The 124,126-nt window shown below is 39.7% G+C and overlaps 4 protein-coding genes across 4 annotated transcripts; 2 read left to right on the top strand and 2 right to left on the bottom strand.

The window, feature by feature from the left end:
- Positions 1-3,681: 3,681 nt before the first annotated feature.
- On the bottom strand, positions 3,682-14,424 carry LOC108901656 (PDZ and LIM domain protein 3). Its single transcript, XM_018703213.2, has 7 exons — positions 14,235-14,424; positions 9,122-9,273; positions 8,141-8,225; positions 7,845-8,032; positions 5,888-6,015; positions 5,108-5,219; positions 3,682-4,234 (listed from the first exon to the last, which is right to left on the bottom strand). The coding sequence occupies exons 1-7, from the start codon at positions 14,325-14,327 to the stop codon at positions 4,045-4,047; spliced, it is 948 nt and encodes a 315-aa protein (XP_018558729.1). The 5' UTR covers positions 14,328-14,424; the 3' UTR covers positions 3,682-4,044.
- A 3,162-nt stretch (positions 14,425-17,586) lies between these two features.
- On the bottom strand, positions 17,587-64,739 carry sorbs2a (sorbin and SH3 domain containing 2a). The gene is given in 30 exon segments (XM_051070550.1): positions 17,587-19,335; positions 20,164-20,270; positions 20,548-20,585; positions 20,870-20,953; positions 21,396-21,899; positions 22,466-22,636; positions 22,638-23,561; positions 23,943-24,137; positions 24,626-24,754; positions 24,892-25,006; positions 25,416-25,462; positions 25,893-25,972; positions 27,060-28,892; positions 29,262-29,437; positions 30,351-30,400; positions 31,193-31,249; positions 32,912-32,983; positions 35,407-35,521; positions 35,725-35,938; positions 36,074-36,124; positions 37,079-37,145; positions 38,977-39,152; positions 39,626-39,752; positions 41,902-42,327; positions 43,957-44,081; positions 44,218-44,244; positions 45,703-45,792; positions 47,109-47,164; positions 58,211-58,403; positions 64,123-64,739. Coding segments are annotated over 28 exon segments (6,072 nt in total). The 5' UTR covers positions 47,119-47,164; positions 58,211-58,403; positions 64,123-64,739; the 3' UTR covers positions 17,587-19,273.
- Positions 64,740-79,650: 14,911 nt separating this feature from the next.
- tlr3 (toll-like receptor 3) lies at positions 79,651-84,194 on the top strand. The gene is given in 6 exon segments (XM_018703216.2): positions 79,651-80,016; positions 80,788-81,246; positions 81,357-81,551; positions 81,700-83,561; positions 83,685-83,847; positions 83,849-84,194. Coding segments are annotated over 6 exon segments (2,736 nt in total). The 5' UTR covers positions 79,651-79,995; the 3' UTR covers positions 83,885-84,194.
- Positions 84,195-85,558: 1,364 nt separating this feature from the next.
- LOC108901662 (cytochrome P450 4V2) lies at positions 85,559-90,972 on the top strand. The gene is made up of 11 exons (XM_018703217.2): positions 85,559-85,815; positions 85,970-86,082; positions 86,572-86,657; positions 87,002-87,192; positions 87,344-87,413; positions 87,508-87,634; positions 87,764-87,937; positions 88,216-88,318; positions 88,997-89,131; positions 89,706-89,885; positions 90,018-90,972. The coding sequence occupies exons 1-11, from the start codon at positions 85,623-85,625 to the stop codon at positions 90,185-90,187; spliced, it is 1,542 nt and encodes a 513-aa protein (XP_018558733.2). The 5' UTR covers positions 85,559-85,622; the 3' UTR covers positions 90,188-90,972.
- The last annotated feature ends 33,154 nt before the right edge of the window (positions 90,973-124,126 follow it).

Below are 124,126 nucleotides of genomic sequence, written 5' to 3'. Positions count from 1 at the left end.
GAGCCGAGGGACTGGGATATTAGCTCTACATCTCCATTTTTAGTAAGCCATTCAAGGCGTATTCTCCACTAAATCAATAATTGTTTCTTTAACTGACGTTATTGAGCAGCCGCTGCTGTCACAAAGTGTACCCTCAGGAGGATACTTTGCTAATCAAGTAAAATGAACAATAGTTTTGAAACTAATCAAATTTATGCTTGTTTGCTGATGGTCTTGTCTTTTCCCTTTCATAAGAGAAAGCACTTAAGTCACTGCCCCTGAATGTCTCTTTGCCTTTCCATCCATACAGTATGCATTAATATTTGATTAATGACATTTTGTCTATGGAGTGAATATTGATTTTGTCAATTAATTGTTTTCCTATTGTGCAGTAGTTAAGTGCTGGTAGTGAAACACAGTGTGACAGCATATTCATCTGTGCTGGCTTATATACAGAACATAGAGTCTTTTCGGATTAATGGTGACTAATGGTGTTCGTTCTTGGTGCTCCACTAAGGTCCATTTAAATGAAATGTTATTATACTAATATTTTTAATGGTGAATGCTGAAAAGATTAGTTCTATCAGTCAGTAACTCAATTAGGCAGAAAAGCCACCCTACTCTCATGTAATTCTTCTACTTCTTTTTGTTTGTCTCTAATAGCAAACTCTTTAACTTGATTTTATGTTAATTTCTTTTGGTCTTTATGATAAATGTAGCTTTAAGACATGGCTTTGGTTTCTGGAATTTTGTTGTCTGTCATTTTTATTAGTCTTTTAATTTTTTGTTTTGTTTTGCTTGTTTTTTTTCCCATACATTTTAAAGACTTAACAATGAATCATTTACTGTTGAAAAGAGACTCACCAGTAATCACACTGATCTTTATATTCAGCAGTAGCGATGAACGGTTAAACTTAATATACAATGTATACCTGGTACAGGCTGTAGGCATTTCCTAACCTCAAAACATACAACTCAGTACCTCACTTTGACTACATTGTTTTCTGTTATCATGTGAGATGGTAAAAGAGCTAAACAATGATACTGTAGCTCCCTCCACTGTCTCAACAGGGCCTTACCACTCTTCTCAGTGTAATATGCAGAGTGGACTGAAGTAATTCTAGTACTGACTTAACATGGTTTGTAAATTTATATTTTCTTTATCCAACATTGGTGTATGGTCAGTGGAGACTTGAATGGTAACCAGCAGATATATGAGAATATCATTCATACCCCGTTTTCTGGCTATTTCAACACTTTTATGCAGATGCTTGTATTCTACCCTGATGCCATGTTTTTGAATGACTGCAGACTGGAGACTGGAGCTGGATCTTGACTGGAATTTAAAATAAAGCTGTGTAGTTTTGAAAAACATAAACATGTGTGAGTAATGACAGACCCATCAGCTTGTTGTGCCTTTTCCTCAGCCTCAGTAGACTCAGACGTGTAACTGTCTGTAGCAGAGACATTTTTATCCCCACTGTCCTTTCCGTACACATCTTTTTAATCAAAAGTTATCTAAGGATGAATGATTAAGCTGGCAATTAATTCAAAGAGGAGCTGTTTCAATTTAAATTCTAGCTTGAGTTATTTAATGGATGCTAATCAGTATCTTTTTAACAAGGAAAAAAAAAAATCACTCACAGACCCTGCTGTCTGTATGGGCTGTTGTAAAGAAGCTGCCTTTTGCTAATAGCTACAGGATCAATACTGGTGTTACATAGAGATGTATTACATCAACCAGTACTCCCTTACCTTGACATTACTGCACTTCATCAAGGCTCCAGTCTTCAGAAACTTGTGTTGTGGGACTCAAATGATGGTGAAATACATTGTTTTGTGTGGTGTCTCAGTGTGGCAGCTGACCAGTGCTGATGTTGTTGCCTTTAAAGAGAACAGATAATGAAAACCAGACCACATGCATGCACACACACACTGACATACACTAGTGGCTTTTTAGCTGCATTTACTCACTCAGTAAAGGTGACCTGTTAGAACATCTTTTGAGGTTGTGTAAGTGTAAGATGCAATAATTGATCAATAGTTGCTCCATGAAACACCGCCAAACATACCTGCATACGTCTTCTCACGTGTCTCAGAGGAGGCATGTGAAGTCTTGCACACCCACACAGGTGTTTTCAGTCATGGTCTTGATTAGACCTTGGCTGAGGCTGAAGGCTGGCAGAGTTATGGTGGGAAAGGCATCAGTTAGTCCTGTTGTATGAGGCACAACAAAGCCTAACAAAAGGAATAAGAGCCATTTCAATCAAAGAGTCCGTACACACCCACGTGGATCAGAAAGAAAGTCTAGTCAAACTGCAATAAGTGAAATTGCCTGTGTGGGTGCACTGTGGGTGTGCAAGCTCCTTATAGCCAGCACAAAGAAAATAATGTGACCAACCGAATGTTTTTTTGTTTGTTTGTTTTTGGTAGTTTGCTGTATTTTGGAAGTGTACATGCTGTAAAATAATTGTCCACCCCAAATCTGCTCTCTCAGTATGAAATACTCTCCCACTGAAGCCTTGAAAGACGGCTGTTAAAAGCTGCCTACAGCAGCTGTAGTCAACTTGACTTCAGGGTAATTACAGTTGAGTCCAATAAGCCTTTTTTCACAGTAGAGATTCTGAGCACAGGTGTTTCAGTAACATCAAGGATGAATCTGTCCAATTCAAGCTGTGGCAATGAGCCAGTATGCACAATACCAGGACCCTGAAACTGAAGCAGCTGAAACAAATTCAACAATTCTTAAATTTAGTATTTACACCTGTACTTTTGCTACTGTGACATATCAAAAATGGTGACAGGTTCTTGTGGAAGATCAAATATATCAGAACTACTACTCCTGCATATTATACACTCATCATTTCAGTATGTTTCAAACACACACTTCAGCCAAAATTAACCTAAACATGGATAAATAACTGCTTCTCTATGTAGCTTGCACGGTTAGCGGCTTACAGTAAAGCTATTATAAGAATAGTCATCTCCTCTGTGCTTCCCAACCAAGGTCTACAAGCTGAAGCAGGAATGGTAAACATAACCTCAGTCTTGGCTGTCAAATATAGGCACAGCCATGAAGCTAGTGAAACTGTCAACAGACAAATTCCAAGCCACCAGTAGCTGAATATCTCACTTGTGACAAGACTAAACAAAAGTCTACAGCCATGCTCTGAGAGGCTATAGTGGTGCTTTGAGCTAAGTGCTAATGTCTAACATGTCCACAGTGACGCTGCTAACGTGCTCATCTTAAGCAAGTATAATGTTTAGCATATTCACATCTTAGTTTATTGTGTTAGCATGCTAACATGTGCTTATCATCACTAAACAGAATGTACAGCTAGAGCTGATGGGAATGCCATTTGTTTTTCAAGAATTGGGTCATAAATCAAAGTATTGGACAAGAGAATTTATAACTTGATAATGGTGCTAGATAAGAGATTTAAGGATGCTTCAAGAATCTGATTGCAGTTCACCCTAAAGGGCATATGTCTGCCTGAGCCAAATATCAGGGTAATCCACCCAATAGTTGTTAAGAATTTTAACTAAAAAACAAAAATGTCTTTAAGGCAATGTCAGGATTGAAGGGATGGACCCATTAATTAATTATATATATTTTTATTATATAATTAATTAATAATAGTTTAAGGTGAAGAACAAAAGTGCCTGGAGGTGAATTTTTTATCTCAACACATACACGTCATCTTACAGTATGAACAGAGGATCTTTATTGGAAAGACATCAAATTGTGAGAAACTGGCAAGACGAAAGTGGCAAGTCTCATGTCTCAAACAAGTCTGTTTTGTTGTCCTCTCTCCTGGGCTCTACAACACTACAGTCATCACCTGCAAATGCTCCTGCACAGAAGTGATTCACAGGTCAACACAGCACAGCCTACAGTTATGTTCAGAAAAAGTGTTTTCTTGCAGACATGTTAGCGCACACAGACAGCATCAAAGTGCAGATGACCACTTAAACAGATGTAGGACATAGGAGAGTTTGCCGAAGTGTGTGTCTGTTTGTGTGCCTGTGTTAAATGTTTGTGTCATGTGTTTATAAGAGGGGAATCTATGCAGATGGATAAGTCGTGATGAGGTCGTGTCCCTCCGGTGGTCTCATTCTGGCACGAGCGTGAGTCTCACAGTACAGCTGCCCCTCCACGAAGAAATAGCCCTTCTGTTTGAGGTTGACGTCACAGTCAGAGCACACAAAGCAGCCAGGGTGACGATATTTGTCCCGTGCTTTCACCACTGTCCCGCTGTGCAATAAAACACAGAGAAGGAGATGTCAACAGCAAAGAACAGACGATGTATGGATTATAGCAAAGTATTTATTTACATTGGTGACAGGTTTACCACTTTGGTCTATATGCTCTAAAATACTGTAAATGTGCAAAGACATTAGGATGGACAAAAACGTCACAATAAAACTTACAAGTACACGAGTACAAGTCTTTATCACTGCAGCAAAATGAGAAGTTAAACCACTGAATGACAATAAAACAAAAATCTCAGTAAACTGCCTACAGTAGAATTCAAACAATTTTAGACAATGGCACCCCCTATTGGAAGTATGAAAAAAACAAAAAAACAAAAACAAAAAACAAAAAACAAAAAACAAAACAAGATAATAAGGTCAAAAATGAGGACATTGACATGAATGGACTGAAATCAATGCTAGACTATAGCAACTTTCAACATATAAAAATTGCTATAATCACATAAAAAGTCTGCACTTTTTAAACATCATGACCCACAAAGACTGCATTGACTAAGTATTTTTGCTTTTTTCTCTATTTTAGCTAAGTTTTGGTTGGTTTTTTTTTTGAGTTGTGAGAACACACTGCAGAATGATGAAAAATAACATATTAAAAAGTAAATTTTGACACGTTACAGTGCAATTTTGTGGAATAGCCTGGCAATAAATACTACGCTATGAGGCGAATAATGTATGGTTCAAATGATGTTCAAACAAAGTGGTGTTCATTCATCTCTGTACAAGCTACACATAGTTTGTGGTTTGACTGTAGTGGACTGTGTTGTTCCTGCAATTTTCTCTCACCCTTTGTTTGGATTGATTCATGGAGAGTCTGAATGTGAATCACAGATGATTTTGTTCTATTTTTACTCACACAATCCCATTCCCACACTTGTCGCAGACGGGCAGTTTCTGCAGGTTTCCTGTGGGTGGAGTTGGTTTGGTTGTAGGGGCTTTTACTGTCCTGGTCACAATGGGACGAGTGCCTGCCCACACGGGAGAGAAACCACTCAACATAACAACCCTGTAGTCATACATAATTAGAGCACAAAAAAACAAAAAAACAAAACACTTAAGAGACAGTGGGCAGGGACATTTATGACCACTGAAACTACTTGAGCCACTTAAACTCCAGCCCCAATTAACTGTATCTCAAGTTAAAATTAAAAAAGAGATTTCTGTATTATTTAGTCAAGAGTTTAACACACAGCTATTCCGCTTAATCCAGTCATCTGAGTGTGATTGATCAGATTTGATCAGTGGTGGAAGAAGTAATCAGATCTTTTACTATAAGAACATTACAGCGTAGAAATACTCTGTTATAAGTAAATGTCCTGCATTCTTAATTTTACATTAGCAAAGGTATGAAAATGTTTTCATCAAAATGTTCATATCCCTGTACCTAAAGAGTTCATTATGCAGAATAGCTCATATCTCATGGGATTTTGTATAAATAGCAGGCCTTAATCAAGGATGTTTCCCATGACATGTCTAGGCATTTTAAACTTTCCATTTAAGGCTGGTTTGGTTAAGGTTAGGGAGAGAGTTAGAGATCAGTCAGACTCTCTCTATTCTGGCTGGATGATTTCAACCTGTGAAATGTATTTATGTTGTTGAGGATTTATATTGTCTGGGAGGAGGAGGAAGAGCTCACCATCACTGTCAATAAACTCCTGCAGGGCTTTGAAGGAGCCAGACTGTCGAGGCTCCTGGGGTTCCTCCTGATCTTTCTGTAACATCCGGTACACGTCAGAATCCTCAATGCTGGTCAGAGTTCTGGGGCTGAGTGGTTCATGTACACACACACATATACAATACCCAATGAGGATACAAATGCAAACCCTTCTAACTGTGACACAGCACTGCTCTGGTCTGCAGGCAGCCATATGACTATGGCAAAGGAAACGTCTGCCCAGACCAGCTAAAGTCCATTTCATTATGAGGGAATTGCTTCATACTTGTGGCAGAAATGATGCATTGCAATGTTAACTGCAGTGCTCTGCTTTTTTTTTTTTTTTTTTTTTTTTTTTTTTTTTTGAGTGAAGCAGATCAGGTGAGAACCATTTGGCAGTGTTCATAGTGCTGCAGCATGGTGAGTCAACCATAAAAGGAGAAAAAACGGCATGAGTTAAAAAAATAAATAAATCACAGACTAGACCACATAGGGCAGGACAAGAAATGATGTTGATTAATGAACAGTTTTGGCTGTGATTTACAGCATGCTGAAACCACAATGTGCCCTTCTCATGCACATAATGTATGTAATAGTTTCTATTCTGTCTATTATGGTGGTTTACATTACTCTGTCCATGTAAATTGACCTAAATTAGCAGAGGGAATCTGTATCAGCTGGCATGGCCTTGACTTGATGTGATTTATGTATTATTCAGAGGTTGTGGTTTACCCATGGAAAGATTCATTCCCATATACTGTGGTAACATATTCTCAGTGTGACACACCATATATCAGGTAGCCTAATGAAATCCACATGACTGTACAGGAGGGCTGAAGGCTGACATACTGTACCACATCTGTGACCACATTAAGCTATTCAGCTGACACCTTCACATGAACTGGGAGACTGACTGGTCGGATGATTCAGGAGGTGAGTCATGCAGAGAGCAGGTGGATTAAAGTGAATGTAACAGGAGCATGTCCATGTTTCCAGGGTCCTATTTGACTCAACCCACATTTCAAGTTGGAAATTGGAAAATGGAACAAGGCTTCAAAACAGCTACATCAACACAACAACCCTAAAGCCTAAAGTTTCCTTCAGTGCAGGCCTATCATCTGTCAGCCATACGGCAGTGCTGGGGAATAGCAAATCCCTTTGATGAGTTCCCACAGTAACAGATGTCATATGAAGCAAATACAGATCTGGGCATCATCTTTTTCAGGTTCACATTATGTGCCATTTAAATATGGGGAACCTGCGACCCTGGGAACATAGGACTGGCTAAAATATGTAAAAACTTTAAAATTTGAATGTTTTTTTTTAGTTTAGTTTGAAAAAATAAAATAAAATCAATAATCAATAATGAAGATAATCATCAGTTGCAGCCCTAAGGCCAACTAGAAAGGTATACTACCATTTAACTTGTGAGCAATGCTAGTACTTAGCTTGGCTTGAGGTATGTTGTCATGATTAAAGTGCTGGGTGAGAAGGTGTTTTAATCTGTTGATGATGCTAGATAACAAGTAAAGGGAAAGAGGAGTCATTGTGGTGTACGCTATGCTCTGGTGACCAATCATTTACTAAAACAAGTTTAAATCAATTTGCAAGATGGCAAATGAAAATAATAATGATATGGCTGTTTGAGGATTTAGTTCTCAAACAAGTTCTATAGAAAAGATTCTTCATCATCTGCTTCTTTTGTAACGACTATGTGTGGAAAAAAAAATCTTTTAGGTCTCAGAGCATTGTATGAACTGCTGATTGTGATTGTGCACACTATGACAAAATCACTGCACAACCCAGTGCTATTCCCAGGCAACTGGGACCATAATGGACGAACTGATGGACAGGCTACACACCTCACATGCTGTTAGTTTCTGTGGTGCAGGGCTTTTAAAGAACCTGACTGCCATGATTAGCAGCAGTGATCAGTCACCTCTCGGGCTTCTGGTGGACGAGGCCTCGAATCTGGCCCTCCATGGCGTCCTGGATGTTGCCTGAGGAGTAAAGGCCTATAGGAGTGTTGTAGGATGTACTGACCACCTGACGCTTGTCGTCGATATTTGCTGCCGCAACGAATGGCTGAGCTCTCCGGTTGTGAGTGGTACCAATAGGCTTATACTCCTGAACAGAGAAGGAAGGAACAAGAACAGGACTGAGTCAATACAAGATGAAGATGTGAAACAGAATAGCTGCTGTAACCTGTAATAAATCTGAATCCATTTCTCAAACCTGTTGTTCTGCTTCTAGGTTCAATTTATAAGGGTGAGCTCTGCCTTCCTCCACAACACGAGGTGACCACAGTCTTGATTCATTCCTGGAAATTAAACACAGATTGTGGTCAACTCAACCTGATGGATGAACTGACTGTTGAATAACTCTTTTTGAACCTGTGTGTGTGAGAGCGCGAGTGTCCATTATCCCAACTCATAAAACATAAAAACTGAGCTTTAGACCTCTGCTTACATGTTTCAGTCACATCACTGATTACTATTTTATAACTTCATGAGCTTGTCCAAACTGAAAAAAGCCAAATTCATAAGTCATACCAAATTCACTCAATTGTTGAATGTTTTGTTGAATACTAATGTCCCATAACAAAGTACACAGGAGAAATGAAAGCACAACACCCACATCTGGAACAGGATAAAACTAAATGCAGATGGTTGCGCAGTTTGACATTTGCGGCACAAGTCTGGCATCATTTCTGGTTAGTACAAACAATAAAGTGCTCCAATTTCTTGTTTGAATATATAACAGAGGAAACTCTTTACTGTAAGATTATTATATGGTTCTGATCATAAAGGAATGGTTTACAACATAGGGGGACCCTTGCCAGGAGTCCCACGAAAAATCTGAGGTCACCACCTCTACACATACATCTGGTGACAAGATGTTGCGAGTAGACGTTCCTTGTGTAATAAATGTACAGTAAGTGTGACCTATTATAGTCCAGAGGATGGACACAGTAAAATGAACAACTGTCCAATGTGTAATCCAATACAACACCATAACATAACAGCAGCCTTCAAATGTAACCTGGAACTGAATAAACAGGTGCCAAACACAAAAACGGAGCAATAAAAGATTCACAAACACTGTAATTATTACACAGCTAATGTATTAAATTTCATTATACTGTGCAGGTGTTGCCTTGGCAGTGCATGCCAACTGTTTGTGTGCATGTGTCTGCTTCATGTCTCTGCATACAACCTTTCAACAGTGAGACAGAGCTGGCTGGTGGACTCTTTTATTTTGTTCTGGGCTTCACAGTGGAGCATGTCTGTGGCCGGGACTCCCTCGATGGCCAGGATGATGTCACCAGGGCACAAGTTGGCTATGGAGGCCTTGCTGCCAGGAGTGATCTGGAGGAAAGTAGAGCAAAGGAATGCAGTGCAGAGAGGTAAGGAGAGCAAACAGAGACTGGACTGAAATGGTATAAATGGGCGAGAAATTAACAGTCACCACACCTCAACCAAGTTAAAAACAGAGCTACATGTGAGACAGTGCTCTTCACCTCCATCATCAAAACACCAGATAATACATTTTGGAATAATTATGTTTATCTCTTCAGTAGTTCTAGTGACTAGACATAAATACAATATGTCCCAACATTTAGACTTTTACCTTTTACTAAGAGACTTTATGTTGTTTTTTTCCCCTTAATTTAATTTCCCCTCTTTATCATACCACCAAATATTATTATGGTTAATCCACAGAAAAATAAATCCATAAATAAATAATTTCTGTATGATTACACTTTGAGTTCCAGCCACAAACAAAAATAAGCCTTGTGCAAATTCATCTGACAGCTTTAATTGTCAGGGGTCATGAGAAGTTTAGGACTTAAACACAGAGTCCTGGGCCAGAGAAGGTTGAAAAACCCTGAATAAGAGCTTCAATAAAGGTGGTGGGAAATAAATATGTTGCCTACAGAGTTTTTCATAGTAAAGTTATTTTATACTTCAAACAATGCTGTAACTGCACGCCATTCTATCTATGAAACCCCTGTAAATTAAATATGTCCTTAAATGTGTCCTAAACAAACTTCCCATTGTTTGTTTGACTTTATGGATAGGTTCAGTACAATGTGAATGAAGTGGAAAATGTGCTTTTCTTCGTCAGTTATTTAATCTTTGAATGAATCCCAGAGAAACGTCTTCTAATCTGATCAGCCAGAAAACAGAAAACGCTATAAAACCCATTCAAACAGGCCACTGTGTACAGATGGTGCAGCCCTATGAAAAGTTTTGGTCTGTTCTCCATTACATCACACCATCTCTTAATACAGTACTCAATGGCTAGGCCCCTTGTTCACGTTCCCCTGCTGGGATCACAGCCTTATATTATCATTCTTTATTTCCCTGAGTCTCACCTGGCCTCAATACAAAACTCACAGACTCCACTGAGAGGTCAAACTATTCAGTCAAACAGAAAACAGTCAGGTCCTGAATGGCTTGAATCTACTTTTAAAAACACACACATAAACACTGGCTGCTCTCTGAGATGCAGCAGGAGTCGTTCCTGTTGCAGACAGAAAGGCACTGCCCTGGCTGGTATGCATGCGTGTAAACTGTCCGATCTCTTGTCATGGAGATAAAATAAACATGTGCTGCTTCCCACTAAGTGACAGCGTCCAGATGGAATATGTATGCTGCTGGCCAGGAAGTGATGAAGATGAATAAGATGAACTCCCAGAAAGCCATCAAGGTCACAGAGAATACCTCCGGAGGCAGCTTCAAACCGAACCCAACATTCCTACTTACACTACACAGGGCATGACCTATGCTTGGACCATATTGCATTACGGGACATAGGATACTTAGCTACACTGGGATGTTACATTGGAAACTTGAATTAGGTCATCTGCCTATAAATAACTGTAGATGAAAGTGCTGAGGGGATGTCTCATGCTGCCAAAGAGGGAGCAGTAATTTACAGTGGAGCATTTGCTGGACTGCTGCTGCAGTATGTTTTACTGCTCTGATGTCTGTTACCTGAATATGTGTACTATGCTTTTTATTAGATTCTTTTGCTTCACTGCAGCTCAGTCGTCTTGTCAAACATTTGTCTTTGTTTAAATTACAACCAATTTCCATCTTCTGTTTATTATTTCTGTCTCATTTTTTCTTGCCTGCTTCCATTTGTCCTTATAACTTTCCTTTTATCATTGCTGCCTCCTCTGGCCTTGTTGTTTTTAAATTGATCTATTTTCTTGCTTTTTGTCCCTGTCTTACATCCTTTTCCCCCCTCTTCACCTGTTCTGCAAACATGACAATCCATAAAAGTGACCAAGGAAAAGAGTTTTCAATTTTTACAATTTTCTAATATTCCTTCATGTGTTTTTAGTTAGAAAGTGAGGAGTTAAAAAGGGAAAGAGAGAATCCAGTTACAGTAAGAAATTATCAGAGTACTGGGGGCAGATCTGGGGAGTCCATACCCCATTCCCTTAAACTGTGTAGGAACATTTTAGCTTCTTTTAGCTCATTGTTTTGATTTTAGAAAAACACAGATAAACTAAAGTATGTGAAGTGCGCTAAGTACATTGATGTACATTTGGCCACAGAATCATGTCTCATGTCTCTTCTCCCTGCCCTGCACACCTCTGAAAGGTAAGTTAAGCATTATTTGGACACACAGATTTCATGTTTCAAGTTATCCTGGGCATGAGCAGAATGCACAGTCTGCTGCTTAACTACATCATTGTGTTGTGCCCTCTTCCTCTGCAACAGGAGGGCCATAAAAAACAGGTTAAAATTTGGACAGAAACCTAGCTTGTGTCTCTCATTGGATCCTCCTTGCCTGGTAATTGCCTACATCTATTGATGCCCCAGGTTTTTAATGCAGATTTAGTGTTATAAAGAAGAAGATATACAGCTGTTTTCACAGGCTTAAGAAGTTCTCTCATGATAGGAAGATCAAGTAAACTGATCTTGGTGTGTACATTTAGTGGAGTGCCCCTTTAAGGCTGCTGTCTGCTGAAGAAAAAGATGATAATCACTCGTGTTTACTTTCCTCAACCAGCTGGGATCACTGGCGGGTCATAAAGAGGAGGATGTTCCTGACCAAAAATGGCAGTGAAGGGAGACTGGATCACTTGTGCTTGAGCCCTGCAGGTTCACTGCAGCAACATTTCATTTAATTTGTCACACAGACAGTGAATGTAATATAAGGCGTTATTCAACTTTTTTCTATAATACATATCTCTCTTACAAGTCCAACACATTTACTCCTTGTATCACTGCTAGCTCACTCTCCCGGATTCCTCTCTTCCATTCCTCTCCTTCCTCGTCCATCCCAGTCTTCTCTCATCACTGTTCTCATATGGGCCACTGAGTGTCCACTAACACAACAGGTGTGAGGTTATTGGAAAGAGCTACTGGTCTGAGACCTAAGTATGCTTTTAGTCAGTAGTTCCTGAGGTCTTTCCCTAAATATAGACACACATCACCCCAACAGAGCGGGATTACTGGATCTCGTCACATCTGATCCTGTGTGACTCTGGGGACACAGCCCACAAATAAGCCTAAATGCTGCTGTTCATATTCAGAATGTTTACTGTTGTCTCCTGTTGTCTTATAACAAATAGGAACATTCACTATAAAAGGGAAAGTATTCAATATTTATCTCAAAATAACAAAAAAAAATGTATATCATGGATCATATCATATAAATGTATAAAAATAATATCTGACTGTTGATAGGTTGGTATTTAAGCATCTGCAGGCACATTTGTGTCTGTATATTATGCATTTTCTCAGATTACCCAAGTTTTCATGATTCTTCATTTATCACCCTCCAACCTTTCATATTTTGGAATTTTAGGTTTTATTTTTACTCCCACTATTAGGACTGACTTCCTGTGAATTGAATTAATCCTGATAAAGCCATACTTGTGCATACAAAGTGTGGCTAATACTATTAGTAATGCCACCACTAGAAGTAATAAAACATCATCTTGTCCTTACAAATGAACAAAACAAAACAAAAAATGAGCAAAAATTGGCCAGTTTGATGTGAAGTGTAAAGTGTATGAATCTTTTACAAAAATATTCCAGCCTGTTATCTTAGCATAGCATAAAACACCACTGTAGCTCACTAATTAGCAAGTTATTTCTTGTTTGTTTGTTCTGTGCAAAACCAAAGCGTAAAAATGACAGTTTACCATTTCAGGGTTGAACTACCTCTTTAAATTGTCTAAATTCGTATTTGTGACCTTCTGGTCATTTCAATTTACACACAATTCAGTTGTTTGGCTGTACTCGGTATCAACAGGAAATGCCATATTAGTTCCAGGAAATGATCAGTCATTCACTCAATCGGCAGCCATGACCTTCTCAAACAGTTTGCCCTTTTCTTTTTAAGCAAGTATCTGTTGAATAAATCATTTGTTCGTCCAAAGTATCTGTAATTTGGCCACTGTGAGTTTTCTGTAATGAACTCAAGTTAAATTTACATCTATTTATGTAATCTGTCATCTGTCAGCTCCACTTGTGCTGTCAGTTTATGAGGATGATAAACTGCATGATGCTGTGTGTGCTGACCTAAAGCTGAGGTTTACTGTCTTGTGAACAGCTGCGCTGTTATAATAGACACATCACAACAGAGCGTATTACACTGTGTTCATAATAACTAATCACTGACAAATCCATTCTTCTTTGTGTTGACTCAGCTGTCAGCATGAATGCCAAGTTTGTCCAAACATATAAAGTTGATTCTACATCTGGAAAATTCCACATTTATGTTTCTTTGGCCAGATTCCATGTTTTACATCAAGTCTGAATTGATTCACACACTGTGCAAGACTGGAGGACATTTTTAGGAATATTTTCCGTGCTCCTAAATTCTTCAGTCTGAAATCCACTCAGTGAAACAAGCGTATGTGTATGTGTGTGTGTGTGTGTGTGTGTGTGTGTGTGTGCACATGTCAGAGTACAATGTAAGCTGCTATTTGTATCTAAGCCTCTTGCATTTACTGTGGCACAGGTGCAGACCAGTCCAGACAGACTCTTTCTAGAATGAACCCTCCTGGAAACCCAATGTTGACTCTAAACCAAAGACTAACTCCTCAGAACTGTGCCACTTAAGTTTAAAATCACATTCTCATTTACATTTTTTGACATTTGGCTGAAGTTACAACAGTAGAAACAGTGCCAAAGTGAATGATTATCAAATTACAAACAACCGTTTTGTTGCAGACAGCCCTAAAATATGCCAAGAAAATGAAATTAATAAAAAAGAAAACAAGTCAAAAGGTTTTGTTTTGATCGACTTATTATGAATAAAACTGATTTTGCAAACTGAATTCTTTCTTTCACTCACTCACCCTGGAGATGGTCAGGGGCTGATTGAAGTCCTTTCCTCCCATCAGGCGAAATCCCCAGGGGGCCGGACCGTCCAACACGACATTGAGTGGCATGACCCTTTAATGTCTCTGCTGCTGTTAGATAACAACAGCACAGACAGTAAACTGCACACTGTGGGGAGCAGAGTTAAAGAGCCAAGGACTATGAAAGTGATGGAGATTTTGAACCACGCTGAGGGGGGAGGTGGGTGCAAGGGGAGGAGAGTGGACAGACCCCACCCCGGCAGTGAAGTAATCTGTCAGATTTTGGGAACTGACTCTTAGTCTGTATTCTACCAGCACTTGCTCACCAGTTTTCCAATATCTGTATGGCACTTTCTCTTATTTCTTTTTTTTAATCTCTTACTGAACTCCCTAAATCAGGTGCAACTAAAGCTCCATTTGTCTCACTCTCAGACAGTTTTTAGACCATGTGCTGCAACTGAGTACGTGCACACTTTGAGACAGAGTGAGGATGTAAACCAGCCTCTGTCAGAGACCAGCCCCCCCCCCCCCCCCACATTGCTTCTCATCCCCGGGCAGCTCGGAGTCTGGCTGGCCTCCTCTCGCTCTGGTTGACGGGTCCTGCTGCTCCTGTCCTTATTTGGTCTGGAGGCGCAGCTCCACTCTGAGGCCCTGGATGTCCTGCTTGCACATTCCAGCCACTATTGATCTGGATGGGACCCAGGTCTCTCAGTCCTGAGCTTGTTAACAATCCACTTTCATTTTGAGTTGGACTTTTTCACATCATACTACACGTCCCTTTCTTTGTTTATACCACAAACTAGATCTATCACATCTGTCATAAGTTATTTTCATCTCTCAAAGATTTCCTCTAGCCTACAAAAAACATATCTTTTTTTCTCTGCTCTTTGTTTATTATTGAGTGTTTTTTTATTCCAGCCAGCTCGGGATATTATTTCCCTGCTTGCTACATACCCTTCATGTCTGCATAATATCAGAAATTATAAACACCAAATGGGCTTTATGTGGCTACTCGATCACTGTCAACAAACTGTGAGTAAGGCATGTTAATCTATTTCAGCGCTGACAGGCTTCGGCTCTGACTAAGGCAAGTTTCCATCAACACAAATTGCCCCTTTAAACATTGGTGCAAATTAAAAAACTGCACCACAACATCCATCATCTGCATACAGCTGTGAAAATCTTATTCTCCTCAAGTATTATAAAGTGGACCAGTTTCATGGTTTGTTTCTGCTGTTACCATGGTGACCTAAAGCCTTGACAAATAAGGGAAGTTGATGATGAAACACTCACATCCCAAAATTTCTTTCTCTGAGCAGAGACATTCATCTGTACATCAACTGTACATTTGTTCTCCTTCTCTCTGTAAAATTCACTAACTCCAAAACAACAACATGTGAGCATATTTAGCATACATATACTTCACATAAGGAAGTAATGTGCTGTGTCCACTCGTGTATGTTTTAGTTGATAGCTCTGCAAAAGATATATTATCATGCAAGGTTCAGTATTTTCTACATGCAAGGCTATCATGATTACAAAAATTCAAATCTATTTTTTTCTTTCTTTCTTTCTAGTTTACAGTCTGTTAAGGTTAAGTCAGGTTTGATTAAGCAAACAATCTGTAAACTTACATAACATCAAATTCTGTGTACTGCTAAAACCTTCAAAGAATAACTTACACTAAGCCAAAAAGTAGTGTTTCACTAGTATAAAATTTCAAGTGCACACCCACTAGTGATGTCACAGTGCACTGACACACCATGGAGTACACTTCTATACCAGTGTTGCAGGCTAAGAAGTCAAAGGTCAAGTCTGGTGATATTTTAGATTTATGTTATTGTCAACAAAGTCAACAAAAAGACAAAAACTAAATTTGATTCTCCTAACAAGTATTATCTACATAAACAAAGCCTGATACTGCCGATTTCTCTGTGCCATGGGCATCCATCCAAAAACTATTAAAAACACTCAATGAACCACAGAACATGGTCATTGCACAGTTTGTTTTGAGTCGATCCCACATGCCACGTCATGTCACATGCTCATGCACACCATGTGTAGAAATCCATGGCTCATAATAGTATTGACCAAATATGCTATTTACCCCTGCTTTACAGTCCCCAAATGTTTTAGAAAACCACTTACCAATTAAAAAAAAAAAAAAAATCAGCTATATATTTGTGACATGCTTGTAAAGATATATGTCAACCTTCATCAGTAGGACGAGATGAACTTGGAGCTGAGTCTGACAGACAAGAAGTAAGGAAGTCTTAAAGTACTTAAGGATGGACTAATGAACTGGATTTGTTGACAGTATGACTAATCTTATTCTTGGGACCACTGGAGGTCAGCAAAAACAAGATTTTCAGCTGGTGTCAGGTTGCTCTTAAGTTGTACTGGTTGTCAAACTTCATAAATTAGACTGTTTATAAAGATAAGCTGCAGAGTTTTCTTTGTAATCAAACAACTTTCAACATTTCTCTCTAAAGCACTGCACATTTACAGTTTCATAAAACAAAGCCTAGTGTTTTTGTTAACATCAGCTTGCAGTCTTCTTCCCTTTAACTGGCACATTATCGCCACCATGTGTAGATTTGTGGAACTGTGTGAAACAGAGGCAGGTGAACGTGTAATACCAAACCCAGTGCTCAGAGTAGGATAATGGGACAGGGGTAAAAAGAAAAACACTGCAGGGTACCTTTAACCTGAATGAGATTTCCTTTTCAGTCATCAGCAAACAAAGTTGTCTTATCTGTTCTGCTGAAAAGACAAAAACAATTATTGGAAATATTTCATCTACCAGGTGGATTTTATTAGCAATACAGCCCCATAAAATCATCCAACAAATGCTAAGATATTGTAGAAATACTTAGGTCCAAGAGTGTGCATTGAATTTGATATTAACATGAATAACATATAAGATTTACATTTTCATTACAGGTATAAACATATCAGGAGTCAAATTGATGTCTTCGGTCCAAATCTGTTCCTACTGTTGTATCAAAGGCAGACTAGAGGCCGACTAAATGTTTATGTGCACACTGTCATACACCTTCCTGATGTTTTCTAGACTACATATGCATAAATGATTTTTTTTGCATCACAGAAGAGGTTTACATATACATGGCTATTAAATTAGTGAGTTGGATGTAAGGCAGCAATCACCAACTCTACTCAATCTACCTACAGTAACTTCAGTTTAAATACGTCACTGACTTTTAAAACAACAGATAACTGGAGGAAAAGAAAAGGCCTACATGCCTGGCTACAATAATAGCTGTCAAGAAAGTGGAAATTAGCACCACTGATGAGGAAAAACGTGAAGAAAGAAGAAGAGGAAACCAAATGTGATGGTGGGTGAGAAAAAGCTGACTTTATAAAGCAAGTGGATGTTGGCCATTTTACAGCTCTCATACAAAAGGCTTACAAAAACACCACAGACAAACACACACACACAAAGTGTTCTCACACCATCTGAAATAGTGGGTGACAGGGGGGTGACATGAAGGACAATGAATGATAAAACAAAATATATTTTAAGGTGCTTTAACATTTGTGTTGTTGTCAGTGTCCATTGTCTGTAAAACACAAAATGAGACGAAAAAAAAAAAAAAATCATATTCACTGAGCATGACAAGCCAAGATGGAAACTGCCAATAATTCCAAATAGAATATAAACACATGAACAGTGACACACTACCTATTCACTCTGACAACAGGGTTAAAAGAAGCCACCAAAGTCTAGTGGAAAAACTGCAGTTACATGACTGAAGTTTTGATAAAATGCAATCTCATCCTGTATCAGACTTAAATAAATTTAACATAAAACAACATGACACCTGGTAATTCATTATAGCCCATCAACTCTCGTGTTATTTCTCAGTCTCAGTACCAATGATACATGACAATAAAACAAGAATCCTTCACATGTGGGTTTGCTGCTGTTAGAATATGTTAAAAAAAAGCAACATGTTCCATCCTTTCTAAAATCATCTTATAACACAGTTTGACCAGCGTTCGTCCTCTAATAAATATAATACCTAAAAGGTCAGTGACCTTTTTGCATACACTTTCCACACATGACCAATATCCCCCAAAAGCCCCAGTCATAGTAAGTGAAATTTGAAACAAAACAAACACAAAGTTGTGTTAAAATTTCGTTAAAGTGCATCAATCCTAGCGTGAAGATGTTTCTAATCTTATACTTTAAATCTAATGTATTAGGTTTAGACAGCAAGTAGACCAGTGTCAATTGTGTTTGTCCAATTCCTCATTTGCAATATTTGAAATAATTGCTTGATTATGATGAATAATATCCCCAAACTACTATCAACCAATCAATACACTGTAACACATAACATTGATACATGCACTGTCTGTTCTACATGTAACTCCTTTAACTTGACATGATGATGCAACAAGTTGGCTGCAAACCCTACAACACACTCCATATGACAGACCTGCTGACAGAATACTGTTTGTGCAACACTCTCTGCACTGAATATCTTTGGGGATATTTGTAATTGAACACTGAAATGAAATGTAATAAGTGATTTTAAGGTAGAGATACTGTTGAAAAATAACAAAAGGTGATCGTGGTGATCATTACCGCCCTTAAACAGTTTGAAACAGAGAGAAAAGCATCACTGCCTTGCACTGTTCACTATCAGTGAGCGTTTTGCAAAGTTCCTCTAATATCATTCCATCACTGTCAAAAGTTAAAGGTCACTGACTGGAGCACAAAGTTTGGGTTCTCCATGATAGAAAAATAAGGATAAAAAGATAAGTTTTAAAAAAACAACATTATTTTATAGAAGTCTTCCATTAAAGATGGCTAGTTAGAGCTAAATGTTCTGTCTATGTGAAGCCAAGGAGCCACACATACACGCAAACACATAATGTGCGACAGGTCTCTTGTTGACCGCTGTTGGGGGTGGGTGGGGTTGGGGTGTCCTGCAGGTGCTGTGCTGAGGGCGATGAACGTGTCACAGAAAGGGGCGGGGCCAGGGGAGGAGGCGAGTCTGGAATCATCATTATAGCTGCTTCACATAGTTTCCTGGGAAGGTTCCGAACAGCTTGCTCCTTCGAGAAGTCCCTTCAGAAACAAAGAGCAATAAAATGAGATGTGCAGTGTTTGAAACACCGGCTGAGACTTGGCAGCAGCCATAGCTGTCACTAATGCTATTCCAGCTCACTGCAGTCTGGATATCACCCAACTCTGGAGATTACACTGAAGCTTGAAAACATTTTTAGAGGACAAAGTTTACAGTAGAAGAATGCAAGGTCTAAGATTTCCGAGACTCTCAGGGCCAGCAAACTTTAATTGTGCTCACCTATGAGATAATAAAGTTGACTTCTTCAATGACACACATGTTAAAAAAAATCTTTGTAGTGGGACCACACTGCCATCTAGTGGTCGAGTCACAATGAAGCATATTTTATGCAACAGTAAAAATACTCATTACAAAAAAGTATCAAAGTACTCACAAATAGCCCCTGTGATTGATAAATCATCTAATATTACACAATGTAATTGTTCATACTGATCCAACCATTTGAAAGTAGCATTTTACTGTTACAGCTGGTTGAGGTGGAGCTAGTTTTACAGTTTGGTGGTTCACAGCCAAAGGGCCCCTCTAACCTGTCACAAGACAAATCTGAGGGGCTGTGAGATAAAGGCATATTAGGTTTTCCTCCATTCTTTGGTTTTCTTTTGAAATAATTTTACTTCTTTGGGCCTTGAACAGTTTATCTATTTAAATAAAACCATCTATAAAATGAAGACGGGATGTTGCTCTTTGGTGGAACTATGCAGTACTTGAGTACTACACTTAATTACGTTCCACCACTGGCTCTACATTTATGTTTGCTTAGACAAAAACAGCCCCATTTTTTATTAACTGGATCTATTCCTTCCTCTTACCAACGAACCAGCCATCGTCACACTTCTCCATCACATCAACAATGTCTCCCTCTCTCAGCTCCAGCTCGTCCTCGTTGCGAGGCATGTAGTTGTACAGGGCCTGGTATCTGTTAGAAAAACTGATGGTGAATGTACATTCATGATATGTTGCACTATTACTTAACAACAATGCCCCTCTTGTGTATGCATATCACTCTTGCTTTTTCTTTGTCTAGTGTTTTCCTTCTCTGTATCCTTTGGCAACACAAACATGTCAACATGTCACGCAAATACAATTACTGCCTATCTACACTGTAGCACAAAGAGACACTTTTTTTATTGAATGAGAACAAAAAAAAAACTGTATGGATAAGCACGACTTTAATGATAACAAAAATAACTTACGGGTCTCCTCCACCGTGGAGCGCATCCTGTACTAATCGCTGAGTTGGAGAGAGAGAGAAAGACAGGCAGTAAATAAAAATGTGGTATCTGTGGGGCTTTAGTTTAGGGTGTTGCATGATGTTCTCACTCAGAGATACTACAATTTCTCCTTTTCAGTGAGGACAATTATACTGTATGTAGAAAAACAGCATACTTTAGCATGCATGTTACAGAATATGTGGTGATCAGTCATGAATGACATGGTTATTTCTTAATATTTCCTCCCTGCACAGAGACAAGAGTACAGTTAAGAGCATGGTTGAATGAAGACATGCCCCCCTACCCTTCGACCTCTAATGGGTGACAGATAGGACCTCCGGGACAAGATGGGGCTACGAGGAGGTTTACCACCAACAACTGGATCCTGCTTAACAGGCAGAAAGACCAGAAGCGACACACCTATGATCTCCAACAGTTACCAAGTCAGCCGTCTTTGCTGAACACATGTACTGTAGGCTAACGACATGCTGTAAAACGTCATCCATCAACATGCCAATGCTGATGAAAATTCTCCAAGAGACACCACAGTACAACCAACACTAATTGAAGAATGTTCTCTGCAGACCATAAGTCACTTGAGAACAGTCCATGTTAGTATACACTGACTGTTAGTGTAGAAAACACAGAGTAGTCTCAGTTAGGGTTGCAGCTGACAATAGATTATTTTATATATTAAATTATATGTTTTAGTTTATAGTTTAGTCTATAAAAAGTCCAGAAATAACAATAAATTCTCTTTACAAGGGTATTATCAGATCATCACAAACATGATCAAAGTCAATGCCATCATCGCCACATTCCAGCTTTACCTTCACCTTGGGAGACCTATGTCCTGGGTGGAGTACAGAAGGGGGAGTTGGGGGAGAGCGCGGAGTAGTGAGGGGAGGAGAGGCAGGTTTAGGGGAAGATGGGGTGGGAAGGGGAACAGGGGACTCTGAGTCACGGCAGGATGTAACCAGACGAGAGGGACAGGGAGAGCTTGAGGGTTGAGAGACTAAATGCTGTGATAGAACGTTTGGAGAGGGGTGAGCGGAGTGGAGGGTAGGTGGTGAGACACGTGGAGAGGGAGAGACTGGAGGTAGGGGCGATGTTGAGAGGCGAGGAAGGGTTGGAGGCCGAGGGGAACAAGGGGGGGGTGGAGGGATGGTGCTGTGATCGTGCTGTTGTGAGTGCGAGGAAGTATACGAAGGAGGAGTGAAAGAAGAGGTAGAAGAAGAAGAAGGAGGAGGTAAGGAGGTCAGAGGTGGTGTTTTGGAGGGTGAGGAGAGGCTGGGGTGAGAAAGCCGTGTCAGGATGGAAGGAGAGACATCAGCCTATGGAGACAATGACACACACATCAATACTGAAGCTAAAGCACATGATGCTGACTTCAGAAATCCTTAATTCTATTGTGGTTGTATTTTACCAAAGCCAAGAAGAGACGTGGAGGAAAAGATTTTAAATGGGATGTTAAAAAACACCTGCTTTTGACTTTTCTTTATCCCAGGAAAACTTTTGCATCAACCAAGAAATAAACCTCAGACTCACCATTACATTATACAGTATGACTTGTACAAAGATTTCTTGTGTCAGTCCATGTGCTTTTACAGTAATAAATTAAGCTAATTGAAGTAATTTAATCTTGTGGCCTAATTACAAATCCTTGCTTTATGTACTTTACTATTTAACTTAACTATATTAAAATACCTTTAACATCTGTTCACCCAATTTTATCTACAATGACTACTCACTAGCTGTTCTCTTAGAAATGAAGTCACACTCACTGCTGTTTTTTTGTCTAAGCATTTGTGAGAGAAGGCAAAAGCAGATTTATTTTTTCTACAATCAAAAATATTTTCCTCAATGTCTTTCAACAGAAGCAGCTCACACCATGCTCTACCTGAGGACTGAGTCTTTCACTTAAAACTCTAACATCCTTGTCTTTCTCGTCTAAAGCTTCATCCTCTTCCTCAATGAACAACTCAGTATATCCTTTCCCCTTGACTGACGGTGGTCTTTGAGACTCGACTGGTTCACTGGCATTCAGAGTTTTTGGCTGCCCTCCCCAAGTTAGAGGACAGCGGCTCCATCGTCACAGGCTTGTGAAACTGCACCTCTAACCGAACGCTGCCTGCTGGTTCACTGGCTGGAGTGACTGGTGATTTCCCTGCTGGCTGATGGGATTCTTCTGCTTTTAGCTTAAACCTGATCTGGTATTCGCTCGTTAACGTAGCCGGTGGGGAATCTACCGGAGACAATCTTGAAAAGTCAACATCATCTGTACTGGCAGAGCCACCCAGAATCATCGATAACAGCTCGTCATAAGGGTCTTTTACTTGCAGCTCCATGTCAGGGGACTTGCTGCTTTTGTGAGTTTCTGGTGAGATGGACTTGTGCCGCTGTGAAATTTGTGAGGGTGACCTTAATGGCTCTGGCACTGTGCAGAACAAAACCTCTGGTATAGCAATGTGAGATATTTGGGGAGTTTCAGTGAACACTCTGCTGCTGCTGTGTTGGAGAGAGGAGTCAGGCGGTGGAGAGGTCAGTGAGGAATGAGGGATAGGAGGAGGAGGAGGAGGAGGAGGGGGAGGGGGAGGAGGAAGAGGAAGAGGAAGAGGAAGAGGAGGAGGTTGGGAGAGAGGTGGAACAAATGGGGTGTGACCTAAACTGAGTCTCTCTTCTTTAAAAGGCGGAGTTCTGGAAAATATCTGGGGTGGAAGAGCAAAGCCTCTTTGTGCTGGTGCAGGTGAAGGTGTCTTAGGTTCCTGAGCCTTTCGAAAGGGTGCAAAGTCAGTTGGAAGAGGGGGAGGTGTGGGTGGTACAGGTGTGGGTGATAGAGGGGTGGGCGTGAAGGAGTGAGCTGGAGAGGAAACTGATGTGTCCATTGTGAGGGACAGCCACTCATTGGTGACAGCTTGCAGATCAAGCCTTCTCAACGAGGGGTGAGGGGAGGGGAGGTCACGGGTGGTGGAGGATGTAGGAAGATGGTAGAAAGGCTCCATGAAGATAAAGTGAAGAAGAAGGAACAGAGCATGACTTATAAAACTGTAAGAGAGATGTGTGTATGTTTTGCATGTGTGTTTGGCTATTCAAGATTGAACAGTGTTTAAAAGACTAAAGACTATAAAAACTGTATTTATTCTTTTATGCAGATGATGTGTTTACTTATTTATTTAATATATTGACACATAATCAGCAATTTTCCTCAACTAGAGACATTTTTTTTTTTTTTTTGTAAAATAAAACAGTTCTTTTATACAGTAACACTAAGTGTTTTATTGATTTAAATTCTGAACAAACTGCTAATTAGAAATTTGCAACTCTTGTTTCTTACTGTATTGTGTTGCGCTGTTACCATATTGTAGTGATTCCCCTACCTTGATGGGTGTACTGCTTGGTGTCCTGTTGCCAGGGTGTCCATGTGGATCTATGTGGTGGGCGGAGCTCTTGGACGGTGAACGCTTGACGATGTCAACGTAGGACACAGGGAAGATACCCTGTTTTGTTGTGTCTGGTATCTTCCCCTCATACCAGTTCTGATCCACCTGCCTTATCACAATTACTCTCTCACCCTACACACACACACACACACACACACACACACACACACACACACACACACACACACACACACACACACAAAATAATTTTCTCAATTGAGTAAAACATTCAACAAAGTTAATTGTGGAAAATGGTAATTTTTCCAGATCCCAAGATATCTTTAAATTGTTGTTCCATAGTCCAAAACCCAAAGAAATTCAATTAACTATTATAGAAAACTAAGAAAACCAACAAATATTCAAATTAACTGATACGTTTCTTATTAATTCTCTGCTAATTGATTGATTGATCATTTCAGCATGAAACACACCTCTGCTGTGATGAACAGAGGTCCACAATACTGCCTTTTTCCTAAATACTGCAAATATAAAACCAATGTATGGCAGGAACCTTATATTTCTCAAAACTAGATCTTCAGTCTGCATTTAGATGCTTACAGCATGTATAAAGTCCTTGCATGTCCGTGTTTACCCATATGCACAAACATTAAGTAGGCTACCTTTCTGAGAGACAGCTCCACGTTAGTATCAGCATTGAAGTTGTAGCGTGCCACTGCCTCTCCAATCTCTCTGACGTGTGCTGGAGGAGGAGGACGGACTGGCTGCTGCTTCTCAGTGGACGGCATCTTCTGTATGTGCATGAACATTGTGTCAACTGGTGAGTGTATTAAGGGTGAAGAGATATCTTTAGCTACGACTAGATAAAGGTGCACTCACACATACATTGGACCAACATACAGACTTCATCTATCAGTTAGACATTTACCTCTACATAGGATATTGGGAATATCCCCACCCGTCCACGGTGCTCTCCTTCATACCAGTTGTTGTCTATTTGCCTGATGATGTTCACTGCATCACCCTTTTTAAATGTCAGCTCCCTGTAACAGTCATATCATTAAAGTATCTTTGCATGCATCTTTCATTCACTGCATAGGCGTAAAGAAGACGTGAACACCAGCAGAGTTCATTCTATGTAAATACCTTCGGCTACAGAATGTCAACCACTTAAGCACAACAAAGAGAGATCCAGCACAGCCGAAATGAGCTTAACTCATGCAAACATTGAAAAAATAGCAAAAAACCAATCAGTTAAAGCCATCCAAGCTGTGGTTGTAAGATATGACAATGAAGCGGTCTTTAAAAAAGCAAAAGAAACGTTATGTAAGAAATGTGTATGAGTCTGAAATAATAACACTTAAAGCAGAGGGTTGTGTTGATCCGCTGTTAAACATTCATGCATCAAAGCTTTACTTCGGTGTTCGTGCGCTGTGGATTTACTGTACTTACTTAGCTGTTTGTGCCTTAAAATCATAAATGGCTCTTGCGGGCTGTTTCTGATGGAGGAGAGAGAACAGAATAAGTTGTGTCATCTGTTTATGGGACACCTAGGAGATGAGAGTGAGAGAAAGAAAGCCAGCAAGCATTACCAGGTATAACAAACAATATAGCTTTTGAATGTAAGCGAGAAGATTTGATTGTGCTGTGGTATTATGAAACTGAGAAAAACATTAGCCTGTCGAACTTTAATCTGAAATATTTTCCTAGTGCGATGCAATAATCTTATTCATGACACATTATTGAAGTGTATTCTAAGTGAAAGCTAATGTGTCAAAAACATATTATTATTTATACTTATTATTTCTTAAATATGTTTAACAAGAACGATTTGTGCCATACACACTCAATATTTGTCCAGCTTGTGCTAATGTTGTCAGAACTGCAGGCTGGTGCTGAGAATACTAGCAACCAGTTTCAATGTTGTACCTCTCTGTCAGGAGTAGGCCTTCTACTCTGGGGTGTGTGGCGTCCATCCATGGTGGCATAACTCCTGGATACATCCTGGTCTGCGATTGGTAGAGACACATGGCAAAGGTTACAAGAGTTACCATGGTAACTACAATTGTGCCACATGCATGCTCACAATACAAAAATGTCCTTTGGGAAAGTACTGAATGGTACAGTGGTGACACCATTCCAAGAGGTAAATGAGGGAATGAAAGCTTGGGTCAAAAAGGTGTGTTTTATTTCCATTTCATAGGAAAAACACAATGATTGGAACACAAAATGAAACAAGGGGAATACAGCCCAAAAAATGTATGATAAAACCATTTACACACATAAAAGGCAAATGGCTTGAGGGAAAGAAAATGACTGTGGGACAATAAGATGATTCCATAAATCAATTTGCAAAACAGACAAATAATATAACCAAAACAGTACTCAAATTAAAAACAAACAGAGGAATATTCACATTTACTCTACCCAGAGTAGTGTGCCGTAAATTCTCAAATATTTATTTTAATTGCACAGAAAACCAGGCTTTCATTTGAGACACTCTCCTGTTTTAATTAGATTTTATCACATTTAGTACCATAAGTAGTTTTAATTAGCTATGTCTTTCAGTACAAGTCAAGCCAAACGTATTGTTCTTACTATTTAATTACAATTGTTCGTACTTTGCCATTGTTTCATTCAGCATTGTGAAACTCAACATTTCCTGAACATGCTTCAAATTAAAAGCCTTCCAGAAAATCAAAGGGCATAATCCTCCCATTTTAACCTTTAATGTGAAACATCAGCAGGAAGTGTAAAGTTTCAAACTGACAAACTGACTGTTTTACATTGAAAGAAAGAATTGAGTTTTACTTGAGAATTTATGGTAAACAGGTCTTACTGAATAAATAAATAAAGATATAAATATATAGAAAAGCACAGTAATGGGTGTATTGGCTGAACAACAAGGGGAACTGGACAACAAGCACAGGCCATACTGAAGGAGAAATTAACATAGTATAAGTGTATAAGGATGCATATTTTGATTATGTATGATATGCATGTATGTTTGTATAAAAATCTATGTGTAGATATGACTGGCTACATGACAAAATGAACATGTACATACTTTAAGTGTGATATGTGTATCATCTCCACCTGAATAACAGAGACCATTTCCATTGCCCTGCTCCTCTCCATATTCATTATTGTTTGAGGTGTCCGCGTGTCGTCCGTAACAGGCACTGACTGGTGACTGTAGCTGTGGTGACTGTAGCTGAGGTGTGGAGGGATCCTCTCTGTATGAGGCATACCCAGTGGGGCTCCCATCTGGGAACAAAGATGCAGAGGAGTGACCCCCGTGCCAACACCCCCTCCTCCCCCGCAATGAGGAGCTTCGTTCAGGCACGTTTGGCAGCAATTCGGCCAGTATTCTCCTCAGGATGCTATCATCAGGTGCCCTTGTGCCTCTGTGGCCTCTCTCTGCTTGAATGTGCTCATATATATCTCTCAAGGCTGCATCTAGCGCTTCATAAATGGCCTGTTTGGACTTGGGTCTGCTACCTCGTCCTCCGCCACCACTGATTCTTCTAGAGGTAGGTGGTGAGCCCTTTTTCCTGCGGAAAGGCACTGGGCTGACCAGGAAGGCCAGCTTGGACATCGCTTGCTGGGACTGTGAGCTCTGGATTTGAGAATGGCTGCTGCGGCTCTGCTGTGAAGGTCTCTGGTGCTCTTGCCGCGCTCGTTCTCTCTCATGGCGAAGCATGGTTGTGAAACGGGTATAAGAGGCCGGGCAGCGGCCTTTGCAGGTGCTGATGAGGTGGCGGTGTTGGTAGCCCTGGCTCTGGCCTAGACTTTGGTGACCAGGGTGGTGGTGGTGATGGTGGTGGTGATGGCGGAGGTGGTGGTGGTGGAGGGTGGAAGAGCCATACAAGCTCTCAGAGGAGGTTAGTGAGCAATGGTCAAAGTCACTCTCACTGCAAAACGAGGAGCCCTCCACCTGGATGAAGTCACTGAGGTCTGACGCAACAGCGTCTTGTTCACTATCAGAGTAATCTGGATTGGCTTGAGGGCCTTGGGGGACAGGAGGAGCAGGAAATGACCGTCCACGGCCGGGCTCTGGTCCAACACGAGGCTGGCCCTCAGGTGGGCTACGAGGTCGATGCAAATGATCCATAGTGTGAGGTACTGTTCCACTGTTGCCATTGTTGTCTTCCTCTAGTAAAGATTCTATGGAAAAACGGCGTTTTGGAAAACTGGGTGTGCCACCACCACCACTGCTGGCTCGAGATGATGAGCCGCCTGGTGTGGTAGTGCCTGAAGGCACCTCACTATCACCCAAGTTGGGCATGGATTTGGACTTCTGAATAAGGCGTTCATATTCAGAAATGCGGTTTGGCACCATATCGCGTGGCACCTCCACACCCCATGAGGGGGTCCAAGGAGAGAGGCGATGCCGATGCAGGTGAGGTTGGCGCTCTAGTTCCAGGATGCGAGCACGGACTGAGCGAATGACTTCAGATGGGATGAGCTGGGCACGGTCAATCTGGTGCATTTTACGATAGAGCTGGAGAAAGCCTGGTGAATCATGCGCCCTTCGCCGGTGGAGTCGTGGCAATGAGCGACTGGAAGTGGATCCAGTCGAACCTGAGGGATTCCCATCACACACCAGTGACCCAGCACTTTCTGAGCGAGTGGCATTGCGCCCGCCCGAGCCAGAATGGCCATCACTGAGTAAATCATCACAGCTCCGTGACTTGAGCTTTCCAGGGGAGGGTGGCACCTCCTCCACACTGCTCCATGTCTCAGCATTCTGTCGTTTTGTCTGCCAACTGTTCTTACAACAGACAGATTGCTTGGAGGAGGAGCTGCCTTCCTGGCTGGCATCCTCATGGCAATGGACAGGGTCAGAGGGGACAGGGGGCAGATAGGGGTGTTGATAAGGACCTGGGGAGGTCATACTGTTTGAATACATGTTGCATGCGTCCCCACCTTTCAGACGTCCAATAGAGAGCAGCGTGGTGAGAGAGAAGAAGGAGGAAAGCAGGTTAAGCAATAATACCCAGTGAAAGTGGAAGAGCTGGGGAGAGGGAGAAGAGTTAGAAGAAAGAGTAGGGTTGAAAAAAAGATGATTTGATGTTTTTTCTTCAGACTTCCACGAACACCATTCAAAGAAACTTATGACAGACATTATAGTGAGAAAAACATAACCAGTGACAACAAATCCTTCAATCTTCTGCCATTGTGGTAAGCATAGTACATATATGTGACAGTCTGGGAAAAACAAGGGAAAAGAAAAAGACAAAGACAGAGAGAAAAAATATGAAGTGAAAAGAGGTGTTTGAGTGTATAGGTGTATACCTTTGGCTCTAGAGGGTGAGGATGGTGAGGAACGAATGGCAGGTTTCTTTAGGCTGCTGCTGGGTCTGTAGGCATCCACTGGTTTAGGGGAAACTGCAGCTCTGCTTTGAGACTGAGCATTCACTTGGGAACTTGACGGCTCTGACTTCCTTCTCTTCCTGTAGTCGCTGGCAGCACTGTGACACAGTCAGACATCAACACAACTGTTTTCAAAACACCACACACTGGTGAATGCAGTTTGAAATAGGCAAATTGAATTCATGCACCATAAATGTCATGTAGGTACATTGTATTTGCTATATTTCCTGAGTCATCATTACCCAGTAAAAACCAAAGGATAATAAATTATGAGCAAGTAAATAGTTTTTTCACATCTCTAATTAGGTTACACAGATTAGACAAATGATCTATGATAAGCTAGATAATGTATTGATACGGTCAGGTAAAAATCCTTTTTTCAGATGTTGGGGATTTTCAAGTTAACTTCAACAATCATTCCCATTACGAAAACCCTGAATGCATTTTAAATATATTCAAGTTAATCCTACCTAAAATTAAACTAGTATTCTTGTCCAGAAAGATGACAGTGTTTCCATAACTTTTTGCATTCAAAATGTCAAAAGAACCAGTGGGCTTTCTATTCAGAACAAACACACTGAATGTCACTACCATGAATTAGATGGCCTATTCATCACATCCCATTTCTGCCCTTTCTGTTCACCAAGGAAAATGCGACTGAATAAGCAGGCCACTGATGAAAGGGAGTAGGACGAGAGGAGGAGGGGGGGTGGGGTTGAGGCAAGGATAGGAGGTGAAGGGCAGAATCAATAGATTTCCTGGGTTAATTTATTCTGTTAGCGAGAGGGAGTTGCAAAGCACCCTGCCTTCAGTGACAAAAGCAAATAAAGACTAACACTAATCCTTGCAAATCATCACTAATAGCAGCCACAGAGGTTATTTGCACCAGAGACGGGGCAAGAAAGCGCAGTTTTGATTCCATGCTGAATCACAACAAGGGCCACTGCTGCTGAGAGGATGGGGGAGGGGGATGGGGGTGATGCAGAGGAAAATAAAAGAAACAGAGGTTACCTCGCAGGTCTCTCTGGAGCCTTGTCAGCAGGAGCGATGTGCAGGGATGTCTGAAATAGGGCAGACAACAAAAGAGAAAAGTGAGCTCTGCAAGAACAAAGACTCGAGGCAGAGCAGCTCACAATGCACAGCCTGCATGCGGTTGTTGCTGTGCGACACTCAAAACACTCCCCCAGCGTAAGGTGCGATGGATGCTGGTTCCACATGGCACACCTGACCGCAAAGACGCCTACCGGTGTAAACGGGGAAGATAAATTTCTGCTCTCTCTTGCGCTGCTCTGGAGGATGATGGTAAAGGTGATATGGCAAAGGATGTTATGAGTTGAGCTCAGGGGGCAAATGATACCCTGAAAAACCTGGCATGGATCAGCTGGAATGGGTCTTAGTGGTAAAGAATTTCTGACACATTTTAACATTCAAAGTCTGCGGGAAGAAATGCTAACCACTGAATGCAATCACACAAGCATGTTTAAAATGTAAAAAGATTTCCGGTAAATCATGTTTTAAGGTCAAAGAAAGACCTTCATAGTATCTTCCAAAGAAGAGAGATGACAGCAGACAGTGATGTATACACTACAACCAGCAGATTTTTTATACAATTCCAAGCAAAGAGATAAATGGCATTTCAAAGCTATATGTTCAACAATCTTCACAAAGCATCATCACACTCATCTTGCGGTGGATGGCTGACATTTTGATATGTTCTGATGCTACACACATTACACTCACTTTAAGCAATTGTATGTTACATTTTTCTGAATAATATACGTTTTAATTCCTATGATTGGTTAGAAATTGTGAGATTAAGAACACTACTGTAACACTCATGAATGTGAGATTACCTCAATGTGCTGGCGAGCGGAGATGTCTGGATTATAATCCAGCCGTTTTTTAGGAGGCTTGAGCCCCAAGCAGCAGCAGTGAGCAGGAAGAGGAGGAGGAGGAGGAGGAGAGGAGGAGGAGGAATAGGAGGAAGGTGAAGATGAGGTGAAGAGGAGGAGAAGCAGTGGTGACATCATGGGGAGAAACCATAAACACAAGAAACGTGGAGAGAGTGACACCCGTTAGCGAATCTGAGTAACGAGAGATGGACTAGTTCACAAAGGTTGCACATGTGATCTGCATATACAATGCCCACATGTGCACACACTCTATATGTGCTAACAGGCTTTCACTCCCTAACACAAGCACACACCTGCACATAATACACAATTGTTCATATGCACATTCTAATGCCTTCTATCGATGCTTTATTACTACTATAATCTCAAAATATCTCTGTTAAACTACAGTTTATTGGTGCCAAAATAAATTAGGCCTACTACATCAGCCTTTATACCACACACACACATACACACAGAAATGTGCCCATGTACCACACACACATGCAGTGACAGCAAGCTGTAAAGCAGAAAGCAGAGTGAAGCACAAGCTGAAGTGTTGTGTTTATTTGAGAGTGCAAATTCATTGCACTATCAAATGCTGTGATTTAGTGCTGGTTTACTAGTGCAGATAAACTACTGTTCACTCAGTCGGTCAAAACGTGTGACTTATCACCTCAATAAACATTCAAACACTGAACATACTGTGAGATTCTGACCCTGCTGGACCAGTCAGTGAATGGAGGGAAACCATCTACACTCTAAAGGCTTATTCAGTGATGTGAAACATTCGAAATATTGCAGGTAGAAATCTCAACACACAGACCAACACGACTCTGGAAGATACAAAGTCATGCCAGCTCCACACGTGACATTTTCACCTGAACATTTTGAATAAGCCCAGCAAGTCACGGCCTGATGTCATGCCCTGGCATGGACAGAGGCATGTCCTCATGACACTTTGTTAATCAGTCAGGTTGGGGTAATTTGATCCCAGATCTGTGGCTAGAGGCAATCCCTGCCCTGGGCCACTCGGGTGTTTATTACCACCTACATCCAGCAGAGGACACTAAAGCCATTTAGCTTGTAGATATACAGAGCAATCCTCCATACTATCAAAGGTGAAGATAAACCAAATACTTGCAGAAATTAATAAATGATCATATGGATAACAGGCTTAAGGCTGATTGATTGGCTCACATGTTAGCATGTTCAAGATGTGTTGAAAAAAACTGCACAGACTTAGATTGTTTTGCAGAACAAAAGGATGGTAGATATCAATAGGAAACTCATCTATTGCATGTTTATAATGTTCTGATTGACTCAAATCAGGTAATTTAAAGCACACAGTTTTAACCTATTTTTCTGATAATTTGGGGGTATAATCAATGCAATACTGAACCAACTGAAACAAAAATGTCCCGGTTTGTGTGTGAACTTTTCAGTGCCTGCTAGCCACCAGACCAAAAAACCCAGCAACGCAAAGACATAACACAGCCTGTCACAAGGGGAGGGGGAGGGGGAGAGTCACAGCACCCAACAAGTACCACATGCCCAAACAACTAGCCCCACCCAGTCTATTGGCGGAGACATAAAAAAAAATCATGGGTGGGGTGGACAAAGTGGGTGTATGCCTATGGCAGGATTGTGGTTGAGGGAGTAGCTATGGCCCTGACTTACCGGCCGCCCAAACTCCAGCTCGGAAAAGAACTTATACCAAGGCTCGTTCTCTAAATCTATGTCATCATAGGTCTGGGAAAGCATGACAGTGACAGAGAGAGGAGGTAGAAGAAAAGACAGAAGAAAGCAAGTGTGGAAAGAAGTCACACACAAAGAGAGACATGGACCTCATGGTTAGGAATGGGCAAAGGTGGCACAGGGGGATGGGCACAGGATGAACCAGGATGAAGATTTAGACTGGCTAATGGGGACAAAAGTGATGATGCAAAACCCACACCCAAAACACTTGCCACCATTAGGGACTGAAGAGACAGACAATTTAAACACCCTGGCCCCTTTGAATTGATATTCATTCATTTCGCATGCACAGAAAAATTTTAGAAGGCTGCAAATTTCAGGACAGAATCCCATCACTGCTGCCTTAATCTAAGACATAGGACAGGTGACAGCTAATGAAAATCTGCATGTTACTTTGAATATTACATATTTAACACCCAACCTCATTATTCACACATTCGTGCAGGCTCTGGATGGCATATTAAATACTGTCTGTCAGAGTGGCAGAGAAAGGAAAGAATTTTCACCGGGAGAACTCATTACATTTAAAAAGAAGAGGAAGGGGCACATATTACAGAGCTGTTTGGAAAAGACATAAGGGATTATTCACATGGGGTTAGGTTTCACTACACTGGCAGGAACAGCAAGCCAACTGATCCATGTGGTAAGGCCCCAAGGTTGCCCTGTTATTTATTAAAAGTTATTTGCTGAAAAAATACAGTATATCTTGCATTTCTTTACATGTATGGCATGTAAATTATAAACAAATTCCCTTAAGGAGGCAAAAGTTCATCACATGATAGATTAACACCCAGCTATTTCCTGGCATCATACAGAGAACAATTTTCATAGCAAATTAACCTGCAATAAATTTAGCGAGCTGGGATGTTAAGTATTAACATGCGGCAACATAGGCAGGTAAGTCAAAACACTGTCTACTGTTGTTCAGCAGGTTAAACATCTACTCTTTTCTGCTGTGTGTTTAAACTTCAACAAGCAAAGCTTTCTTCATTATGTTTCCATTTACAGACTTCAGTGTAGACTACAGACAAGAGGATTGGAAATTTTCAAAGAGTTTTGTAATTATTTTAACTGCAGAGATGATGCAGTGCTTTACTCCTCTGTCTGCTCTTTCTAACCCCATTCCCACAGGGAAATGGATTTTTCATGCCAAATGAAACACTGCCAGGAGATGTTTTGTAGGTGTTGTGGTGCTACATCTCTCTTGCTATAAAGAGAATTCGGCTTTGAGTCAAATGAGTCACTCTGTAAAAAAGTGAGGCCTGGAGCATAGACTGCCAATCTCAAGTACTGTAGACACCAACAGAACAAGAAGAAACTAAAGAAACCGAGTGTATTTTTGTTTCCTATGGCTCATAATTGCCCAAATGGACACCACTGAGAAGGATGTTTTAGGGTGCCATTTCTTACCTTGGAGAGTAGAGAAAACATGTTGTGAGCAGACAGCATATATAAGGAGTCACAGACAGCAGATTAGCCAGCGTGGGTTTACTTCTACTTTCTACAGCTTTCTCCTTTTATTGCCTCTGTCTATCAGGGGCTGACTCATGCATTATTGCCCTGGGAGCGTTCTCTGCAGTCATCACATTAAACATCTGTGAAACCTTCACAAAAAGCCTTTCTTTTTACCCACATAACAGACTCCTCATCTAGAACATATTCTCCATTATCCTGTCTTTATCTCTGATACCTCGAGTCTATTATTTTTTGCCCTCCCTCTACACAGTAATTATCTCTGCTGTCTACTTTGTCATTCACCCCACACAAAGTGAACAGCCATTACAGTACAGTCACTAGAGGATGCAGAACTGAAAACCTTTGCTTTTTAACGCCCACATTGTCTCTGATGGAATAAAATTCCATGCAAAAGCCCATTACATGAAAATATATTAGCAACACAGTGATGTCTACAAATACTACTGTAACATGCCAGGATGGCAAATGTGTTTGTGACGTCCCTCTCAGTTCTACCAGCCAACTGTTTTTTTGTAGCTACATCTCAGCAGTGTTGTTTCACTTCATGTTACTTAATGTTTTGTTTACCTCTTCAGAAATAGACCTTCTATTCACCTCCAAGTGGAGCAGAGGAGGAGAATTAATCTTTTGCAGTCCTTTAACACTTATAAGCATTATTACAAAAAACAGCTACACAATCACTACACTGTCACAGTAATTTGAATATTCTTCTAAAATTCCAGTATGAAGCAAGCTAAGGAAGCAAGCATCACATTCTCTGAATGTTGTATAGAATAAATTTTACAGTTTGAGCTGAAGCCAGATTAGTTCCTACAAGCCTCACAGGTTAGTCAAACGTGAAGAAAAACAGTATGGCTTGTAACCCTTCGGTGGATTGTGACAGGAGAATAACAGACTTTTTTTTATAATCAAGTGAAAGAACATTTTTTGAAAATACTAACTGGTCTTTCGTGCTCCAAAATAGAGGACTTCCCAGGCTCGTACTCAAAAATACTCTTAGGCTCTGCACGGTACTTTCGTGTGTCCACTTTCCTGTCGGGTGGACCCCATTCATTCCTGGTGCGAGGAAAACAAAACACAACCAGAAACATTTTTAGTAAATTATCTAATCCTAGTTGCTATATAATTATATATATAATATATATAATTATATATAATTAATTAACTAACATTTATAGTTCATGTACAAGAAAGAGCTGTTAAAATTTTATATATATTGATTAATAATGACACGTAATAAATGAAAGAGTTCCTCTTACGTGTCTAGGGAGTCTTTCTCGCGGTCGCTATCTCTGGCCCTTAGCTGCAAGAGGGATGGCATGGGTGGAGGTGGAGGGGGTACAGGGGAAGGAGAAGGCTCCCGAGGCCCCAGATGCCCTCCGTTGTCTGAGGGGCTCTTGGATAGTGGCCTGTAAGTATGTGTTCGGGGAGCCGGGTGGGCCATGGTGGCAGTGGATGACGGGCTGTAGTCATCTGTTAAGGACAGGACAGAGGAGACATCAGAGGGAGAAGTAATAAGGCAGAGCACGCCAGAGAAGAGGACACAAATGGGTTGGGAAGAAATGACTTATTGTATAAAACTTCTGTTACACACAAAGCAGGTCTCACCATTGTTTATGACAGCATATGTTGCATTGTATGTGTCAGAGTAGTCATCATCTGTAGGAGAAAGGAAAAAAAAATCCTGATTGGGAAACATGTACAAACACACTTTATGATACACAAGGTACAAGTTTGTAGTTTCCTCCTCAGGGTGAGCAGCACCTTAAGTCAGCTGAATACAGTCAGTTACAAAGTAAATACCAATAGTGACCACCTTCTTCACAGTGGAAACTATCAAAACCAGCCAAGCAGCATATGCCTTTTCTCCTCTGCCCATCCACAAGCTCAGTTTATTAGAGAAACAACAGCTTTTCTAATATGTCTTTTTTGGGCTTTAAGAAGGTAAATAGTGGACCACAGAAGCAGTGCAATGGACATAATTCTAACTGAAGTAAATTTAACCAAAGCTGCTGTTTTCTGAAAACTGAGAAGCTAGACATTTTTTAGAAAGACCTTTCAGTACTAGAGGAGAAGATATTCAAAAGACAGAATTAGTAGAGACTTTGTGGAGTCTGGGACTGGAGTATTACTTCATAAATCCAGTGGAAGACATGAATATTCATGGTGCTATGGGAATTCTGAGACGCATCAAAGAAACCATCACATGCCTGTAGATATTTTTTAGGCAAACGCCATAATAGTTTGTGTGTGCCCTGCAGTAGAAGAAAGCCTGAGTAGTTTAGAACAAACAAGCCTTGTACTGACTGTGTGATTCTGTCAAGCTTACAAAATTAGAGCAGATTTCCCAGGACAGCTCTGTGTCTATTAGAGTTTTCTCTCAATAACCTCCTCCTCCTCTCCAGACTCTCTTGCTCGCATCTAATGAGTTCTGGCTCTGAGGTTCTTTGGGTCTTTCAGTTTAGCGAGAACCGGCATGCTAAGATGCACACAGATACACACACACACATACAAGCAGCATGCATGCATGACCAATTCCCCTCATAATGTGACAATCAAATCACGTCAAATAATGGGCCGTTTCTGCCTTTCACTGATTCAGTACAGACTTACCTGCTTTGTGAACCTTGTGGATCTGTTTGAACATAGTCTTATACCAATCCTTAGGCCTATCCACCGTCTGTGGAAAGAGAAATAATCATGAAGATTAATGTGGCGTGAAATGCAACATAAACTAGAAAACGCAAGTTAGAAACTGGAGAGGGTTCCCACTGTTTTATAGGACATTACTAAGCATAGAAAAACACAATCTCAGCCTTTTTAAACATCCAGATTTCTTTCAAGGAGAATTTAACATGCTGAGACACAAATATCACAAATATCAACATTCAGAGAAAAAACTTCAGGATGACTTGAGAATCTTTTTTTTTTCTTATCAAAGATAAATAATCTTATCAAGAATTGTTTGAATCAAAGTAAACTAGTCTGAAAAGTGGACTACATGGTTCTCACTCTCACATAACCTAATAACATAAAGTTCAAAACTTCCCCATCCTCCTTATCCTGATCTAACAACGTGGGAGAAGTAGGTGTGGGTGGAGGCCAAGAGTCCTCTACAGGTCCATATCTTTTTACAGCTCCCTACTGCTCCATATCCTCTCATTCACACCCACTTTCAATCAAAAATGAAACCTAAATGATTTGATTTGACACCTCACCTACATATTTCATTTAAATAGGCAAATAGGTCACTCTGCAGAGGCTAAAGGTGCTCTAACTTTAGTTTTTCATTGACTTTAAGAGAAAAATAGATTTCATTTATAGATTCAATTAATGCATTCTTGTTTTTGTGTTTGTCATTTTATGACATTTTCACTGCTTCCTTACAAGAAAGAAGTGAAACAACACATGATGTTGCATCATCATTCTCAAAATCTCAATGTGGTAAGTGCATATTTAAGCTTTTAAACATACTGCCACAATATCCAAACATGCAGCCAAGATAGCTCAGAAAAAAAACTAAAAAATCAATGAGGCTATCAGTCACTTGATAAACTACTACAGAAGACTGTTTGCGTATGAATGTCTGTAATGTGATTGTACCTACTTTCAGAAATCAATGTCAGCGGATTTGGTTTCACAGCGTAGAGGAAGCCATGTTGCCACAACACCAAAGATTCTGAGCTTTGGTGTTGTGCCTGGAAAATCCAGGAGGAACCCTGGTATGTGTGTCTTTGTGTATACAGTACAGATTTAACAGCCACTTCAAAAAAGAGCTATCAAATGGCAGAGAGACTTAATCCCCTCTTTATTCAGTAGCACTAAACAGTGTCTGGACTCTGGTCAGAGAAGAGGCATTTTGCCTCCACAGAGAAGGAGTGTGTGTGATTGTGCATGTAGCCCTGGCACAGCCAAGAGACTGTCCAATTACCACTTCACTCTCCACGGTTACCAAATAGAGTGGCCACAAAAATGTTTGTCCGCTCACAATAAGTAGCATCTGTTTTTCACTTTTCTTCTTTCCTGCTTTTTTTTGTTCTTTTCACCTTTTTTCTTTGCTTTTATTGCCCATCTCTCATTCTTCCTATTTCTCTTTCTCTCATTCTGTAGTTTAGCATGTCTGCCTTTAAAAGCTGCTCTTCAATAAATGGATAACTAAGCGAAGTTTTAAGACATGAAAAGCCTTAACAGAGATAACACACACTTTGACAAGTAAGCAGCAAGGACCCTGCAGTGCTGAAGCAAAGACCTTGTCTGAGCTCATCTTTATAACTAGCACACAGAGGGAGAGTAAGAGAGATACTGAGATAGTGCAAGTGAGGGAGAGAAAGGGCTTTTAATATGGGCTCAAAAGCTGCTGACAGCTGAAAGTAATCCCCTCTCATGAGCCTGATCACATATCAAGACAACAGAAATGGGTCCAAAGACACCCCTGTGCTACACAGTACCTAAATGAGTCAAGTCTGCTGCTGCAAATCAATGTATAAAGTTCTGTGTATGTTTGACCTCACCGTGCGGATGGCAATAGGAATGCCAGACTCGTCCACAGGGCCGATGCCTTCATAATGAGGGGCTTTAATGATGGAAACCTTTTTTTCCTCTTCCGAGAAGCGGGCAATGGGCACGGTGCTGCTGACGCTGGTGTGGCCTGACACCACAGACTCTCTAGTGACAGACTCACTGCCCTCTAGATAGAGAATAGAAGAAGAGAAAGACATGTCAGTTGTACCTAGAAATAATCAGAAATATGCCCTCCACAATTACACAGTTCTGACTTCTGATAATAGATATACATATATTGTAAACCTTAGCATGTGACTGTAAATAAATCTAATGTCTAAGGACCAATTAACTCTTCAATTAATTATGAAACAATGATAAAGTGAGGTTTGACAAAATAATTTCACTGCCAACAAACTCACAAAGACCCCTTGAATCGTGCTTAAAAAATGTTTAAATTTTAAGCACTTTCAACTTCAGAGTAGGATATATTAAAATGATCTGCAAAATAAAAGTTAATCTCTAGTTATTTATTTATTTTGCTGTAGGTCATGGTCTACATCCAGCCTAAAAAGCAAAAACATCACTAAACAAACTGTCAGCAAAACAAAGTTGACGTATCCTCGGCTCAAATGAGGAGACAAAAGAACAGTGACTCACCCGAACTCCTGCTCTGTCTCTGGAGCCCAGTGTGGAGTGAGGCGGGGGGAGGAGGATAGGATGGGGGAGAGAGAGGTCTCTGTGGATGGCTAGTGCTTCCATTCATAGCGTGAGAGAGGACCTGGCCCTAAGAGTTACCCAGAAGCCAGAAACAGAGGCAGTAAGACTACCAATCACAACTGGCAGCAAAATGTACAATAGTGCACAATCTTATAGATCTATTATAAAGTCTTATTGCTATAAAACAGGGGTAGAAGAACCAGGTCTGATATAGGGATGGATGTACATATAGACAGATATTGGATCTGGCGTGACTCATAGAACGTGCTGAATCTGAAGTGACTGTACAATGTAAGAACAGTTAGTCAGGGAAAGGGGCAACTTATTGAATCACTTCACTCTAAAACAGAACAACAGAGGTTAAAACAGTGACAAACATGGACAACTCCTTCACATTCAGATACATTTCATTATAAATTAGTTGTGACATTAACAAGACAGCGGGCATGATTATAATGGGAGACTCCTCTGAAGAATCCTCTCCCATTCAACAGGACACAGAGACGTATGATTTCATCTGACAATGGATAAAAACAGAGTATTTTGATTTAAAGGCCTCCATGTTCAGATCAAAGATTCAAGGTGGCTGAAAAACACAATACAGCCAACTGTCTAAATGACAACAATCAACTACCAGTGTATCTAATTCCTACTTCTAATTTCTTCCTTGTTTAGTGCTTGACAAAGAGCAAAATGGCAATGACAGTGAGTAAATTGCAGCTGTTGTTAGTGTGATTACAATGCCACAGCTAACAAACTCAAGCCAGGGATTTAAACCTGGCAATTACAACATATCCTTGTTTCAGACGACTGCATCCCAAACTTTTCTGAATGTTGGTGGTTGCTGGTTGCTCCTGTGAAAGGATTTTACCTTTGTTAAAATATAAACCAGGCCAATCAACACATTTGTAGCTGGAACTAAAGCTGGGAGCAAGAACTAAGTATTAGCACCACGCATTGAAGATCTTTCTCACTTGCTGCATGGATGAAGACACCTACAGAGGAGAACTTTTGTCTCTCCCTTCTGGCAGTGAGAGTAATTACAACCCATGTTTTCCTTGTCATTGATCGCTTTGTTTTTAAGACTGTAATCCTGCCTCTGAACGCTGAGTTTCGTTTTTATTTGGAGCAACAGAAACTTTTCTTGGATGGTTCCTAGGTTTTGCCGCCATAGGTTTTGGCATAGTAGTTGCTGTAGCCAACTCTGTCTCCATTGCTACGGTTGCTCCCTTCTTCAGCTCTGGCAAACCAATCATTGCTGGCTGATGCTAAACGCATCACTGACAGTGCACCAGACACCAGATTTAAAACTGCTATATTTACCTGGTGCTGATAAGCTTAATCAGCACTGGGTGGAGTTAATTCAAGAGCTTGAATTAACTTCATTCATATGTAAAAGTCCCATACTCCAGCTTCAAAGAAAAGGTTTAGCTTGATGGCTATGAGGCTTGGAGTCAACAGTGACAATGCAATGCCACTTTGAATGACTTGATAGACACTGAGCTAATTACTTGGCTAAGAAGAAGCCAGTGTCAGACTAAATAGTGCAGTCCAAACAAAATGGGAATTCAGTTTCAACATCAGTCTTGTGTAACTTGGAAGACAAGGTACACATGCAAATTTAGGTCACAGTGTAATCTTATCATTGTCAGGGTCCCATACATCTACTGCCAAGGCAATATAAAATACAGTACAATATGACGGGAAACACAACTAATTCAGTCTCAAGCATATTACGCTACTAACTACTACTACTGCTACTACCACGACTCCCAGTGGACAAGTTCAGTCTTTCAAGATGCTAACAACCTGCAGCAAAAAGCTTCCAACAGGGTACTTCAACCTGCTGCAATATCTCTGAAAAATGGTTGTGTCTTGTCATGAATTTTTGATATGAACTGGCCTTAAGAGACAGTAAACTGTAAATGCACGGGATTGCAAAAGAGGCATAACAAAGAGAAACATAGACAAGCACACATAGACATGGAGTTCTAATGAGTACAGACTCATTAACATAATGAGGGAACATAGAGGGCTGAATTTAATTCTGGTATCTGACAGGTAGGTTGCAGTTGATGGTTAGTGGAAGGTAAAACTTGGTAGTAATCACACATTCTGTGGAGGTTTGGTTCAGCCATCCAAATGAGTTGAGGGAGGGAACCATTTGTTTTTTGGTAATAATGTGTGTTACAGCAGTGACTTGTTGGGATAATTACGTTAGTGACAGTGGCTGCTGCAGCAGTGGAGGTCACAGGGGTTGTTAGCACATCATCAGGGCCAGCAGTGGATGTGTAGGCAGAGACATGGCTGAGGGTGGGCGACGGCGTGGGTGATGCGCCAGGTGAGTCCAGACTACAGATCTGCAGCTCATCCAGCAGACCCGCCGTGGACGACGAGTAGTGGCTGAGAGCAGACACTGTCACGGGGGAGGCTGAGGGGGACACGCAGCCACCGATGCTCACGCTGCTGACTGTGGTAAAGCTCGGCCCGCTGACTGTGCCAGCTGTGCTGCCAGCTCCGCTAGCGACATATGGGGTGGGCGATAGGGTCTTGGGCATTAGGCCTGACAGGTAGTCAAGCGATTCTGAACTGTGGCAGCGGTAGGGGGAGTGCGGTGCTGAGGGGTCGGGGGATGGAGGCCCCTGGTGTTGGAGGAAGAGGGAGTTGATTGGAAAAGGAGGAAAGGAGGAGAGTGCTTAGTGATATCACTCATTAGCCGCATTGTCACAAAGGGTGTGTGGAAGCAACACGTGAGTTTAACAGAAGGTGAAATGCTGTTGGGAGACCACACTGAAGTGTCATAAGGCTGCAGCATCATCTTCTCACACATGATAATTGCTGTGAACTGAAGACGCTCTGTTAGTTCAAACTCTGTGGAAGGCAGCAAAGTAAATAGACAGTAACACTGGTATACAATAAATGAAACACTTGGTTATCACACATACGAGTTCACACACATATCTAGAGTCACAGTTAGTTTGTTTGGCTGGATGGCAGCACCAAGATTAACAAACTAAAGGGCAACACACACAAGCAGTACATGACGTGCATGACAACACCTGCGTCTGTTTTGACAGAAGGTCTGTATCAGACTTCTTAGTGTTCCATTCTCTGAATTTGGAGCATCCTGGCTACGTTGCACTGGCTACTTCTCCTGTTTGTGCGATGCATCCAGTGTGTGTTATGGGCGTCAAATAATGTGATGCAGCCGGTGTGTTACCCTTTAATCACTCTTGATGTCACCAAGAGAAAAACCCAGTGATGTTGTCCTATAGTGGCATTAAAAAATATACATTGATTGCTCTTTTGCTCTGTTGTCACAGTATATAGTCAGTTATGTACCAACAGTTCTGCAGGAGGAGGTCTTGGTGGAACTGCGGGAGGAGCCTTCATCATCTCCACTTGGGATGCAGCTGGACTTGGGGTTAGATTTGGGGCTCGATCTGGGACCTTGAGTTCCACTGTGGGATTTGGAAGTCGAGGCTCTGGAATTTTCTGATTCTCAGGGTCCAAGTGCACAGAGAGTGAGGCTGTCTGTGTTAGGGGCTGAGAGAGAGAAGGACCCCTTTGTGGAGGTGGGGAGGTGGGTGGAGGGGAACTTGTGGTCTTGTTCTTTGGTTGGGGATTAAGGTAAGAGTTGAGGTGAGCAGGAGGGTCAGGGATGGTGACCGGGGTTAGCTTGAGGGAAGACACTTTACGCTCCTGGGCCTGTGTATTAGTGGTGGCAGAGACACTACAGTTGCTAATATCATTTGGGACAGTGGGCTGGTGTGCCTGTTGGACTGAGTTTGCACTGGTCTCGGAGTAGGAGTACGAAGACGTGCTATTAATAGTATAGGACTCTTTCAAAACTGCTTTTTCATTCTGAGTGAATGTTAGCATTCCAGGGATAGAATCATTAGCCAGGGCAATGAGAGAGCTATAGTCTGGTGGATTAGTGCCAGTGGGTGAGAAGTGGAAACTCTCTCTCCTGGGGGGTGGCAATGGTACGTGATTGATATCCTTGTTTGCCAATTAGGAAGCAACAGCCAGAATAAGTTCAACAACAAAGAAATCACGAGTGAAAAACTTGATACAAATCATCTTCAAATTACATTCTTGAAATGCAGAATGGTTCTGTGTAAATTATTCATAATTATGGTGGTTTGTCGTGTTTTTTCCATGGAGAATATTACAAACCAATCAGCATTTCAACACAACTATTTTTGATCAAACTATAAATAGCAGAAAAAATGTCAACATGTGTCAGAGTAGTGTGTGAGACAATTTACCTGTGTTGGTGACTTTTTGTCTTGCAGGTTGGGTCTAACACTGCGGAAGCCTTTAGCAGCAAGAGATGAGCTGCTGGCGTCTCCATTCTTAAGGCCATCTGTTGCACTGCGTGACCGCCAAGAATCTGAGGATAATTTTAATAATATTAACATAGACCACCACAGTGTGTTGGATTAAGTTTTCTGGTCTCCTATCAGGTGTTTCATAGGCTCTTTGTTGAGATTGTCCACCAGAATTCATCAAAAGGAACAGAGACTTACCCAAGTCTGATGAGTGAGAGTCACTCCCTGGGGAACAGAGAAGACACAGCAAACATAAGTAACATGAGTGAATGTGTGGTCATATTTTTCCCTGCAAAGGTCAATACTAACAGATAGGATTACATCATAAGTAATTACATAAGATACTGAAATACTTCTGAGAAGTTTAAGTGTGACAAACAGAGACCTGATAATGGGGTTAAAGGAGAAGACATACATCTGAAAAGACACAGACTGAAGAGGAAAAAGCACGGAACAGACAAAAAGCAAAGGACTGCATGTCTTGTCTTGAAGTGATACACAACGTCACCTGCTGTCATAACATTTTAGCATCCACAAGTACTCTGAGTACTCCAGTTAGAAGTCCACAACTACTTGATTTTACTATCACCTGACACTGCTGATCTCTAAAGTCAAAATTCACTCACCTACCATGCTCCTAAACCTGCTACATCTGAGAGCAGCCTATCAGCTGTCAGACAGTGTCCTACTATTGTTAAAAGGAAGCTGACGGTGCCAGAATGCTTACATGGGTGCAGGTATTAACCTGGGTGCTGACAAAGTGCAGGCACAAACACTGCTTTTTCAGCAGAGGTAAGGAAAAAGCAGATGAGGGCAACTATAGCAACTGTAGCCTCTGGAAGCACACGAATAGCTGTGCTCAGTGCTATGTAACAGCTCCTTGGTTATTCATCTCGACTTGGCCTGTAATTTAAAATTATTTTTGAATGTGTTATTGTGTGGATTAAGCAACAATTTTGGGATGAAGGGACTTATACATACAGCAGATCTACTGTGAGTTTGTGGGGATAAAACTAAATCACTGATAAGGAAGAATAAAGCAGAACGGTGCCATTTCTGTCAACACACAAGACCAAGTTAATTTCCACAAGTCTCCAAGAGCTTAGGGTCAAGGGAACTGTGTCATGTCAAACAATGTTGACAGAGGGAAAAAAGTAAAAGAAAAAATGAAACACAGGCAGTGAGCCAGTGACACCAGTGATTAAAAACATTGACAACAGGAAAAGTACAATCAACTTCACATAAAGAGGTGGAGATGGTAAGAGGCAGTGTGAGAGCATGACATATGAGAGCTGTCAAAAGGAAGGAAGATTAACATCAACAACCGGTAGGCACGGTATGACTCATGACTGATTTAGGAAGCAAAAACAAGCCCAAGACGGAAGGGGCTAAACAAAAGGAAATAAAAGAATTATACAATGAACTGATTAGAAAAAAAATAGCATCCCGCAGTCCAAACATTGCTTAAGCATACTGGAGCAGCCACAGAAGTTGAAAGTATTTCAAATATGCTGAAGCCATATCAGGTTGATGGAGCCCAAACATGATTTTGAATAACAACAAGCCACTTTTTAAAGACTTACCTCATGCTTTTACCCTCAGTTTAGCCTGGTCAACTCCTAAAGTGGCCTGTATTTTAGGTATTTATGTGTTAATTTTTTGTGTGTTGGTGAGTGTTAGTACCTGTGGCTAGATTTGGTGAGCTCTGGACCCTCTTCATGGGAGAGAGTATGAGTGACAAGGCCACGGTTTTGGGAGCGTATCCTCCGCTATCTGAGGAATCACAGCCAGGCAGGTTGGATCATAGAGGCAGAAGCAGCAGCACACATGCACATGCATATACACAGCTACACAAGCACAAATGCATCCAGCCAGAGACATAACCCAAACAAGTGGGGGTGAGGCACATGCATTCCAAGAGCCTGAATTTTACTGTGGCAGATTGGGTGATAGCTCATAGAAAGCTCAGGAATTACAATGAAACTGCTGTTTAACCCTATTATAGAATTCAACTGTTAAGTAGAAGTTTAGAGATTTTTCTGTCATATACTGTATTAACAATGGGAGCATTTTAAAATGGATGACGGTGGATGCTTAGGTTAAAAAAAAAAACCCATAAATAGTAAAATGACTTTAACAAGATCAACAAAAACAATTAACGTGAGGTACATTTGTTAATAGTGGAAAAGTCAAGAGTTGATTTGGTTAAAAATCATAAAATCTCTGTTTCTGACCTACTGACACTCTTGAAACACCTCCATCTACCAATTGAACTATGGTGAAATACCATCTGTACAGTATAACAAACTGATATTTTCCCTGTTGTTTCTCATTGTAGTACCTGGGACTTAAACAGACAATGTTGACGTATATGAAACCTGCATTTCTGTAGCAAACACACAAGCTATTGGTGGTTTAAAATCTGTGAGTCAACCTCAAGTCAATTTATTTTGTGTTTGTTATAATTCTGGTAGAGGATATTAGTTGTCTTTCAACACACAACAAAGCTATTTTTGTATTGTCTTCAGCATAATAAATACAGGCAAACGACCAAGATGAGTAAAGCTACCACTGGCAGGCACTCAGAGTGGTGGTGTGTGGTTGTGTGTCGAAGGCTTGAAGACAGATTACTCATCATTGATTCTCCAGCTGAAATACACACTTCAGCGTCAGGATGACTGCCAAGTTTAGGGCAGAGATTTGGAAATGTATTGAGGGCGGAATACGTCACTGGTGGTTAAAAGCAACAACCCTAATGATGCTTTTAGTCACAATAACTGAGGCCCAAAATGGACCAACACCGAAGTGGTGACACAGGGTCAGGGTTAGAGTTACAGACTCATGCCTGTGGCAGAGGAAAAGTAGCACACATAGCAGCTTTTAAAATAGCGAGGTGGCCTGAAATGCGGAAACATATTGACTTTTTATTTTAAAGTACTGATTGTAAACAATGGTTTTCTGTTCAGTGAACAAACAAATACTGACAATGTAACTATCTGACTTTGCCAAAAAGAAATAATGTACATGGACTGAATGGATGACTCCCCAACAATCTAATACATGGTTTGTGTGTGTGTGTTTGTGCATACCTGTATTCATATTGAAGAGCACTTTTTACTGATCTACTGCAGGGGGACACACTTTCCTGCAAAACAACAACAAAAAATTTTGGACACACACACAAAAAAAGATCACATAAAATTTTCATAATAAATGTTTTCTAGAACAGCTGACTGACCCTTTAAAATGGAGCAACACCTATAGCCTTATGCACTAATTTACATTTACAAAACTATCTCCCTGAAACTAGTAAGTTATTGTAATCATAAGATTTTTTTTTGCTATATCTTTTATTAAATCTCAAAACAGAAGGACATATTTTGGAAATCAACCAGTTTCCTGCTGCCCACTATGTCATTAGGTTTGATACAAACTGCACTGCTTAAAGAGCCAACATCTCTGTGCGGGGCACGTCTGGAGAGACTGATGATTTTTAGGAGTAGGAGTACTGTGTGCTGACATACTGCTACTGCAAGTGACTGCAAGTCAGCTCAATTCTAACTCCTTTCACACATCTCATTTTTCCCATCTTGAGAAAACCTATGGGCTGAGGCGCAGATGTCTTGGACATTAAATGTGACATATGTCTGATAAATGGACTGAGTCATTAACTCTGAATATCTTCTGTATATCCAGGAAAAGTAAAGTGGCATGAGTCTGGTGGCAGGCTTCTCAACCACCACCCACATCTCTTATTTGTTCAGTGATCCATGTGAAGTAAAATGAAATAGCAATTCAGTCTGATTATCAGGCTTAGGTGGCACAGACCTGTGACAGACCTGAGGTGTACCCTGCTTTCTGCCAAATGTGTGCAGTCGAAGACCCTAATTCCAAGCACGGAGTGGGTGCTACAACAGACAACATTATTTTAATGACAGGGGAAACAAACTGCTGAACAGGACAGGAGGTTTAGAGAAAGGATAAATGGATACTGTGTAATTGGTAAGGAATGACTAACAGATACTGATCAAAATCATTTGCAATGCCTCAGAAGGTTATGAGTATTTCTGACAAAATGCTTTAACAATGAGACAAAGACAACTAACATGTGAAATGTTTGTCTTGGACAGAAATATACTTAAATGCCTGTGGTTTAGTGCAGCTGATAAGGACATTAACTACAAAAAAAGAAACAAGTTCATAAAATCTTCTCATCAGAGCTGTCCAAGTGCTACACAGCAGAACTACACACGCTCTTTCATTTGAATGCCTATGCAACACTGTGAAAAAAGTAAAGATTTAATCTAAATCAAAACATACTGCCTGTCATGTTCAAAAAGATGTTAAAATCAAAGCCTAAACCCATAGGAACCCAAATGTGGGAACACACTGTACATTCTTCCAGCTGAGTGAGAGTCTTAATGATCCTAACAAATTCTTTACAGCACACAGATAAAACATAAATACTATAAATGGCACTGATAAATGATACAGAATACCATGTTTACTTAACTGTACCCCCATGCGATGCTTGTTTCTTGTTATATGGAGACCTTTTCTCAGAACTGTAGCAGTATGGGTACATGACTTACATGAACAGGGCACACATCAAAAGCCAGAGGCGCAGCGCAGACTGCTGCATCGCTGTGTCAATGCATGCACATGTGTGTCATCATGGGACTTAGTGTATATGTCAGATACTGAAAGTGATGGCCCACAGTGGCTGCAGTAGGGATCATACATGTCTGGTATGTAAATAACCATGGCATACACATGCCTCACCTTGCCTTAGAAACATGTAGCTACTGTTGTCAAGTTTTGGCAATATGCGGTACAGTAGCTGTTAAATGTTAAAAAGCAATTGGTTAGTATTCACTGTCTCAACCCAAAAAATCAAAATATAATGTTGGCTAATATCTATTGTACCATTTTAATCAGGACCTATGGGAATAATCATTTGGCAATTGTTAGTACTGTGTAACAATATGTAACTTCACAGAGAGCATTATTACACACCTACGCCTGGGATACTAATTGTAGAATACAATGTACGTTTAACTTCTCTGTTGAAAGCAAATCTCAAAGTACAACTGCAGTTTGCAAATTAATCAGAAAACTCTCTTTTAATTATATTCTCTCTCTCTCTCTCTTTCTACATTCAACACAGGATAGTTAAAACGCTTAAATGTTTCAGATATGCCTTCTTCAATGTGTCAAGTAACTAATTCCCTGTAAAAGTGGTGTTACATTACATTTATGAAAACCAAAGTTTTGTTTGCATATCACAGAGTTAGGTAAGATATTGTGTAATAATGTGAGTAAATATTTAGGTGAGCAGTTTATATTTGGGTATTTCAATTTGTATGTAATGCATCTTAGCATTTTTGTAACTGCTGATCTGAACAAATTGACATGTACTACTAAACATTCACTTCAACACTATGACAACTTTGTGCCTCATTGCACATTGATAAGTTAAGCCCTGATAATTGTGGTCATCTTTTACTGATGCTTATTTCGGAAAAGGTATGCAACCATACTCTACATGAATGTGTAAACTGCATCAGCACTTGGCTATAGTGATGAGTGGCAGTAGATGGGTGGCATAACATTAACATGTATTTGGCCATGCTGACAATTTTACACGTTCAGTTCAGATGGAATGATGTAAACATTATGACAAAGTATACTGCTTAGTTCTATTAAGGAAATGTTTCTATCACAATGAGATACTGCAAAAATGATTTCTTCTCACTGTTGCAGCTGTGCATTTCCACATGACACAAAATAACAGCAGCATTTCACACAGCTTGAAGCTACAGTTCATCAGCACAAGGTTTCATTAACACTCAAAGCTAAAAAGAGTTCGAATGTATCGCACATATTTTATCTCCTTCCCAATACTTTCCTTTCTCTGTGCTGCTCATTAAAAATTGACTTGAAAATTTATTGGCTGTTAAGTATGATCCATGCCTTTAATTTGCCAAAGTAGCGGTGTGAGCAAGGCAAATGTATTACTAAATTTGTTACAGAAAGCATTTCCAAAAACACACATAAAGGTGCCTTTGGGACCATCTCTCAGGCAAAACACTTGGTGAATTCAACCTGCACAGTCTTTCTATAAACTTTTCCAAGTGCTGCAAGTGTACCTTGTAAATACTGTATATCACCTTCCAAGACTGATAATTATTACTAAATCTTCATTTACCCAGATATACATCTATTGCCATAGGTAAAGGTTTTAAAACACATTTAAGGCTGATGCAGAGGAAGTACTATTACTTGTGGGCCTAATCCTTGCCCTCATACAGTACGCCCTCGTAAATCTATCTTTGAGAAACACACACATGCACCGGGGTAAATCATGTGTCTGGCGTCGCAGGCTGTCGGCGTCCAAATGATGGTCACATTATAAACAGGATCATGTTTCTTGGGGACAGATCAGCGGCGACACAGCAGCTGTGGCTGTGGTGTAATGTTATGGCTGGACACTGGCTGAAAACTCACCAGGCTCTACACCGCTGAAGAACTCTGACTGTCTTTACAGATAAGACCTTTCTAAGCCTTTAAACAGAGAATCTGCAGTGCTCCCTGAGGCTGCTGGTGATACATCATTAGCAGTGTATGCATTTCAGCATGCATATCACGGTATATACTAAAGAGGCACCAAATGTTTCCATTAATATTCAGTGAGTGCTTCTCCAAAATGTAAGGCTTAATGTAATACTTACAAGGGAAGCAGTGGGAATAAATGTTGTCTGATCAAACACTTGTTATCCTATCACTTCTAATAATGAATTAAGTCAAATGTCAATTACCAGAATGCGTCTCTACATTGAATTCTACAACTTCTCTGAATGAAAACTGTACTAAATAAATGGATAATAAACAAAAGACTTTATTTTCTGAGGAGTTGTTTTCAGTTCTTGTCCTAGTTTCTTTGGCCAAAACATTTTTTTTTTTGAGTCATTTTTATTTTCTTACTTTGCCGTGGTTTATCTACCGACTATAATTTAGGCATTGGTAGGCCACTCTGGAGACTAGTGTGTATATAATTACTGAGTGTAATAGCTGTGGGACTGCAAATACACAAGTCAGAGCTATAAGCCACAGAAAGCCGTGATGTCCAACACCACAAGCCCATCAAGTCTCATTAGTCTGGAGAGTGACCCACAGGGACCCATTTGGTTTGTATCAGTGGGCTAATAGGGTTTGAGGACTGAATACTTAGAACCATAAGACACTGTAAGAAGCTCATCTTCCTGTATTTTTTTTTTTTAGAGGAACATTACTGTTCACTTGAGCTCATCACCAGAAACTGTTAATGTTGCTGACCTAGACCGAGTTCTTGTAGACACAAATTCAACCGAAGACAAAAGATAAATCACAGTGACTATGGGAATTTTAATGCATCATCTGTGTCTGAGTGCGCCAATGAAATTATCTCATAAAATTAGAGTGGAGACAGTGCTTCGCTGATGAAGCTGGGCTTAATCAACGCCACTAGAGAATGAGGTTAAAGCATATCAGAGAATGGAATGAACCAGTATCTTTGCCCTTATTAACAAAAATTTCATTTGGCTAGAAATGTTCTGAAGAAGAAAAAAAGAGAGAAAAACATAACCCACACAACCCAGACAGTATGGCTATCAAAAGAAAGGAAACAAACAAAAGGAAGGAAAGAAAAACATAAACATGTCCTCAAAGAGCACTGGCCGGGATGCCATTACTCACTGGCTGTCTGCCTTGGCATAGACAAAACAAGTATCTAAAAACAAATGTGTCACCACACTTCCATGAGAAAAATTACAGCAATGAAAACATGAGAAATAACAATAACAAATCAATCTCAATTGGTATTTAAGTATTTCACATAACCCTTTCACATATTATACAGAGCGATAATCCATAGGACTGCACAGTACGTGTCCTATATACTGTATAGTATAGGACTATACCATACAGGGTTATGGATTATAGCTCATGTCAAGCTCATCAAACCTCTCTCTTACTCTGACAATCAGAAGAATGTGACTGGTAGAGACCACTCCCTTACTAGAAACATTTCATTGGAAGACACCTGCAAACACAGAAAATGCTTTTTACTATATTTTCTAGACATCTTTTACTTTGTTTCCCTTTGTACTGTGGTATTTCCCTTATTTTGAGTTACATGTGGCCCATGTTTCTAATTTCTGTGTGGGTCAATGTGTTACTTCAAGTAATAACTTGCTGATTTGCACCTCAGTGGTTGGCTGAGGTATCAAACTAAAAGGGTCAAAACTAAAAGCCAACCCAACTATCTAACTATTTTTGATACCTAATCACATGACCAAGAAACTGCTTGAGGTGTGCCATATACAGTATAACAATGTCCCAAAATGCTTCTCAGAGTGAATAAAGATTTCTTCTCAATTCCTCCTCCTCTTGCTTATCTTCCTTCATAAACAGCTTGTCCCATTTACAAGATACAAGGAGTATACACACAAGGCAATGTCAGTTATGTATGTCATGTAGACCTGTATCAGCAATCGGGACTCTAGAACACAATTCAACATATCAACGATTACATAAATAATCCCATAAATTATAAAATATTTCAAGAGATTAACACCATAATTTAAGTTTAAAAAAAAACAAACTAAAACTCATTCTTTCATTCTTTTTCAGGTATTCTAATTTCTAAATGCACGCTATGTGCGCATGCACAGTCAACAGGAGAGAGTGAACAGTCATTGGAGATAAGACAACTATGGCCTCAAGGGTCCTGACCCTGAAGTGGTCACTCAGACTGAGACATGCCCACAGGATGTCAACAGATTAAGCTCCTTAGCAAATCTATTTAAAGACCAAAGCAAAAAGTCATCGGATAGAACATTTTCTATTCAACCCTTCCTATACAGAAAAGCCAATCAGTTGTCAAAGGCTTAATAAGATTTGAAAAAAAGCACTCCACAGTCCTCACTGGCAGAAATAATTGTGTGTAAACTAATAAGAAACACTATGTATCATATGCAGCGATGCTCTGCAGTCGGCATCAGTTACAAGCCTGGACTCTGGAATTTGATGGGGATAAAACTGGAGCACAAAGCAGAGCGATCTGTAAAATCTTACTGTAGCACTCAGAGAGAACAAATCCGTTTTCAAATGAGGCAACAGAATGTCCCTGTGGATCCAACATAAAGTTCAGTCGAGACATGGCAAGCTTTAAACCCGCCTGACAGGGAGATTGACCCCTCCAAAAAAGGCAGAATTTAGAATTGCTTCATTCCTTAATTACTGTATCAGAGCCAAGTTATTTTAGTGGTGCATTTTTGTGGTAAAAATGTGGGGTGTGCAGGGTTGCGATGAGGAAAAAAAGAGAAAAGCTTGGGAATCAAAATAAGAGCCTAAGCTATAAGCAATTGCCTGTTGTACTTGTGGACAAGTGGACACTGTGTTTTACAGCTTCAAGTATTTCTAGTGTTTTTCATGACAGACATCAGCCAACAGTTCAACAGTAAATAATTTAGTGTTATAATACAACAATATAGGAGGACAGCTGTGATACCTACAAATATCTACAGTGAACTTCAGTAAATAACATTTTCATCCAAAGGCTTTTCATTTTGTACTGGGAGTCATAGTAAATCATCACACATGGACAATCCTCACTTTCAGTCACTACAAGCAAAAGAAACTTGATAACTCTCCTATTAACCTAAGAGTCCCTTAGCAGTGGACCATTACATCAGCTGCAGCAAATACTTGTCACTTCTTGTTTCCCATTTTCAAACTTTCTTTTGGACAAGTTAATAAAATAATATGGGCTTGACAGTCATCCAACCTACTAGAGCATAGCAATACAATACAGTGGACCTATTCATTTGAATCAAACATTAATAAATAACTTATTCTGATTTTTTTATTTTGTTTAAAACTCTATCTTGGCAGAACGGCCCAATGTAGTCACACCAAATCAAACCCAGGAAAAGTCATCACTTTCCACCCCGGTGGTCTCATCATTCAGTAACACCTCTGATAAAAATGAAATTACGTTCTGATCCACATCAAGGTGTGTCTGAGGCCTAAAGGTTATGGAGTAAAAGAAGCCTTCTTATACTTGAGTTGCTGTTGTTTCAGTTTCAACACTGAACAGTTTAGGCCTCACTTCCAGGCCAGTAAGAACTATGGTAAGTATTCAGCCAAACTACGGCTTAAAAAAACAAAAAACAAACACATCAGAAAAATGTATTTTCTGATATAGCGCAGAACTAATAGTTTCAAATTAAATTAGTCTATTAGCCTATCTACTGTTTTAAACCTTTCTTTCAAGTACAAAGCTATTTGTTGTTAGAACTTTGTTGTTTATCAGCAGCATGTAGCTGTTCTAGCACCATATTACTGCCACTAGTTGAACAACAGCCATTTCCAACAAAGTGTCTGTTATCAGCCTTGTTTGTTCAACCTTGCCACTCATTAGCAGACCCCCCTCTGGCTGTATGAATGGATATGTGAGGTCAATACACTGACCCTGCATGCCCACTCACTGACCATACTGCAAACAACAGAGGTCCATGTGTTCTGCAGATTGCATCACAACCCCACTAACGAGCAGAGCCATTGGCCTGAGAGCACTAATGCAATTATGCAACACAAGCCCCGGGTACTATGAGTTGGGGCTATGGGAGAAGAAGAATGAATTGGATGTGACAATTCGTGGATTTGTTATCTTGCCACTTTTATACAGAACTGAAGATGCATTCACTGTATACTGCTCTGATGTTCACAAAGAGGAAGACAGAGAGAAAAAAGATACAGAAGAGGACAAAGCAAGAATTTAATAAAATACAAATGAAATTATGTACACAGAAAAAGAGACTACAGAGGGGAGGGGAGATTATAAAAAGAAATATGTGTGATGGAGCAAACACAAAATAAATGACATACTATTGAAAAAAAAGAGGAAGGCCAATATTAGTATGTAGTATTATGTAATCTGTCTGGCTAAAGCTGTCTGGGGACACACAGCATCACCAGTAAACAAAACCTCTAGAGCTGCCACTGTTTCATCTCCTCCTCTCTAAGTTTAGTGCACAACATGTAGAGTTCTGTAATAAAAGCTAGTGATTACAACACTACAGAGCCCCAGGCTACATACTGAGATAAACACAACAAGCTAATATAGGCACAGTTACGATGAGATGACAGGATGAGAGAATGGAAGGACAATGTTACATGGAGCTGAATGCCAAAGCAATTTCAAAGATGAAGTCTGAGCTTTTCCCAACCCGACATTTTGACTTAGTGTTATAGCTGGGCTTCAGATATGGCCATGGAGTTTTCAAATGGTTGAGTGAAGGGAAAACAACTGATGGTCAACTCAGAATATCCAACACTTTCAGTTTGAAATATGATATTTAAACTGTGATGATATCAGCTGAGGTCAATCTCACCATTCAATCTTTTATTCTAACTTGAGTCCAATCTAGTACCAGTACACTGTACCTAGGATTTTGACAATACATGGCACCGTTTTATCATTTAAGAGATGTGTTGTTAGAGACCTGATGGGAGAGTGCAGAAATTTTTTAACACCCTAAGTAGTAAACACTCCTGTCTAAAGAATGAAGGAGGATAATGAAGCAGTAGCAGTAGGGAAGAAATGAAGTACAGTCTCTCTCTGCACTTCCAGCTAAATTCTTTGTAAACACTTCTTATTATCAATCACTTGTGGGAAGGTTAGTTCAGTGCAAAATACAGCATAACAGCAAAGAAGCCTGGTACATCATTACACTTCAACATCTTATTCATATTCTGTATAAAAGTCTATTTTGGTTATCGCATAGTATGATGTTTTTTTAATACCATTTTTGAAATCTAATGGGGAAAGTAAAAATAACTCTGGAAATAGTTTGCACATTTGAAGCAAGAGGTACCCTAAAGCAGAATGACTATCAGCTGTGGCTAAGATTACATTCCCCATACATAGTCTGGATTCCCCAGGTACCAGTGTTAAGTGTCGAGCATGAAGATAAGAGGGACTTGATTAGCAGGATTGCTATATTTACTGCCATTAGACAGGACCCTTTACCCTCTAAGGTGGTCCAGAGCATTGGGAAAAATCTATCTGTGGAATTTTTATTTACTCTGGGTGTCAGGAATGAGGAAGCATGAGGAAATATGAGGAAATTATCATTTTAACACATCTAATTCTTAAAAAAAATCAATACAGAGTTAAAGAGAAATGGCAAACTTCACAGTCCTCATAGGAAATATCTCAGAGAGGTGTTAGTCTATCTGTTTCTTAGTACTTTATTAATTGCTTTGCAGAATATGAAGACTTGTTTATGTATGCATTTCTTGTTGTAGATCTCAAACACTTCTAGACAATTCTGTACAGTCATATTGATTTTGGCTTCTGTGATACACAGTTGCATCTATTTCCATGAGGGGCATTGAACAATGTTGCAATTAGCTAAAAAAAAAAAACATGCTTCCTCTTAAAGAGCATTGTTGATGCGAATGGTAACTAGAAATATTAAAACTGGTGACAATAAGTGTGAATATTTGTATAAATATAAAGGCACCTTTGAAGGTATGTCTGTTTACTAAAAGTATCACACATGACACTGAAATTCAAGAGTTCAAGAGAAAGGCAACTTTTGAATGTCTTTACCCTTTTATACATCAGAGTTTAAACAAATACATAGTGTCAGGAAGGTATGAGGAAGAGGAGGGTCATAACAGAGTGATAGTAGCGAGGGAATTAAAGGTTTCAAGCTGTTGAAAACTGAAAAACTGGAATTTCTGTAGAGCTGTGGTATGCTCCCTGATCTTCAGGGAAAACACATCTCAAAATATTATGTGCGTCATTCTACAGCCTACATTTAAATAAATAAATTTGCACTCAAACCTGACTTATTTTTGTGTCTCTCCAGCAGAGTAACTACTTCCTAGCCCCACATCACAGGTGATACATATTCGACCAAGCTATCAAGCCACCTCTGTCCTGAATAATGTAGCTTATTATGTTAAACCAAAAAGTTTTACTGGACCACTGTAGAGTTCTGCAAGTTTTACTGTCATTATTAGGTATTAATAATGCCACATTTGCCACATACAAATGTGGCGTAAACTGTGACGTCTTACAGGGAACAGACAAAGTGCCTCTCTGTATGTCAGGTCCGGGGTAAAGGGAGACAAGCGAACCATGACTACAAACTGAGGCTGGGAACCACCCCTTACTGTGTACCCAAGGGGTCAAGGTGACATTCCACAACACCTCTGAGACTGGGCCTAATGGAGGGATTGATACATGGCTTTTGTTGAGTGGGAAAGAGGAGATCATGAAAAAGGGTGTAACAAGAGACAGAAGTATGTAAAAGGGACAGAGGCAGGAAAATGAGATTCTGGGGCAAAATTATGAGAAGATAAGATGTAAATTAAAAGAGGACAGGAAGTTTTTTGGGGGTTAAACCTGAAACTTTTTTTCATATTTAGCCTAGCAGAATATAATAATATAAGATAAAATAATACATTTCTGTTGTAAGTTTATCAAATTTTAAAGTTACTTTTTTCTCATCTGGGGTCCATATATAAAAACTTTTAAATCCTCAAAACTGTAATCTAAGTTATTTGCTGATGCTATTTCTGAGGTGACCGCGGTAGAAACCACTGTTTTTATTTGACACCATTTCCCCTGTCTACTGTCACAAAAGACAAAAATTCTACTCCTGGTCTATAATTGTGGGTATTGGCAGAGCAGATAAATACAATTCCCTTTTCGTGTTTGGGCTGTAAAAGCTATTCAGGCCTCTTTTAATTTGCATTCTCTCCAGAACGTTGATGTGTTCATAGCGAGTAAATATAGACTCATCACAAATCAGTAAAAAGTACCATGAGATCTGTGTTTGTGTGTATTCAAATATGCCACTAAAGCAACACTTCAAAATAAATCAGACAGACATGTATTGAAATATTATATAAATATTCTTTTACAGATTGGCAATATCAATGGTCACTCCATACTCCACTTATAAAAACTTAGCAAATAATGTTTTGTTTTGGTTTTTTTTGCTATGTAAATTACAGTAAATGTAAAGTACATTATTTATTATTCTTCTATGACATTTAATTCTAAAAACCTGACCTCTCAACCAGCAAAGTGCAGGTGCAGCAGACCATCAAGTAGAAAAAATTTAACCCTTACCGTCATAAAACCAAAAGACTGGAGACTTGCTAAGAAGAGTCAGGTGCAGGTGAGCTCTGTGCGCAAGCGTCTTTCCTTCTTCTTTCTTTTCTTCTGCTCTGATTGTTTTTTCTTCCTCTTCTTCTTCCCTCTGCTCAGGATAAGCCTCTCCTCCTGGTCGAGCTTTATTCCCAGATCTTTCCCCTTTCAATGCCTGAGAAGCACAGAGACAACAAAAAGAGGAGAAAGTTGGAGAGCCAAAGAGAGGGAGTGACGGGGAAAGAGAGTTCCCTGTTTGGGTGAAGCTGTGATCAGATACGGCTATTTTCAGACTCAGGCATGCTCGTCTATGAGACTGGAAAGTTACCCCCCAGTGTGGATGGGTGGGGGCTAAGTGACAGGGCTGACTATCTCTATTTTACCACACGCACACACGTTTGTGTGCATGCATACCACACAGTATGCACACTCATGCACGCAAAGACGGGCTATTTCTATACACACATTCTCTTACTGTACAAACAACAACACAGTCACATACATTTTGTCATTCTAAGGTACAGTTATACCAGGTAAGTGCACTGTTGACGACTCATGCATGATTAAATTGACTGTGGTTAGGATAGTGGTGGGTGTGAACAGACAGAGAGGGGTGTCAGAGCGCCTCTGCACACCCATCTTTCCTCCTGGGCTTTAATGTCACACAGGAGCCGATGTCGTCAGTGTGGGGCTATGTAAAGTGTCCTACTCCACACAGAAACTGACAGGAGTGTCAAATTCTTCTCACATGAGATTTTCTTTCACTTTCTCTTGCTGACACTTTGATCGCCTGTCAAGACGGTTTGCTCAGAGATGGGCAAATGTACACAAATACACATGGAGCAGCACAAACTGCCCCCCTTTCCCTTTTTATCACAAATAAACCATGCGCATCATGTGCAGGCTGTAAATATATTACAGATTAATTATATGTCCACTCACCTGTGTCATTAATAATCTTACTGCTGTGTAATCCATATGGGAATGTATATTTGGAAATGACCACACACATACACACACAGGTCTGAATATACACATGGAGAGAGGTCAGCCAGAAGCACCTCTAGACCCCAGACTCCCTACTATTCCCAGAATGATGATGTAACTACTGCTATTAGCATCTCATATTTAGAGACTGGATACCTAAAACCAGCCAGGCAGCTACTGTGCAATATGCTATTTGGACCACTTCCACCTCTTCCCTTCACACCCGTACTCGACAATAAACAAAACAGGCACAGAAATCTGCAACTAACAAATTACTACGTAGTAGGGTGAGGGAAGAGTTCAGCAGTCACTACAAAAGAAAAGTCATTAAGTCATAGTAAGGCAGCTCCATTACTGGCAAGTGAATGCTGATAAGATTGCTGCGTGGTGACTTATTTTCCCTAACAAAAACAGACAGCCAAAACAACTGATTCACATAACAGATGTTTCCTCTTTTTCAGTTGTACCCTGACTAATTTCGGCTTTTGTCCAATGAAACAGTGAAGTGACGTCAACTTGGGTCAATGCCTTTCTTTAGATGGCACACAAATGACTGAAATCAGTATTTCATGTAATGGGTCTACATCTTAAATTAATCTATAAAAACAAATGTGTCAAAAACATTAAGTCTAACTTGGTCAGCAACAAGAATTTTAAATGTATTAGGCTGCAAAGGTAAAACGCTAAACTTCTGAACAAGCACAGCCAAGTGTCAACCTGTTGCCAAACTTTAAATCAAGCACGGACAGACTTAGATGAGTTGTCTCGGATCAACACTATCTGTGTCCGCTGTCGTCGTGCCAGTGATGAAGTGGTAATGTAAAAATCCCATCTGCACAGGCACAGGTGGCTCCAATGATAAGCAGCACTCCAACTCCACCAAACAACCAAGCTTCAGACCTTGGAGTTCCCAGAGCGCACTACGGTGATCGGTGTGTCAGCAGACATGATCAAACGGCAGCTGAGTTTTCTGGTCATGTGCCAAGGATCAGTGAGGTATGGTGAAAAGCTGACAAGTGACAGGTGTTAATGATGTAACCTTGGGGCCAAAATTACGGGAGTATCAAGGGACCAATAAAGTACAGGGTGAAGCACCTGAGTTATCGAATATTATCTTTTTACTCCAGACATTATCCTTTAACCTGCTTGAGACTTTACAAAAGATGCCCAACAAGAGCTCCATCAACATCCGAGCAACGGTTACCCAATGTTTCTGATGTTTGAGGGATGTAACTTTACAAATCTAGATCACATCCCTCATCCATCTAAACTAAGATGTGACTTTGATAAGCATCTCCTACCATGTTTTGCATGTGAAGGAACGATTTATACAAACAATTAAACTCATCATGACACAGCAGCAGCTTAGGAATGATCTCATTAAAGTACCAAAGCAAACTATTTTTATAGCAAGTGACACACACTCACACTCAAATGCACTGACACTTTGACCTATGAGCCACTCCGGACTACAGTGGCCGTGTCGACATGGTCTCACCCGTAAAGTTTCAACACCTAATTTATTATCAGCTTCTGCAAGGTCCTGCCATTTCTAGTTAAGTAAGTGACAGGATATAAAAAGCAGAGGAGCTGTGCATGTACACATTAGTATGTGTCACTTACTGGAAAACACTTAAACCTGGGAGCAGATCAAAAAAGGGAAAATAAATCCACAACTATATTGTGCCAACGTTTTGTTGCTTTGGAGTGACACACAGTGAAGAGGAATATGAGCTAGGAACTGCAGTGTGTGTGTGTGTGTGTGTGTTTACATGTAATTTAAGAATACAGAAGTAACATACAATACAATTATAACAAGCTATTCATCTCAAAAGGCTGAGGTCCTTAGATGTTAAACATAAGTATCTTTCTCCATGCAGAGGACTCAGATGGATATTACAGTACTTTACAACTAAAGTATCATTTTTTAGTTGTTATAGTTGACCCCTACAGCATGTAACATAGCACTTAGCTTAACCTCCGTCCTTTGAGAACTGTCTATTTTGAGCTGTGATGGGCTGAATACTATGGTTGTGAAAAACTGTTGCCCTGCATATGCAGTTTTTTGAATCTGAAATGAACAGAACTGGTGACAATGATGTGCCAGCACAAGGCAGCAATGACCTGTCTAACATCATCTAAGGTGCAACAGATTGCACTGGTGAATTCTGATTTACACATGTAATAAAGGTAGTCTTGTAGCACGCTTTCTCCTAGCTTAGAATCTGTGTTGTGTTACTAATCAGATTAAAGTGTATTCTGATCTGCGACTACTTGGTGTGAAATGGATAAATTAAAAACTGGACTAAAATAGTGTTTAGATGCCAGGATAAATACAGGATCCTGGTTGGGAAGAAGCACCAGTAAAAAAGATTTTTTTCACATTAACATATTTAATTGATTATACAGTTTTTTTTGCACTGACATGTTGCAAAAAATTATGCATATGGTCACTTAGTCCACCTCGGGAAGTCTTGACTGATCAAAGGTTCAGAGGCATTTATTTCAAACACTTTCAGAAAGAAAAGCACAAAATAATACTTTATTCATGCATTTTATGGAGTTGCCAAGAGATCTGCCAAGATAACACTTATTTCTCCTCATCTGATCATTAATTGTGTATGCACCAGTATTCCACTGTGAGCAATCTGGTTTGTGGCATAAGAGTTGCTTCATTGGCTATTGCAGTGATAACAGCAGTAAAAACTAGACCCTAATGCCATTTTAGCAAAACAGAATTATAATGATCCTATAAATTAAATTACTGAGAATAGGCCATACCTTTGTTCAGCCACAATTTTGTGTTGGAAGAATCTAGGATCGTCCTGACAATTTTCCACTGTCAAAAAGAAACAAATATGATTCAGCAGTTCAGGTACAAAAGTTTAGCAGTTTGAGTAACAGTCACCAAACAGCTTGGTAAGCTCTAAAGGATTTGGTCATTGAGAAAGCTCAGGGAGCAAGCATGTCCTGCAGGCGGCCCCTATTATCAGTAAGACTGAGAATTAGGCGAGCTTTTCACACACCACTTGAGCCATGACATCAGCCTCTGAAGAAGAGCAGAGAGAGGGGAAGATAAAGGAGGAAAAAGGCAGTGGTGGGACAATGAGAAGAGAGAGGGCACCAAAACAAGGAAATAAGGGACAAAGGAAATTAAAAAGAATGTGTGTGTGTGAGAGAGAGAGAGAGAGGGAGAGAGAGATAAAGAGAGTAACAGGGAGAAAGAAACTGAACTGTGAGAGTAACCCCCTGTTACATTCTGTACTTTGAGAGGAAAATGTATCACATTCTCCTATTCCCTGATGGCCTGCCTTGATCCCCTTCCCTCCTCTCACTCTCTCCCTCTGCCTGTCTCACTCAAACATGCATGTATACACACACACACACACACACACACACAGTCTCTCTCGGTAACTCTAAACTGGCAGGTGCAACTGAGTTAACGCTAACAGAGACATACTTTCTGGCTCATTGGCCATCAATCAAGTCAAAACCCTATGATCGCCCATTAAGTGTGTATATTTAAGCCTCTATGAGAGGCTGTTTATTGGTGCGACAGCCCCTCATGAGACAGATAGCAGCCAACTGTTGCTTGCCATATTGCATCCCGCTGTGTCGCTTCCTCTCCCCCTGACACAAGAATGCAGTCATAGAAATGCATAAAATACTACATCAAAATCAAAAGCCTACAGCACTCATACACACAGTAACATACTCACACACCCACAGGCCAGGTAGGGCCACACTGGGAGTGGTATGAGGTTCCCGGAGTGATAGTGTTACACTTTGTGCGTCCTGGACACCTCCCCACTCTCCCCGTTCACCTAGCATTCAAATGGGTCTTACAGATACCATCCGTTGCTGCTGGCCTTTTATTTTTTTTTCCTCATGACATCATCCTTTTATACCAGTTAGCAGGTAGCACCAAAGAAACATAGGCTGACTATTACTGACTGTTTTCTGATATTCAGATGGAGAAGACAAAGGTAAAACAACAACAGATTAGTCTTAAAATGTTACATAAAATGCCCTGCTGCAGCAGCACTGAACTCTCAGGACCCTATGGATTTTCATTCCAGTGAGACTGGCTGATTTAAATCTTTGATGGCAGGTGCATGCAACAAGCATCAGCAGAAATGAGGAAAAACTGTAACAGTATTGACTTTACAGCTTCCCTGTGAGGCACTGGCCTTAACAATACACTACTGCATTGTGGGGTTGTTAGTGTTGGTATCATAAAATAAAGTAGCTCCACAAGGAGCACGACAAACCTCAAAGACTCCTGTTTTCTCACATTAAGAAGACAACCTGCAATAGACCAAACAAAGCTTATTGTATATTTGTTTTTTACGTTGTTGCAATTAAAATACTGAATTGCTCTGGATAGGTGCGAGCTAACAATAGAGATTATCCCAAGCATTTGGGATGTAGGTTAAACATGGATATCTCAATTCACGTTTATTTACTATCCAGCAGGCTGTCTGTTGCTGCACACTCCTCTCTCATGCCTGCGGTCTTTACTGCTAATGTTAAGCTACATTTCTTTTTTTCCACAGCTTAAAAGCTCGTGGTTTCAGTATTTAACATCCTCCCAGCACTGACCGCATCTTACTTTAATGCACTGGAAACACCAATCCACTGGAATGTACTTTAGTGGAAACAGAGGCGACCTTACCGCATCCCGGATGAGCTGATTCATTTGCCCTGGTCTCGGTGATTACAACTACAGGGTCATTGTTGGCTTGTAACGCACTTAAAAAACACTCTAAATAGCCTGTTTACCACCTCACAACACGAAGCTGAGCTGTGGGTCAGATCCGCTGCAGCTGCTAAAAGCGGCACGGAAGGGAGCGATAGAGCTTTAGCCCCCTTAACAACAACATTGCTGTATTAGCGTGTGTACCTACCTTTAAAACGACTGCCGCTTCGCTCGACTAATTCCGCAACGTATCATCAAGTAAACAGCCTCTTCCATGTGAAATGACTGAAGTCCTCACTCGAACAAGCGCAAAAGTAGGTACACTCACAAACGCAGCGAGCCACGGCGGCTCGGAAGCTAGTGCAGTGTCCGTGTGATGAAACCGTACACCTGTTTTTCGACGCGCATGGATGTTGCCGGTGTCGGTCAGCTAACTAAAGGCAACTCCCTCTCTCGGGGGTCACTGCTGGGGCGCCCCGGTGTATAGCAATGCGGTGAAGCTATCCTGTCCCCCTTTTCCTCACGGCACAAACCTCCAAGGAAAGGAAGAGGTGACGCGGCGGCACAATTAGTTACCGCATGCCTTTTTTTAAGCGCCAGTAGCACCGCGGCCCCACACCACTCTACCGGCTCTAAAAAGCACACGCTATCCAGAGATGGACTGAACCTGCCTCCCGTTTCCGTTTTTAATATTACTGAATGATGCCGTGGCTTCGTGCGCAAAATGGCCTCTGTTATTTTCATTCAGCAACAGTCCACCGCGAGCTTCTCATTGGGTATTCGTGTAGCCATGGCAACGCCCGCGGTTCAATCAGTGCTTGCAGAGGACACACACACAGTAGGCCTGTGTACAGCTCACTGCTAGCAGGAAAGTGCCACTTTAATTTCTATCTGCAGTAGAAAACGCACAATAGAATGACCTCAGCTCAGTTTATGGAGGCTACAGACTGTGTGTTAATGCATTAAAATTAATTCATCCCACTATGGTTTTTGTGTTATGTCTCCAGAAGTAAGAATAGGATTGGGTCTAAATGCCACAGACATAGGAAGTCGAGTACTGCGAAACAGACGAACAAATTTGATTAATTTCTGAGAGGATTTGTTGACAGTGCCTAAATATGAATATCGCTGTCCTTATCCTTTAATGGTTAGAACACGATGATAATACTGTCATGCTTAGGAGGGGATTCACATGCCCATGCTAGGAATAAGCTAGAGCTATGTCAAAATATGTAACTATGCGGTTTTCCACAAAGCCAGATTAAACTTCTAGGGGGCCCCAGGGCAAAAAAAAAGAGAAAAAAGTTGGCCCCCTGTTGACCCCCACTGCAGTTTCATTAATTACCCAGGCACCTAAAAACCAACTAGTACACTGAATCTGAAATGACATCTTCTCAAATCTGGGTGGTTGCCCACTTTGCCCAGTTGGTAATCCATCTTTGTTTACCTAGCAGCATATCAGATTGTCAAACTGTTAAGTTAAATGTTGAGCAAGTAATTTGACCTTCTTGAAGAAATACTTGATGATTTGAGGTAGATGTGACCTGTGTTTTGAGGATAGGATTACATAATCCTAATCTCAGCTATGGCAACAAGATGGCTGGATACCACAGTGTTGTGAGCTCTTCTCTGTAGATGAGTTTCTGGAGTTACCTTCTACCAATCATTAATCACTATGGATTTTGGGGCAGCAAAATCCTGCAATGATCTGAAAGTGTTAAACTCTAATAGGCAGCAGATTTATAATAGCACTGGCACAGTTAGTTTTAACACAAAGCATTTAAAATTAAAACTGACATTTTTGCGGTGAAGGCCGTTGCCCTTGCTGGATAAACACCAGGCAATGAATTATGGATTTGCGTCTCTAAGTGATGTCTTGAAACAAAGCTGTATTTGTTTTAGCTATGTCTTCATTAAGCAAAGCAACGGAACTGTGACTTGATTTTTGATGGCTTAACTGTGGAATTCTCCCCCTCTGTGTCTGCCTGTTTCCCTCTCCTCTCTCTCTCTCTCTCTCTCTCTCTCTCTCTCTCACACACACACACACACACACCAAACTGTTCAATTATTTACAGGCTGGATGGTAGTCCCTTATAGTCAATGCTAGGTATCTTGTGACCATGGCAGAAAACACGGCCTTTACACATTTAGCACATTGTTTCGCTTTTGTTTCAAGGAAAATAGCATAGGCAGTCCTCTGTGTCTGTCTTGGTGAGCTTGAAGAAGCTGATGAACCAACAGGTTCTGAACAAAATGTATCTTTATTTTGCACTAATTACAAATGTGAAGTCTCAGTGCGGCATCAGAAACATAGATCTGCAGACTTGGAGTGAAAAATTGAAAGCAAATGCCCTACTGCTCATGAATTCTTAAAATCTTTAGAGGGCTGTTAGAGATGGTCTAGTGAGTTGATATGGAAACAGACACAAAGCCAAAATATGACCCTGATCTGATGAAAACGACACCTCAGGAATGCATTTTTTTTTGTATTTATCTAACAAATACAATCCTTTTTTGAACTAATTGTTCCAACTCTGTTTTCACCTATTCCCTTCTATGATATATTTCATAGACTACTGTGAGCTACATGTACATATTAGCTTGCTTTGATATGATACAAAGCTAGCTCATGTCATCAACTAAACAGCAGCATCACCTGCACTGCTTTATATAAATCCTATAAAAATGATGCAGTGCTTTTAATTTGTAGATTATCTGGTTTTATGTTTACATCAAAAGTAAATCTTCCCTCTAATTACATTTGTAATAGATTCTCCTGTCAGTTGATTTAGTATAGTGCATATTGCTGATTATATTTTACTGTTAAATGCTGCAAGATAAGGGAACCTCCCACTGTAACATGTCATCTTAGATATAAATATTACCTTAAATTACATTAAAAGCAAGGATCTAGTCAACAGTTTTAAAGCTGTGGTGTGATTTTGTTGTTAGCACATACATTTAAAGAACCCCTTCTTCTGTCAACATTAAAGGAGTTCAAATTTAGACTGTTATTGATAGCTGACCTTTGTGAGGTGTCAACAAGACTACATCTGTGAGTGTGTATTTGTGTGTACGTGTTTTTGTGAGTGTGCACTTTACACATGCATGTGTTTGGTCTTTTATCACCAGCTCTTATGTGCAGTATAGGCAGCCCTCATTGAATCTTTCTGTTGTCAAGTAGGTGCCTTTTTATAGTTGGTATGCTATCCACAGATATGCTCTCAAAGCAGTCCATTCTGAAGGGGCCACAGAAGACGATGACGATACATTATGCCTGGTATGCAGTGGTCCATTGGTGATACAGGTGCAGACATACTAAGGGCGGAGCTTAGGATATTACAGCAAGGCTAGCCACCTCCCCTGGACTGTGTGACTACATATAGTTACACAAATCCATACCAACCCCCTCTGAGAGCCAAGAATGGGCTTGAAGCATTGGTAGTAGAGGTGGCCGCCACTGTGCATCATTAATATAGTGGAGTCAAGTGATGACGTGAGCACACTCCAAAAAGCTGGCCTTGGATACAAGATATACAGAGGTTGGCCATGATCATGAAAACCACAATCCACACAAGTATTTACTGGATGGGCGCCAGACCTTCATCCAAATGCAAGTGTATAATAATACTCCCCTATTTCCGTTTTAGGATGGCAAAATGAACCTTATCTTAGAGGGTGTGAAATCATCAGCCATTTGTCAGGCTTTTATGGCCCTAGCCACCAGTCTTAATCCACATCATGTCTGCAACTAACTAATGTCCAAGCCCTAACATATACTACCACCACAGCCTCTCACAGAATAGCCCAAAATAAGGCAGAGCAGGCTGGCACATGGATCTTGTGAGAAAATAACTCTTTTATCTGAGCAGTGGCACTCTCTCACATCTTTCCACTGTTGCTTTCCAAAGAGATCCACATTTGGAACAGCTGATACTGAGGTTCGCTCGTCTGGCTAATGTTAAAGTAATACAGTGGTGCTGAATGAGAGGACGGTGTGTGAGTGCATAAGGGCATTGTCTGGCAATGACATCATGTCACTTCTACTTACTGACTTGCAGACTTGCTTTGATGTCTGAGAGCTGACCAGGTGAAATGCCTGAGCAAATCTGTGAGAGAACGAGGCTGCTGATGTAGAGTCCTACATCATCTCTCTGTTTAGCAGTGTCACTGAGGAGAGTGCATGCTGACCTTTTACCTCCTGTTTATTGTTGCAGGCTTGTATTGTCACGTTAACTATGTTGTTTAATTTCCTTTTTTTCAGTTCATCAGTTGCCGTTAGTCATATGTCCATCTTAATTAACCATCCCTGGCTTTTAATAGGGTCTACCCCCACCTCATACTGAAAGAGAGAAGACACAACCCTGAGTTCTGTCAACCAACCATCATTCAACCACCAAAACTATAGCTCACACAACGTGTAACCCAACACTCACCCTGGCCTCTGCCTTCCTACTGTGCTATATCAATCAAAAAGAGTGAACAATGCCCAATGTCACTGCTGGCACTGCAGAGTTATGACAGATGTTGAGGAGAGGCTGACACAACAGAACACAGAAAAATAGTTGATGAGAGAAGATGAAGAATAACAGAATAACAAATGACACAGTGAAGGACATAGAGGAACAGAGAAGCAAGAAACTGTGCAAGTCACAGGCTAAATTTGAAGCTCATACGAGTTGACATCATCATTTTGCCTGTCTAGACATGATTACCTCATGGGAATCTTTAACAGCATGACGGTGCGTATTATGACTGTCAGAAAAATACTTGAACCCTTGCTGTTTCATACAGAAATGCAATTCCAGTAAATTGTTCTATGTGTTAAAATGCTTCTATCACCTTTCTATGGCATATTACAAGAACTTCATGTCTGAATTTGTGATAATCACTGTGTATTTGGGTTCTAATAATTTTCAATTACTGGTAATCCAATAGCACTGAAGAAATTTGGCATGGTGAGAATAGAGGCAGAGACAGGAGAAGTGTAAGTTTATCTTTTTTTTTCAATATTGTAACATATAACAGAAATAAATTTGCTGACGAGCTCATCCACAAAGTTGGTGCTGATACTGTTGACAGGCTCTATCTGTGGTCTGCCTGAAATGCGTGCCAAGTCTCAGAATCTCAACTAATCAATATTTTCTATAATAACAATGGATCAGATGGCTATGTGTAATGTATAAAAAGTCACTCGTAGTGACAAAGCCACAGAGAATTGTCATCCTACTTTGTGTACTTTGTGGAGATTTTTTGTCTCTTTTAGCTCATTGTTGTGGTTGTACAGCTCTGTTCCCCAGCAGCAGCAGGCAACTGTTTTCAGCATAAAGAGCTCTGATAAATTCACAGTACTGGCACAACAAAAAATGGCAGTGTATAGGACTTTGAATCTAAATAAAAGAGTTGCAATGAGTGCTAATGTTGATCCACGTCTGCTGGATGGCCCCAACCGGTCAAAAATTATATAATGTAGCTTTAATTACAAGTGAAAACAACGTTATCTTGAATCACATCAGAGGTGTTTAACATCTTCATATCGTGCAGACTCTTTTTTCATGTACCTGTCAAGGTTGACAGTGGCAGTTGCTCTCAAATTAGTGACAATATTTCATGTTCAGCACATATGCATTGCACAGTGTAAGGTAATTTCTCTCCCTTTAGTTGAGGAGTCAGCAGCTGTACAACATTCAGAGGCAGCTCACACCAACAAAGCAACAGAGGCTGTAGTTGTATAATGAACATACACAGACACTGTAATTACAACAGCAGGACACAAGCATGCTTTTGCCCTCTTGCAATTTCCTGAGGTGTGAAGCTACACAGGAGGATAATACTTAATTTCTATCACACACAAAAAGCAGATGTGTTTAGACCTGGGGACTCTTCCAATTAAAATTTCATTTAAAATGGAATCTGTGTTGCAATAACTTCAAATTGTATTTTGATATATGTTTGGATTCAAATTTCAAGAGTCTTAATTTGAACGTCATATATACCCAAATTGTAATTGCTGTCAGGATCAACTATTAAACAAATCACCATAAAGTTAGCATTTTGGGTTTTTGGTGACAAATGCACATGAATTGCCATGAAATTTGGTACAACTACCCATGGCACCCAGGGAACCAAACGTAAAGCCTCTGCTGACCCCCTGACCTTTCCTGCAGCACCATCAACAGGTCAAGGTTTCAACATCTACAAAACAGACTATAATACATATGATCTGCTGCTACCCCACCCTGATATTGGAAAGCCTAATCTGACACTTGGAGTTGACAATCTCATCTACCTTTCTTCTTTTCCTTATCAGGGCATGAAGGGAGGGCAGAATATCTTACATCTGTTATGCAACATACCTCCTCATGTGTCCCACATGTGTCTTCCAAACACAATTACTGATTGTCTCTGGAACACATTTCTAATATTACTCTGCACTTCATCCACCTCAGTACCCTTCACTGGGGGTAAAGCCAGGCCTCTCTTGTGTGGCTGCTAAGTGGATTGATAAGTGGTGTTATGGCTGATGAAATGTTGCATTGCTGCATGCTGATGCGATGTCTGCCAGACATACCTCCTAGAAGAGCAGGAGGGAAAGGTTAGAATGAACGCACACAGAAAAGACTAAATGAACAGAAGAAGCCAAGGAGTATGAGCTGGTGGAAGTAGAAACTCTGAGAGAAAAAGAAAACAATGCACTGAGGTGAAAAGTATGCAGGGAGCAATGAAAAGTTGCATGACTGAGAGCAGCATCTCCAACTGAATGTGATGCCAGTCAACTTGTGGATATGCCAGCTGGCTGATAGTGTATATTCACATGGTCTTTGAACCTCTCACGTTCGCACTGTCAAGTGTTTAATAACTGAGGAAATACACATACATAGCTAAGGAGAGAGGTGTTCAAGGGTCTTGATGGTGTATTTAGAGAATTAACACATATTATAGTAACTACTAGCAAAATTACAGGAGGCAGAGATATAAGCAACAATCTACAGTACAACTATACAACTAACTCTGGCCTCAAGAAAAATACTGTGGAGTTGAATCTACATGTCTCAGAAATAGTTCTATGAAAATAGAGTCAGAATGGCAACATTAAAAGCGTGTCTTATTATTGCACTATTGCAATGGATTGCATTACATGATGCACGTGTTGGTATCCATATCATGTTACTAATTTGAAATAATGCTTACTTAACTTTGGTTGAGTACACAAGTTTAAAAAATGTGCTTAGAAAGTGCTGCAAAGTATGATTCATCAACCAAAAAGTCAATTCAGTATCAACAATAGCTCCACCTAATAGAGCTGAATTTATGTGCAGGCCAACAAGTGTTTTAAGGCATCATTAAGCATGAGCTGTGAAAAAATGTAATTCAGCTATACAAAGGTTACATCTGAACCAGTCTAAAAATACACCAGTTACACTTAAGCATTATTCTGTGTTTTAGCTTTAGTGCCCAGGTTTGATTTTACCTCGAGGATTGGGATTGAAAACCCTTATTTCGCTGTAGTTAGCTTACAGACACAGCACACACAAACAAACCAAAACACTGTAAATGGCACCGTTATAAGTGTATCTTGCTGGATAACATGCTTGTTTATCTTGGAGGGAACACAGAGAGTACGGAGAGTCCTGGTTTTGTCAGACTGTGTTCTTGGGTGTTAGTACTCCCAGCTACTTAAGCTAAGTTTGTACTATTATGTCAAACTGTGATATATATCAATTCCCCATTATTTCATTTTGAAACATACTCTATCTGTGAAGAGGATGAAGTTTCATGTTGTCCTGCAGTGAGCCAGTAGAGGGCAACATAGGAATCATCTCCACCAGAAATTCTACTAATCTATTTACTCATCTGTCCAACTAGACAGCACGCTAGCCCAGCCATTCCCTATGCCTTATTTTCACTTCAGTAACATATTCCTATCCCAGTCTTCTGAGTATGAATTTGTAAAAAGGTTGAGAGACACACAGCAAGACCTCCACATTTAAATACAGTGATCCCTACATATTTGTGCTGTATCTTTTTTCTCCTTTTCTGCACAAAACCATGTTCACATACTAACACAGAGTAATTATTGTGATGTTCCATATAAGCAGTGCAGAAACCAGCTGGGGCCACTTGTACACAGTCGACAGAATCAACAGCATTACCAGCTCTTTCCTTCATCTACTTGCTAATGAGCCTGTTGGTGGAAAGTATTTATGAAAAAAAAAAAAAAATTCGGCTTCAGAATTCTGTCCTTGATTTATTGGTAAAGCTGTAAATCCTATTCAAAGATTTTCAGCTTCTTCTCAGGCCTGTAATTAAGTAATGGCTCAATTAATCCTATCAAACCTGCATTGCCAGAGGGGAGAGCTGGGACATTCATTAGGAGCCAACAGGAGGAGATTAATACAGACCAAACATACAACAGCACTGGTACACAATTTTGTGGACAACAGTGCACAATTTCTAATGGGTTTGGAACTCTAAGTGACTGAGTAAACCTGCAGAGTTTCCAGTAAGATGTCCAGTAACAGTAAAAGGAAATGTGGACAAAGGAATCATTTCAAGTTTGAGAGGAGAGGTAGTGTAAAAATAATGATTAAAAACAAAACAAAACACTCTGTTGTTTACATGTTTCATCCTCTAAACAGGATGTGCATCAGAGGATAAGTAATGGAAATAAATTGTGGCTGTCACAGTCATCAAGCTATCAGCATACTTTTCATTTTAACCCCCAGTGTCCTATCAAGAAAGTACAATTTTAGCACAAACATTTAAGAAGAAATTGGAATAATGGTAATTGACAGTGGAGAACTATTCTTTTGTCTTTGGGGCAAAGCAATCTGTTCAGGATCAGAGTTTTTTAGGATGAGGAATGCAACCCCTGAATCTCCCTCTTCCTTCTTTGGTAACAGTGCTGCACCACTACATCAAAAGAGATCTAAATCTCTAAATCAGTTTTGACCACATGACCCAGAGAAATATTTGTGTGTTTAGCCAAAGAGGATGAACTTATTATGGAGGAGTGAACAGGAGAAAAATGTCATGACTGTTAATTTATTTATTTATCAGCTGAAACCTACTTATACGCTACAGTTAACTAAATCCTATCAAAATAATGGATCTTTGAGGGATATTTTCAATTTATCACATCTGCTTTTCTTGTGTTTTTTGGTTTGTTCTTTGTTTGCTTGATTGAAGATATAATCTTCAAATGGTTTTATTTTAATAATGTAAAAAACAGTAGATATGTGATGTGTGATATGTGATATTCCTGAGAGAGGATGAGAGACAGCTAATGTAAGTTCTGCAGCTTGACTTTGTGCAGTTCTGCTGGTATTAAATTCTTTTCTTTTTTTGTGTGCTGAAAGAAGCAATTACATCCATCCATCCACATGGCTTTTTAAATCAAGAAGACATTAAGTCCCATCTGTTAACTATCACTGACAAGCTGGATTGTTGGCACTGCCAGATTGTTGTAGCCAAAGCTTAAGGTGCTGGCATAAAGCTCTGCCTGCCTTCCATGCACTGTCTGGTGTTAGAAAGGTGTAATCTCTGTCTGAAAAGGCCGCTTGTCTCACAGCTTTTAGCACATGGTCAAATCCCAGCGCTCTCAGCTCTTCAAGGGAAAAGTCCCAGCAAACCTAAAAAGTTTTTCACTCTATCTGCCACACGTCCCGCAGTAACCCTCCCCACCCCCATCACACACACACACTAAATTGTCTCGCCTTGCATTTTACGGAGCTGAACTGCAGAGAGTTAACCGTACAATAGTGGATCCATGCTGCTGATTCCAGTTCAGTATTGATGTCCTGTCACCCCTGGGGACCACTTATAGTGAGAAGAGACCTGAGTCAGCACTTAGTGAGCACTAGGCAGTGATGAGAAGCATGTACCATCAGCTAATGCTCAAATTATATATATATATATATATATATATATATATATATATATATATATATATATATATATATACACACACACACACATACACACACTGTCAGTAGCAGCTGACAGTGTATGTTTTTATTGATGATAAGCAAAAAAAGTCTGATTTCCAGAATGTAGCAAGTCTGTCATTTGGGTTTAACCAATCACAATCAGGGATGAAATCTTCCATGTGGGTCCAAAACTGAATTCCCTATGATGCCACATCTCTGTCATCTGACACTGACTGCTCATTCTCCTGTATCTAACTGGCATCCTCTGTGCAGTGTGTGATACATGGTGGAGTCATCCATGTAATGTAGGTGTTCAAGTCCTTAATGAAGGACACAATCTGATAAAGAACACTTAAATCTTAGTGCATCCATGTTCTGTTCTGTATTCTCAGAACAAAATGCACATACATTGCTTTTAATCAGCCGCCCCTCCCTTCACCTAAGGTGTAATAACCACTGTGTTCGTGGACAAGCTGTGTGTCAGTGGCTGACACCAGTAGCAGGGATGAGAGTCTGACCTCTAAACATCATTGGTCAGCAAACTGGGGAGGGGGAGATATACTGCAGTGTCTTTTTTTCTGCAGAGGCAGAGAGAACATGCTACAACATTACTGCTGCCTGCTCACCTCTCCTTGTATGTGCATTACCCTTTTCCTCCTCCACCTCTTTCCTTGCCCTTTATCTAAAATCTCTTCATCTCACAGCTATCCTGTTTTTTTCCTGTTTTTATCTCCACTAGCCTGAGGATGAAATAGGATTTATCTCCCCTTGTCTTAAAATATCAGTGCAAGACTTCAAACACCACAGTTCTTCTGCTTTTTAGGAAGCCATGCTTCACCTTTTCTCTCTGCATATATACCATAGATGTCCATTACATCAGAAAATGACAATGCAATGCTCTGAGACTACAATTCACTTATTTCCTTTAGCCACACTTAAGGATCTTTATAGTGCAAATACACATGTAAACTCACAAGCACACAATGTAAGCCAACTGACTGTGCGCAATTCATAGCTTTCTGGTGCATATAAGTGTGTGGTGAACACATTAATAATGAATTTGCAGAGTGAATTAATGTACATGATTACATAACATAGGTTAACATTCACTATGTATCGCAGTGAATAGCCACGAGGGCAAACTCACCTTTTGTTTCAAGTCATTCCAGCACTCCAGAGATTCAGCCTGCAAACGAGGGAGAGGAGATTTACCCGAGCCGGCAAGATGAAGAATGAGGTACACACACTTCCATTGATGGAGCTGCTGCCCCCACAACCAGTTATCCTTTTTGCGTGAGTGCATTCAATCACACGTACGCATGACACGCACTAGCTACTCTATGGCTACAGTGAGTGAAACATGTATAGCAATGTCTGTCAGTCAGTCCACCTCACAGTGGGGGGTGTTTCTTCTTATTCTTAATCCCTCACTCCAGTGCCAAGTTGTTTCTCCTGAGAAAATCTGATCTGCACCTGATTCCTGTCAGCTTTCATGTCTCTGTTTGCTTCCTTCCCCTCCTGAGCTCTTGACAGTGCACCTCATGATTTAGCATTACAGTGTAACAGCAGAACGGAGCTGCAACAATCCCCTGCTGCATCATTTGCTCTGGTTCTCATCACGGCCCTTTCTGCTCCATGTACCCATTGCTTTCTGTTCATTTTATAGCTGAATTGTATCCCTCTTTTGTTTATCACATTAGTTACTTGACCACCATGGTGCTGACCATGCTAGCTCTCCTCACTTTTTTTTTTTTTTTTTACAGGTAGCAGTCCAGCCATTGGCACAAAGCCCTGTAAGCTGCCTCGGCTTAACACGGGACTAAACCAATCAGGTGGCTTGAGGTCTATCCCAGGAAGGACCTGCTTTATTAATCTGACGGAGGGATAAAGGGGGAAAACAGAGAAAACAGAGGGGATGGAGAGGTGTACAGGTATGTGTGTCTGTTTGACTATGGAAGGTGGGGAAGGTGCTTATTGTGGTTTTTCTTTTCTGCTTTGCACAACATAGGATCACCAACAAAAACATGCAAGTAATTGTCCTTACCTTACCGCAGCATTAATCCAGTTACTAGAGAGAGAAAACATGCTGTGATGAAGGGTCACAGTAGAGTGAGTGTCCTCCTTCCATAAATCTCCACATAATCAATCTAATAGAGACAGTGTGCAAATGAGCTGGGAAACAGTGTGAGCAAGCTAACACTGTTTAGGATGATGGAAATGTCCATCATTTGCAGGTATTTGGTCAAAAACTAAAATAATGAACTAACTAACTTACTTACTAAACAACCCAACACCAGGGAGGATAATCTGAGGATTTCCAAAGTCTTCAGGATTTATCCTGTGGGGACCATGAACATATGTACAAAATTCTGTGTCAACAAATCTGGTAGATGTTGAAATATATTACCAAATAAGTGAAAACTTATTCTAGAGCCATGAGCAGGTCAGGGGATCACTAGAGTCATTATCCATTTATCCTCTGGGGACCATGAATGTCTGTACCAAATTTTATGGCAATCCATGCAATTGTTGAGTTGTATACATCTCAACCAAAGTGGTGTACCAGCCAACAGACTAACATTATCACCCATAGCCTAGGGGTGCAAAGAATAGAATCATTCTGTACACAGTATATGATACAACATGAACAATGAATTAAAAAAAAAAGCCTAACCAAAGTTCCTCTTGGATTGCAGCGAGATAAATCATTCATTTCAGCAGCACTCTGACACCGAGCAGCTTTGAACCATACCAGTTCTTGTTTGGATGAATGGCATACTTGGGAATGAGAGGACATGTGCTCTGTTGCACGACAGCTCATATCAAGCCAATTAACATGCTGCAATTTAAAGTGGTTGGTATATGATTAAAGATTTAAAATGACACGGACGATATTCCAGTCAGAGATGTGCTCAGTGAGCGAGGATATTAATATATGTATAATAGAAAGAAAATTATTTCTATTCCAAGCGCAATTTGCTTATACTAAAAAAGTTTTACTTCAAAGAATAATCATCAATCCATGTTAATGATGATGAACATATTGCTTACTCATAATCAATAACATTAATTGCTTTTGCTTTAAGAGGTGCAGATTTTGTTGATCTACTGTGGTTCAAATGTATGATTCAGCACCAGCAGTGGGTCATTTCTGCTTTTACATTACCAGTGACCTTTCAAAACAGATTTAGCCATGTGGTTATCTTCGGATTTATTGGTGTTTGGACTGTCTCACTAATGCACTTCCCCGCAGCCTGGAACTGCAATGATAACAATCTATACAGTTCAATAAATTAACTTCACACCATTAACTTGCATTGGATATCTTAGGGCAAATGCATTTCATTCAAGATGTATGCTTTTTCATAACTAACTCATCATTTTAAAAAGAACAAAACAAAAAAGAAAATAATTGCTCTGTCACAACTAATAGTCCTTGATGGCCCAAATCAATTTGCACAAGAGCTCAAAATGAAAGCTACCAGACTGATAAACAAGATTTACAGATGTTGACCCTGGGTGATTTTTAAAAAGTTTTTCTGGGTATAGCTACTGGCAACTATCTGAGTCACCCAAAGAGAGGTGTCATACAACAAAGGTGCCTGTAAGTACAAAAACAGGTGATGTTGTGTCTGCATGTTCAGTGTCTATTTGTCACAAAAACATTGAATCCTTACTTTTCAACTTGTGTTTTGTAGGGCTCAGACTGAGGTGAATCTGTGGGTCTTGCTGTGCTGTTGTCCAGCAGAGTAAGCATCCCACAAAGCTCCAAACTAAATGCTTAAAATGGTTAGTCATGCTGCAACAGAGAAACAAAGGCAGAGAAACATGTTGTACCTAAGTAAAAATGCATGAGACCATATGATACAGTATGTACTGTACTCTGCAAAGGTTTTAGGCACTAAAGGTAAGGTGAGGATACTGTCAAAAATAATCCCATGATTAACATTTATTCATCAGTTAACTTCATGCACAGTGCAGTAAACAGAAAAAAACTAAATCACATGACTATTGCCAAGACACCTCCCTGATGGTACTGATGAAGCATAAAAGTAAAAACATCTAAAGTGCCTTAAACTTTTGCACAGTACTGTATTATAGTATCAAAATAACATTATCTGATGTGTCTTTTTATCACAAAATTTGTTAAACATATTAAGAAATAGGAATTTTATACTGTGGCTTACAGTAGTGACCATTGCAGAGATGTTGAGTAGCTCTGTAACATTATTTTACTGCCCCCTAGTGTTCTTTTCTCGACATATATTTTTTAAATTTAGGTTTCACTTCTCTGGCATTGTGAATGAGAGCTCAAATTAAACATTATCATATGCCAAGAACGTTATTCTCTTGTTTCCTTGCCTCAAGCTGACTTAAATGAATAAGCGATTGGAAAACATCCACCCATGCCTTAAAGTGCCACTAAGCAAAGGCACAAAAGGCTAATGAAAGACTGTGGGCAGCTCCCAGGTTTGTGTGAGTGTGACTGTGTTACTAAATAAGAACCTATCCCAGGTGTATAAAAGTTAGAAATGCTTTTGCAGAGATTATTCACTGCAGTCTGGGTATATTGATTCTATTACAGTGTATGTTACTATAGCTTGTAAATGCAGTGAGGTCTGCAGGAAGCTGGTGAAAAATAATTAATCTGAGATTGTAAAATAATGCATAACAAGAAAAAAAAGCACCTATTCTTGTGTGTTATATTCTTTCAAGGTGTACTAAAGTAAAATGACCTTCAGTAAATGCAGTAGTTTACTGTTTCTACAGCCCTCTGTGTGTTCTCTTGATCTGAGCACCTACGCCCTTTTAGGGATTCCCTTACTTCTGCATCTTGATAGTTGCAGAGCCTGTTTTAGGGAACCACATGCCTCAGGTGAGTGAATCACTCTCCTCCATCAGCAAGTAAAGCAAATGCTGAACCACACTGTGGTGTATTTATTGGTCACACTTTATTTGGGTAGCTTATACAATTTGCCTACTGTGTGACCATAATAAGTGTGTGTATTACTTTGTATTACTCTGTGTATTATACTGTATGTTTGTGTCACCTGGTAGTTGACCTTTGGATTTCACAAATAAAGAGACACTGTGGTTTGACACTGAATGTGTCCTGTGAAATGCATAAACTCATATCATAGCCCGTTGTTTAAATATGTCATTGCAGGTGCAGATCTGACCACATTTTGTACAAATTACAAATTAGAATTGAGTCCAGGGTTAAAATCTTGAAAATACAATGTCTGACTGAATATCCAGAATATATTGGACTGGGGACAAGTTCATTCTTGTCAACAACAGCAGAGAGATAAAGACACATAGAGAAGGTTACGTCCAGACTACAGTATTCACAGTACAGTACAGTTTCCAGAAGTCAGAAAAAATACAATACATAGCCTATAAGGCACCCCAGGCATTGACAGTATTAAAGTGGATGCAGGAGATAAAATCATATGTTCTTTCAAAGAGGCTTTATATCTCTTAGATAACACTATTTACAGCAAAATTGCAGCTAACCTTGCTCTTCTACATTAAATGTCTTGCACATCTATTCGTAAATTTACAGTAATCATTCATAGTTTGTTTTATTGAAATCACCATAAATGTGACCTCATATTAGGGTGTTTAGAGCGATCATTTGAATTAAAATGAATATGTTCTACTCTGCCATGTAGTTATTTAAACTGAGTTTTCCTCCAGTCGGATTTTGAGAACACGTGTGCTGACTGGTATCAACTTATTTACTATAGATGTATTACGGTACAGATTCAGCATTAACCTTTCAGGAACATATCCGTCCCATATTATTGACACGACTTCGCCTGGTCACCTTATGGGTTACCGTGCTCCTTACCAATGTTTGGACCCATTTTGATCAGAGAGTATTGGAACAGGCATTGGCAATATTAAATATCCTCGTATACTTGTTTGTAGGATGTATGAATGAAAGGGTTAATTCTCTATTGGATCCAGACGCCGATGTGGAAACGAAACCGGAGCCGACATTGTCTCATTTCCTTATTTTCTTACTTTGTTGCTACGGTGCCTGCTTCATAAGTACCCACTGAGACTCTTGTCTGCCTTCCCGAAGAATAACGCTTGTGGTGCTGGAAACAGTTTTAAATCTATGAAGCCTGGGTGCAACAGATAATATGCAACATTGGCAACATTTGGTAAGAATTCTGCAAGTATTGTATCCAGAACATTAGCCAGTCTGGCCAATGTGATACTGAGTGTAATTATTATATATTCTCATAGTAATTGCATTTACTGTGCTGTGAAAATAGTAACTATAATGATAAGTACATATTCCTATGGAACATTTCTGTACACAGCTTTTGAAATTATATGAAGTCTACGTTGCAGCGTCAGAAATGAGTAGCACATTGATTCAATACCTGGACCATCCTGTATATTAAAGCTGCACCAGTATATTTTTCCAATAACAACAGATGAAATGACTATGTGTAAAGTGACTGGTCACTGGTAGTGACGAACCTACAGAGAGTGTTTTGATCTAACGGGCCTGCAACTTCACTGTTTGGATTCACTCTCACCAATGTCAAGGGCCCAGTGCTCAGCAGTGACAGGCTGTTGTTTTTAGTGAGCACTTAACAACAGGAAGACAAAGTTAGCGACTCACTGGTGAGCATAGTGGAGCATTTAGCTGCTAAAGAGCCAGATACCCCTCTCTTGTTGGGGGAGGAACACAGAGCTAAAATAAGAGTGGATACTAGACTTACATTTTGGCAGAACGACCAGTTCCTAGTGGTGTTTTGTGTCTCCTCAATGTTTTGATAGATAACTGTTTGATAACATATTTGCCATAACAACTTTATAAGATGAGTAAATGTCAATGTTGTTCCTGTTGTGCTGTGTCCAAGTTGCCCAATCAATACGTATGTGTTTATGGCTAATGCAGATTTTATTCCGTCTTTGACAAGGTTTTTGGAAAAATGTGTGCCCCTCGTTCCCTTCTCCTACCATGGGTCATCATCATATGTTATTTTGTGTGCCATTGTGTGGCCTCCATAAAGAAGACATCCTGCCATGTGCAAGACGGCAGAGCTGACTGCAGCCACCTGAGCCTCAGCATGATCCCTCCGAACCTTCCCAGGAACATAACTATCCTGGATATGTCTCACAACAGACTGAAGGAGGTTCTCCCTGTGTCACTAAACCCATACCCAGGACTCCTCCACCTTGATGTCAGTTACAATAGTATTACCAAGCTGGACGCGCATTTGTGCCAGACACTGCCCCTCCTGCAAGCATTGTACCTGGGACACAATGAAGTGCATTTGTTGAAGAAGGAGGACCTGAGCCACTGCACCGGTCTAATACGGTTGAATATGGCTAGTAATCGACTAAAGCTTCAAGGAGAGCCCTTCTCTGGACTACAGGTACTGGTGTTCCACAATTCTTTTGGGGGTTCAGTTGTTTGATGTGCTTGTCATATATTACATTAAATAACTCTACTTTTTTGCTTTTATTCACCTCTCATAATTCACAGAACCTGCAATTTCTTGATGTTTCCATGAACAAACTGCTGTCAGCCAAGCTTGGCTCTCAGCCTCAGCTGCCCAGCCTAGTGAACCTCAATCTGGGATTCAATGACTTCACTGCTCTGAGGAAAGATGACTTTTCTTTCCTTGGCCATTCATCCTCCCTGCAAGTTCTCAGTCTGTCATCTGTGCCTCTAAAAACAGTAAGAATCTTACCTGGAAATGAGAAATGAAATTTAGCAGTCAAAACTGGAACTAGTAGTATAGAGTTATTGTAGCACCTTAGTTTCAGTTGTCTGTTTTATTTCCCTTTTTGTATCACTCTAATATCTCTGTTTTGTTTTGTTGCAGTTGGAACCTGGTTGCTTTAAGCCCATTTCAGGCCTACATACTTTAATCATGGATGGGAGCAAAATGGGCACTCAAGATATTTCCAAAATCTGCTTAGAGCTGTCAGGGACATCCATTGATGCCCTGTCTCTTCGGAATATGAAGCTGGTCACACTCACAAACAAGACATTTGCAGGGCTGCAGATGACAAATCTAACATTTCTTGATCTGTCCCATAACGGAATGGGTAAAATTGAGGAGGGCTCATTTAAGTGGTTGTCAAAACTTCAGACTCTAACTCTGGCCAACAACAACATCAAGCACCTGACCAAGGACACATTTCAGGGGCTCAAAAGTTTGAAAAAACTTCAACTGACAAAAGCTCTGGTGAAAAGTCATACCTCCTCTACACCGATTATCGATGATTTTTCTTTTCAACCTCTAAGTGCTCTGGAGATTTTAATGCTAAATGAAACTGCAGTTCGGGAAATCACGGAGCACACCTTTACAGGCTTGAAAAATCTTCAAGAACTTGATATGAGCTGGAGTAGTTGTGCATCATTCAGAATCATCACCAACAAGACCTTTGTCTCACTTGCAGGGTCACCTCTCAGAATACTAAATCTGACAGCAACAGCTATAACCCAGATTAATCCTGGAAGCTTCTCCCTTTTGAGAAACCTCACCACTCTTCTACTAGATTATAATTTTATAGACCAGATTCTCACTGGCAAAGAGTTTGAAGGCATGGGTCAGGTTGAAGAGATTCACATGACCAATAACCACCAGAAAGTCAGACTAAGCACAACTTCATTTGTTAATGTGCCCAATCTTAGGGTCCTGACTTTGGGAAAAAGTCTTAACACCACAGCGGAGGGCCTGGATGTGGATCCCTCTCCATTCAAGCCCCTGCTCAACCTCACCTTCCTGGATCTCAGTAACAACAACATTGCTAACATCAGAGAGAGTATGTTGGAGGGACTTGTGAACCTGAAGGTGCTGAAGCTCCAACACAATAATTTAGCCCGGTTGTGGAAGAGTGTCAACCCAGGTGGGCCAGTGTTGTTCCTCAAAGGGGCACAGAACTTGATGTCCTTACAGATGGATAGTAATGGGCTGGATGAAATTCCAGACGGAGCTCTGAGAGGTTTGAGTAACCTCAGTCAACTAAGCCTTGGATACAATCTCCTAAATAGTCTTAAGGGCTCAGTTTTCAATGATCTGAAATCATTGCAGGTTTTACGTTTACAGAAGAATCTGATCACAACTGTGAGGCCTGAAGTGTTCAAAACTGTCATGAGCAACCTCAGCCTACTTGTCATGGACAAAAATCCATTTGACTGCACATGTGAGAGCATCCTGTGGTTTGTGACATGGTTGAATAATACAAATATGACCACTGTGCCAGATCTCAGGGACCAGTATAGGTGCAACACTCCACTTGCTTACTTTAACCGCTCAATCATGGATTTTGACACCCTCTCTTGCAAAGATATGACCCCATTTCAGGCTCTTTACATACTGAGCAGCACAGCTGTTATGATGCTGATTGCAACAGCTCTTCTGGTACGGTTCCAGGGCTGGAGAATTCAATTTTATTGGAACATACTCATCAATCGTACATTAGGATTTAGTGATGCCAAAGTTGAAGAGGGCAGGGAATTCACGTATGATGCTTATATCATACATGCAGAGGAGGACAGCAGCTGGGTGGAGAGGATGGTGATCCCCTTAGAGAATGAAAAGTGCACATTTTATTTGGAGGATCGAGATTCAGTCCCTGGGATGTCACAGCTTGAATCTATTGTGGATAATATGAGAAAGTCCAGGAAAATCTTGTTTGTCATCACTGAAAGTCTTCTCAATGATCCCTGGTGTAGACGGTAAATCAAACAAACATAATATATTTCCTACTGGTGATACTGTATTTGTGCTGTACATTTGTGGTAGACTAAGCTCTGAATGTTTTCTCTGTGTCCCTCTACCCACTGTCTTTCCTCATCCAGATTTAAAGCCCATCACGCACTTCACCAGGTCATTGAAGCCAGCAGGGACTCTGTGGTTCTGGTCTTCTTGCAGGATGTGCACGACTACAAGTTATCTCGCTCACTCTTCATCCGCAGGGGCATGTTGCGCAAGCGTTGCATTTTGGAATGGCACGGCCACAAAGAGAGGGTGCCAGCCTTTCACCAGGAGCTCCTCATAGCACTTGGCATGACTAATCGATTGAGGGATTGATTTCATAGATAATGGAAAATTTGAGTGATAATAATAATTGCCAGAGTTTTGCATTTGGTGTTTGTGTGTGTGTGTGTGTGTGTGTGTTTACATTTGTGAATGTGAGGCAAATGTTCTACAGTGTTATTTCAAATCACAATGTCATGTAAAGTATAAAGTAACAACAACAAAAAAAGATTGTGAATGCAGTTTAATGATGTAATCTCCTAATAAAGTGTTTGCTAAAAAGTTGGTTTGACATTGAAATATGAATTAAACCTTATATTGTATGTAAGGTATTCCTTATTTTCAGTCAGTTTATTGTGTCATTGTGGCATCTAGTGGTTGTAGTAAGAAACTACAGCATTTTCTGTGCCTCAAATACTACACAAAACTTCGATTGGTGATATGACCATATACACATCACAAAGCAACAAACACTGTTAATGGTCTTCAGCAATGATTACCATAATGAATGGTAAGTTTATCATCAATTTACTTAATACAAAACACACATTATACAACTTGAAATGAGGCTGTATGTAAGGAAAATCAGGACTAGATGTAACACCAATCTAAGGAGACTATCCCATTTTACTTAGTAGGCAGGGTATCTGATACCTTTTTATAGATTCGTAGATTAGTCAGAGAAATGCAATTATGAGCTATACTCCCCCTGAATAAATGAATAAATATAACAAGTACATGACCCTAGTACCCCAGTAATAGCTATGACCCTTATGTTTTTTTAGTATTAAAGAGATTATTCAACAGGTCTAACATGCTCTCAAAAACAAAACAAAACAAAACAAAACACCCCCCCCCCCCAAAAAAAAAAATAAAATAAAAAAAAATCTGGGTTTTATATAAAGTAAATGTACTTACATAACACTCATCATCATTACCTATTACTAAAGTCTAAACTCAAAAAAGGATGTTTTGATTTACAATATAAAATGAAAACCACCAACATGCTGAATTTATAGAATATAGTAACTAATTATTCAGTAATTTAGTATGAATAAATACGTAAAAGTATGATTATTAGATTAAATATATAAAAACATCACTGTAAAATAGCCATATGTCCTAAATACTCTCATATGAATAAAAACCTCATAAGAAACTGAAAATTCCAAATTAAGACTAATATGCCTCTACAAAGAGAGATTCATGGTAAACTTCAAGTACTATCCCTGTTATCATCTATATAATTCCATGGCTCCCGACAGTGAAACCTTTTCTACTCATAAAATATATTTGGTGCAAAGATAAGGCTGTCATTCATTAATCAATTAGGTTGGAGGTGATATGAATGGATGTTGACCAGAAAATATCAGACAAGGAGAGGATAAGTTGGACAAGGGCCTTAGTCAGGTCAGCTATCATATGGTTAATAATTAACATCTTCATTATATAATTTATGCCACCATTTACAACACATTCTGTTTGAGCACATTTTATTATTCATGTTCATCTAGCTCCTAACTCTCAGATAATGTATCTCCTGTTTCTCTCTTAGCATTGTATAACTTTGCCTAAATTGTGATGCTGCCCAAGAGCAGTAAATTACAATAAACACAGTGGGCCCCTTTGCCCCAGTTTGCATGAAAAGAGAAGGAGGAGTAAAGGCTGGACACACGTCACGGCTCTTTATAGTGAAGGCACAGGACCACAGCCTGGTGTTGCCACACACACAAAGACTGTTTGTACAGACAGCAAAAAAGATGGCAGCTACACTTGGTAGTTACACGATACCTTTAGTTGGAGTTAGTATCTTCATTGCTACTCTGACTTACATCACCTACAAGCTGCTCAGCAGTTACCTGCACAAATGGTTCGAGATGAAGCCTATTCCCCAGCTGGAGGGGACATACCCCCTAGTTGGAAATGCACTGCAGTTCAAGACCAATTCAGGAGGTAAGAAAAATCAACATGCTGCTACAGGAGCCTGCAAAGGCTGATTTATATGCAGATTGTCAAAGCACAGACCATTAGGCACTGTAGAACTGATATGGAACAATTTTTTCACATCAACTGAAGGGATTCATTACTTTATATGTGCATGTTTCAGATTTCTTCCGTCAAATTGAGGATTTTACCCGCGAGTTCTTTGATGCACCATTGTTTAAACTCTGGGTTGGACCATTACCATTTGTGGTTCTGTTTCATGCTGAAACTGTTGAGGTATGCTAACTCAGAACTCATTTACAACGTTAAGTGCACAGTACAGTGGGTGTAACTTAAAAATGTCCACATGCCTTAACTTGTGTATATAAAGCTTTTGTAGTCTTTGTACATTACACTTTACATAAATATAACACCCACATACTGTACATATTCAAAACAGCTCACACATTTAATGAAGTGGGGGGCTATAGCGCTAAAGCTAAATTCAGCCAGATAGTTTGAACTGATTTTAACCTTGTTACTTAAGTGACAACTTGGTCTATTTATAATGACATTACACATTAAAACACTGCTGATGTTCAGACTGTGGCCACTGTACAGTACATACTACACAACTGCTACTGCTCATCATTTAGGCCCGACCTCCACCTATATTTATAGCGGCCCAAATGGTATAAAAATAACCACATAATACATTTTTTTTAATTTGGGCTGTATATATTTATTTTTATTTCTGTTTATGACAGTTGCTACTCTCTTTTGTAGACAGTTCTGACTAACCCTGTTCACATGGACAAAGCCTATTCTTACAATTTCCTCCACCCTTGGCTTGGAACTGGCCTTCTCACTAGGTATGTGCCTGCAGTTTTCCTCTGCATGATGTTAAAAGCCAACTAGTAACAATCAGAAAAGGGAACTGTGGGTTTGAAAAACAAGATGTGCAACAGATTAATCACAATTCATAGCTATGTCTCAGATGTATATTGTAGACTATGTCTAAGCAGGTTCTGGACACTAAATTTAGAAATGAATATTCAAATTAAATTTAAATGAAGAAAAAGGTTGCATCTGCTTTTCCTGCCATTCGTTTTCATCTTATTCACAGTCATCATTATTTACATAAGAATATGTACATGGGTCCTGTGTTTTCTCTTACCTTTAAACCATCTTCGATTTGTCCTCCTTGTTTGAGCAGCACTGGGCTTAAGTGGCGTCAGCGGCGTAAGATGTTGACTCCCACCTTCCACTTCTCCATCCTGACAGACTTCTTGGAAGTGATGAACGAGCAGGCTGAGATCCTGGTGGAGAAGCTGGAGAAACAGGCGGGGAAGGGTCCATTTAACTGCTTCAATCACGTCACCCTCTGTGCACTGGACATCATCTGTGGTGAGTACATGGATGTTGAATGTGCATGTGTGCTTATGTGGATCCTTAGCATATTATCTAATCTATATACAGCAAGAAAAAATACCCAACTCTTTATACTGGATTCTGGATTTATGCAGTGGATTGAACAAAACACATAATGTCTTTTCAGAAACTGCAATGGGAAAGAAAATTTATGCTCAGAGTAACTCTGATTCAGAATATGTTAAAAGTGTGTACAAGTGAGTTAATTTCATTTTCTTCTCTGTTTTGAAGATTCTAATACAGACAATATTTAATTTCAATATTTCATATTTCAATATTTATTTTCCTCAGAATGAGTGACATCATCAGCCGCAGACAGAGGACACCTTGGTTTTGGCCTGACTTTGTATACAACTACTTTGGTGAGGGTCGGGAACACAACAAGACACTCAAGATTCTACACTCCTTTACATACAGTGTGAGTAACAGAGCCAGTGGTTTGAAAATCTGTCAATAGTAGTGTGTTTACTGAAATACACAGGTGTTTCAGCATTCACTCACATAGAGGACACAATATTGGGCAATATTCCACTTTGTTTCTTTACAGGTGATAACTGAAAGATCAGAGAATATTTCCAACACTGAACCAGACAGTGACTCTGACCAGGGCCCGAAGAAAAGACGAGCATTTTTGGACATGCTCTTGAAGACTACAGATGAGAATGGCAACAAGATGAGCAATCAGGACATTCAGGAGGAAGTGGACACCTTTATGTTTAGGGTTAGTGGTTACAACCTCAGGTGTACAGAGTGTTTTTAGTGTCTTTTAACTCACAGCTCATAACTTTTTTATTTTTGGTTAACTCTCACTGCTTAACCTAAACTGTCTGATAGGCTTACAATACCTACTGAGCACCGAAAGTTTGCACGTTCACCATAACTATTGTAAGGTGATAATACTGTATATACAATACTGTGGTTAAAAAATCTATTCATGCAGCTTTAAAGTCTTTTAAAAAATGAGTTGTTTTTCTCTATTTATCTACATCTATTTTGCAGGGTCATGATACCACAGCCGCCTCTATGAACTGGGCCCTGCATCTGCTGGGCTCCCACCCTGAGGCACACAGCAAAGTTCAACAAGAGCTTCAGGAGGTGTTTGGTAACAGCAACATGCCCTCTCCCCCATAACCGCACACCGTCTCACTTTCATGACATCATTTATTTTCCTGCCCGAAGGGCTTTTGACTCATCTTTGTTCAGACTCATTTGCTCTTTGCAAGTCAAGGGGAACTTATATGGGGATAATAGCTGTGAAAATCCTTGCCAAAATACATAGAGAATAATTGAATTATTTCCACTCTTGTGTGGATTTACCATGGCCTCCATGCATTTTTCTGTGACGTAAGACACATGGCCTTGAAGCAATAACAGATACTACATTTGCACCAGTTTGAGGATCTAAAGTTGTCCCCAAGCACAGAAGCATTTGTTTCATCTGATGTAAAATCACCTGCCCACCATATAGCCAAGTAGTTCTGTTAATAATTATGTGTATATGATGCCTATAAAATGACTGCAATTAAGACTTTTGACTCTTGAACGTATGTGTTATCGAATAAACATAACAATTCATGGGGTGTGCCCCTTAAACACTATTAAACTCTCATCTACTGTAGAACATGCCAAGGATATAGAAGCAGGAGAGAGTGCAACAGCAAAAAACTGGAGCTCAAACTTATCAATAACTGTCTGATCTAAGAATGTGCTAACACTCTGTTCTGTTTATCTGTACTCTGTACTGAGGAGCTTAACAGTATTTCCTGTTTAATATGCAAAGGTACATCTGACCGCTCCATTAACATGGAGGACCTGAAGAAGCTCAGATACCTAGAGTGTGTTGTCAAGGAGGCCCTGCGACTGTATCCCTCTGTGCCTTTCTTTGCCCGCAGCCTCTGTGAAGACTGCCATATCAGTGAGTTACAGATGAGCGATGACTCTTGAATGAAACATTCATTTGTTGAGTGCAAATCCCCTAAGGCAGTGGTATTTTTTACAAGAGGCCAAGGGAAGCCTGGCTTCCTCTATTATTTTCATTTGAAAAATAGTTTTCTCTGTCACAAAACATTTATTCTATCCTGTTGTCGCAGCCATTTTTTCCCCAATTTTCTTTGGAATTCTTTAAATTAGTAAAACAGTACTGATGCAGATTGAAACATGTGGAAGATATCAATCAGTTTGTGTGGGAATTTTGGGAATAGTGTATGGAGTCATTGCTAAAAACCTTCTCTGACAGACCACAGCAAATAATTTGGGTGATTACAATATTATTATAACCACTAAAAATGATGGTCAAGCTGTAAAGGTTCAACAATGTAACATACCAGATCCATCTTTTCATTTGGCATTCCTTCCTTTGGTGTTTAGGCATCTCTCCTCTGTCTGACAGGATCCTATTGGCAATGAAATTCATAATAATGCTACATGAAAAATGTTAAGAGAATAACAAAGACATTTTTTTCCTGACTAAATTGTGTTTTCACCTGTAGATGGTTTCAAGGTTCCCAAAGGTGCCAATGCAATCATCGTCACGTACGCTCTTCACCGTGATCCACGATATTTCCCTGAACCTGAGGAGTTCAGGCCTGAGCGTTTTCTGCCTGAGAATTCAGTAGGAAGACCTCCATATGCATACATCCCCTTCTCTGCTGGCCTCCGCAACTGTATTGGTAAGAACAGAAGAGTTTTACTTTGCAGTTTACCTGATCTGTTTCCATAAATACTTTAATTTCTGAACAATGTTGTTAAGTATCATGTGATTAGCATTACTGATGTGTGCGTTCCCCTCCACTGCTCCTCAGGTCAGCGTTTTGCACTAATGGAAGAAAAGGTGGTCTTGGCATCCATTCTGCGTAACTTCAACGTTGAAGCTTGTCAGAAACGAGAGGATCTGCGGCCAGTGGGAGAGCTCATTCTCCGACCAGAGAAGGGCATCTGGATCAAACTGGAAAAGAGGACACCTCAGGCTTAATCAAACTAACAAATTCTCCAGTTTAGAGATGCCTCTAACCGCTAACAATAATAGTATTTGCAAATTAAATGAAAAGCTCTATGAAACGGAATTTGCAGACTAAGAATGAACCACTTTTAGCAAATTAATTGGTCATTGTGAAACATATTGATTCTGAACTGGATGAAAAGGAAGATAAATTACATTACTGCACGTCACTTCTATCCATTTTCTATGGTCATATGCTTTGTAATAAAATAAACTGTACATGTAACAGTTCATTTATAAATTTTAAACTCTTCAAATCTAATGTTTATATCTATTTTTGTCAGTGGCTGCAAATCTAGAGGAATCAAATCATCTGGAAATAATTTTCTCAATGGGAAAAACATGTTTACAATAAAGTGCCTAAGATATTTTAGATATTGGTTATGATTGTAGAGAGCGTGTGATATACAGTATATGTGAGACTTTAGAACATATCTTGTGGTATTAGTTTGTAATGAAATGCCTAAGCCCTCAGACTCAGAAGTGCAGAACAGGGCTTAACAACAAACACTTTCACACATTCATTACTTACAAAGATAACCCTGTCATTTGTGCAGCTTTTCATCTAGCTACAGTTTTTCCTCCTCTGTGTCTCCATGTTACATGTCTTAAAGTTAGTTTATTCCTTATTCTGGTTAGATTATCTATTCACAGTCACTTTCTTACTGTACTGTATATCTGTGTATAAGTCTGACTGTTTGTGTAATGAGAGTGTGGAATGTTGAAAAAAATCTAATAAAATCTATATTGTGAACCTATTCCTTTGTCTGCCCAATTTCATTCAAAAGCTGCATTGCATTTTTTCAGGGAAGACATTTTCACATGCCAAAATTGATGCTACAGATGTCGGGATATTATGACTTTAAGACCCTTAGTATATGATTCAAAAACCTTCTATCCTACATTTCCCATAATGCGGTAGGATAGACTCTTTCATTAGCCTGCTGAACATCAACAACTTTTCAAGCGCCCCTCTTTGTAAGATAGACTCTCTATTAAAGACTCAAAGTCTCAAGACCAATCAAATATAATCCTAATGACATCACTACAACATCATCAGGGTTATTTTCTCATTCACAAATCTCCTTCTGAGGTCACAAAGCAGCTACAACTAAGGATAATACGATAAGATGATGGTAAAACTTCTCATGATGATCTTTTGTTTACACACTGCAGGGCTCCATCTTAAATTACATGGTTCTTGACACTGAGAAAAAATAAAATGCAAATAAGTTTACACATCTGTATGCATATATGCAAATATAACATGCATATATAAAGCTACATGATAATTTTCAACACTGCAAAATTGTCAGATACATTTTTGAACTCATATTCCTTTGAAATACCTTTTTGGTAATCCAGGAACCTGACCTCTCTTCACCCTGATGGCTGCAACTCTTATGAGTGCACATTCAGTTTTCATAACGAGCAAACACTCTTAACTAACTGAATCACATTGAGGTCAGAGGGATTCATTGTAACAAAGTAGTAATCATAGCATGACACAGTTACAAATGACCCCATCTATAATGTCATAGGATGATTTAGCTGGCATGCCTGCAAGGGCCATTGCCTAACACCAAAATGACATGACTGATGATGAATTGAATGCTCTTCTCCAATGCTATTATTTGAATTATTGAGCACATCTCTAATCAATGGCTGAATACAGCTGAGGCGCCTGAGCTCCAAATGACGCAGGACGAGTTCATTTATCTGAGAATCTCTAATAAATAGCTCGGATAAAGGAGTATTTGCTTAGATTCGTGTGTGGCCACAGTTGGTGGATTGCATGAAATTCATTTTTGGGGGTTTAAGCTTCTATTAAGCTATTTTCTAATGATGAAGCATTCATTTTACTTTGCTGAAACAATCCAAAGTACTCTATAAAAATATTCAGTGAGCCATAAGTTAAAGTATCTAAACATTATTATAAAAATATATGTAAGATTTAATGAGAATTTGTTTGTCAGTACTGATGCCTTCTGAACTTATTATTGACAAAGGTTGTAGGTTGTGCAACTGTTTGTTTGACTGAATATTTGTTTAAGTATAAAAACAAATTAAAGTGGAAAAAAAAGAGGGTGAGACTGAGATGGACCTCATTCGTCTGCTGAACTTCCCTCAACTGCTGACGTTCCCATGCCTGGTGGTTATATTTTACTGCGCATTGCAGTTATGTAACCATTTTCAATAACATTTCACTTACTGGCAGCAGCAACTGAAAACTCCATGTGTGCCATAGTATCAGTTGAACAGTTATGCAAGGAACATCGTATATAGCATTGAAAATAGTTCAGTCTTATCAGTGCAGATTGTGAAACTGGCAGGACTGCCAAGGAGAGTTTGTAAACGTTTGACAGCAGCCTGTTCAAAGTTTGTTTGCAGTTCCAGATTCCAAAACAGATACAGTATGACCCACCAAAACACTGGTTCCCAACCTGGGGTTTAAGACCCCTAAGCTGGTAATGAGATAAACTGAAGGGGTCATGAGATGATTAATGGGATCGGACAGAATGAAAAGCATACACATTACCGCTGTATAACATTCATTTTCCTGATTTTTTTTCTCGAATCTTTGCTTAGTTCTTTACCTAATCCTGGATAGTTTCATTTTTTTCAGTGCCTTGTAAATATTATTCACATGAGTTAGTCTGAGTAAAATCATTTAATAATAGATTTTTGAAAATTAGGTCATAAATCCAAGCATCCCGTCGAAACCCCTGATAATTAAATCATGCAAAATTGTTTTTCCATTATTTTTCATGCTTAATTATTATTCATTTTAAAATTCTTTATTTACTTTATGCGCACAAGTTCTCTAAATGATGGTATAAAAGCTGTTCTCTATCAGGAATAAATTCTGTTAATTGCTAAATTGCACTAATTATTGATGCATTTCTTCATTGATCTAAAAATTGTTGAGTTCAAGGACACTTGGTCTAACAAAAATTGGTATCTGCCTTTTAAAATCCCAGGATGCAATCTTTGTGTAGATGCAGCTCTGCTCAGACATACTCTATGCAATCTGTGACAAAGAGTTACGACTAGACATTGTTTAATTTGGAGTCACAAGCCCAAAAGTTTGGAAGCCACTGCACTGGAGGGAGCAACAGCAAAACTTCAAATATGCTGCAATTTTAACAACTATACATTTCTGTCACTATAGTCTTATATCCATACGCCCCACACTGCTGCGTTTAAGATGAAAATATATAGTGTGGCTCTCTTTTAAGACAACCCACCAGACACATGTGAACAATATGAAATAACAATAAAAACAACATGAAATGCATCAGTCAGACTTTAATGTCAGCAAGTTTCATCCAAGGCGTGCACGCGCACACACACACACACACACACACACACACACACACACACACAGACACACGTCCTTGGGCTTTGTGATGAAATTAAATGAAACCACTTTGAGAGACAAAATGATGATAGATTTTCCCATTTCCCCTAGAAAATTGAAATTTTGTTGAATGGATCATGAAATATTACAACCTCACAGAGACAATAAAACACCCTCTGGTTTGAGGCCACACTAAGGTCTTGACATAGAGGCGAGTAAGGCGCAGCAGACTATGATAATCATTGAACTGTCCTGCTTTTAAATACAGTGTAGTTCAAACTGATGTCCAGAGAGAGGCAGCAGTGTATCCTTCTCTAAATATGTGTAAAGAGAAGATAAGTGTGATTGTTGTACGGTGTGTGTGTGTGTGTGTGTGTGTGTGTGTGCGCATGTGTGTGTGTCACACAGTGAGTGAGGGGGGTGGAAGAACAGCACAAACAGCAGAACATAGATACGATTTTTTTTTTCTGTTTTTTTTTCTGTGCCCGGCAGCTTCATGTTAATGTGAGTGACAGCTGTATTCAGCATGTGTACAGTTTATAGCTTGTGAGTTTCAGATTTTCAGTGTTCTGACACTTGAATGACACATGATAAATGTGCAATGTCTGTTTAAAAATGGTTAATTAACACGTGCCCAGGCTTAGGAACACTGTGGCTCAGATCCACAACATATACCACAGATACGCTGTGGATTATCTTATCCCTTTACAAGAAAAATCTCATTTCCAGATCATACGCTCGCATAAATTCTACTAACACTGATTTACATATGACAAGATCAATCTGACCATGACCACCACATACAGTCTCAAAAACTCATGTTGTAGTGAAGTAGCAGATCTGAACTGACTTGCTTAAAATTCCCTTGGTCCTCTGGGATTTTCTCAAGTTTAGAATATAGCTGTGCAGAATTATCGCATACCCATGACAGGAAAACAGAAAGTCCAGTTGGCAGATCTGAAGACTGGAGAGGACGCTGAAGTACACCTGAATACGCCAGTTTGAGGTGACTTTTATTTTGTGCATCATCACACTGGAAGTAGCCATTAGAAGGTGGTAAATTATAACGGATATATAAAGGAACTGAATGGTCAGCGACAATACTCAGGTAGGCTGTGGCATCCAAATGATGATTGATTGGTATTAAGGGGCCTAAAGTGTATCAAGAAAACTGAACTGTTAACAAAGGGTAGGTTCGGCCCATGGATTCATGCTGTTGACTCCAAATTCTAACTCCATCTGCTGCCTCAGAAGAAATCCAGATTCATCAGACCAGGCTACATTTTCCCAGTCTTCAACTGTCCAGTTTTGGTGAGGTGTGCCGACAGGAGTGGAACCCAACATGGTCTTCTGCTGTTGTAACCCATCATCCTCAAGGTTCAACATATTGTTCTTTCTGAGATGCTTTTCTGCTCACCATAGTTCTTATGAGTGGGTATCTGAGTTACCATTACTTTTGTTACATGTCAGTAACAACCAATCTGGCCACTCTCCCCTGAACTCTCTCATCAACAAGGTGTTTTCGATCTGCAGAACTGCTGCTCACTGGATAATTTTTTTTGTCACCATTCTGTGTAAGCTCTAGACTGTTGTGTGAGAAAATCCCAGGAGATCAGCAGTTTCCAAAATACTCAAACCAGCCTGTCTGGCACCAACAATCATGCCACAGTCAAAGTCACTGAGATCACATTTTTTCCCCATTCTGATGATGGATGTAAGCATTAACTGAACCTCCTGACCTGTATCGGCATGATTTTATGCATTGCTCTGCTGCCATGTGATTGGCTGACAGGATTCCAGCATGAATAAGAAGATGCACAAATAATAAATATAATAAAGTACTTGACGGTATGTGTATTTTATTTTATTTTGTACATCACTGGGAAAGAATATGACAAGGGGGAAATCAGCGAGTACTAGAAGATGGACTAAGGCATTGTTTTGTTTTTTTAATTGGGGCACAATTAAATGATTTAAACAATAATAAATCTGGAAAAGGAAATTAGGTTTTTAAGTGAGAAATGGATATAGTGAAACAGATATCTGAAAATGTAAAATGGAATTAAAACATTGTATATGTTTTCCGTGCATGATTTTTATCATGTCGTAAAGTGCAGTGTGTCATAAATATTAATCTAGCTCTACAAACTATAAATGTATTCCCAGGATTATTGATGCTGCTTGCTGGAAAAAATAGTCAAATAATTTTTAATGCCCTCTAAAATCAATGGAGTACTGTAGGTTGAAGCTGCTACCGCCTCGGGACATTAGGGGAAGGTGTAGCTAAGTCGGTGTAGTATTTATATCTACATCTCTTATAGACCTTGCTGGCCCACAGAGCACAGAGACCAGTGTTGAGGAGGATAGGATGTGACAGTATCCCTGGATCTGACTGAGCATCATGCTGGAGCTTCATGACACACTGCTATCTCTATTGGTTCTTTTTAGTCACTCTCCCACACACATACACACACACACACACACGTATGCGTGCACAAACACACACACAAACACCACACCAGCAGTCACAGTTAAACCACCCACTCATTTCCAGCCCCTCTCCCTTTTGCACTCCCTTCTCCGTCAGCCTCGATTCAGTCTATTTTCAGATCAAATGAATCCCCCTATTAGAAGCTCAGATCAGGATTGTGTCGTCCAATATGGAAGAAGGCAGGGGATGGAGGGAGTGAGTGGATGGAGAAAGAGAGAAATGAAGAGGTGGAATAGGAAGAGACTGGGATTAGATAAAGTGAAAGCAAATGAGATGTCAGGCTGAGTGAAAGCGTGAGAGCCTAAAGGAAGGACAAATTGAAAATGAGGATCAGTGAGAAGCAATGATCACACAAACCAGATAATCTGTCTTCCACAACTATCAGCTGAGGATACTGCGGTCCACAACAAAGGAGGGATTTCTTTAGGTTAAAATAAACCCACCTGCATGCCATCTTTACTGTTCCCATAGAAACATGTGAGCCGGTTAGCCGCCAACTTTGAGGTGGACGCATGCACATTGCTCAAGGCGCCAAGGCCACACATTCTTCACTTCCTTTGAAGTACACCAATACTTAATCTCACAGCTAAATTGTTTGAAATGTAGGTCATGGCTCCAATTTTACTACAGTGGGGTAAGACTTAAAAACCAGACACAACTCAATATATCAGTGCTTGGGTCCTTCTTGTACCTTGACTCCAAAATAATCTCTTTATATTCATTTCTCATTAATCAGAGGAGTTCCTGGACATGCTTCATGTTAAGTTTCAATTATAAGCAGCCGCAGGTAAACAAAGGTGTTGGATTGGGGTCGAAACAATTTTGTTGAAGCTGCTGCTTTTAAGTCCAAAAAAGGGAACAGGCACTTTAAAGGGATGTTTGAGTAGATGAAAGTTAAATAACTGGATTTTTAAGGTAAAAAAAAAAAAAAAAAAAAACTTTTGAAGACACATTGGTTTTGCATGGATATAATCATTTTAGACGTATTTTAGACCTGTATAGATGTGTGTAATGTTTCCTGTGTCCGTGTTGGTTTGTTCATTTGTGAGCAGGATTACTGTTGCTATATGCCACCCTTTCGAGTCTCACATGGCACATACAAGGCCTATGTAGTTTACAACAATAACAGTGGAAGATTTAGCATTAAATATTTGCAGGGATTTGTAGAACAGTGGGTGGTACACAAAACCAGCTGGTGACCAGGTGGTGTTGCCATCTGAAATGACAACTGTCCCTGGCAGATTTTCACAGCTGGAGCCTAGCCAGGTGGCTGATAAAGCTAATACTAGCTTCATAAGGTTGATAAAATGTTTCCAGCTAACTTAAAAAAAAAAATAAAAAAAAAAAAAAGAAGTCCTAAATATGTGCTTGACATCTACACACATGCGTATATATGTGCTATTAGACTGAGGATAAAGCTACATGTCCTGCTCAAAAAGCCAGCATACTCACCATTTGATGACCCATGCATTTGATGGAAATACAGAAGCATTGTTCTTGTATTGCAGGAGCTAGTCCAGTATGATAAAGAAAAAGTATTGTTTGGCTTAATTTTTGTATCCTTTGACATTTTTAAGGACTAGAAGCAGATTCAGAATCTAGTTAATTGGGTAAATATGCACATAATCTACAAGGAATCTGACTCCACTTCTCAGATAATAAAGGTAGGAAAGTATAAACAAGCACAGATACAACTACTATGTCAAGAAAATAAATAGAAATAGAAATTCAAATTGTCACCAACAGCTGAACACAGAGAGTGTTGTTGGATTTAACTGTTGGAGAACTGGAATAAATATTACTTAGAAAAGCCACGATGGGCCTCAAGACCAGTTTCAATGCTTCGCCACTATTCCTCATTTGGTGTTTTGATGATGATGGTTGAGAGTGCCTTCTAACATGTCTCTTCATAGTCTCCAATATATGTCTAACAGGGTTGAGATGTGGTGACTGTGAGAGCCTTCTCATACGTTTCATATAATGTACATACTCATCAAACCAGTCAGTGACCCCTTCATGCCATGTATGGAACTTTTGAATTAATTATATTTCTCCACTAATTTATTCTGCTTTTTTTTATTTCTGCTAATTTGTCATTCGTCTGTACACCGTGTGCTAGATGAAAAAAGGATGGTAAGGACGTGATAGCATATGGAGGTACAGCAGGTGAAGGTGCTGTTGTACAGGACTGTACTGGAATATCAAGTCTACTTTTACCCGGTGATGGCACAAGGAAAGAAAATGCACCTTGCGTCCAAGTTCTACCAATCGCAGAATCGCAGATTTTTCACATTCAAGGTGGCTATCATTCAAACTAACCATGCAGCTCAAGTTGAATACAGAATAGGACAAATACAAAGGGACATCTGATAAGTGACTTCTGTGCCAGTTCTCCCCCCACTGTAGTAGAAGAGAGAAACAGGCAGATCGGAGAGAAAGAGAAGGGTTTTACATGCTTCTCAAAGTCTGCACCTTATCAGGCTCTCCATGACCAGCTTCTCCACAAGCTCCCGGGGTTCCCAGTGGGCACAAAGAAAGAAGGAAAGAAAGAGATGAGGTTCATGCTGAATGGATAGCGCTGCATCCAAAATTGCCCTGAACTAGAGAGCGGTGTACGATTACCATTCTGAGGGCAGAGGACTGTGTTAAGAGAAGCAAAGAGGCATAATCATTAGCCAAGGCCTGACTTGCGCCAAGAGGGGCAAGGTTAAAGTTTCTCTGAGGTTAAAGCAGAACTGAATCCTTAGCAGCTCCCGCTCCATATATGCTGAAGTCTTAAAGTGATCATTCAAGTATCGCAAAGGAAAACTTCATTCCTTCTTCTCATGTCCAAAAGTTGAACATGTTCTCCAAAGATGGATATTAAAACTTTAGCTTCAGGGTCTTTCTAACCAGTGACCAGTTTTCCTGCCAAGCAATTTGTTTTTCTTTAATCACAGAGCCTGAATCAGAATAACTGCTCCCATGCTAGACTCTTGTCCTACAGCTCCTTCACCGTCTGTTGAGTTTAATTATCTACAGTCTCTGCCAGTCTTTGGAGAAGTTGTGTGCTACTGTGAGGTAGTAATAATATGATATTACTTACTACTAAGTCAATGTATCCATTCTGTTTTTCTTGCATATGTTTCAAAGGATGTGTTGGGTATGTAAAATCTCACAGTGAATAACAGAGACGCAAGGTGACATGTGACAGGTCAAAACTGCCTGACCAAACAGAACAGCCAAACTAGATATTTATTCTGGGAGTCATATTTGGCCAAATATTAACTAATGGGAGAGCAAATATGCCTTGTTTATTTGGACTGAAGCAGGTTTGTGCATATTCGTTATGCTCTGCCCATCCTCACCTTGCATGTATAAAATCAGACTGACCTTAACTAATGTGCACTACATTTCAAATTAGTCCACTTGCAAATATCTTTACCAGGGCTCAAGACGATGAAAAATTCTGTGTCTGCTCATCTGCACATGGAACAATATGCCAACTAAATAAATAGAAGAATTTAATTGCCACATTCTAACCTAGTGCCCATCTCCATTTCTCATTCCAGTACTCCAGTGCTCCTATCACCTCACCGTAAAAGGCAATACTTACACCATCACAGTTTGAGGCAAAGTCAACAAAGCTGGTAATAATAAAAACCACCGTTGCTCTCATTTCCTGTATTTGTATGCAGATCTAGACTGCAAGACTAGACCTGGAATTCCAGAAGTGTCTGTGGTTGCAATGCCACCTGTCATTCAACTAGTGTCTCAATTATCCAGCAGTCAACTCCCACAGGTCACAATGAGGAAGACCAAGTCTTTGCCCCAAAAACTTGCCCTGAACCCATTTTCCTTGATCTTGAGCTGGCCTTGGTTTGATGTGGCCATCCACAAAGAGAGAGCAGTGGTGAATTAGCTCTGCCTTGAATGAAAAACTGACAGCAGAGCAGAAACTGCACAAAGAGATAAACAACAAGCTGCATTAAGGGACACAAAATTGTTCTAGGTCAAATATGATGAGGAGGGTGTCATGACTGATGTTTTTTTTTATGCACCATTCTCAGAGATAATAGAGCACTGCACAAGGCTTAAAATTTTAACTTGTTATGCCTTACATATGCTGTCATCATCACAGCATGGCCTCACATTGACCTCATATTGTATCATTGATGTGCAGTCTTGCTTTGTACTATAGTGTGGCTTAAGTGCACTACTTTTATTACTTTTTGGTCTGACATATGCATATGCATACATTTTATATAATGTATATGTAGAAACACACAATTTGCTTCAATTTATTTTCCACTTTTTTTTTTTTTTTTTGAATGATCTCTCTATGCCCCTCTACTCCTTAATGTCAGTGAATTTAGTTTTTGCCCCAATTCAATATTTTTATATTAGGTCTCAACACATGCAACTTTATATAAATTATTTTGACTTTTTCATTTCTGGCTTTTTTTCCCCACAAATTTTTTCATTCAACTTTTACCATTTACAACAGCTGCTCCATTGTTCCCTTCATATATATGGATATAGATGGATATTTTCTTCTTTCTTCTCATAGTTATTTTCTGTCCTCAAGCTTTTGAGATCACTATGCATGTCATATCTTTGCAAAACCTTGAAATCCTAGAATTTAAACTGAAGCTCTGAGGCCTTGTGCGTGGCTACATATGATTGCAATCATGAACTCATGAGTCCACTGGTTGCCAGTGTTACAGTCTTAACCAAATTTGACTGTGTACAGTAACGTATCTCACACACACACACACACACACACACACACATACACGCATGGATCTGACTGATTATGCCTCCCAGTTTTGAACATGCTCACTGAGGAAGATTAGGCGAAGATGGGCTTTCACACATAATAACTGAGATTATCCTGCTAACTCCTCTGACGTCAGAACTTCTGATCTCACAGGAACTTGCACGATTCAGCGTGACACCAATCAAAACATCAGGGGAGACAGACAGTGAGATTACTCCCTCTCACTGACAAACAGTTCTCACTATCGTCCTCTTCTCTCTGTAAAACACACAACCCCAGGACTTGTTTATGATTCGGTTAGACACGAACCTTTTTACGTAACATTTTACACCCACTGCTGTTTTAGTGTTGTGGTACTTTAATACAATAACACAAACAGTGTAATGCTGTACCATTTCAGTTTTGGTAGACATATCAAGGGCTGGTGTGTTCCACTTTAAACTTCAACACCAATAATAATAATAATAATAATAATAATAATAATAATAATAATAATGTATGTCAAAATCTGGCTCATTGTGTTGTCCTCACTCACAACAAATGTGAATATAATATTCTTACTTCCACTAATCTTTATTAATGGAAATATTAACATTGTTTTCAATTTATGTCAGATGAAGAAAAGTTTGTTCTTCATCTTGGGGAAGTGGCTGTAGTCTGAAGGTACCAATAGGGCGGATGTTGGAGGAGTTCAAATCGAGATTTGTTGGTGGATGACTGCACAAAGGCTGATGCTGTCAATTTTTTGGATTATGCTATATGCTATATTTCTGCTACATTAAATTACTTCATAATTATTGTTTCTAATCTTTGCTTCACCCCTGTGAAATCCTGCTTAGATGAAAAAAATCACATTAAAACCTAATGGAAGGGAAAATCAACCCATGACAAGGGGTCACAGTTTCAGGGATCAGTTGTCCATAAGGTTGGGAATGACTGGTTCAAGCACACCTCCTTTTGATCCACTCCTAGATCCTGGTTATATGATCTGGAAAGTTGTTTGTTGAAAATGTTTTCTCACACACACACTGATTTACCAGTTAATGCACACACACAGACACCTTTATTCTCTTTCATGTGCACTACAGGTGGAAGTGTTGTGTTGGGAAGGGTAGATAAATGGACAGAATAATAAACTGAATAACACATTAAGTGATCATTATCATTTTAGGAGAGCGATAAATAATAACTGCTACGTTTTTCTTTGAAACATCTCCAATAACATTTGTTGTGACAGACTATAAAACATTGTATATCAGTTGAGCTTTCAACTTCTGAATGACATTAGACGCCTTTGAATGAAATCTCGAAAGAAAACAAAAACTGTTGGAAAGCTGGCTGAATTTGCAATGAGAGAGGATCTACAGACAGAATTTAAAGCAGACGACACGATTTCACATTCGCACCTCAGATTAAAATTTACTCATGTGTACATAATATCCTGCACTGTTTGCATGTTATGCGCCGTTTTTGGGAGAGGTGAGACACAAGTAGTTGTCACATGACTGACATTGATCACTTCAGGGTTGAATGCACGAGCCCATATCTGATTTACCGCATGAGAACTCAAGCCTGAAGTTATGATGAAGCAGACGCTCTTTAGTGAGGATGATCTCACATTCCAATAAGACTGCGGGGCCTCGCAGAAATCCATATGCGATACGCATCTCCACAGTCAGTCAGTCAGTCAGTGTTTGCGTTTCAAGGTCAGACATTCATCGCACACAGGAAACACACCACAACATTTACATTTTGTTAACAGACAGAATTAAAGTCAAGCATAAGCCAAACACAGATGTTCCCACTCAACAACAATAAATCCTAATGGGGATACCAGATTTAAGTAAGTCTATTTCTGAAACTATTTAACTGCTGTTATTCAGCACTTACTTTATAGTGTCCATAATCTCTGAAGAGAGTCATGGAGAAGCAATGTATTCCAAAAGGTGAATTAGACAGCTGGCTGCTTTGATCTATGTGCTTTGATGAAGCGAGACTTCGGGAGAGCCTAAAATTAGCAACACAAATGATTGGCCCTGCAGTTCTCCTGCACTCACTAAACAAATAAACAATCTAGAGGCTTTAAAAGGTACAGACATAGGAATGTAGAGATGATTTTGTTTGTAATTTGCTTGTAAGTATGAGGACCTTAAGAAAAAAAGTCTTTTAAAGTTTAAAGACAGACAAGGAGGACTAGAGTTATGTCGCTGAAGTCACGGAGCAGCCTGTTCTTTCAAGTTAAACTGGTGAGTAATTTTATTAAGCAGCAGAGACTGCACTGAAACATCCTTTGTGAAATGAGCACAATGTCTTTGCAGATCCATTTTCATAACATGAAAAGGAAATGTGAAGGAATTATGACTGGAGGAGTTGCACAGGGAAGTAACTCAGTAGAAAGTATAATTCTTTAATTGTAACATCCTGATTTCATTTTCCAGCTCATAATATCTTTTATTGTGGTGAAGTTTTCATGTTTAGCAAAACATGTTCCTTTTGAGACTTGCTCTGACTGAAGGTCAGCACCCAGTGGACATAAGCAGAATGAAAGGGTGACTGAAGAATTAAAATTAAAGTTTTACAAACAAAATGACACTGGTACTTGATGCCTGTACATGAAAGCTCTCCAAAAGCGAAGCCAACTGAAGCAACTTGATTGCCCCCAGGTGGCTGGCTGCAGCACAGGTCATTAATCCTGCCTCCTTGGAGGAAAAAATGGTTTCCATCATTTTGACAGAACATTATATGTTCAAGTTTATGTTCATTTTTTTGTTTGGTGTTAATTAATTGTCTGATACTGTAAAAACGGGGTGTGACGTTCTGACTGATAGCTGCTACTGACTCGTGATTGGTCGAATTTAATTGTACTGCTCCGATCACTACTGCACAAACTCTGATGGCATATTTTGGCTTCTCAAATATGTATGTGCATGGACTGTATGTGCACTTTTATTACTTATTAATTCTATTGGTCATTATTCATTATACTAGATAGAACAGAAGGCACAGCTTTCTCACTGTCTCAGTTACTGTTATGGCAACAGAAACACTCAGCAGAGACATCAGTTGGACAGGGCTGAATGCACAACATCTGAGATCACTGGCTGCCACTCCCTTATAATGACGCTTGGTCCAAACGTGAGCTGCACAAAGTGATCAGTGATCCATCACATTCCTCTCGCTCCTTTTCAAATTCCTCAGGTGCAAAAACACCTGTTTTGGAGCCCGAGGCTGTCCAGTATATAAACTTTAGAAGAGTAATGCAGTCATTAGCACCCAGGGTGTAAATGATTTAGCATAAAACACCTTTTATTTTGTTTTTTGACTTTTTGATTTAGATTGATTTTAAAATATGGTTATTGAATTTTAGCAATTATGTGACAAACTGAAAATGTCCAGTAAAGGGTTTTGTCACATAGTCCGGATTTGTACTGTGGGAACATATTTGCGTTTAAAATTAATTCTGGACATTAGAAATGAGACTCCACAAAAATAGATTACACTGCATTTAAATATATACATAAATATACATAAGCATTTCTAAGCAGAAAACGTCAGAGAAGACCACAAAGAATCAAAAAGAACCTGTACTAATGTGGTAAAATGAATGTGACATTTATTTTAGGCCTGTTTGAAATCACACCACCAAAAAGCCTGTCAAAACAACATCAGTTCATATGTGACTTCATTTTCACCACTGGAAGTATAATCTTACAGAGATCAGAAATATGTGAGATTGTCCTCCACCTAATGAATAACACAGAGATAACCACAATCAGTATGGAAATTGGTATGAGCACAATCTTCGCACCCTTAAACACGAGCAGAAAGGCTTGCCTGCACTCACACGTACACACAAATGCATTCCTAAGCCCCATCAGTTCGGTGAGAACAATTTCAGAAAGCCTCAAGAATGCATTTCATATACATCACTAAGAATTTGCATAAATATTTCAACCATCTAGTATGCTGACAAAGGCATCGACTGAGACTGTAACAATGACAACGATCAAGCACACAGCTGCAGAACTCTTCTCCCCAAGTTCACATCAAATGTATTATCCTGGTTTGCTTGGAACACAGTAAAGGAAGCCATGCCGCTGTGGTCTTGATTCCAACCCTACTGTACACACCCACATGTCTGGCTCTGATACCTTCTCTGTGCTGGCCTAGGACCTGCTTCCCAAAATCATCTTAAGGCTGAGATGATCTTAGCCTTTTAGACAGATATTCCGCTTTTGGGACACAGAGACCATATTGTGTTATCTCCTCCTTCACCAGCTTCCCAAGTGGTGAAATAACTCGATAATCACAGTCACCATATAAATGTCACAGTTGCTTCTGGGATTTATAATACACACACTTAAATGGAGGGGATGTGTGTAACTGAGTGGAATTCATTGAGTTTCTTTATGAGCCAGGTGGAGAGGATGAGCTCATGGGACTGTATCTGATATGAGGTCTGACACAAGTTATTAAGAGGGGAATAGACTGACCCTCAAAATCAACTGCTGTCCACTCTTCTCTTCATCATTTTCAATTCTGGGGTAGTTAATACAGGGATGTGATGGATCATCGGATGTACTAGAGATGTGAGACTTCCATGTTCCATGGTTGATTAGATTTGATTGTATGTGTGAGTAACACACATGAAAGATGTGAGTGAGTGTGTAGAACATAAAGTAGCACTAATTCAAAGGATAACTGAACTTACTGGTTTTGGTTTGGCCATCATTTCTATCACACTGTACAAACAAAATGATTGCAGAACACAGTGACATTGCCTAAATAATGTCAGGGAAATGATAAGGCAAGAAATAATCGAGACGATCTGACAAGGGCAATTTTTTTTTACAACACATATTCTATGTGTGTGTGTCAACACAGTTTTTGATCTAATAAACCTACAGAAAATAATAACATTCAAGAGATAAGCTATATTTTCCTTCATATTGTATTGTAGTTGATTCACTTGCACCAAGGTCAAAATGTCCCATGAACCTGCAACCTCCATTTAGGAACTGGAGATGTGATTATGAACCAGCCACTAGTAATATAGCAATTATTGGAAAATGATGGTAATATAATTTCAGACTGGACTGCTATTATCTGATGATTATCTCTCACTCTGCTAGATGGCAGACTCATGCTGGATCAAAATTACAGATGCATTTAAGCGCATCCATCAATTTCAGTCTCATATGTATTAGATTAAATTGAAACTCTTACATTAAAGACAGGAATAAGTACAATATATAAATATACAAATACAAAAAAATTAATTGAATTTTTGAAAAATTGTGATCTCTTGATAATCATTCTGGTAGTTTAAATACTAGAGACTGTTAAAGATTATTATATTACAGCAGTTATCAATATTTCTATCTGGTTGGCTAACTACTGAAAAAGTCAGCAGTTATTTCAATCACACACTTCTGCCTTTTTATTGCTATAACGATAAAAACTGATTTCTCTATTTTACTATTTAAGGGTTAGTGAGAACTTGGAACAATAAAGCAATAAAGTGCTACTGCCATTACTAAAGCATGTATGTGCAGTTTCTGGAGAATTAGTATTCAGTGCTAAATGATGAAATACTGTAACCTTTGCTGTCATACTGATAAAGGTAATCAGTGCATCTAGAATATATATTCATATATCACAGAGCAGAAATACTGATGCACACATACAGTTCATGTCATTAACACTAATGAGGCTGACAGCAGATGTGCGGCACCACATGGGAAAATCTCTCTTCCACATCTTTCTGTCCGCAGTTACTTCATGTAAATGTCTGTCAGTTTGCTGCTGTGCTGCCTGCCCGCGGACCAGAGGAAACACGCTCATCCTCTCCTTCTGCTCTGAACTCCTCTGACTGGCTACCACCATAACTGCAAGTCGTATCTGTTGTCACGTTTTCCCCAGCGACCAGCTGTCTGCCATCAGTAAATCCTCTATCTCTCTGCTCTTGTCCTCCTGCTCTGCCTAAACTGGTCATCTAAGCTCCACCCAGGGAAGCTCTGCGAGGCATGATCAATAGGTCACACTTGAGAGAGGCTCTGCTGTCTTCTTGATACTGGCAGATTGACTCAAAACAGACAAATACCCTTTGCTAGATCTGAAAGGTTTTTCTTTCTAGTGGCATATCTGTCTTGATCTGTTCTCTCTTGTGTCCCTGTCCCAGTTTCCACTTTCTCCTCCCTCCTCTGTTTTCCTCACACTTCCTTCCCCAGCTCGTTTCTAAGTGACAAGCCAAGATTGAACAGAGCTTACAAGCATTATCCTGAAGCTGTTCTTTGTTGGGGCTTTCTTTTTTTTTTTTTGTTGAAATAACTTTTCAAATGTAAAAAAGAGCCAGTTTGAGTAATTGAAAAACAGCTGTGCAAAAATTGATGTCAAAGGAGAGGGACCAGCGAACCAGTGAACTGCATTGGTACTGGTTATTGATTAAGAACATTATTTTGCTGCTATTTTGCTGCTCAGCAATTTTGCAGTACTTAAGGCTAGGTACACCTTTAGAGGTTCATTCTACTGCTCTTATCAAGGCATGCCTTTAATGAAAGTAGCAGTAGCATACATTTAAATTCCTATTTATTCACACCAAGAAGGATCAAACCCAGACTGACCTGAAAATAGATCCAAACAAACTGTAGCTTCAGCTCATCACATCAGCCATAGAAATGAGAAAAAGCAAAGATTTGTGAAATTAACAAGATGTTACGCACCCAGAAAGGTGTTAGAGGAATTTGGTTTTTACTTGCTGACACTGTGTGGGAAGAGGTATCATAGCTTGTGCTTGCCATATTAGACCGGTGCATTTGGCAACTAGCAAGGAACAGTGGGAACAACACAGGCACCTTTCTAATAGGCAGAGAGGACTGAGAGAACATACCAAAACCATGCTAGGGAAAATTACCTTGTTTTTTTTGTTTTGTTTTTTGGGCTAGTGAATGACGCATTAAGTCAGTGTCTGTAGGGTTAAAGGAGGAGGTTATGTGGAGTTGTAGCAGATACTAGATGCTTGAAACCTTCTTCTCAAAGTAGGTCACAAAATCCTCAGGAGGAAGAGAGAGAAGAGAAGCAGGTGGAGGGAGCGGAAGAGAGAAACATAAACAGAGAATGTTTTCCTGTGTTTCAAAGCAGAAGATTGGTTTTAGCAGCGGCAGGTTGATTTAGAAGCTCATGGATGAGAAGATGAAGAAGACCAAAAGGGTCATGGATAAGTTTCCTTTGTCACGGTTTCTCTCGACTACCCAGGACTTCAGAGCGATTGGATTGCAAACATCCAGGCAGTTAGAGGAAAAGTCAGACAGTTTGGGAAATGTACTTGTTTGCTGACAAAAACTCACTCACTTGAAGTAATCGATATCAATTTCTTTTCTATACCCACAGTCAGTGCAGAGATAGGTCCAGGAACATGCCAAGCTGAGCTAGTGGTTTTATTTAAGTGATATGTCAGAGTCACATAGGTATTGATCATGACAGACAAACATGGCGACATCACTGTGACAGCGGTGGAGGGTGGGTGGGCTGAGCTTCAATTTGAAACCTCATGTTTGCACTAAAGTAGGACTGAACAAGTTGAGGACCTGGATCTGCACCGACCAACAGTTCATTCTATATGTGGCTCAAATGCAGGTGAAAGGTCAGGTGGAAGTGAAAGCTCTAACAAAGAGGGAAAATTAAAGTGAGAAAGTAAGAAATATGAGTGATGCATAACTAGGAGTGTGTGTACATTAAAAAATTATAGATTGAAGTGTGTATATTACTAATCATCATTTTATTATTTAAAAACAAATGAAACTGTTAGCGGCAAGGTACATGGGTTAGCTATACGTAAAACTAATTAACAGTCACATCAATCTCTGTGCTTTCTGTTCAGTGCTAATTAGCAAATATAATCCTGTTAACATAGTGAACTAAGATAGTTAATATGGCATATTATCATTGTCATTCTGAGCATGACAGCATTAGCACAAAGCTGTGCTGTGCCTTAGTGCAGCCTTATAGAACTGTTGTGTGTGGCTGCTGACTCTTAGGCTTTAAAAATACCATTTGCAACATAATATAGTTTAACCATTTATTAGTTTTCTTTACTTACCTTGATGGATTTTACCCCTATTTTTCAATTTGCTTTCTACATCGTAAGAGGATCTCATTTACTCCAAACTGTGTATTAAACACAAATTTTGGGTGCATGGGCGCATACACTCCTGGTGAAAATGGTTAAAAAAAAAAAACCACACAAACACACAAAAGCACAGCAGAGTTATAAATAACCAATTTACAGTGGCCTCGACTGCCCACACAGGTGCAGCATAACTGATTTGGATTAGTACACACACACATACACACACAGCTCTTTGAAACTCTTTGAATAGTTTGTCTCATTTCACTCATCAGTGAGGAACTGACCTCTACCCTGTGGAAGCTTAGGGGACGACCTGCTGCAAAACCCTGAGCTGGACATCCTTCTTTAAGGAGGAAAAATAAAAGATCATTCTTTGAACTGCGCTGATGTTATTTCCCTCAGGAGACCTGATTTTAACATGAAAACACTGGGAGAGGAAGTGGTTCCCACGCCTCGGCCTTTCAATCGCTAATCCTCGTCAGACAGCTCGGGAGAGTGGGAGTGTGTGTGGTCTACTGTGTAAGAGTGTATATGCGTGCATGTGCAAGTATCTGTAGGAGGAGGATGGTCCACAGAATGCTAAAAAAATTATGTTTCCTCAATCAAGTGATGAGGGGGCTTAACCAATGACGACTTGTCATCTAATTTAGGTCTATTTATTCAGGCTTCCATTCAGCCCTTAAGTGTATAAATAAATCAATGAAAATGAGCTCTTCCTGTAATGCTCTTTTGGAGATGCAAATGCCATGCTGCTGTAAGCAGACCGTTAAAAATAGTCCAACTAAATACTATCTAAAAATTCTAAGAATGAATCTTCCAGTAGATAAAAATGGCTGAGAAAACTCAGTGACAAAACTGTTGTGGTCTTCTGGAATGTTAAGAGTGTAAGATTCAACATACACAGAGACATCAGCACAATGAAGTTAGTATCAAGAAACTGTGATTAGTACAATGTTGTGTCAATTTTACACAGAGATCTTTGGGGAATTATTATTATTCTCCCCAACTAAGATGAATTTGTCTGTTCTAATCCACATGTGCCCTGTGGCATTTTTAACAGCCACAATAACGATACAGAGGTGGGTCGTCATCTGGACTTGACCCGAGGTAGTTGTGGTCATCTACACCCCCTGACACCTCTGCTCCTTTTATGCTTTATATTTTTCCTCATATGGTGGATTGGAGGCATGCTACACTGAATGGCACTATGACTGAATGCTTTGTCTACAGTAGAAGAGTTGGTACTGTACCATCAGTACTTGAAAAAAACGGTATCTGTCAGCCTCTTTTGCAGCTTTTGTTTTTTTCTTTTTCCATACGTCATCTTTTCAAATGTCTCTATCTCCCTGAAGAGATATGAATAATGAAGGGAATCAACAAGAGAGGCCAGGACAGTTTGTGTATTTCTATTTATGGGAAAACAAAGCCTGGTGTTGAAAACACTCTGTACAAAGTCCAGTGCATACCATACAGGCACTCTCTGACATATACCATTGTAATGCTGTCAGTACTTGAACACAATATATAATGTGAGGTCCTTTCCATAAACAGTGAAAACCTGACACATAAACAAAAAACAGCCACAGTGATCACAATGGCGGCTAACTTCAACAACTGTGGAGAACAAGTTTCTTTTGTGTTTATTGAGTAAGGAAATGAAACAATTACGCTTATCACAAAATGCTTCTGGAAGTGAAATCAAAAGAAGAAGAAACAAATAGAGAGAGAAAATGCAAAGTAAATAAAGTGTTCAGCTGCCAATAGATCTTTAAAAATCCAGTTTACATATGGGTTTTTGTATTATTGATGTTTTCATTTGATTTTCATCAGCTTTTTCCTGCCAATTTGTGCAGAATTGTTGCAAATAAACTCCAGTATTTTTCCTGGATCTGTGAAAAGATGAAGATAAATAAAATAAAATAAAAAACACACACACACACACACACACACACACACACACACACACACACACCTACTCTTAAAGATTTATAAAGATTATACCCTGGTAAAAAGCTGATTTATTCTGGAACTGACCAATGTCTCCTCCTCTTGCAATAAACCACAACAGAACAAGGATCCATTCATGGTAAATACGCAGTCACACTGATCCATTCTGTCCAGTCACACACATACATCATTTTCAGTATGTTTTCAACGAGGGGTTTATTGTCTGAATGGGGCTGATGACGCATCTGACTGCCGATGCCCAATCAGGCAAACGTGTTTATGTCTGCTTTGGTAAACATGGCTGCAAAAAAATATGACCCTGAAGGAAGCTGTAATTAATGCACTGTATGCAGTGTGTTAGAGAGAGAAAATGAAGAAAGCACACAGAACCTGACAGAGCACTGGGACTGTAAATCAATCAGGCCTGTTTCTGTACAGTATTTTTGTTCTTATACACAGCAAAATCTTTGCATACATGAGCGCTGGGCACCAAAGATGAATACATAAAAGTACTATGCACCACATAAATGGTTCATATTTTGGCTGTGAGATTTACCTTTGTAACATACAGTGAGCAAAGCAGTGAGGTAAGCAGTGCTAAATCTCCACAGTCTGCTGGCCTGAATTAGCAAATGTAGCAAGGATCACTTTGGCTGAGACAAACGCCGACCAAAAGCAGTGCAAACTTTACACTGAGAGGTCACAGGACAGAAGATTTCTCATGTATTGATTGAGCAATTCAAGAGCAAATGTTGATGTAAGCAGTGGTAAAGGAAAGTGCATCAGTGTGTGTGTGTGTCTCTCTCTGTCTGTAAAAACTCCTGCAGAAAAACTGCCTGAGTAACTGACTGAGACAGAGAGAAAGCAAAGCTGAAGGATACAAAATAAAGATTTATTCAGAAGGAAGACCACAGAGAAGAATAAACAGTGGGAGAGTGGAAGGACCTCTGTGCGAGTACATATTCCTGACCCAGGAGCGAGGCACGATTACAGTTGATGGATGTTTTAAAAATGACCCTGAGTTTTTCCAGCTCTGCTCTTGAAAGGCCACTTTAGGGTAATAAGGGTCACTGACAAAACAAATGACAGAGGTCAGGAGCCAGCGTGCACATTGGCCCAGCAGGGGGGAAGATTCTGGGTCAGACAGCTGAGGAAGATTAATTCATAATGCGGTGTAACTGGATAACAGCACAGACTTCTGGGTAAAGACCTAAAACAGAGTTAAGAAGGCAGGGAGGTGAAAAGCTGCTGGCTTATGTGTTTTGTTATGAGTGTTAACGCTACGGTGACTGACTGGGATGACACTCTTGTCCACTCTAAAACAGGTAGATAAACTTCCTGTGGTGTCTATAGGCAATTCAGCCCTTCATCATTGTAAAGTAAGTTGGATTTCCCTGCATGCATTGTGTCCTTTTTAGTATTCCACTTATGCCAAGGTCGAGCAGGTGAGGTCTCATTTTCATACAGTTACACCGCTGGCTGTGTCAATCAAGCCCATGTGAACAGGAGAAGTGGGATGAAGAGCGAGAGGGGGCATGGGACAAGACTAAGCCTTTCCATGCTTAATGGTCTGATTAATAATAAATCCCCTGTCTAATTATGAAATGGTCAAAACTAATGAGATTTCTGCCACTTGTTTTCTAATGAGCAAATCACCAATTCCACTCACTCTGTGTCTCAAGCCATGCAAATGATAACATCTGCATATGACATGTTCCTCCAAGCTTGCACAACACATGAATATGAAACTTTTTGTTTTGCACACACTGTTCCTGCTAACAGGTGGTAGGAAGGGAGGGGAAATAATGAGACTGCTCCTTTGTGTTTGACTGAGTGTCTGCACATGTCTTTTATACTGTATTTGACTTTCAGTCAGCTCAGTCCCAGTTATACACTCTGCCTTCATTGCACATTGGCATGAGAGGTTTGTCATATTTAGGGCTGTCCGAAGTCAGTTAGGACAGAGAGGAGGGGAATTCAAGGAGAAAAAAAAACCACTCAGTTACACTTATCTGGAGGAACAACTGCTAGATAATAGACGAAACAATCATAAATTAAAGTTTCATCAGTAACGCACTCAGACAGGCGGGTTTTACTGTCTTTATTAAGGGATAAGTCTGACAATATTGTATCATTTTTCTTATTGTTAACAAATCCCATGAAAAGACCAAAACCAACAATGAATGTATTCTCCTACAAATATTGTCTGTGTAGCCAAAGCCTGATACAGCTTATTTCTCTGTCGCAAAGCTCCATCAAAAACACATTAGAGAGTCAGTTTGAGAAGTTTGCTAAAACCTACAGTACCCAGCTGCTTTAAAATAAAACTTCAGTCATTGTTTTTTTTTTCCCATCTTCAGTAAGAATTTATGGGCTTTGAACTGTCCACAGACAGAGTAGGGAAGTCCTTAAAGTAATGAGAGATGGACTAATACATTGTCAACCAGCTAACTTGTACCTAGCAACTTGATGTTAACCCAAAACAGCCAAACCTTTCTGAGAAGGCAACATAAAGTCCAAAGTATGTGTATAATATGTACTGTGGGGATAATGAGTCAGGTGGCAAGGAGGAGTCATGAGGAGGTGGGACGGGTGGGATGACAAGATCTGGAAGTCAAGAGGGACTGTGAGCTGAAGTGGAAGGAAGGAATAGGCAGGTTTACACATTATTTTATATTATTTATTTGATAATCTGACAAAAGAAAAAATGATGTAAAAAGATGATGTAACACTGTGTGCAAGGTAATTCCTGATACAGGTGATAGCACAGTACAATACAGTCAGAAAAATTAGCCTTTAATGTCCATTATATAACAATGTCTATATAAAGTTCACTATTAAAATTATCACTGTATTAAACTGAGGCTGCATAGTCTCTCATCAAACAAACATGGATGAGAAGTTATTAAACTGCTCACAAAAAATGATCTATATATATTTAATCTATATCTCCATGACAACTAGCCAGCCTCCATCTGCTGATTTTAATGATCATGTAGTATAATCCAAAGCTCTAAGACAGCTACTAAATGAACCTTTGACGTAACACCTTGTCACCTGCTGAGCTTCAAACTAAAGCAAATATATTAAAAACAAGTTAAAAAAAAAAGAATGCACTTGAAATTTATAGACATGTTGGCTGTTGTGGATAATGTTAGGTTTATATATTCACAGTAAAACACTAGATGATATAAGGTAAGTCAACAGCTAAACAAGTAAGTCTTCTGTTAGTGCAAATTATCTCTTAGCATTCAAGATGATGTTTTCTGCTCATGACAGAGGAGTGTCCCAAAGTTTACCTGCTTTATATCCTCCACTTTTATCCAGACTGCCCTCCACAGCCTCAAGTCTGACTTCATAGAGAGTAACGCTCCTTAGATGACGCTTTAGCGGGTAGGAATCAGTTTGCGAAAGCACCTTAGTGTTAACACCAGAGCACAGACGCATGACATCATGTTTAGACAGCTGGAATTCAGCCAGCAGCATTAGTATTTAGACCTTTTGGCTCACATGTAGTAGATGATCCAATGACATCATACAGCATGGTATGCACATGGACAAAAACATATAATTGATGTAATGACCACCTGTCAGCACACTTTCATCTTTCACATGGGCATGGGGTAAGACACACATTCTGATACTTGAGGGCTGCAGCTTATTTGAGTTATTAACTCTTGTTGACAGTCAAATATGTATCATTCAACCTAACCTACAGGATAAGTAAATTTGTCAGGAGGTGGGTGAATTTAGTTAATCACCGAGTCAGCCTAATGCTCTTGGCTGCTTGATTGCTCTGATGGATCATGTTGCCAATCAGTGTCTTGTGTGATTCCACATTAATTAGCTGTTACAACATGTTTGGTGAAATCCTCTGTTTGGTGTGTTTTATTTCAACCCTGTTGCTGGGACAGAAAATACTTTTTTCTTTCAAACATGAAAAATACTTAAAAAAAACCATCAGACTTTTTGGACTTTTGCTAACTTTTCCCCACTGATCTGGATGAATATATAATTTTGGGAACACATACCAGTGTGGAAAACAGAAAATTCAGAAAAGCCTGGTTGGACAGCTACCAACCAAAACTTGACCAGAATTATACCATATACAGTCCATAAAAGTACATTTCATCCTTATTTTTCCAAGTCCCCAATCTTCCTAGATTCCCCTAATTTCATGCAGTGCATAATATTGTTTTATCTGTACTTTTTCACAGGAAATACTTGGTATAAGCTCAAGAATGTCTCAAAACTCAGTGTCTGTAAGAAGAGTATGACTGAAACAGATGAAATAGATTGAAACAGCATGAACTTAGAAACAAGATTGGCAGTACTGAGCTGTTGGAATACATTTTGAAAATGATTTAGATTATTGTTTCGGTCAGTCACACTGGGGTGTTCAGCATGGCAGGTTTCTGCATGGCAACACGTGATGGATATACAACAAACATTATTTGGTGAGGGATGAAAAGACATGTCAGATTTCATGTGTGATTTGTTGTGTGTATTTTTTTAAATAGGGGTTTATTGAATTAAACTTTTCGTCCTGCCCCAGGCACTTCTTCACCCCTGGAAAGGCCATCATGCTCTGCTTGAGTGATTCGCTACTCCTCATAGAAAAAGACTGCGAGGGAGGAAAGCCTCCACTTAGCTCACTGACATTTGGCATGGCCTCACGGGAGGGCTGTTACAGATTAGTCAAGACTGTAATTTGTAAGAGGTGAAGCCCAGATAAGTGGATGCTGCATTTTGTGTACAAAGGAGCCATTGCATTTAATAAGTCAAATTAAGAGATAACAGTGAATGAGACCTCTGATGAAAAAATGCCTGGCAGTGCTTGTTACCTAATGCATTATGTAAGTGGTGGTGTTAGGTGTGTGTGTGTGAGTGTGTGAGTCTGTGTGTGTGTGATAGACAGCAAATGACGGCAGTGGAAGTATAGCAGATGTTTCACTGCTAAAACTGTTGACGCATTACGCCCATTAATACATTAGCGATATTACTTAGTCTGAGCTACACTTTATCGCAGCAGAACACAAAAATACTATAAGAACATTCATCTTCATGTTTAAAACTACTATGCAGATCAATTAAGTTTATGGAGCAAGATTTTCACTGAAGTTACACATGGAAAAGACATTTCTAGACAGTTTATGTGATAAGACAACATGACAATTTAACTTGGTTTCATCTATAAATTGATATGCTTTACAGCACACACAGAGGTGTATGCAGGATGCATGAGGAGGTAAATTATATACTGGCGCAGATCATAAAAGCAGGCTTGGGTAGGCCACATCTGAGGTGTTGGCTGGTGAGCAAGAAACAACAGAGTCCACATATCATGCCACCACACAGCAGTAAATTGCAGACCAGCAGACTGGACAAGGCACAGACCACCCAGCCTATGCATGATAAGTGTGTATGACTGGCAGAATGATGAAAATTCTTCAAAAGTAGATCAGCAACAGCAGTCAACTGTATGTTTCTCTATAGTCAATTTATAAAATTACTTTGTGGAGTTTATAATTAGAGTCACATTCAGTGAAACAGGAAAACACAACTATCTACATGAGCATAATTAATATTAGAATACAACTAATGAAACAATACAAATGTGCTCTATTAATTATCCTATCGAAAAACAAGACTATTTCAAAACTTAGTAAATGGCTAGACTGACCTTTCTGTTTGCTTCTCTCCTACTCTCTGTGATCATACGCACAGTATTTTAATACAACTGAATTCCCAATAACGCTGTTCTCATGTTCATGTTTTCCCGTTTCTGTTGTCAGACAACGGAAACAGTATGAAATAGTGAGTGAAATACAGCTGATTAACACAACATGTTAACCACCATTCCCAAGCTGCTGCTCTGCACAGCTAAAATCATGACTTATATAACTGCAACATCGTCTGACAAAATCACACATAAGTTAAAGACAGCAGCTTGATACTATATTTACTCATAAAATGATCACACAGAGAGAAAGTTAGAGGCCCAGTTACCACAAAATTTAGCTATTCCATTAAGGTAATGAAACTAAATGAAAAGCTATAAGTGTAGTGTATATTGGACACTTTAAAAGAAGAGATGATCTGTTGGTTTGTGGTAGGACACAAACTGCATCTACTGGCACGACAGTTGGACGTCCTAGTCACCCTCCCACCACCCTGACCTCTACAACCTCACTTTCCGCCCCACTGCATAAGGGTGCTTCCTGCACTGGCACTGACTGTTGGCGTTGGACATGAATTTGTACCACTGACTCATCCAACACGAACATAATTTCTAGGGACACTGGGCTGATCTAACAAAGGAAGCATATGGTTCAATTTGTGTTCTGCTGTTCAAAGCACTTGATTGTTGTTCATCTTTTAATCCTCATTTTCGCTGTCTCCACTGCCAGCATGCAACACTATCATCTTCTCTGTTTCCAGTTTGCTTCCAAGGACAAAACACCAGAATATTTTATGTGGCGTACAATGTCACACATATGAAAATTTGGTGATATTAAACAGTGATAGTTGGTGTCAGTGGATCCTGTCACTTTATTCTTTTGGCAGCCTGAAGGCACATGGAGTAGCTTCATGGATTCTAATACAAAGAAGTGACCACACTCAATCTATACATATCTAACAGTTTTATGTTATCTTATTAGTCATCACGTATCCTGTTCTATAATATAACAGCATAAAGCAGCAGATCATACAATAATATGAAGTGACACTAGGAAATAGAAAATTAACAAAACATCTTTCTAATTTTCATGAATAGGTGCAGTGCAATGATTACATCGTGACATGCATACAGCAGTTTGTAATGAACAAGTCACTGGGTGTTCATTTGTATCTTTTACACTGACACAAACCTCATTTTATTCTGCAGCTATCAGCTTTAATCTTTAAAATGTAGTGTGCGTACATACACCTCCTCAGCATAAAAATCACCCTTGATACTACCAGTCACTCCCTAAATCTTTTTCAGTTCATTCCTTGTCGAGCTGCACTTGCTGTGACATCTGTTCCCTGCCTCCTTACAGGAGTTAGTAGTGAATGTCAATTTATTGCTACTCTGCTTTTAGTGTTACATACATCAAAGACGAAATTGGGTGCCAGGCTTTTTATGTCTATGCAGTAACTGTGTTACACAAGTGTGTGTGTGTGTGTTAAGAGTGAAAAATGAGACAATTTCAACACCACAACCTTCAATCGATGATATGACTTGCAAGCGTAGCATTACGCAGGTGTTGGACTACTCTGGAAAATCACACTCAGAGTTCTCAACCTGAACAAATTGTTGATTACTAAAAGTCTGAGGTGATTTCTTATCATAATGTCTGAATGATGCTCTCTCAGTCAGAGTGATGGCTGTTTTTAAGAGGGCTTGACTCATGCCACATCAGTTTTGCAGCTTCACGGAAGCGACTACACAGTCACGTACCTGCATGACCTGAGGAAGCCCATGTGCCGTTAAATCACCCTTTCAACAGCGCTGATTAAAATCGTTTCACACCTCTGGATAAAAGCTGGGAAACATTTATCATATTAAAGGTGATGCAGAAGCTCTATGAAAACATGGCTGCTGTTTACACTTATGGGTGACTGCCTCTACAAATTCAAAGATGTTTACAGCCTTTTCATTAGGCATTTTGAATCATGCAATCAAATGTGAAAGGTTCTGCCTGCTTCTTTCACTACATCTTTCTGTAAAGCCGCACATCAAGGTCTCAGTCAGACAGCGAGAGAGGGTGCATGGTCAAGATACCAGCACTTAAAAATGTCTGACAGGAGAAGCCAATAAAACTCCAAACCAGCCATGGTGGTAAATATATTATAGGTCTTAATTCACAATGAAATGTGTGTAAAAATGGTGATAATGTTACTTCCCTAGATATATGTTGTCTGGGGAGCTTCAGCAAGTGAACAGATGAGTGGAACTATGTTAATATTTCAACTAGAAACTTTGTGTAACCTATAGCATAAAACTAGACCAAACCACATAAATACATGTTGAATGCATATAGTACAAGGCATATGTGTTTGAGGAATGTAACTCTGTAAGACAAATATATATTTAGCTATGTTTTGGTGAAAATGTGAGCATTTGGACCAAATTGATAACCATATATTATATGTGTGAGCAGCAGAGAATTAGATTATACTGCAGGAATGGTCTGAGAAATATCTCTGGAAGTCTTTATTTATTTTTTGAAAAATTGTCCCCATACGAATGAAAATAAAGTCAGGCTGACCACAGCGCTGAATCTCTGTGAAGGATGAAACTGCCAGCTTTTAACAGTTGGTTCTCCAGCCTACAAGGCTAAAGGGGATACACTTTGAGTGCAGTATTCCTTTAACGGCTAGGTTTGCTGTATTTGGAGCCATCTGCAGAGATTTCCTGTTTTTCTTCTAAACTGTCTCAACCATTATTAGTCTTCTCTATTATCCAGAACTTGGCAGCTTCTGCCACATACAAAATAAGATAGATGGATAACAATTAAACTTTGTTCCATACATATCATGACCTGTTTTTTTTTTGTTGTTGTTTTTTATTCACACTACTGAGATACTGCACTGCTCACAGTAGCGCATGATGAAAATGGCTTACCTCTCACCTGGTGGGTAGCCAGCTCGACTGTCCAGAATGTGATCTGTTCTGGGTGAATGGGCAGCAGCATGAATGCAGTATAATTTGATGGCGTCACTATGCAGTACATTCACTCACATATTCTGTGACATTCATATTTGGATGCAGAATTTGGATGCATTTCAGATGCCTGTCCTAGTCACTCTTTTTATCCACAATTTACAACTATCACATTAAATTTACCAGTGCGTATGTATACAGACAGATAGACATGATGTATAATAGTAATACCAGGTAACGACAACCACTTTGGGAGTGGAGTGGAAATGAGATGACTACATGTGCGTCCATTCCATAATGGTTGATATTTATAAGACAAAATTATGCCTAGCTTTGTAATTCTTAATGAAATAAAGTGTTTACAAATGTCTGTGCGTTTTGTGAATTTACCCATTTTGCATCAGGCACCAGGTGTTATTGGCCTGTCAAGCATTATGGTCCATGGTTACTCATGCTTTCAGTTGGTGCTTGACATAACTTTAATATGTGTTTGGAGCTAAAAAGATTAATATATCATCCACTGTCATTCAATGAAAACATTCCTATGTTGCCTATGATTTTTCACTTTAAAGACCAGAGAACTTTATTATTTGATGATATATCCAATTCAAGTTGCAATCAATAAATACATTAAAGAAGAAGTTTTTTCTAGGTTGTACTCTTTAAAAATGTATGCTTCCTTCTTTGTGTCAAGAAAATATTTCTCCACTTTAGTCTTGTATGTGAATCCACATATGGGATTTCAGAACAGTCCAACAGTAATGAAGTAAATGTCAAAAACTAGATGGTATTGTACAGTGGTATAGTGGTATGGTATAGTGTCCCGGACAGTGTGGAAGACTATAGCCATAACTTGCTTTGATCTGCTGAGATAAAAGCTCTTCAGAGACCTCTGAGTCCAGCACACCAGGGCACAAAGCTGAAGCCAAGTTTCTATCTGTTCTAGGTTTCACTTTGGCCCACTGTATTCACATGCATGCCCAAGCAGACACACACTCACACACACACAGTCACATACACAGGCACTCAAACACAAGGGCATCCTGTCAGAAGTAGATCCATAACAAGTCCTGTGCCAGAGCCCTGGAGCCATGAGATATCTTGTGCCTAGAATTTGTTTGAATATATTAACCAGTTTATTTGGCTCAAATGCATCTGAAACACAACTCTGAGATGAGTGCAAATTATTCATTTATGTGATAAACTGTGCTACAGAGAAAAAACGCTCCTACTTCTACAGAGAGCTGAGCTTAGCATATTGTCCTGGTTGAAACTGTGTGTTTGTATTAGAGTTTTGTTTTTTTGGTTTTTTTTATATCATTCAGTGATTATTCCTTGTTACACAAGACATTATATGCACCTCATGACAAAATAATGTCAATAAAAATTAACAGAAACCTTGCAACACATTTAAAACCTGTGAATTTCACTGATAATGATGTCCTGTGCCATGGGATGGTCACAAAAATAAGGGATGCACAAAAGTCACTGTCAGCACCGGCCAAACATGTTCACACGTGACGAATATTGACATGCTTACCATACAGTTTCCTACCCCTGCAGCTTGCCCTTGTATAGATCGCCGTGCTTTTAAAACACAGCTAGCACAGCCTCAGCTGCATTCGCTGCGTCTCCCCACAGTGACATTGGTCTGCTGACTCATAACATCTATGACTTTGGGAAGGGTAAGTGGTTGTTACAACTGTCATAGCGTGAAGTGCAACATGGACCAGAGGGGTTGAAGAGAGAATTCAGGAGCTACATTACATATAAACCACACACACCGCTGACTGGGATGGAAAGGGTGAGTGAACAGCTGCAATATGATCATGAGTTGCCCTTGACTAACAAAGGTAGGACATGTCAGAGACCGTAGCTGTCATTATGCTTTAGATTAGTGAACAAGGGCAAAGCCAGGTCCATTGTTTTTGCCTTACATTATTACTAAAATCGCATGGTTTACTGAATAAACTACAGTGTGAAGTTTGGTTTCAAACATGATTCAAACGTTAATGTCTTATGCAGTGATCTCAGAGTTTTGATGATCTTTGCAACATCAGACTGAACCTGCTGTAAGCAGTCACTAGAAGGGAGGATAGTGCTGTAGTGTTCTGCTCAGAATCACAGATGAAAGTACTCTTGAGAAACATACTGGTAGTAGTGGTGATGATGAAAAGGTTGTTTGACTCCAGTACACTTGCATTTCTGTGATATGGACAGGTAGGGGTACCAAACATATTTACAGAATGTGGAGCTAAAAGATGTACAAAGTGAAACCATAACAGAACAAGTAAATTTTTACTGAATTTGTGGCCGAACAATGAACAACAAGACAATGAATGCAGTTTAGAGTAGGTTTAGCTTTACCTTATGTGCACCAAATCTGTCCAACACGGCAACAAGCCACTACAGTGCCAGCATTTCTGTGCATGTCTGTGTGTGTGTGTCTGTGTGTGTGTGTGTGTGTGTGTATTTGAGGCAAAGAAAGGATGGAAATGTGAAATTTAGAGATGCCAACAAACTGTGTGATACTAAGCCAGCCTACAGCTATGGTTTTAACAGTTAAATTGTGTGTGGTCCAGTTGTATAATTAACAGCAACAAATGTACTATGACTGCCAACTCATAATTTGGAGAAACACACCTGTTGCTGAGTTCCACAAATGCCAACATTGCACACCAAAGATAAAACGATTTTGTTCATCAAGCACCATATAAGATGCTGTATATCGCTGCCTTTTGGTAGATCTGCATTCCTGCAGTAGGTAAATGACCTCTGTCAGTATTGAATTATTTTATTATTGGATTAACATTACTGACACATTAATGTGTAAGCAGTTTATGGATTAATTTATGGATGTGCATGTCCCCACAGGTGACTGCCAAAGCATACTGTAGAAGGGATTCTGTGCCAGTATACAAGCTTTAAAAAAGATGAGGAGTTGACATAATTATCTATCACTGAAAGTAATTGGGGCTCCACCTGCTGTTGTGTGCAATATTTTGATATATTTTGAATTTTACGTGTTAATTCTCACACTCACATTCATTGGTTTCGCTAAACGTAGCACTGCTAATAACATAGCAGAATAGACACAGAAAGTATCATATAAGTACCTCAAATTCCTCCTAAGTAGCTATAGATAGTTAAATAGACTTAGACTTAGATGGATTTTTTTTTTTTTTCATTAGTTATTGGTGCTTTTGTGCAAAATTAAATTCCCCATACAGACACACACATATACAGCATATAGCTACCACCACCCCCACTTTGGACACTGTGCAAACCACTGGTCACTTGTTTTATATTTTATGCTGAAATCTCCATTTAAACAGTTTCTCCTTTACTATTTCTTGTGGAACACTGCTCAGTGCTTTAACGAGCTAATTAATGAACCTGTCAATCACACATTGAAGGCAAAGCTCACGGGAGGTAAGGAAAGAGAGTGCATGTTCTTATTTTGAATATTGACTATTGCGATTCATGTGGATTCAAAGCACTGCTGAATGATCTGAAAGTACAGCATGATGGCTTTCTGCTGTTGTGAGCATCTGCAAAAGTTTCTCTGTTTTGATATGCAAGACTTTGAGAAATTAGAGAGGAAACTATTTTTGCAACTAGGGTAATGATTTGCATGTGCTGTTTGGACTATTCTTTTGGAGTAATCTCCCTCAAGAAACTGAGGATAACAGACACTATATCTGCAGTGACAGATGCTGATAGAATAATGAAACCATCTGTCATGACAAAGCTCTTTTCTGCTCTGTTTTACCACACAGTACAAACTGTGTCTGTTTTGCTCTCTCTTCAATGAGACATTTTGATGTTACTTTCCATCACATCTCTCTGTACAGTGTGTATCTAATTGCAAATATGAAGGCTAGTGGACTGCATTTTGTAGGTGTGAGCCTTCATCTATCAACACAGTGCGATAATTGGCAACCGTCAAGTATAAACATCCATCCAAGTCAAACAATGTGTGTATATTTACAGCTCCTTGGTTATGTTTATGACTTTATCTGTTCTGTGAAAACAGGACTCACAAGACAGAGGATATAGACATTATGATTAAACAGGTGTGAAGCCTAATACGGGTTTTGTGGTAACACTAAGAAGGGCCTTCAGTGAGCAGATGGCTGAGAGCTTCAAAGCCAGTTTAGCATCCGCCTCATAGCTGAGGAGGCACTTTGGTTTAGTAGATGGCTTATGAAAATCTATTGTTGTGGAATGCTCATTAAAGATATGAATATTTTTCTTCACATGGAGACATCACAGCAACGATGGCCTTTGTGTGGCTAATACGTTATTTTAATGATTTAGTGGCACACTTTCAGTTTCACTTCAACTTTGCTTCAAATGCTGTAGACTTGCATTTTTAGAGGGATGTGTGTAATTATTTAGCGAGGAAATCAGCACCATTCTGCGCCCTGTGGTCTTAAGGGAGTATTAGGGTGGTGTTTTCACAGGTCACTTACAAGCAAACGCTAAAAGCAATGGTTAATTGTATGTCTCAAGGATAGCAGTGAAGAACTGAAATGGGCCCAGTGCCCAATAGCAGTTGCCACAGCAACCAAGG

The sequence above is a fragment of the Lates calcarifer genome, linkage group LG5, assembly GCF_001640805.2.
Source record: "Lates calcarifer isolate ASB-BC8 linkage group LG5, TLL_Latcal_v3, whole genome shotgun sequence".
Taxonomy (NCBI): domain Eukaryota; kingdom Metazoa; phylum Chordata; class Actinopteri; family Centropomidae; genus Lates; species Lates calcarifer.
Note: the sequence above shows the minus strand (reverse complement) of the source record. Positions and strands in the feature narration are given on the sequence as shown.

Excerpts from the sequence above, each read along its gene's own strand:
- LOC108901662 (XM_018703217.2), top strand. The coding sequence starts at position 85,623 with ATGGCAGCTACACTTGGTAGTTACACGATACCTTTAGTTGGAGTTAGT. Across the intron at positions 85,816-85,969 it reads GTTCAAGACCAATTCAGGAG|ATTTCTTCCGTCAAATTGAG; the intron begins GTAAGAAAAATC and ends TGCATGTTTCAG. Across the intron at positions 87,193-87,343 it reads TGCACTGGACATCATCTGTG|AAACTGCAATGGGAAAGAAA; the intron begins GTGAGTACATGG and ends ATGTCTTTTCAG.
- LOC108901656 (XM_018703213.2), bottom strand. The coding sequence starts at position 14,327 with ATGCCACTCAATGTCGTGTTGGACGGTCCGGCCCCCTGGGGATTTCGC. Across the intron at positions 8,226-9,121 it reads CTCTGTCTCACTGTTGAAAG|GAATGAATCAAGACTGTGGT; the intron begins GTTGTATGCAGA and ends TTTAATTTCCAG. Across the intron at positions 6,016-7,844 it reads GTCCACCAGAAGCCCGAGAG|CCCCAGAACTCTGACCAGCA; the intron begins GTGACTGATCAC and ends TGAACCACTCAG.